Source organism: Cydia amplana, chromosome 17 (assembly GCF_948474715.1).
Source record: "Cydia amplana chromosome 17, ilCydAmpl1.1, whole genome shotgun sequence".
Classification (NCBI taxonomy): domain Eukaryota; kingdom Metazoa; phylum Arthropoda; class Insecta; order Lepidoptera; family Tortricidae; genus Cydia; species Cydia amplana.
The window spans coordinates 11,442,185-11,586,363 of NC_086085.1; the positions used below are offsets into that span (position 1 = coordinate 11,442,185).

General features: G+C 38.1%; 8 protein-coding genes across 11 annotated transcripts; 4 read left to right on the top strand and 4 right to left on the bottom strand.

The window, feature by feature from the left end:
• The first annotated feature begins 18,231 nt into the window (after positions 1–18,231).
• LOC134655950 (uncharacterized) lies at positions 18,232–18,939 on the top strand. The gene has a single exon (XM_063511463.1). The coding sequence runs from the start codon at positions 18,259–18,261 to the stop codon at positions 18,913–18,915; it is 657 nt and encodes a 218-aa protein (XP_063367533.1). The 5' UTR covers positions 18,232–18,258; the 3' UTR covers positions 18,916–18,939.
• A 10,830-nt stretch (positions 18,940–29,769) lies between these two features.
• LOC134655647 (INO80 complex subunit D-B-like) lies at positions 29,770–47,789 on the bottom strand. The gene is made up of 12 exons (XM_063511083.1): positions 47,597–47,789; positions 47,159–47,285; positions 46,297–47,084; positions 43,180–43,395; positions 41,206–41,372; positions 38,267–38,382; positions 37,563–37,812; positions 33,796–33,937; positions 32,125–32,235; positions 31,096–31,194; positions 30,371–30,492; positions 29,770–30,040 (listed from the first exon to the last, which is right to left on the bottom strand). Exons 2-12 carry the CDS (start codon positions 47,188–47,190, stop codon positions 29,987–29,989), a joined length of 2,097 nt encoding a protein of 698 aa, XP_063367153.1. The 5' UTR covers positions 47,191–47,285; positions 47,597–47,789; the 3' UTR covers positions 29,770–29,986.
• A 508-nt stretch (positions 47,790–48,297) lies between these two features.
• LOC134655940 (serine/threonine-protein phosphatase 4 regulatory subunit 3) lies at positions 48,298–63,471 on the top strand. 4 transcript variants are annotated; one of them, XM_063511450.1, is made up of 10 exons: positions 48,298–48,383; positions 48,767–49,180; positions 49,752–50,687; positions 51,209–51,401; positions 51,923–52,065; positions 52,728–52,903; positions 55,016–55,206; positions 57,474–57,668; positions 58,957–59,090; positions 63,366–63,471. In XM_063511450.1, the coding sequence occupies exons 2-10, from the start codon at positions 48,884–48,886 to the stop codon at positions 63,462–63,464; spliced, it is 2,364 nt and encodes a 787-aa protein (XP_063367520.1). In that variant the 5' UTR covers positions 48,298–48,383; positions 48,767–48,883; the 3' UTR covers positions 63,465–63,471. The 4 variants fall into 4 exon arrangements, with proteins under 4 accessions (XP_063367520.1, XP_063367522.1, XP_063367523.1 ...); XM_063511452.1 differs by having other exon boundaries at positions 58,957–59,063; positions 63,366–63,470; XM_063511451.1 differs by having other exon boundaries at positions 48,345–48,420.
• Positions 63,472–74,487: 11,016 nt separating this feature from the next.
• LOC134655972 (cilia- and flagella-associated protein 36) lies at positions 74,488–78,055 on the bottom strand. The gene is made up of 7 exons (XM_063511487.1): positions 77,818–78,055; positions 77,659–77,735; positions 77,091–77,294; positions 76,509–76,645; positions 75,997–76,192; positions 75,597–75,723; positions 74,488–74,658 (listed from the first exon to the last, which is right to left on the bottom strand). Exons 1-7 carry the CDS (start codon positions 77,930–77,932, stop codon positions 74,507–74,509), a joined length of 1,008 nt encoding a protein of 335 aa, XP_063367557.1. The 5' UTR covers positions 77,933–78,055; the 3' UTR covers positions 74,488–74,506.
• Positions 78,056–78,559: 504 nt separating this feature from the next.
• On the top strand, positions 78,560–80,406 carry LOC134655974 (phosphatidylinositol N-acetylglucosaminyltransferase subunit H-like). Its single transcript, XM_063511489.1, has 4 exons — positions 78,560–78,903; positions 79,109–79,233; positions 79,344–79,424; positions 80,274–80,406. The coding sequence occupies exons 1-4, from the start codon at positions 78,615–78,617 to the stop codon at positions 80,370–80,372; spliced, it is 594 nt and encodes a 197-aa protein (XP_063367559.1). The 5' UTR covers positions 78,560–78,614; the 3' UTR covers positions 80,373–80,406.
• A 1,612-nt stretch (positions 80,407–82,018) lies between these two features.
• Positions 82,019–88,356, bottom strand: LOC134655975 (general odorant-binding protein 83a-like). Its single transcript, XM_063511490.1, has 6 exons — positions 88,245–88,356; positions 87,737–87,812; positions 87,250–87,302; positions 85,198–85,233; positions 84,935–85,114; positions 82,019–82,090 (listed from the first exon to the last, which is right to left on the bottom strand). Exons 1-6 carry the CDS (start codon positions 88,293–88,295, stop codon positions 82,073–82,075), a joined length of 414 nt encoding a protein of 137 aa, XP_063367560.1. The 5' UTR covers positions 88,296–88,356; the 3' UTR covers positions 82,019–82,072.
• Positions 88,357–102,327: 13,971 nt separating this feature from the next.
• Positions 102,328–102,935, bottom strand: LOC134655795 (uncharacterized). Its single transcript, XM_063511258.1, has one exon. It carries the CDS (start codon positions 102,892–102,894, stop codon positions 102,382–102,384), a length of 513 nt encoding a protein of 170 aa, XP_063367328.1. The 5' UTR covers positions 102,895–102,935; the 3' UTR covers positions 102,328–102,381.
• Positions 102,936–105,647: 2,712 nt separating this feature from the next.
• On the top strand, positions 105,648–106,879 carry LOC134655777 (uncharacterized). Its single transcript, XM_063511239.1, has 3 exons — positions 105,648–105,983; positions 106,285–106,354; positions 106,569–106,879. Exons 1-3 carry the CDS (start codon positions 105,696–105,698, stop codon positions 106,874–106,876), a joined length of 666 nt encoding a protein of 221 aa, XP_063367309.1. The 5' UTR covers positions 105,648–105,695; the 3' UTR covers positions 106,877–106,879.
• Positions 106,880–144,179: the final 37,300 nt, after the last annotated feature.

Consider the following 144,179-nt stretch of genomic DNA (forward strand, 5'->3'; position numbering starts at 1 on the left):
CGTGACAGGCATGGTGACAAATGATAAAAATGCGACCGTGCTACTAGGGCTGGTCTGATTAGACTTAGAGTGATTCTGATTAGCTAATCATATATGATTGAGTTGTTGATAATATATTGACTGTAGCCGAGACTTTGTATAGAATACCCCTGGGTCAAAAATTAAGACTAAGTCTTTCGTCCCCTGCCTGTTTTACACACATCTCAAAATTGATGATCATAGGAAATTCAATCTTAATTAAAACTAATAAAGTTAAGTTTCCAATAATCACGTGACCCCCGTCTAAGGCCCGCTTGCACCATTTCACTAACCCGGGATTAACCGGTTAAACCTGGAGTTACCATGGTTACCAGTACAATTTGACACTTGGTTAACGGTTTAATTGCTTAACCCCGCGGGTTTGTGGGATAGTGCAAGTGGGCCTAAGTATATTATAGACTAGATTTAAGTCATACAAAGTTGACAAGCCACACTTCAAGTTCCTGAACAAATCATCATCAAAAGTTAAATCTTATGATTCGAGATGTAAGTAGGTAAGTAAGTACCTAAATATTCTTTCTTGTGCAGCTAAAATGACACAGAGAATGAAATACACTTATGAACTAGATAACAACAGGCTAAAAAGCGATAGATAGTGATTAGTGATAGAGGATTCTGAATAAATTAACTTAAGATTTTAAGTAGGAAAGAAAAGTAAAATAGGTACCTCACGCATCCAATGCTGATCCCTACAGTCTATTTTTTTATTCCGTAGACTAAAATGACATTTCATAGTATCAAATGACACATGATGTTCATACTATGAAATGTCATTTTAGTCTACCGAATAAAAAAATAGACTTTATAGCATCCCGATGACAGTTCATTTTTTATATAGAGCAACTGTCACGCAAAATGTTTGCAGACATTTTTTGAAGATAGCACATTAATTTATATAGGAATGTTACATTTCAGTAGGTAATAAAAATTCGGTAAAAACATATTTCTTCAAATATTTTTTTAAATTAAGCCTATCCAAAAGCGACTTGGAGGAACTGTCATAGGAATCATCATTCGACGCGTGAAATATAGATAGAAAGATAGGTAAAGATTTCCGATTGACCTAAGATTAGGTATGGCAACACGGTAGACGGTAGCCATAGACTAGGAATCCTCTAGACGGAGTTTAGAGCAATTATTTCATGAAACCGATGCTGCCAAAAATACTGGGGTGCGGGGGACGAGGTGAGCGAGTCCCGTGCCGTAATTGGTCCGTTCAAAGACACGGACGTCACACAAAGACACTTTGACTCGAAAATGCAGTAAAACTACCGTATATTTGTGGCAGAGGGGGTAACGCTACTATGCTCAGTCTGGAGGATGTCTTGTCTGTGGCGGTAGAAAAAAGCTAAGCACCCTCTGACCTTAGATAGCGGTATAAATAAGTGTGGAACTAGGGTGACCGAAGCGTCCGAAGCCTTACGTCGGCCTTGCATTATAATCCCATTTTGTTCTAGACTAGCCCACACCACAGAATACTTATACTTGGTCAACCAGATCTTGACAGTAGAAAAAGGTGGCAAATTTGTAGGCGCGAAGGGATATCCCTATAGTCCCATAGAAAATTTGAATTTCGCGGCCTTTTTTACTGACAAGATTTGGTTGACCAGCTATAGATAATAGTTGGACGGGCGAGCGTAAAGCGTTTCCGTTTCAGAGGGCAAAATCGAGATTTCGTTATCTGCCTCTACAGGGTGGCCCATTTAGATCGGTCAGTATGGGAAAGTCTGAAACTATAAGGCATACGAAGATCTGTTCTTAGGAATCATGTCATCGATTTTAATAACAAGAAAAACTGCATTCATACATTTAAAAAAAACCTGTACTCAGCTCGGGAATCGAACCCGGACGTTTTGAAAAATCAAACTAAAACTATTTCTATTTAGATATCGATTGTGTAGGTCTTGAGCAGTAAATTTTACTATGAAACATCATGTCTAAAATGCATTGTTTTCATATTCTTAAATTTATTTTAGTAAGTGTTCGAAATGACCACTGCCTTTTTATTATTTTGGGTACAGGTTTTTTTTTAATGTATGAATGCAATTTTTCTTGTTTTTAAAATCGATGACATGGTGTCTAAGAACAGATCTTCGTATGTCTTATAGTATCAGACTTTCCCATACTGACCGATCTAAATGGGCCATCCTGTATAACGTAATGGACCCTATAATGGACGTGGAACCGGTAATGGGACATAAAACCACAAATCCTCTAAAATAAGTATGTAAAAGTAGTTTATAAACACTGGCAATATTTAACCATAAATAAGAGTCATATTAGAGCTGTTTAAGTTTGACTTTTTATTAATTTCGATTACTTTTTAAGAAATTGGCGCCAACCCAAAAGTTGCCGTGTCACTGAAAAAATAACCAGTAAGAATTTTTAACAACTTCGCTAAGAGAGGTGAGTTCATATATTAAATTGTAATTAAATATTTCTTGGTGTAAACTAGAATGTGTTTTGTTAATTGCATTTACCATGAGATAAGGTATACAACACACTATGTTGTGACTCTAGATATGTATAAAAAATAGTGGTATTTTGCCCAATCCCATTATAGGAGCTGTAAAACTGCATACCTCCTATGATGGGACAATTTACATAATGATGCTTGCCATGGCGTAATTTCATGTTTAAACAATACAGAAGTATAATGTAGTTACGAACTATGTCAGGAGGTCTCCTCGGACCAGATCTTATGATGGAGACAGGAGGTGGCCATAGGAACTCTGTGATAAACGCAACCTAATTGTGTTTGTGTTTGTTAGAATTGTCTCGATGAGTATTAGTTGGCTGTCGAAAAAAAAATACATTCTTACATAAAAGCTTAAAATACCAAAAATGACTAATAACTAGTTTTTTGCCAAAAACTTATTCCCTTTTCCAATATCTTATACTGATCGGGTATGTCCATTATGGGGGGCCCATTACTGGAGCTTTGCTGTCCATGACTGGAGAAAAAAACATACTTTTAATTTATTAATTATGTGGAAACTAATTGCAGTATCTTTGATACAACACGCCTTAAACATGAAAGAAGGATAGGATATTCATCTTTTAACAAGCTAAGCGGTAATACTTTTACATGTATCAGGGAAATATCACAAATACTCCAGATTTCCTCTTAAATGTCCCATGACTGGTGCCGTTACTATATTAGTTCTATCACTTTTGCATATTCGACCGATAGAGAGGTAGGTAAATAACAAAATGTCTATTTCAGCTCGGGCTCGGGCAAAAATGATTTTATTTGACCGGTTGGTCTCCTCTACAGGTCCTTTTTCCTCAAACAATCTCTGAATAAGGTGCATTGTGCTTCAAAAACGAGATACTCGTATAATTATGTTATTATTAAAATTATCCCGTTTTCGAAGCTATCCCAATACACCTTAAGAGATTGTTTGTATAGCTGGTCAACCAAATCTTGTCAGTAAAAAAAGGCGCGAAATTCAAATATTCTATGGAACGATATCCCTTCGCGCCTATATTTTTCAAATTTGCCGCCTGTCAAGATCTGGTTGACCAAGTATATTATGTTATTCAATTCATTAAGTTTGTTATGTTTTTTTTCCAATAAATGGTTTTTGTTACCTATTGTTTGTTTTATTTTATTTTTAAGGTGCTGTAACAAATGGGTACTTACTAGTCTTAGGGTAGTACCTAAGTTAATTAAAATAACCGCACAAGAATATTCAAATCTTTATATTTAGAAGTCTGCTTGGTATTGTATTACTACCTATAATAAGTAGTTACTTCACAATTAAAGTTCTAATCAATAAATTCATTACATCATTACCTTATTTTAGTTATTTTAAATATATGCCCTTTACCAGGAATTGTCACATCATGCCTTATTTTAAAATAGTCCTTAGTTAGATATCTTAATTAATGTGTTAAGTGGCAAGTCAAAAACAGGAGCCCGATTCAGTTTTAATAACTTGTTATGGTTTTAACTGGTTTTGACACGACTTTGACAATCGTCTTGTTGACTGGTGTGAAATGTGCAATGCAGTCGTGCCACCCGTGCACCTAGTACGATTTTCACATAGTACGAAATGTCGCATGCACCAATCAGCATGAGTGATCTTCAAGGTCGTACCGCAATAAGATCAAAAACGTAACAAGTTTTTACATCTGAATCGGACTCAATGGGCTCATGAACATATTTAAGAGGTGGAATGTAGATACTCGTATTTAATTTAATTTAATTTCATTTCATTTATTGAATGCCAACCATGGTATTACAAGGTGTTTACATATTATAATAATCCATACTAATATTATAAATGCGAAAGTGTGTCTGTCTGTCTGTCTGTTACCTCTTCACGCTTAAACCGCTGAACCGATTTAGTTGAAATTTGGCATAGAAATAATTTGAGTCCCGGGGAAGGACAGAGTAGTTTTTATCCCAGAAATAGCCTTTTAAGGGGTCACCCCTTTAAGAGGGGTGGGAGTTTGTACGGGGGATCGTTAATAAGCAGATTGGGTAAATATAAGCTACCCAAATTACTCCACGCAGACGAAGTTGCGGGCAAAAGCTAGTAACATTATAAAGTACAGCATGGACCCTGCTAGGGCGTGACAAATCTTAAATAAAATATAACTGATATGCAATGGAACCATGTTGCTCGCAATAGTTCAGGATTTTTTTACGCTCTTTTATCGAGGATAACATGACGGGAATCATAATTTTTCACAGTTATTCAACTCTACGCAGGTAGAGAAATAATTAGAAAATTAGCAAAATGATTTATGTTACTAAAGCTTGTTTCGCTATAGGGTAACATTCCATTTCTGACCGCAGCTGCACTACTGGCACTGAACGCGTCGCTGTTACTGTCAATTTCCATAGTAAAATGAACAGTAGTGCAGCTGCGGTTGGAAATGGACTGTCACCTTTATGTGGAACCTACTTTACTTTTCATCATCATATCAGCCGAAAGAAGTTCACTGCTGCATGGACATAAGATATCCAAGGATCTCCACAACGACCAGTTGCGCTCTCGTTTACTAAATACTAGCTGTATAGTTAAAAAATACTATCTATAGAGTTAAATAAACATTGGAAAAATCCTAACAAATCGACCTAGTCCCATAGTAAGTTCAATAAGACTTGTGTTGTGGGTAGTCGACGACCATATGTATAATAGATAGATGTAGGTATGTATAGAAAACAGCCACAACTCAGGAACCAAATAAAACGTCATAAACACACAAAACAAATGCCCTCACTGGGATTTGAAGCCGGGACCTCAAACTTCTTAGGTAGGGTCATAGACTAGGCTGCAATTTAGGTATTTTATTAAATTGCTACCAAGTTAGCAAATAGCAATTGCTTAGGTATGCAGCGCGCTGATATTTACCTAAAAGTAGGTAGTAGGCAGGTAGCAATAATTACAGCCATTTAAAATGAATTATTTTAAACAATCACGCTATACTCCAGTTTCATAAACACATAAACTAGCATAGTTTTTTTTTTCTATTTATATTGTGTATTCCCATTTGTTCCCGCCCCACAATGATTTAAGTATATGCAGCGCCCGGCGGGTCACATAGGGATACACCATTTTTATAGACAAGCGTAATGTACGGTCCATCACCTTATGGTAATTGTAGGCCTTATTGGCTGGTTGCATTTTCAGAGGTAAGGAGGTAACATATGTGCGTGGCCGAGCATTTATAGTGTTAAGAAAGAGTGGAAATCTAGTTGATAGGTATAGGCAATTTTTTTAAACAAATAGTAAGTACATAACACACAGAGTAGGTAGGTGAATATAAGTATGTATAGTCATAGCATAGTTAAATAAAAAATGTCGTACCAAGTATAAATAACCACAAACCTGAGTCGATGGAAAATAAGGTCATGGACTCATGGAGTCTGAGGGTTTACCGCGGAAATCGAAATTTCGTTATCTGCTACTCTATCTACCCTCAACCCTCAAGTCGCCGGAACCCTCGAACCCTCGAACCCTCAAGGTTCGTGGTACCTATGTGCAGAGCCACCTTGTTCCGACTATCGGCCTGATTCGAACTGTAAGATAATTACGTGAAAAATTTGCTAAAGATACGACATTCCGATCGATACATATCGTATCTTTAAAAAAAAATGTGACGTATTTTAAAGTTCGAGTCAGGCCGTATACCTACGCCGTTATAACGATCTTAAGACATGAAGGAACGGCGAGATACCACACATAGGTACAGAAAAACAAGCAAAATTGTAGGATACGAAAAGCTGACGTAGACCAACGCAGGCTAAGCTAAGGTAATAGCGTTCCAACTACATACTTATCTTTAGGAAAATACCGAAGTATTCTTCTTCCTAACGTTTGTTACGGTTCATAGGAGCCTGGGGTCCGCTTGGCAACTAATCCCGAGAATCGGCGTAGGAAGGCGGCGGCGTAGCGTAGTTTTTACGAAAGCGACTGTCATCTGACCGCCCAAATCAGAGGGTAAACTAGGCCTTATTGGCATTAGTCCGGTTTCCTCACGATGTTTTCCTTCACCGAAAAGCAACGGTAAATAAATACCAAATGATTTGTCGTACAAAAGAGTAGGAGAATACCGAAGGAGTAGAGCATATTCGATTCTAATTCTTGTAGCTTTTTCCCCGGGCCAAACTTTTTAAATCCTTCTCGCTCACACAAAATATGTAGGTACACTTAACCACTTACACAAAAAAATTGTCTAATCGTCGCGACATAGGTAATCAATTAAAATACGACACTCTTTATAATAATTATACTCTCTTTAGCGAGATTCTTATGTTAAATGTTTATTCAGTAACAATTATATTTTTACTATGAAATGACATTTTACAAACTGACGTTCTAGTTTATTTTAATTTTATAAGAACATTTTTAAACATTAACAGGTATAGTAAGAACGCAACCTCAAGATAAAACATCCAGAGAAATAAATAATTGTAGGTACAGTCAACGAATTTAATTTCCGACCGATTTTGTACCTTTTCACAGTAACAATATAGTATGAGGTCTCTAGCGACATACATATTTTATTGATTATCACTGTGACAAGGTACGAAATGGGTCGGAAACTAGATTCGTTGACTGTATCTAAACATTGTGGGTGAAACTACGATTGTCCTTTGAACCAGCATCCGGAAAATTAGGTATCCTAGGAATTATTTAGCTTAATAGGTGGTATACACGACACTAGATAGTACCTACAGTCAAGTGCAAAAATATAGGTGCATACAACTTACTCTAAAATGAGTCTTATAAAAATTGTAATAAGTACCTAGAGTCTGTTCGGAAAGAGTCGTGGAATGTATTTGACCCCATACATTCCACGACTCTTCTCTTTCCGCAGACTCTATACAAATGAACTAGAGCGGGTAAAGTTTTTTTATGTAAAAAAAAGATTACTCTCTCTACTTTCTTTGTATTACAAATATTACAATCCCTAATCCGTAAATCCCGGCCAAAACCCTCCTATAATTATACGTACAATAATTCTGGTCAACTTTACTGCCCCACCTGCGATAGAGTTTTTAAAAGTAAGTTCGGCTTTGCCAGCCATATCAGAGCTCACGCTCGTAATTAGCTAGGGTCGCCGTTGCCGATTACGGCATGGATAACTATAATTACAATCCCTAGTATTTCAAACTAGTGCCACTCAATACGAGTAGATATATGTGCCTGTCAATACCTACTTGAATTTCCAGTCCAAGTTTCATTTCATGTCAACAAGTCGTTTTAAAATGAGAGCTTAACTTGGATTGCATGGCGGCGGCTAGAGCTAATATGAAATAGAGTCTGTGCGGAAAGAGAATAGTCGTGAAATGTATGGGATCCAATACATTCTACGACTCTTCTCTTTCCGCAGACTATTTCCGCCTGATATTAGCGCGACTATACCTGTAGGTACCTAAAATGCTCTTTATTATCAGACATACCTATATGTATATATGTATACTTATAAGCAACTCGTAAGTTTGCTGACGTCATAAAATATTGCTGTGCAGATGCATTTTAATTGCAGGCTTGGTAATGGCGAGGGGCACGCGTATCTCAGGGGAAATCATAGCTAATGAATGTGCTAGAAATATATATCTATCTCAGCTAGACTAGAACTCAATAAATCTGTAGGTAGGTACGCTCTGAACGTGACCATCGCGCCGCCCTGAGGGCCTATTAGTTGGCTAGGCTAGAAGATGACGCAAATGTCTCTCTATAGCTTTTCGATATTAGTTCGACAGAGAGACAGATACGCATTTCCCTTAACGTTAAAAAACGGCTTCCGGCCTGGTTCGAACTTTGAGATACGTCAAAAATTTGCTAAATATACGACATGGATCGTATCGGTCAGTGTTATGAAAAAAAAGCTGCACTTTTGGAGGAAAGCAAGCCGCTCTGCACAATGATAGTGGAGGCCCATTAAAACATTTTTTTTCGAAGAACCCGTAATTTCGTCCCTTAGGGGCCGAGGTGAAGCGAGGTCTGTTAAAAACAGAAAAAAAATCCTACAAGTTTTACGGGTTTTCCAATTTCGTTAAATTTGGTGTCAGTTGAAAGAAAATTACATTTTTAATTATAAAAAAAATAAAAACAAAATATTTTTAAAGAAAAATAGTGTGAAAGGATTGAAAACCTATTTTTTCCTTTTACGGTTTATTTGTGCAAATAGTGTCTTCCACATTGAATAATGTTTAGAAAAAAGTACTGCACCATAAAATTATACACATTTTTCATCATATACTGAAAACCGCATCAAAATCGGTTAAGCAGTTTATGAGATCCATGTTTCAGAAGTTGGCTTAGTTATATTTGTTTATTTTATAGCCCAAGAAGCATGTAAATCATAGTAAATTTTAAGTATTTTGTGGGTATTTACTTTATCTATTTTAAAAATATGTGTATATATTCCCAGAAAACTGGACAAGTGCGAGTCGGACTCGCGCACGATATGTTCCGTACCATTACGCAAAAAACGGCAAAAAAATTACGTTTGTTGTATGGGAGCCCCACTTAAATATTTATTTTATTCTATTTTTAGTATTTGTTGTTAAAGCGGCAATAGAAATACATCATCTGTGAAAATTTCAACTGCCTAGCTATCACGGTTCATGAGATACAGTCTGATGTTTACCAGTTCTGTTCCGTTTGGACAGACAGACGGACAGACGGATAGCGGAGTCTTAGTAATAGGGTACCGTTTTTACCCTTTGGGTACGGAACCCTGAAAAGGTCTATTCGCCTTCATTCGTACTTGGCACACATGGTACGCTGCACGCAACGTATGTTTGTGAAGTGCAGCTTGAGTTGAGGGAAGGTTTGTTACGAGTTTATTCTTTACTGTAAAAAACCGTTCTGTGCTCTGCATGTGCATCATACAATTTAATAAAATGGTTTCTAGGGAACGAAATAAGCTTATAAAGGCAGGAGGTACTTCAGGATGCTACTGGACGCTGGACGTGTTGGAGTCTCAGGGCCTAAATAGGGCTGACGGAAAAAGGCCAGATGGTTTGACACTGCTGAAAACGCAGCCCCAACTGGGATGCGACGTGTGTAAGCGCACTTGCCCCTTTACACCTCAGCTCCAGGGCGCGTCGGGGCAGCCGCCGAAAATGCAGCAAAACTTAAACGAGCGAAATATTCCAATTTGGAGCCTGCCTACGAATTTGTACATAGGTACCAGTAGCCGTAGAGACAAGCGGCTCTTAGTGTGCTGAGGCAAAAAAAAATTATCAATGAGTTAGGACAATGACGCCTACGTGAAAAAGGGGCCACCCCAGGTCCGGCGCATATTTAGTGTAAGACACGTCGTTAGCCACACAGCGAAGCAACGCGAGCAGCGTTATAGGCACAAGCTCATTCTGCATCCAAAAAGGAGTCAAACAGGATGATCGACCCACTATCTCCAAAGCTGTTTACCTCTTGCCTACAGGAAATCGTCCAGAAGCTGGTGATGGCTAAATGGGAAACAATGGACATTGACGTTGGCGAAATAAGGTTGAAAAACCTGCGTTTTTCAGACGACATAGTCTTGTTTTCCCACACTGCACCTCATTTAGAGAAAATGTTAGACCTTACACCAGCAAGTCTTGAAGTCGGATTCGAAATGAACAGGACAAAAACCCAGTTAATGGTCAATGGCGTGAAACGTAGGGTCACGGTAGATGGGCAGGATATACGATTTCGTTGATGAATATACCTGCATGGGCCAGATAGAATCCTTCGATAATATGCAGTCTAAGGAAATCGATCGACGCATCGAAAACGCCTGGAAGAGCTTCTGGTCCACGAAGGGCCATCTTCTACTGGCATCAAAACACAAACACTTCAACATGTGTATCCTTGCTTATCCTAACAACCTACAGCGCATAAACTTGGTCATTAACAGAAGCCCAATAGTCCCGACTCAAGAATATGACAGTAACTAAAAATCGCCATGTAAATAAAACTTAGCCAAATTCGAAAACTTGAATCTCATAAACGGCTTAACCGATTTTGATGCGGTTTTCAATATACGATAAGAAATATGTTTGATTTTATCATTTAGTGCTTTTTGTAGACTTTTTTCTATATGGAACACACTATTTGCAAAAATAAAGTATAAAAGGAAAAAATTGGTTTTAATTTTTTTTCACATTATTTTTGTATTGACATATTTTGTTTTAATTTTTTTACGATAAAGAAAGTCATTTTCTTACAATTGACACCAAATTTAACGAAATCGGAGGATCCCGAATATTTTGTAGATTTTTTTTTCTGTTTATAACAGACCTCGCTTCACCTCGGCTCCTAAGGGACGAAATTACCAGTTCTTCGAAAAAAATCGTTTTATTGAGCCTCCACTATCATTGTGCAAAGCGGCTTGCTTTCCTCTCAAAATGCAGCTTTCGGGCAAAAAAGCTTTATAACCAGTAAGACTAGTGTCAAAAATGACGCTTTTGTTTTTGTCTTTTAGGTAGTAAAATTTTCACGAAATTTAAAGTTCGAATCAGGCCGGAAGTCTACCAAAGATTCATACCTCGAATTTAAAAGCTTGATGTCGCTGTACGGCCCCGTAGATCCTATTATCGAATTCCTAGCACATAAGTAACTGAGCAATGTGTTTGTTTTCAGGTCCGGCCTTCGCCATTGCGGATGGAAGCATGCACGAGGCAGGAAATCCTAGTTTGTGCCGGCGTTCTGCTGCCCGCCTTAATTGAAGACACGAAACTGATAGATTTCTTCCATCAGCGTTTTATTGACGTAATAATCCCGACTAATAAAAGCTATAGGTACCTAAATAATATTATAAATGCGAAAGTAACTGTCTGTCTGTTCCCCCTTCACGCTTAACCGCTGAACCGATTTAGATGAAATTATATATTATGAAGATAGCTTGAGGCCCGAGAAAGGACATAGAATATGTAGTTTTTATCATCATCCTACGCATAAATACGAAGTAGCGGTCAGAAGCTAGTGACAGAGGGGCAGAGGGGTTACCGCGAAAACCGAAATTCGCAAATTGCGGGGAACTTTATCTTTTACTCCAAGAAAGGCATAATTAGAGAGACAGAGAAATATGCCCGCTATTTGCGAACTTCGATTTTCGCGGTTATAGCCCAGCTTTTATTTCCCATACAAATATTTCAAATCTAATAACCCGACAGCTCCAACAACGGCATAGGGGGAAAGTTTCAACAGCTCTCCTATTTTGAAGAAATGGACTGGACTGGAACAGCTGAGGACAGGCCGCGTTGGCAGTGTGGTTAGCTGGTTGTTGTGACCATTTTACAGCCAGTAGCTGCACTGCCCCCGCGTTTCTGTTCAAATCGACTTGAGCAAAGGATACGTTGGATTGGATACTTCGGTCGTAATGAGGGTGCGTTCGGATACTATCCAAGGTACATGTACCGTAGGATAGTGCAAGCGCACTCTTAGATTAAAACGACGAGTTTCATCGTTTTCAAGAAAATCTTTTGGTGTGTGTCTATGATAATATTGTGTGTCATTCCATTATGATTTTAATGCCCTGGTAAGAATTGCGTCTCCCAAGCGTCGGCGTCTACTCTATGGTTGCTGCTCGACGCAACGTTGGCGCCACTGCGCAGCGACGCCATTTTCATAGCGCTGATTAGACGCCGACGTTCAAAAGACGCTAGTGTGGGGTAGTTAGTTAAGCTCCTCACTTTTCCAAGTACCTACTTATTTTAGATCACTACATAGTATAAAACAAAGTCGCTTCCCGCTGTCTGTCTGTCTGTATGTATGCTTAGATCTTTAAAACTACGCAACGGATTTTGATGCGATTTGACTGATGTGAAGAGGAAGGTTTATGTATAATTTGTTGACCCGTGCGAAGCCTGGGCGGGTCGCTAGTTTAATATAAAGCGCATAAACACAACAAACTGCATCCGTCCTTGGCATTTCTTCACGCTGACTAAACGCTACTATGTATAAATGTCTATTTGCGGTGCATGTTAGCTAGTTGGACTATGAAATACATCTTTCTGCCACTCGTTCCGACTAAAATAAATATGCATTACCTTCACTGCATTTATAGGAATTGAGCCAAGTGTGGTGCCAACGCATGTCCACTATTACCACGTGTTGGTTCTATATATATTGTTCATTGTATTTTTATTGTAGTGCGAGGTAAATGGCAGTTAAAAATATGAAATCGGTAGAGACATCTATAGGTACCTAGTAGGTAATATTTGGCACTAAATCGGGTTGATTTTCGTTTCGTTTAAAAATACTTATTAACCCTATAGGGCCATATAGCTTGCCAAATATCTACTTACCTACTGTTTACAATAGGTAACGTAGTACGTAGGTACGTAACTTAAAATATTAATAATAGTTCAGTTGTTAACTGTTATATATGTTACACTAATGGCGTTATTCATTAAAAGCGCCACAAGCCTTAATTAGATATGAATCGTTTATCGTAAGAAAGGGATAAAACATATACTAATTGGGGCTTGTAAAGGTTTATGAATAAAGGGGGTTATAGATGGTCAAACCAATTTGTCAGTAAATAGGAACAAAAAAAACTATACTCATCCTTTTCTTTTGGGTGCTATTACTAGTGTAAGACAAAGATAGTATGACTCTCTCTGTCTATGTTTGAAATAAGACAGTCCTTTGACACACTATAGTATGTATTTGTTACTTAACAGATAATAAAATAATAAGTTACGCTTATCGCGCTTGATATATAGATGGTCAACCCAATCTTGTCAGTAGAAAAAGGCGCGAAATTCAAATTTTCTATGGGACGATATCCCTTCGCGCCTACATTTTTCAAATTTGCCGCCTTTTTCTACAGTCAAGATCTGGTTGACCAAGTATAACATGATACATTTTTCGGCTCTCACTATGCACGCACGGTATTATATCAGTATGCGACATGTATTTCAATATATATCATCTCATGCACGACCATAGACCGGCAAAAATTATAAAAATTTAAATAATAAACATTCTGAAACCTAACAGTATTTACTTTCGTCCTAACTATTTAGAGCACCTCCACCAAGAACTGTCACAAAAATATCGTATATTTTTATACTTACAGTGTTGCAAAGGTATTTTCAACACAACACAACAGAAATATATTTTCACACCTGGCTCATATTTAGAAACGTTTAACCCTTTGGATGCTAATGAGGAATGTATTTGTCCTCGAGATATATTTGTAGCAGTTAACATTGAGACTTGAGTGACTAATTGACACTCACATACATAAGCATATTTACGTAGTGTCAGAACTGAACAATACTAGGAGGCCAATTCTAACTTATATATTGTCATCAAAAATATATCATTATAAACTATAGTCATACCTAATCGACTAATTGTCACTCAATCGGTTTACGAGCCTAATAAATTTATATAAACTCATTGAGATGCATCTGTATTGCCGGCGTCTATATTTCCGAGCTCATATAACCCGGCAACCTTCAAATCAAGGGTGAACAGGCACCTTCTGGGCAGGCTCGCTCCATCGTAGGCCACGTCTTCGCCTCGGCTAGTCTGTGGCCATGAGTAAACCCATTTATAATATATATATAAAAGTGTATATTTTAATCTCAATGTAAAGTGAGAAAATTAAGGTTTTAAATATTTTTATTAATGAAACATATTCATACAGCATAAAGCAAACTGTTTAATGATAATAGGCAACATTGCCCATTAGACTAAACACTTTTGTATGATGCCCCGTATCATCATCCTAGGTATCACTTGTAATTACGAACAAGCATTTATTATAACAATCATAATACATAGGCAAAGGGGTAGATAATACATAGGTAGGGTAGAAAAGGGGTTTCAATCGATGTGTGGAAGGACGGCACCGTTGTCGAACCCAAGCCACCTGGCAGTGGACTTAAACCAGCGTGTGCCTCGGATGCACATGCTGGTGGCGCGTATAACGGCGATGATCCTGCATCTCAGCCAGCCCAGTATGGTGCTTAGAGAATGGTTCCAGCGTTGAGATATAGTTTCACCTTAGCCTCCTAGGTATCTGACAAATTGTACATCGTCAAACATAAAGATACAAAAAGTCAAGAAAGATGTGAAAATTCGATAATCGAAGTATGGTTGTATGATATTATCTGATTATCTGGAAGGATTGGGGACTGGGCAAAGTTTCATGATTTCAAGATAATGAATTATGTAGGTAGCATGTAGACACAAGTATGATTCAACTTATAAATAAAAGATCTCTACTCACGTTTCATGCTCTAGGTAAAAAAAAAAATTAAGAATTAAAGTTGTGTGTAAGAGTCAAAACTTCTTCATGTTTATTTCACTTTCAACATTAGTGGTATGTATCACGAAACACGTATTGGACAGCAAAGTGTGAACATTTTACAGGCATTTTTTAGAGGTAGCAATTTTCTAATTTTAATTCGCACTTCCTTTACGAGCGTGTCCCGCGAAACAAAACACGCTAAACAAGTAGACACCGACACTAATAATTATAACAATTTTCTATTTGCCTACAACACTTTCGATAGTCGACGCTAACATCTTGAACAACTTTACTTAACCTCCTCTAAGCATTGTACAGTCACCAGTCACGACAAAGCATGCAAGATATGTATATGACACGCTCCAGTGACAAATAAGATTGTATCAGATATACTCTGGCAAGCCAGCTGTCAGTAGAAAATTAGTAAATTAGCAGATTTTTCGACGAAGTTGACTTGCCACTCTTGTCAGAGTATATTTTGGTGCGCTTTGGTGACTGTATTGAGGTTTAAACCAACATGTATATTCGTAGGTTTTTCTAGTTGAACGCAGATCGAGATATTACTTATATTATTTTATAAATGCTTAAAACTCGCATTAACTGCACAAATTGATCAGGAATTCATGTGATAAACTTAAATATAACTATTAATTAATTAGTCTACAAAACTTTACCATTAGGTACTTGTTACTAAAAATACGAATGCGATTTCAAAAGAATAAATAGACGGAGAACTAGATGTATATATGTACGTATAGTAACATATGCAATATACTTCATAGTATGTCGTGTCGTCCGTGTACGTGAGTTTATTTGCCCGAGGAGCAGCTAATGCCCCAAGAATGTTCAAAGAAGTGGGAACTTAAGATCAACGTTAATTTTCGTCAAACGGCAATGTGTTATTTCATTCATTCCACACACAATCTGCCAGCAAATGTCAATTAGTATTAACGTGTACTCCTGTACAAATTATCCACGGCACCTTATTTTTGTTAATTATTTTAGTGCCAAGAGGAGGATATTGTTGAATTATGCCCGGGTCAATTATCTAAATATCTTATTTTTACCATCTCAGCAACAAAGCGCCATAATTCGAGAATGTTTGATGTTATCAGAAATTCAAAATGTCACATGACTTTGCCCATTCAGAAGGTAAAAACATTTCTAGTTTAAAGTAACCGCGCAAAGTTACAAATTTCAGGATATTCCATTTTAATACAGCTAACCGTTTCAGCGCGCATGACTCTACATCGCATCAAGGTATTTCGTAGATGTTTTCGCTACATATACCATCAGTTTACGAACTCAACATAGCGGATAGCCAGATATGCGCGCTAAAAGGGTTAATAGGACCTATGAATACCGCTACATACAGTTGTGTGCAATATAATAACAGTCAATAGGAAAATGAAAATTAGGGGAAAACTATAACTTTAGATCAATTATATTGGATATTTTCTTATAATTCTTCTGCATTACTTGACATTGTTTCAAAATTAGCTGTAGCCTTTAAATAATATTGGAAGTAAAAAAAAAACATGAAAATCGGCTTTTTTACTACCTCTCGGAAATTCTTATAAAAACGTAAGAACCTACGAAAAAAATACAATTGTGTAATATTATTGTAACTTAATATTTTGCCCATTATTTCCAATCAAAGCTTTACATCTATCCATCTGTCTATTCATGTCATCCACAAAAAAATAAACTTTTCTACAAGACGATCTTTTTTTACTTCCAATATTATTTAACTAAAGGTTACAGTTAATTTTGAAACAATGTCAAGTAATGCATAAGAATTATAAAAAAGATCCCATATAATTGATCTAAAGTTATAGTTTTCCCTAATTTTCATTTTACTATTGACTGCTTGTTTAAGTAGATTCAAAAAGTCTATGACAATCTTCATCACTGCTATTATATTCCACACAGCTGTACCTGCAAAGAATTCGATTGTAACAACTGCAAAACTCATCTAAACCACTACTGGATACAAAGGCAATATTAAAATGAGATTTTTTATTGAGATACTAATCACAATGTTAAGGGCATTAGGTTTTCATGGAGTTTTGATTATGTTCCTGCAGGCTACTTTCCCTTAAGCTACGGTGCAAAATATCTACTTACATTATGTTAATCTCCTAAACGCAGTCAAATCGAATTGATCTACAAAACGCACGCTCAATAATACAAACCAAATTAAACCTTGAATTGACGGTAACATGGTCGAAAATGAATTATTTCGAGAGATGTTATATTATTGAGGGTGCGAGAATACAAACAATAAATACCTAGTACGTTAAAATACATACATTTGTTTACACGAACCTATTACTATTGTTGTATATTGTTAGAAAAGAAATTGCAGGTACCGCGTATGGAGACTTAAGCGTACGTTGTATAATAAACTAACTCTAAGGCCGCTTGCGCACTGAACAAAACATGCTCGCTATTTCTCTGAACGGAGGGCCTAGCCAAGATGCCAATCGTTAGCGCCGTAGCGAACGAAACGGTAATGTCTCTCTATCACGCTTCCATATAAGTGTGCGTTCCATATAAGTAAGCGTTTCGTTCGCTACGGCGCAAACGATTGGCATCTTGGCTAGGCTAGTTGAAACTGTGTTTTTATTTGTATCCAAGCTATTCTACTACCCAATATGCATATTCCACCTATCATTTTAGTGCAGATTGTATAGTATAGAGGACACTAGAATCATAGTAAAAAAAAGTCAAGAAAGATGTGAAAGGTGTGATATGTGACCTAGGATATAAAAACCGAGTTTAACAACCGCAGAAGTATCTATAAAAGTTGAACCCTATAATATATTTTTTTTAGTTTAATACTAAAGTAACAACATTAGGTTAAAAACGCAAGTGTAGACATATCATAACTGCAGGGAAAAACGGCCTTAGCATCAGTGTTCAAATTCGACGATACAAGTATAGGTACAGTAACTATATACACTATCGTATTAAGCTTAAAGGTCATATTATGTTCGTCGTTATAATGCGTATACGTCCTTCTGGCTTCGCACGCAAACAGTACGGCAACTAATGACTGCTAGTGAAATGCAAAAAGTAGTTTTTGATGTATTAAAACTCAATTTAGATTATTTCTTACCCACGACATAAGGCAAAGCTTGTTTAGGTAGAACTCTATTATACATCATTGGCTTATTTATGTGATAGTTTTAGGTTAGCGGGCAAATCTGTATCCAACATTGACGTATAATATCTAAGGACGGGCTAATGGGGCACTAAAAATCGTACTAGTTCAGCGGTGTTACCCACAAATTCCAGCCAATCGTGCAGTCTAACGCGACTAGTTGCGACCAATAGCGCGCGTAATGCGAACTCGTCAACCAATCGCGCGCGTGATGCGAACTCATCAACCAATCGCGTTGTAGCGATTTCACACCGCTGTACTGGCCCCTGTCATGCCTCGTTTTTATTGCCCGTAAACAACATGTATGCCTAAACAACATCAGTTACGCGGACGACATGGTGCTGCTGGCTCCCTCCATTGGGGCGCTCCGTAAACTTATAGCTATATGTGAATCCTACGCCTCCTCACACGGTTTATTGTATAACGGGAAAAAGAGTGAGATAATGATTTTTAAGGCTGGAAACAAGTATCCCACTATTATACCTCCCGTCCAACTAAACGGCATCGCCCTCGCGAGAGTCACTCGCTTCAAATATCTCGGGCACGTTGTTACTGACGATCTGAAGGACGATGCCGATATGGAAAGAGAGCGAAGAGCATTGTGTGTGAGGGCGAACATGCTGGCCCGCAGGTTTGCTAAGTGCTCAAATGCAGTGAAAATTACTTTATTCAAGACATACTGCTCGTCTTTTTACACTGGCAGCCTGTGGGTCCGATATACCCAAAAGTCATACAATGCTATTAGGGTGCAGTACAACAATGCCTTTAGGATGCTGATTGGCCTGCCCAAGTTCTGCAGCGCATCCAACATGTTCGCGGAGTCACGGACGGATGGATTTGCAGCAATTTTGCGCAAGAAAGCAGCGTCTCTGTTGAGCAGAACGAGGGACAGCCCGAACAGCATCCTAAAGATGATAGCTGATCATGTGTGTTGTCCTGTAATTAATGAAATAATTTTAAATGTAAAATCTAATTTAGTTTTTAAGTACTAACATTATTTTTAAGAATGTACTAACAAATATAAGATCGTGTTATCTTTACTGAATAAATAAAATTGAAATTGAAATTGTAAAGCCAGTCCCTAGATATCTATGTCAATGGTATCCAATGGCAAAGTTGACTTGTATACTTGTGTACTTGTTGACTTGTTGTGTTGTTGTGTTGTTGTTGTTGTATGTTGACTTGTTTGTGTTGTTGTTGTACTGTATAGAAAAATCTCTCAATGTTGTTGCGTCAAGGGCGGTGAAAGGGTTGTTTTTTAATTCGTCATTTTATTTACTTATCATACGTGCGTCGTATTCGAGAGTAGTGTCAAAAACTTTCTTAGAAATTTGTAAGGCGCCAGATCATCTCGCTTCTTCCCTCGTTTTTTATCCCGTTCTGGTTTTACAATTTTAATATATATGATAGTAGTATATATATAAATCTAGACGACGAGTAGCTAAAATTACCATATTAGACGGACATAGATAAAATTACATTATATTTTTGATGCTAGGTTTAAATAGAAGGTTGATAATCCTTTTGTACAACTGATGAATACCATCGTAGTACATTTTAAGCATTTCTTTTTTACATCAAATATAGCTATGCCATAACAAATCATAATGCTAACAGTTGCTAGTTGCCGGCCTGATCGCATTAAAATATAAACAACAAAAATCTATATATTTCGTGATAAAAGCTTATTTCAATCTACACTAGCGAACGCGACATCAAAACCAACGAAAACCGGCACTATTGCTAACATGTAAAAAATATTTATATGCATTTGTTTATTCTAAAAGGCTGATTATTGCAAGATGTCTATTGATTTGGATAATCTTAGTATAGTTGTAGCCGTTATACAACCACGGTTTAACCTAATGTTATGGCGAAAATTCACTTCGTAGTTCTTTATCGAGTTGCTTTGTGAACCTTATCGGAAAGCACGAAGGTTGATATTGGGATGTAGCTGTCAATTGACGTCTTTGGCGATTAAAGGGTTAAAGTATTGACATAGACAAGTGCACTATAATAGATGCACGAAATATGTGTGATGATGATAATATCTAGTAGCAATTCAGGAATAAAAGTAAGTAGATGGCGCAACACGACTTCTTACATTTGTTGGCGACTGGATTTTTATGCCAAACCCTGACATATTGTCATCATGATTGTCAAATTGTTGTTTGGTTGACTGTTAGAGAATGCCTTAAGGCATTAAGTCCGCCATTTGTACCTTCGTGTATTGTGCAATAAACATTAAACAAATAAATTGTCTAGTCGGATGTATCCAGCACAGTTGCCCCAATGGGCGCACATGCCCCCACTGATTACGTGCCTATAGATGAAACAAGTTACTATTGATAAATAAGTAAAACCGTGGTAGTATAACAGTGTCAGTATGACTTAGCGGCTACATTATATTTCTATCAAAGTCAAATTTACTTGACGGTCTATAAGTTGATAAGTTATTACTTAAAATATTAACAGCGGTCCCTATGGTAAAATTTAGACTTTGTCAAAAATATTTCACATTATGTACTTCCAAGTATTTTCTTCTGCTAGCCAGATAAATAAATACTACTTAACACTACCAATCAAATACATACCTACTAGCGAATAACGCACACATACGATAATCACATAAGATTTACTCAGGAACATAAAACGTTTTACAAAAATATTTATTTGGTTCTATTTCGTGGCTATACAGTACATACATTGGACAAAAGTTACGTGAGAAAAAGTGTTTGCAAAAGGGACCAATGGCAAAGGAATAGCGAGTAACAGAGCGATTACATGCAGTATTGGTATTTAAAATATCAATTTTGATGTGTAAAAGATAATGAAATATTTCGGAAGTGCCCAGTTTCGGGCCTTCTGCATTTCCGCCTTCGGACTTGCATGGATGTATGTAGATGTACGTACTTGCTTATGTTAACTCGTACTTTTGATGTGTAAAATATCATGTAATATTTCGGAAGTGCCCAATTTCGGGCCTTTTGCATTTCGGCCTTCGGACTCGCATGGATGTATGTAGACGTACGTATTTGCAAATGTTAACTCGTATTATCGTCACATTTGGTGTTTTCCGTTAATGACCGATTTTATTTTATTTTACTGCCTGGATTCTAGCCCTTCTATAGTTCGTTTTTTTAGCATTAGAAATAAGGTGTTCAACAATCTTGATGTGTCTTTTAATTGAAAAACACATTTTAAAAATAAGTTACGGTAAATATGTTACAATTATGAATCTAATACGATCTTTTATAGACTTCTGCTTTCATAAGTAATAGTTATTGATTTTTAAAAAGTGTTTTTCAATTAAAAGACATGTCAAAATCGCTTACCTTCTTTCAAGTTCTTTCTAATGCTAAAAAAAACGAACTATAGCCAACTTCGATCAACACGGAAGGGATGCGGCATTCGCACTATTTCCCCTCTGCCTAGGTACAAGATCAACTGATCTAGCGCGGGTAATAAAACTAGTTGCGCTCGGATTTTTAACTAGACCGAGTCCAGACGCGCGAGTGAACACAACAGCAGAAAAAATGCCTAATTGCTCGGTTTTTTGTTGTAAAAAGAGGTCGGGGACATGAAATTTACAAAAAGAAGGTGTTACATTTCACATGTCATATTTTTTTACATATCATACGTTTAATTACATTTAAACACAATTATTATATTTTAGTCTCATGTAATTGCTGGATTTATCGATTTTGCTCGCCCAGTACAAATTGCGGATCGGTCGAGCGACAAATCCGACTTCTCATCTCTCAGAAAACAATAAAATTCTTTGACGAAAGTGTGTTAGTGTGCGTGTTGTGACACTTGTGATTCGTCCGTACACAAAAACAGATCGAGGTGTGCAAGATTTGTCTGTGTAAGGTGTCATTTTCTATGTATTTGCGTCGTCATTACAGATTGGATTTTGTATGGAAGTGTGTGAGAAGTGCGACTGTGTGCACGTTCCCCCCCGCGAAAAATGGCAGAATGATTTCAATGTCAAGATATCGCTTGGGCCTATCCCTTCCGACGTGTCGGATGCCCGTGTTGATCGAAGATAGCCAAGTCTCAAAAAACAAAACTACAGACAGGTAGGAAACTTTGACAGTTGCCAAAACCCCATTCGGACGACCAAGACTATAATGTCACTTCTTTCTTCTTCCTCGCGTTATCCCAGCATTTTGCCGCGGGGCATGGGAGACTGGGGTCCGCTTGACAACGAATCCCAAGAATTGACGTAGGCTCTAGTTTTAGATTTGTTTTAAGCCTAAATGTGTAAAATGCAATCTAGCTTATAAATAAATACTAAAAGCAAATTTCTGAATGCCTATTTTTTTTTGTAATAAAACCATAAACCCTAATAGCAAACACGTTTCCTCTTTCTTATAGCCTTATACAATTTTCGTGATACATAAATAATAAATGCTTGATCGGTTACCACTGGGACCCTTTTACCATTCCGACTATCCGTGATAACAACATTTAAATCTTACATTGAAGACATAAGACCTAAAAATTGCTAATACTTTTGAAAGCTTTTCCATTCACAACTATATAACATTTCATCTAAGCAGGGTTGGGCAGTATTTCAATTACATGTATTTGAAATACGTATTTGAAATACAAATTAGTATTTTGTATTTGTATTTCAAATACTACCTCAAAAGTATTTTGTATTTGGTATTTCAAATACTGCACTCACATGTATTTAGTATTTTGTATTTCAAATACTTCAAGCTTCAAAATACATTTCTATAAATACATTTTATTAAATTCTATAATCCTAAAATGTCTAATCTCTCGCACAAGCTGTGAGCCGACCGCGAACCTCCGATCCAGCCGAGATACAATTTTCATTGGCTGGATACTGGATCTATATTAGGTCAACTTCTGCGTGGAACTTTTCGTTTAAATCTAGGGGATAGGGTCATTGCAGTAGTTTCCGTCCATGCACTAGTTTTCGACGACTTGACGGATTATCGAATATATATTTCATTTTTAATTTACTACTTTTTGCGAAATCTTCATCTTCCTCGCGTTGTCCCGGCATTTTGCCACGGCTCATGGGAGCCTGGGGTCCGCTTGGAAACTAATCCCAGTAATTGGCGTTGGCACTAGTTTTTACGATAGCGACTGCCATCTGACCTTCCAACCCAGAGGGTAAACTAGGGCCGTAATTGGAATTAGTCCGGTTTCCTCACGATGTTTTCCTTCACCGAAAAGCGACTGGTAAATATCAAATGATATTTCGTACATAGTTCCGAAAAACTCACTGGTTCGAGCCGGGGTTCGAACTCGCGACCTCCGGATTGCAAGTCGCACGCTCTTACCGCTAGGCCACCAGCGCTTCCTTTTTGCGAAATATCATTGTTATATGTAGACAGATATATTGCTTAGACGCCTTAGACATAAGGATTGAAATCAGTCCAAATTTGTGCAGGAATGTAGGTATATATTCAAATTTCGTCAAGTGGACGTAAACTAGAGCTGGACGAAAACTAGCGCAATGACCCTATAAGTTTGTATGAAAGGATATTCGTTAACGTTAAAACTAAATGCTAAACAAAAAAATAAATAAAGGTATATTTTGTAATTGAAATACATTATTTTAAACACTGTAATTTGTATTTTGTATTTCAAATACCCGTCACCAAAGTAGTTTGTATTTTGTATTTCAAATACTTTTAAAAATGTATTTTGTAATTTGTATTTCAAATACGTGGAAGCCAGTATTTTGCCCAACCCTGCATCTAAGTACATGCAAGAGTTTTAGGCAAACGCATGTAGTATCCAGATCCAGTATGTCCAGAATCCAACTATAAGGTAGGTGAGGCTGTAGAGTAGTGCTAGACCGATTGAATGCAAAATAAGCACAATGGATGTCGACTAACGGAAAAAGCAGGGCTGCCAGTAGATAATTTTATTTGTAGCAATGTGTATTCAAAACTTGCATTTCATTAATTTTAGTGATTGTACACTATAGTTTTTCATTCATCGTTACTTCTGTTTTGTTTTATTCGTTTCCTCAAAGGTTAACTGGAAGAGATCCCATACAGGGATAAGTTCGCCTTTGTTGTATTTAATTTACTCTGTAACGATGTTTCTCGTGTTTTTATTTCCATGTGCAATAAAGTATATATAAAGTATATATATATACATACATACCTACATAATTTTTGATTATACGATCCAGGGCCTGCAATTATACGAAATTCGATTGCATTATACGAGAACACAATTTAAAAACTGGGGTCTTATCGCAAAGACCGAAATTCGCAAATTCGCAAAAACCTACTTATAAAGTTTGTATTTTAATTCAATTTAACGGTTGTTGTTATAATGTTATTATTCTCCTTTTATATTGAAATCTTTTTATTTTATGCATGTCATTATATTTTAAAATATTATATTATAAACTTGCTAAATTATGTTAATTTATTTTGAATTCTATTTTTAAATTGAACATAGATGGTTCTCTCTTGCCTTTTCCTTTCTTATCTGTTTACATGTAAACTTCGTTAATGTTTAAGCTAAATATGTAAATAGTAATTATAAGTTTAGAAATAATTTAGCTATTAAGGAAATAATTTGCATGACTTATTAAAGTCTGAATGTACGCTCACTCAACCATTGTAACACCACAATTGTACTACATTTAAAGCAAATAAATTACTATTACTATTACTATACTCCAACGAAGGCGTAATAAGAGTGACAGAGAGGGACGCCCGCAATATGCGATCTTCGAGTTTTGCAATTATGTATAGCCCTGAGGTTGACGTACGGTTCCATTAAATTGTATAACAGTACTGACACACTGTTTTTTGAAGTATTGTCAGTAGTTTGACATCGGTGTTTTTTTTAATCCAATTATACCGATTGACCGCCTATACGTAATAGATACGAAAAAATTCCATTATACGAAATTCGTATCCAATTCTACGATCTGGCAGCCCTGGGAAAAAGCCCAGAAACTAAGTAACTATCTTAACGTACGCGTAATGCGAACGTTTCTAGATGTGTCTAAATATACAACTGTATATCTGTATAAGTAATGTTACAAAACTATCATCCCTCAGCGCATGGTCATATGTAAATAACTGTCTACAATCATGAATCATCCTATAAGAGGAAATGTCTTAAATATAGGATTTATTTATTTATTTTTCATTTTACTTTAAACTTCAGAATAATTGATCTTTAATTAATTGCAAAAGAATAACTGCCCTTCATCCATTTATTTATTTGAGAACTATGTACCTAATACGTTAAAATTCAAATAGCGACCGGCAACTGTAACCTTTTTCTAAATAAAGGAAACAACCTTTTTTTTTTAAACCTAACGACACAAGCCATCTTACAATCAGCTCCTGTACTACTTGTTTAATCCGATGACGAAACGGCAAATGCCGAGCGGGCGTCCAACCATCATCCGGATACATTGTAGAAACAGTATGATAACTCAGAAAAAATGGAAAGCAATTCGTAATAGCAAAAAAAGTGCAATTGCGCACGCAACGCATAATCGGTGAAGAAAAATGGGGTTTTCCTCGTATGACGTAGCGTACTTTCACTTCACGCACTAAATTGATAGTACAGTCGCCTTCAGATATATCGGAGCGTCCAAGGCGCTCACACATATCTGAACACGCCTCTAATGTCAAGGCGTTAAAGTGCTTGTTCAGATGTTTTTGAGCACCTTGGCCGCTCCAATATGTCTGATGGCGACTGTTTATAGGTATATAACCAATAGTATAAACAAGTGATGTTTGTAATTTCCTTCTGGAAAAACCTAATGATTTGTAAGATTATTAGTTATAGGTAACGACAGACTGAGAGTTGTGGTCCTGTGTTGATTTTATTTATACCGCAATGGTTGAAAATAAGACATTCGGCCGATTATAAGCGGGCACCGTAACCTATGAGCGCTTACCGACCTTTTGTAGTAACTAACGCTCGGTTGTGATTATATCGCGAAGAATGCTTATAAGAGCATAGAGAAAAAAATAAAATGTATTTTTTTCTCTATGATAAGAGTTAAAAGTGTTATAGCGATATCGTACGCCGTAAAAGTAACCTTAATGCATTTAAGTAAGGTTTATATTTGCTAACCTTGTAACGTTGGCGAGTGTGTGACACTTTTGGATATGAAAAATGGCGGAATGGATTAATACAAAGCTCAAGACATCAACATACTATATCCTTGAATACTGTTGAAACTTTACTTATTATTCATACTTCTCGTTTTCGGCGATTTAAACATCAGCTATTTTATAATCGATTTATTACATACATTATTTAATAACTGATGAATGAACTAATGAGCGTTTCAATCGTGAGTAACTTTCTTTTAATAAATGGGTTGCATTCGGTTCCGTTTACACAATTACGTGGTTTTAATATACGAATTGATTTTGATCAGTCACGCTAACCCACAGACAATCCAACCTCTAGACATATCATAGTCGCGCTACCCCCTCTGCCACACATGCGGTAGCGTTACTCCATCTTCGAGTCAATCCCGTGCCGTGATTGGTCCGTTTCTTTGAACGGACCAATCACGGCACGGGATTCGCTCACCTCGTCCCCCCGCACCCCCGTATTTTTGGCAGCATCGATTTCATGAAAGAATTGGCCTAAGCTCAGTCTAGAGGTTGGATTGTCAGTGCGCTAACCATACGCCGAAGAATGTAAAATAAGATCATGTTTCTATCAAAAAACGTTTTCTTTAACTCACTTCAATTAATAAATTTCGAGTGGTAATAATTATAGTTGGTCTTACCAATTTGTCAGTCAGTAAGAACCAGGAAAAATGTACTCATCTTTTTCTTTTGGGTACTAGTACTAGTTTAAGACAAAGATAGTATGATTCTCTCTGTCTATGTTTGAAATGAGACAGTCCTTTGACAAACTATAGTTGTATAGTCGAATAGTAGAATAGGTATAGTAGATAGTAGAAATATTTTATATGGTCACTGATTTCAATATTGCTAGTTCCGAAGATATTATAAGACACTGAAACTGAAACTGACATAAGTATTTCCTAAAGTCGAAATAAACCTCAAAAAATCCCCTTGTAATTCTCAACTTCGACACTACTTGCGTTTACCTAATAGAACCTATAGGAAAACACCAGCGGGCTGCCCTATGCCCGTCACTTTCGCACTTACATACTTGTTAGAACGTGACAGGCATGGTGACAAACGATAAAAATGCGACCATGCTACTAGGGCAGAACGCGTAAAGCAGTAGAACTATTGTAGCCTCAAATTTGACAGCTAAAGTAGATGGCACTGTACGATCGAACATTATGCAGTAACTAGGCTTTCAAGCGCTAACTTTGACATTACAGTTAACACATTCATTGCCACCCAGCCAAACAAGACATCCGCGCCATCTACTCCAACTACCAGCTGCGTTCACATGTTTTTGAACCCACTTTACGTTATTAGTATTTCCCTCAGTTTATGCTAGTATTTAAAATCTTGCTACCATCCTGGCCCCTATTTCACCACGGCGACAGGTGCGACAATTCGACAAATGTCACTGTTGCTGACGCCACAGGCATCCATGGGCTACGGTTAACGCTTACCATCGGGCGGGCCGTACTCCTGTTTGCCACCATCATTGTATTATTTAAAAAAACTTTATTATATCGGCAAAAAACAGGTATTTCTCTTTCGAAGTTTATGATGATGATTGAACTTTCGGTAATTTTTGACACGAAATGAGTTCTGTGTCGCAATTTCGTGACAATTGTCGTGTTTCTTGTGACAATTGTCATTAGCTTCGGAAAATAAGTACTTATTTATTGGCGATATAATGGAGTTTTTTTTAAATTAATATGTTGGTGGCAAACAAGCACACCGCCCGTCCGATGGTAAGCGGTTACCGTAGTCTATGGAGGCCTGTGACGTCAGTAATAGTGATGTCGACAATTGTCGCACCTGTCACCGTGGTGAAATAGGGGCCTGGTCTAACCACGACTTAACCTGCAACAGCACACATTTTCTACGTAGTAACAATTCTCCTAAGCTAATTACGATACATTGGAAGGGTTACGCCCTAGCATAGAGAAAAAAAATACATAGATTGCTCACTCCATACATCAGCTTTGGTACCAAAAAGACTATTAATTTCAGTGTCGACATCTAGCATCGAGTAGCGGAACAATCAGTACTGCTTTCCGGTCGGTGCTACATATATTGTCAAGTAGCAGTACTGATAGTTCCGCTACTCGATGCTAGATGTCGACACTGAAATTAATAGTCTTTTTGGTACCAAAACTCATGTATGGAGTGAGCACTCTCGTCTTACTATATTTCTCTATGGCCCTAGCTATATAAATGTATTGTTGTTTCATTTGTACAGGCATGCTATCTCATTAATATTTTGAAGACTGAAGACACTGCGGTTGTATTTTGTCCTACACGGCTACCATGAGTTAGCATTTGACATTTACGCTAGCGAATGGGTGAACTCGATCGCAGTTTATCTCGCTCGTACTGGTGTATTGGTGCGATCGAGTTCACAGTCGCTAGCGTAAAAGTCAAATATCAACTCATGGCAGCCGCACTTATAACCCAATGTACAATATTTGTCACAGAATGTCATGTTAGTCGTTGAATCTCTTTTAAATAAAAATAATGTCGATGTATCAAGAGTTAAAACCATACACTTTAATACGTACATTATATTGTACACTGGGCGTTATAAGGACATTACAATGGGTAAATCAGGGTCTGTTTTTGAGACTTTTTAATCGTCCAGAGTTAGCGCATAATATTAGGAGCCGTAGACAGCTGTTTAGCTGTTGTTAGCTGTTTGTTGTTGTTGTTTTTGTGTTGTGTTGTTTGTTGTTGTTGTTTAGCTATAAAATTCGAAGGACCAATGCTATGTCAATCAATATTTTGCACTTACTGACTTCACTTTCATGTTGATTTTGATAAGCTATGGTGGCAAACATTAACAACTTAGGTTTACCCGAATCAAACGTAAAAACAAAGGTTTCAAACGTCTCCAAAACCGACCCTAAAAAACCTTAGTAACATTTGAATGAGCAACATTTTACAAAGATTCTTTCCATTCGAAGCGAAAACTTTACATATTTAGCAAGGAAGCTTCTGGCACTGTCTAAAATCATTTTCGGATAGCCAGGCAACGCACCACTGTGTAAATGTATAAAGACAAAATTTTATTGAACCACATTGGAAATATAACAAAAGTCGAAATCTCTAGAACACTCCTGAAACTTGGTACAGATACAGTGCATAATTATTTTCCATCGTGTTTTCACGGAGACGTACGAAGGTGTCTTGCTATTTCAGTCAGTCTCGGTACAAAAAGTACTGTGGTTGACTGAAGCAGCATGACAAATACGAACATTTCCGAGAAAAAACGATGGAAAACATTATGCACTATATCTGTATGTATGTTGATAAAAGGTCCTGTTTTCATGTCGAGACCATCTGACGTTTCGGGACCTTGAGGAACCTCCGCCATCTTGGAAAACGTATTTCATCCTTTAGATATTCGCATTTCCAATAGTAGACTACATTGATGTTAAAGTCAATGTTTAGTTTTAAACGGCGGGTTTCAATAGTACCCCTATGTGGCTACCACCAGTTTGGCACTGACATAAACGCTATCGAGAACGTAACTTAATTAAGAACGTAGCTCGTACTCGCATATTAGTGCGAGCGAGATGTATAGAAAGTAAATCACGTAGACGTTAGTGTATGTCAGTTTTGACACTGTCTGTGACTCATGGAACGGTAGTAGATCACTCCTTATTTCTAAATGAGAAAACGTCATTATTTTAGCATACGTTGCGCAGCCAGTCGAAAACAGTCTCAAGTTTCTGCACATTTATAGACCACCAAGCTATGCACCATCCAGCTACGGACCCTAAACCCAAACTAATATCACGTAAACGACACTCCACAATCCATTCATTACACAAACATACAAAACTTAAAGCATGAAGAAATTAATTTCAACTCTTTGAGACTATGAATTTGTTCCTATTGTAGTACATAGTATATTTTAGCTTAACATAGTTAGATTAGTGTGTTATGAGGGCGCGCTCGAAGACATCTCCATTGCCACTGATGCTGGGACTTGCATCTGGAAATTGTTAAAATACTGTGATAACAAGGAAACAAAATAAGTTTTTAACCAAAAAAATTATTTACTACAAGCTTTTTTAGCTGGGGCCTGTTTCTCAAAAGCTTGTAACTTGTAATACAAGCGGATGTCACTTTTTGACAGCTTTTACGGGCTCCTGACCGTACTTTTTACCACATACAACTAATACTCATCGTGACAACTCTAAAGACCTCAAACACAATTAGGTTGTGTTGTTTCATCACAGAGTTCCTATGTCTCAGAGTTCTAACGTCAAACATCACGCTTCACATGGCGACCCAGCCAGTACCGTAACAATTCTCAGCTTACCTTAGGCTTGGGCTGGTGCGGCGAGTGCTGGAACACGTCCCCGATACTGTCCAGCGCGCGCTCGTCCAGCACGGCCTCCAGCGCCGCGGCCAGCTCGGAACTCTCCGCGAATGATGAACCACCTAAGTAAAAAAAAAAATATTTTTCTGGAAAGGGATGGATTTGATTTAGACCTATTTTAAAAGCGATTTTCTTCTGAGACATACTCGAATACCGTCTTTTCTGCAGGGTAACCTTTAAAGTAACATTGTATTCCCAAGACAACATTTGTTGACCTACTTTGAAATAATTTCCCCGCATAAAGATATGCCAAAATGATTGTGACGTCGCAACCTCAAGTTTCAGACCCTTGATATATAGAACGCAACAAGACATCATATCATAATGTAATTTTTTGTTTTTAGTTTGAAAATATATTAACAGTACATATGTGCTACTTTCCCGCACTAGTGCGTAAATCAGCACTTTTCGTTGCTAAGTCAAATATTTAAAAGGGCATATGTACTGTAAAACGTTGTACGATACGCGTGCGAATAGGTAATTCGCAACTCGTGTCGATTTAATTTATCGCCACTCGTTTCAAATTTCCTCTTTTCCGCACTTGTATCGTAAATAACTATTTTATAATATGTATGCTAGTTTAAAGTTATTTATGTATGGGCCACTAGTTGCCTGAAATAAAGATTTAATTCATTCATTAATTCAATACAGGGCGCTGTACAAACCTTGATTGAAGAATTCCGTGAACGCCTCATCAGGAATCTGGCTGAGTACGGCTGGGTCCAGAATGTCGTCTGGGGGCACTTGACCCACTTCACCCACTTCTGAAAATTTTACACCCACTTTTAATCACACTTGGTCGGAAGATTTTTCGGATAAAAAAGACTTTAAGACGTATAATGAAAATTTTCCATTCTATTATTCAAGCAGCAGAAGATGCTAAGAGGTTGTGATTGAAAATGATTTGAATAAATAATTATATTGATATCAGCTAACGAAAAGAATACTTTTTCTGTTCTTCGGCCAGAAAGCGTCAACTTTCGGCGCGCTTTGCTAAACCAAGTTACCGCTTTTCGGCTCCGTCTAACAGAAAAACAGTATACACACCTCGGCCTTCTGTTGTTCATTAGAGCCGGTACAGACGGACGGCAACCCGACTGCAAGTTGTATGGGAACTGCATGCCGACGTTGCAGTTGGCGTGCAGTAGAGTATTTGACACATGTTAAATTTTATAACTAAATCCAGTTAAATATATAGATAGAAAATGAGCTATTTATCACACTACATTGGAAATTTAAAAAATATATGGGAATAATAAGAAAATACAAGGCCTTAAAATTTAAAAAAGAAAAAGTTAAAACTTCCAAATAGGAAAAAAATAATGAAACCATTCGATTCCTTACATTTTATTCAAAAAAATATTGTATAGCAACCATATACATAAACGCAATATTTCACCGACAAAATAGCAATTTCCTTGTTTTCCATACATTGAAACGGCTTCTAACGTTACACAATGACGTCACGATGTATGGCACATTTTCTATGAAGCGTTTCGTCAGTAAAGTGCGGGTGCCAGACTTTGACCATCATTTGTGACTGTATTGCTTTAAGACAATGGGTCCCATACAGATATTTTATCCTCAAAATAAACCTGATCGACTGATACCATTCATAAAAAATTGACAAATACCCTGTTCCCATACAAATTGCAGTCGGGGCACTAAATAATACGATGAGAGTGAGACCTTACCAAGTTCGTGTGAGTTGGTGGCCGAGACGATGAACTCGTTTTCGCTGAGCGCGCCCATACCGGTGTCTTCCGAACTGTCGTATGCCGACGAATTCGAGCACACGTTGATTTCTATAAACATATGGCAGTATTAATATAAAATATCTGAAAGATCGAGCTTTGTTCGGAAAACGTATAAAAACTCAAAAATCCACATTTTGACCCACTTCCCGACTTCCAATGAAGCTGAAAACTTGCATACATATGTAAGTCGGGTGACAATGCAATATTATGATACCATCGAGTTGATCTGATGATGGAGACAGGAGGTGGCCATAGGAATTCTATGATATAACAACGAAATCTAATGTTTGGAGTTTTTTAAATTGTCTCGATGAGTATTAGTTGCCTGTGGAAAAATAGGTACAACTTGATGATTTTAACACAATCCCCTCCAACCTGCCACAAGATCACGTGATAATAGAGATGATGACACATGTTGAATTTTATAACAAAATCTAGTAAAATAGATAGCAAACGAGCAATTTATCACAATAATGTGGATATTAAAATAAAATATTGAAAAATTACAAAAATACAGGACATGAAAGTTTCAAAATTTAAGTTTTTTTTAACTTCCAAAAACGATAAAAGTAAGGGTACCATTCGATTCCTTACATTTCATCCAAAAAAATATTGTACAGCAACTATATACATAAACGCAATATTTCACTGACAAAAACGCAATTTTCTTGTTTTGTCCATACTACAAGATGGGCTCCCAGAGACCTTGACGTCACGTTCCCTTGCCGTTTTGTATAGGGCGTTTCGCGAGTGAAGTGCGACTGTCGGCCTTTGACTACAATTTCTGACTTTTGTGTTACTTTAATGCAATGGGTCCCATAGACATTGACATAGACATTGGATCCTAAAAACAAACCCGATCGATTGGTAACATAAATGAAAATTAGTCATGTAGCCTATTATGATGCGGGTACTCTTAGACGCTAAGAAAGACTAATGTGTCGACGAGACGAGCGAGCGACAAAATAGAGCGGATTTATATTTGATCTGATTAATGTTCGAGTAATATTGTTTTTGGATTATCCGCTTTGAAAAAAAAATTACACGTGATATCTTCTCTGACCCCCCCTCCCCCATTGTGATAATTTCCTTACCCCCGCACCCCTCTTAACCTCTCAACTCCCACGTGTGACGTCACCCATAAGGGTTCTGGCTCATATATGAGCCGTGGGATATGACCATACCCCGGCCGGCGAGAGCAAAAATGCGTTGACAGCTTAATAGTGCGAGGACACACACTTTGGTCGATGTCGATAAAAACAACACGATGTACTGGACCACCGTTATGATATGCAGAAGTATTAATTATTGTTGTAAACAAAATTAAAACCAAGTGTTTGTATTTATTCAGTTTAAAATTGTTTTAGGGTTATTCTTAGAAACGCGTGGAGGTATCAAGTTGAAATAAATAACAAATACTAATGGCTCAGTTTAAAAAAAAAAAAAAATTGTGCTTAATTAAAAGTCGACTATTCTATCGACATCCATATGTCGATAGAATAGTCGATATTTAATTAAGCACTAGGAGCAGACGCATTTTTGCTCTCGCCGGCGGGGGTATGGATATGACAAGTTAAACGATCACATGATTTCTGGACGACCCCTTACCTGAAAGAGATTGGTTGGGAGTAGGCACGGGCCGCTTGGGCAGGCGCCGCCGGCGCTTGGCGCGGCGCGGCGTGGGCGGCAGCACGCGCTTCCGGACGAGTTTCTTCGGCTTACTGTCGCGGCTCAACTTATCGTAGTTATCCTATAAGGAATACACGAGATTTTATATTTTTTTATTAGGGTTCCGTACCCAAAGGGTAAAAACGGGACCCTATTACTAAGACTCCGCTGTCCGTCCGTCCGTCCGTCCGTCTGTCACCAGGCTGTATCTCACGAACCGTGATAGCTAGACAGTTGAAATTTTCACAGATGATGTATTTTTGTTGCCGGTATAACAACAAATACTAAAAACAGAATAAAATAAAGATTTAAGTGGGGCTCCCATACAACAAACGTGATTTTTGACCGAAGTTAAGCAACGTCGAGCGTAGTCAGTACTTGGATGGGTGACCGTTTTTTTGCTTGTTTTGCTCTATTTTTTGTTGATGGTGCGGAACCCTCCGTGCGCGAGTCCAACTCGCACTTGGCCGGTTTTTTTATTTTATTTATTTATACAAGGAATTCCAACAGCTATGAATGATACATTAGACTTTTTAGATAGCATTACAGAGCCAATTATAGGAATTCGCAAATAGAAACTGATTATATGATACGTTACACAGTACACGCTATAATAACAAAGCACAGTATGTGATACCAGATATTAAAGTAGGTTACAATATATATACAAAAATGTAATGAACAGCAAATACCGAAGTGAAACATCTTATATTTGTAATTTGGTGAACATTATTTAACTGACACAAATTAATTCAAGTGCCAGATCACGCTTCATAGCATATCGCTGCCTGCAACATGTTATTTAGAAGCACCGATTGACTAGATTACGCCTTATACAAGGAATTGAGCAGTTAAAAACGTCGATATCTAGATTCAAGTATATTAGATAGATAGTATATTAGATAAGTAATTCAAGTAATTCAAATATACAATACGGCAATATCGGCTGCTTACACCTCGTCCCACCGGCAAAAACCGCCGCAAATGACCCATATGAGTGAATCAACTTTTTCTTATCACTCGTCGCCATGGTGACGTTTTCCTGGGTCACTCTTTAAAACCAGATTTTTAGGCATTTAAATTCACCAAACACGCTTTTTTTGTGATACTTATAAACCCTTTCCATTGAGGGCCGTCTACCAAGCGTGTCAGAAGGTGGTGTACAATGTCTTCCAACAAACTATGCTACTATTGTCTCTTGGCTGACCGACAGAATAACAAGAAATAGTTGATCCACCCATATAACCGTTGTGCGGGCGCCCAACTAACGTGTGATAAGCAGTAACATCCCAAAGAGGCTCTTAAGAACAATTTCCGTTGGAAGTGGTGAAAGAAAGAGAAGTAATACTTACTCGCTTCCACGCGTGTTCAGCACAGAGCGGCGTCTGCTCTTGAAGCGGCAATATCGGCTGTTTGCATCTCGCTCCCCCCGCGAACACGGCCGCACACGACGCGTACAGCCGTTGCTCGGGCGCCAAAGTAACGTGCGATAGACAATAACACTCACAAGCGTCTCAGCCAGTGTTAGAACATTTCCCGAGAGACAGAAAGATAAGTAATACTTACTCGCTTCCACGCATGTTCAGCGCAGAGCGGCGTCTGCTCTTGAAGCGGCAATATCGGCTGCTTGCATCTCGCTCCCCCCGCGAACACGGCCGCACACGACGCGTACAGCCGTTGCTCGGGCGCCAAAGTAACGTGCGATAGACAATAACGCTCACAAGCGTCTCAGCCAGTGTTAGAACATTTCCCAAGAGACAGAAAGAGAAGTAATACTTACTCGCTTCCACGCATGTTCAGCGCAGAGCGGCGTCTGCTCTTGAAGCGGCAATATAGGCTGTTTGCATCTCGCTCCCCCCGCGAACACGGCCGCACACGACGCGCATAACCGTTGTTCGGGCGCCAAAGTAACGTGCGATAGACAATAACGCTCACAAGCGTCTCAGCCAGTGCTAGAACATTTCCCGAGAGAAAGAGATAGAAGTAATACTTACTCGCTTCCACGCATGTTCAGCACAGAGCGGCGTCTGCCTCTTGAAGCGGCAATATTGGCTGCTTGCATCTCGCTCCCCCCGCGAACACGGCCGCACACGACGCGTACAGCCGTTGCTGGGGCGCCAAAGTAACGTGCGATAGACAATAATGCTCACAAGCATCTCAGCCAGTGTTAGAACATTTCCCGAGAGACAGAAAGATAAGTAATACTTACTCGCTTCCACGCATGTTCAGCGCAGAGCGGCGTCTGCTCTTGAAGCGGCAATATCGGCTGTTTGCATCTCGCTCCCCCCCGCGAACACGCCCGCACACGACGCGTACAACCGTTGCTCGGGCGCCAAAGTAACGTGCGATAGACAGTATCGCTCACAAGCGTCTTAACCAGTGTTAGAACATTTCCCGAGAGACAGAAAGATAAGTAATACTTACTCGCTTCCACGCATGTTCAGCGCAGAGCGGCGTCTGCTCTTGAAGCGGCAATATCGGCTGCTTGCATCTCGCTCCCCCCGCGAACACGGCCGCACACGACGCGTATAACCGTTGTTCGGGCGCCAAAGTAACGTGCGATAGACAATAACGCTCACAAGCGTCTCAGCCAGTGCTAGAACATTTCCCGAGAGAAAGAGATAGAAGTAATACTTACTCGCTTCCACGCATGTTCAGCACAGAGCGGCGTCTGCCTCTTGAAGCGGCAATATTGGCTGCTTGCATCTCGCTCCCCCCACGAACATGGCCGCACACGACGCGTACAGCCGTTGCTCGGGCGCCAAAGTAACGTGCGATAGACAATAACGCTCACAAGCGTCTTAACCAGTGTTAGAACATTTCCCGAGAGACAGAAAGAAAAGTAATACTTACTCGTCGCTTCCACGCATGTTCAGCACAGAGCGGCGTCTGCTCTTGAAGCGGCAATATCGGCTGCTTGCATCTCGCTCCCCCCGCGAACACCGCCGCACACGACGCGTACAGTCGTTGCTCGGGCGCCAAAGTAACGTGCGATAGACAATAACGCTCACATGCGTCTTAGCCAGTGCTAGAACATTTCCCGAGAGAAAGAGATAGAAGTAATACTTACTCGCTTCCACGCATGTTCAGCACAGAGCGGCGTCTGCTCTTGAAGCGGCAATATCGGCTGCTTGCATCTCGCTCCCCCCGCGAACACGGCCGCACACGACGCGTATAACCGTTGTTCGGGCGCCAAAGTAACGTGCGATAGACAATAACGCTCACAAGCGTCTTAACCAGTGTTAGAACATTTCCCGAGAGGAAAGAGAAGTAATACTTACTCGCTTCCACGCATGTTCAGCGCAGAGCGGCGTCTGCTCTTGAAGCGGCAATATCGGCTGCTTGCATCTCGCTCCCCCCGCGAACACGGCCGCACACGACGCGTATAACCGTTGCTCGGGCGCCAAAGTAACGTGCGATAGACAATAACGCTCACAAGCGTCTCAGCCAGTGCTAGAACATTTCCCGAGAGAAAGAGATAGAAGTAATACTTACTCGCTTCCACGCATGTTCAGCACAGAGCGGCGTCTGCCTCTTGAAGCGGCAATATTGGCTGCTTGCATCTCGCTCCCCCCACGAACATGGCCGCACACGACGCGTACAGCCGTTGCTCGGGCGCCAAAGTAACGTGCGATAGACAATAACGCTCACAAGCGTCTTAACCAGTGTTAGAACATTTCCCGAGAGGAAAGAGAAGTAATACTTACTCGCTTCCACGCATGTTCAGCGCAGAGCGGCGTCTGCTCTTGAAGCGGCAATATCGGCTGCTTGCATCTCGCTCCCCCCGCGAACACGGCCGCACACGACGCGTATAACCGTTGTTCGGGCGCCAAAGTAACGTGCGACAGACAATATCGCCCGCAAGGTAAGCGCGGGGCTCCGCAACCGTCTTCGGAGCAGGCGGCACCGAGGCACGGCTTTAGAGAGCCACTCTCGCCGCCAGACCAGCCGATTTCTCTGTGAACGTTATATAGCTGGTCAACCAAATCTTGTCAGTAAAAAAAGGCGCGAAATTCAAATTTTCTATGGGACGATATCCTAACGATGAACTAATTTATTATAAATTAAGATTAGGCAAAAGTCATTTTACAAAAAAGTTTTTTGAAAAATAAATCATTTTTCATATAGAATCGGACTAAACTAACTCTGAATGTCATTTGCAATGAGAAAGTGGCGAAATGTCAAATTTCTATGAAATATGTGTAGGTATACATTACATTTATAAACTTTGTTTCAACACCTTGCATAGTTACATTACATATGATCATTGCGAGTTAAATAAAAGCTTGTAAAATGCAGCTTGGAACCTATGAAATAGCGACAAAAAGAAACAGGTACATACCTACTCCATAAATACTATAGAATTGCCTTAGGCAGTCGAATAACAAAATCCTTAGAGATGGACATTAACCTGAGTCTTCGGCGTTCCCGTGAAGACAGGACCTCAGGCATGCCCCGCATCGCCAGCAAATGGTTTACCATCTGAGTCGGAAGGCGGCACGATGAGCCTTGACCGTTCAGTTGCTTCTGTAAAAAAACAACGGGTTACACTCAGGGAGTGCCGGCAGTAGTGAAAACTCAATGACTAGTGCAAAATGCACTAATTGAGGTTAACGCCATCTAGTGTTAGCGTTAATTACTTGAAACCCCTAAGCACATCACTGTTAGTACTCGAGTTATATTAATACCAGTTAGAGCTAAACTCACTAGATGGCATTTAAATCAATAAAGAAAAACTCAATGACATTACATGTAACAGTTTTTCATGTAATGTCATTGAGTTTTTCTTTATTGATTTAAATGCCATCTAAATGTTACGGTCACGTGATCGTCTTACGCTGTCTCGAGTTTAACATTTTTTCCCCACCTCAAAAAGTGCACAGCGCCGCTAAAGAAGTTTTCACTTCAAAAAGTTTGTGATTCTTTATTCAAACACAAGTATACAGCAACCTATGTCAAGACACTTATACTGTGTACATAGTATCATAAACATGTATATAATTTTCGAACTATGTCTAGGATGTAGGGACCGTGCACGTTTGAGGGTCTGCCATCTTGTGACCTAAATCGGAAACTTGAACTTTACATTGACACTTCACGCCCAAGCAGGTGCCGGCCCCTACAGTGCACGCACGCTCCCTTGCGCGTTGTAGGTTCTGCCATCTTGTGGCCTGCTAATTTTATACACCTCAACCTTCCTCAAGCCCCGGCTTCGCACGGGTTAACAAATTATACATGAACCTACCTCGTGAATCACTCTATCTATTTAAAAAAACCGCATCAATATCCGTTGCGTAGTTTTAAAGATCTAAGCATACACAGGTACAGACAGCGGGTAGCGACTTTGTTTAATACTATGTAGTCATATGTATTCACTGTAATGAATTATATGTAAAATTGTACGAATTCTTTGTAGATGATGTAAAAGTCAAAAGGCTAATAATACGTGCATACGAAAAAGGTCATGTTTTCAATAACTTAAAATAATATCTCTAGATTGTATCATGATTTGCCAACTCTACTTTAAGCGTTATAACCAAGTAATAAGACATATTTTTCTTTGCTTATCTAGGTAAATATGTGCACAATAAACGTAGCAATGATTGTTCATGTCAGGTAAACAGAAAGTTAAGACGAAATTTTAATAAACCTAATATTTTTAAATTAATACGTGTGTGTTTCTGCATTATCACTTTACAAACAGCAAAACACTCTGGAGATTTTGTAGACCCTACATGTCAATGCAAAAGTTGCAGATTTATTTTGCAACTTGACTCAAAAAAGAACAAAGCCGTTTTCCAGTTTTTCTAGCACTTACTTAAGATTATGGATACTCTGACTTCACTACTTCAAATCAGGGATGTTGCGAACATCCGCATCCGCATCCGCAACCGCGGAACTTCCGCATTATTTTCAACATCCGCATCTGCATCCGCATTCGCATAAAATCGATGCGGAGCTTATGCGGATGCGGATGTCGGACAAGTCGGTACAGGAACGTCTTAGCGGCGGCGAAAGTGCTATGTAATTTCGTCATTACCTATAACGAAATCGTCTAGATTCAGAAAAGTCGGCCAAGTTACCTTTTATTAAATATAACGCTCCTATATTCTTGCTCAAATACTAAACGTTTCGTTTTTTTTAAATAAAAAAATACTAAAAATGTAATATTTGACGTTTTCTAAGTACCTAATCTTGACATCCGCATCCGCATCCGCATCCGCGGATGTGAGCCATTAAATATCCGCATCCGCATCCGCGGATGTCAAAAAATCTGCATCCGCAACATCCCTGCTTCAAATGAATCATTACACCATACCAGCAAGACCCAATATTTAACGTTTCCTTATAAACCTTTTTTTACTCGACCTAAACTCCATCACCATAAGACTCAAAATCGGAATACGATAATCATTTCAATTAATTGAATCATAATTCGATTCTTTAGGACCACAATTGTATAAATAAGTGATCTAAATGTTTACAAACATTAATGCGATAAATATATAGATAAAGAGAACAGTGGGCAGTACGTCAGTACAAAGGCTATATATGTTATCACCAATGATTGACCTTAGCAGAAATCAGCTGTTCTGTTGAGCCATATGTACAATTTTGTAACTTATATACTGATATTAAGGTGCAAAATTGAATAAGCTTGGTAGTGTTTGGGTGCAGATAATGAATCACGTGGTTGTCTAATCGTTTTCCGTCAATGATTTATCTTTAATCAGATTCACATTTTAATACATGTATTTAAAGACTGTTATTCCCCGTATCCATTGAATCGAATTTACTGTATGTTTTTTTTTTTTTAATTAAAGTGTCAATGTTTTTAGCGTCTTTAGAATTCATGTAATCGCGAATTGCTAGTAAATAAATCTGTATTTATTTATGTCTGACTACGGCAACAGTCACGTGAAGGTATATAGTTAATATGTGTGCCACATGGGGTCAAAACCATTGAAGGATGTTAGTCAAAAAGTGTCAAAATAATATTTAAAAAAATGAACAAAATACTTAAGTGAAAAAATCCGTTATGGATGCTCAGGTTAAAACTTTTCAATTACATTTTTAAAAATAATAGCGACCCGCCTCGACTTCGCACGGGTTACCCTTTACAAATTATACACCTAAACCTTCCTCAACAATCACTCTATTTATATGTGTAAACTGCATGAAAATCTGTTCAGTGGTTTTTGAGTTTATCGCTAACATACAAACAGACAGACGCGGCGGCTTTGTTTTATAAGATGTATAGATAATCATATTTACAGAAGTCTGCAAAGGATTTGGTGGACCTGTTGTTAAGTATTACCACATAAGTACCTCCTTTTCTTTCGTACGTACCTTGACGATAGCAGCAAGGGATTTGTACTCCCGATAATCCCTCGCTAAGCGTAGAGAGGTGTCCGCCCTGACGACATGCCGTCTTAACGCTGCCCTGCGGAGCGCTAGGCGAGTTCCTCGGGACTCCGCCGCGCTTTCTTCTACGCAGACGGGGCCTGTGCCTAATTCTAAAAAAATAATATAAGTATTATTAAAAGTGTTAGGCGTTTTGACGGTAATGATGATATCTAAGAGCAGATGTCTACGTTAGGGTTGCCAGATCGAAAGGCGCTATTATCGGGAAAAAATATACATTTTTCGGGATTTTGAGACTTAAAGCCGGGAAAAAGAAAACATTCAAATTAAAGTACTTAATTGTATTAAAAACAACGATATTTTACATTATTGGCACTACGTAAACTGCTCTGCCCATAGACGTTTTTATAACGCTGACGCGCTCGACACGGGACGCTCGCTCGCTCGACGACAGTTCGGAACTTGAAATTATTGTTTTATAACGTGCAGCTGTTTTTCGGGACATTAATTTCCATTTTGTCGGGAATCGGGAACACATGCTAAAAATCGGGAGAATCCCGCCAAATCCCGACCATCTGGCAACCCTAGTCTACGTACAGTCACAGAATAAGTAATAGTATTATCATACAGAACGGCCATGCATTACCTCGCCCCGCGACTGGCCGCGACATGAATCTGGCGAACTTCTGGCGTCCTCTCAGTAAAGCGACTTACCCACACATACACATTGACGCGTGTACAGACGTGCCGCGCACACATAAAAACGCAAATGATTTTTGATGTATGGCGTGTCCGCCCTGTGGTACAGTCAAGTGTAAAAATATGGGTGTAGACAACTTACTCAAAAATATGTCCCATGGTTCTTAATTCGCTGACATAAGAGCTATGGGAGGTATTTACAAGCTTTTTTGAGATGATTTGTGCACCCATATTTTTACACTTGACTGTACACCGACCGCTACCTTGGTGACCATTCGGTTCGTAGTTATTTCACTGAATAATCAATATAATTACCCATACAATCAAGTGTTTAAGTATAGTATGAATTATCTGAGATGATTTTTTCGGGCTCGGGCCCTAGTTTATTAAACAAAAGGTATCGTTTCCTTTATGCAGTGCTTACACCTGTTTACTGCTATAATAGACCCTACTTAAGTAACGGGAACAAACCCGTTTAAAAAGCAAATTTATCATTCTATTTATATGGTTCAAATTCATGAAACAACCCATTTGGAGATAACACGTTTTGTTATCTCCAAAGAAAAGGACCACCCTGATTGTTCTCAGAATGAGCTGTCACATAAATTTGAACCTTAATACTATCACGATAGTTGTTTTTTAAACGACATGGTTACTTTGGCACGTGCTGAAGACCGCTCTTAAAAGAAACAAAGGCTTTTGTTTAACAGATTAGTGCTCGAGCCCGAAAAAATCATCAGAGATAATTCATACTATACCGTAAACTTTGTCGAGATTGTCTACCATGCTAAACATGACTCGGCTTGAAATAACAGTGATTTGCTACCAAACCGCTTTCTATAAATATAAATAATGCCTCAACAAGCGAAACTCTGCCTGAATCCCGGTGTTCTATCGTCAAGGTGCCTACAGTCAAACAAGCTATATCCCCCGGGGCGTGGCATGCAGGGTTGGCAACTTACAAACTTACTAAAAAGCTTACCAAACTCAGATATATTGTTATTGTTACTTCTACTGCTCTCCAACTGCCGGGACCCCGGTTTTCTATCATCAATGGTCTCACAGGCTATTTACTAAAAAAACTTACCAAACTCAGGTATATTATCATCGTCACTGCTACTGCTCTCTAGCTGCCTGAATCTCGGTTTTCTATCGTCAAGGTGCCCGCAGTCAAACAAGCTGTCCCCTAGGGCGTGCCGGGCCCTTTATGGCACATATGCCTCGCAGGGCGGTCTTTTGTGGTAAAAATCAAAAACTTACCAAACTCAGGTATATTATCATCGTCACTGCTACTGCTCTCTAGCTGCCTGAATCTCGGTTTTCTATCGTCAAGGGGCCCGCAGTCGAATAAGCTGTCCCCCGGAGCGTGCCAGGCCCGGTTGGGGACGGGTACGGCGCGAGGTGTCGGTATCCGCTGCAAGGCCTCGTGGACCGCCGGCCCGCGGCCTCGCCGGACCTTGCTTTGGGACGACTTGGCTGAAAAATAATTGTTAAGTTGCAGAAACAGTACTAACAGCTATACTTAAATATCAGTGGACTTTATGTCCTTGAAATAGGGTTTACGAATTGTCAATTAACAGTCCAATATTGTATGTAGGAACAGTCACGTTCCGTGATTGTTGAGCCAATTACGGTTCTAGTTAAATTGGACATTCCATAGCGTAGCGTAAGTATTGATCAACTCATCAACCAATTTAGGTAGGATCCTAATTGGCTCAAAAATCGCGGACCGTGATGGTACATGAAGTCAAAAATGTTTCAAATATCTGAGCTCTGTTGTTAGACACATAAGGACGAGTTACGTTTCTACTCTGAGGGGCTACCGCGAAAACCGAATTTCGCAAATTCCGCGGGGATCTTTCTCTGTCACTCTAATTACGCCTTCATTGGAGTAAAAGAGAAAGATCCCCGGAATTTGTGAACTTCGATTTTCGCGGTTATAGCCCTGCGCCAATAGTAGCCTAACCTTAAGACGTGCAAAGTAGTCCAAAATATTGTAGCCCAAGTTTTGACAGCTGGCTTAGATGGCGCTGCACGATGTCATACATGTTTTGTATCTACATAGTCAAAACGTTAGCATTGATAACTTAAGTTGTTACCGCATACCTACTGTATGGAGCCAAATATAATCATATACTTCAGCTGTCAATAGGTGTTTGCGTTGTGTTAAATATTGTTATTTAACACAACGCGTCTTAGTATATTATGTTCACCTGTTACACTAAAGAAGGTCAAAGAACTACAGTTTGCAAATAATGTTCAGCATTCGTTTGTTCAAGGATAATACATGTGAGAAACGACCTCAGGTCATTCACCTGTCACTCAACAGTGTAATGTATGGTTAGAATGAAAAAGTCCAACATTTCGGGAGTTAAATTTATAGTCATTAAACGCGTGTCAGATTTGCGCGAGTATTTTGTTGCAGTTTTCGGCAAAAAAATATATTTAAACAATGGAGTAAAAAAATTGCCACTAGGTACACAACAGTGGGCTATAGAAATAGGTTTTAACTTTTTTACTTTGTTCCTGTTCCGCTATCTGTTAACGTACTGGTCGATTTATATTATTGCATATTTAAAATATAATTTTCTAAATACTATGTATTAATAAATTACATTGATAAAAAAATACAAGCCACTTTTGATAAAGACCCTTGAGGGACCCTTCGCTGCTGTGAACTTCGAGTTCTTAACTTCATATACATACAAGATTGTGGTCTATTATTGGTATTTTTTAATTTGATTTTTTTTTTGTTAGCCGATTTTTAAATTCAATTTATTTATTTTAAAAGACAACAATGGCCCATAATGGTTAGTAACAATTAAGATTAAAAACTAAGTGTTAGTGGAACAAAAACAGAAAGCGATTTAAAACATAAACATAAACAGACACCAATAACAACCTATCACCTAGTAGCGATTATGACACACTCAAAATGCCGCATATTTTAGCAAATTTTTTTCGACAGATTTCGATAAAATTTGGGGCATAGATAGAGTGCCCTATTCTGTACAATATAATACTGTATATCTTAAAAAATATTCCACCAAGTTACAAAAAAGTATGGTATTTTTGTAATTCAACGGAAAATTACATACATTTTTTTTCCTCGGGATAAGTTGTAATTACGTAATCATCCCGGCTCGAATAAGGAGCTCTTCAAATCAGTCAAATTTTATCCAAATTAGCTAAAAAAAATCTAAACTAACAAACCAAAAATCGACCTACAAATAAAGTGATTGTAAGCCTTGTAATATATGGCTAACTACCTCCTCACAATTATTGTATTTACATACTAAACTAAGATCTTAATTGGAAACACTTAACAGCATTAATTATATCAATTAATCAAAATGGTGGTCTATAAACAGGTTTGTTAACAGTACTGACATGACATATCTATTTAATGTCATTCTTAAGCCTGTTAGTCATTAATTACTTATGCTATCTAGCTGGAGAAAATACGTAAATTTCCTGTTTTGTAGCTGTAGCTAAAGCATATTTTGTGCAGATATATTAATCTCCAGATAAAAAGAGACAAAAATAACTCATTTATTATATAATAAGTGGTATAAAACTAAAACGCTTCCACGCGATCATCAGGAAGTGGTGTAGCTCGCTGTTGAGGCGGTGGCGCGCCAGCTCCAATACCATCCTGTGCACGTTGGCCGACCGGTGGGACTCACCGTGGCTGAAGCACTGGGTGCAGCTACATGCCCCAGTGTGTCAGAATTTGTTTTAAGATTATGTTTGTACTAACCCTAGCTTTAAGAATTAGTATTTATGTTACTAACACATTATAGACTTTTGTTCTAAATAAATGATTTCAATTTCAATTCAATCAATAAAACTAACTACAATTACAAGAAAAATTACTAAAAAAACTAAAAATTAAAAATGCCTATTAAAATTTTGAGCCCTTGGTAGGGTGCCCATCACGCAGGCAGTGTTCCCGCGCTGGATAGCAGGCCGGGGCAGCGACTGACGTCCGAGAACGATTCAAAATAAATAAATATAGTTGTCTCGGCGCACACTACGAGTTTGTAGCTTTTGGCGTCGAGACACTAGGCCCGTGGGGTAGGGGGGCAAGGGGCCCAAGGGAGGCTACAGGTGACCCTCGCGCAAAAGAGACTGTCAAGTGACTTGGGGCTTGTTTACACATTGATTAGTGTTAAGACTGTTACGTGTGAATTTTGTTTGCATTTGCTACTTGTGTTTAGTAGCAAATGTAAACAGCCCTTTCATACAGTTCGAAACCAATGCTAAGTTGGTATTCTGACAAAGTTCAAAGGTTTAATATATTTTTTTTAATCCTTGAATTTTGTGAATTAGAATCTATCTGATATTCCTAGATTTATATAATTTTAACCAACATACCTGATGGTGCTTTCTTCACTGAAGATGGTGGTGCTTTAGGTGGGGGCGCAGCAGGAGACTCAGTCTTTATAACTGCCGGGGCATTCTCTACCAGACCCTGTTCTCTTTTAAAAACATCCAGAAATGTTTCCGACCCCGACAGTTTGGGATTTGTCGAGGATTTACTATGATTAGTATTAACACTATTAATACTGACTTTCTTACATGAGGCTACATTATTAGATTGGCCCTTGGGGCTGTGAACACTTGGCCGTCTTACTTCAACAGAGTTACTCCGACTGATTTCTTTTCCGAGGCTCGGATTCTTTGCTTTCTGAACTTTGGTATTAGCAGTCTTCACATCTTTGTAATTGGGAGTCATGGGATGCTTAGGCTCGGGCATGAAATGCCCGTTAGGAACAATCTCAAGCTTGATCTCATCCCGGATGACTTCCCCGTTAGGAAGAGAGCCTTTAATCTGAAGATCCACCTCATTGTTCGGGCTGTCCAAGAACTTGGCCTTAACTTCTACATTATCAGGGAACATGAAATTATCATCCGTATGACTAACAGTTATTTCTCCGGCGATGATGTCAGAATCATGAAATGTGTAAAGCTCGTTGGGGTCTATTTTAAATTTGGTTTGGAAGAAATTTTCATTCAAGTGTGGTATATAAGTCTGTTCATCGCCCGAGCTGTCCTGTATGAACATGTTAACATCTCCACAGTTCCCCGAGACACCCTCCACTGCCAACTTGTATTGAGTTGCGCAGCTTGCATCCGATATATTTTGTGGAATACCACTGAAACTAAAACAAATATAATGATTGAATTTCTTTAAAATGATAACACAACAACACACTTATATAGCTATTTTACTTACCCCACATTTTCGGTAGTACTCAAAAAAGACATGCTGTGTTCATTTTACAACTTATAGATACAAACAATGCTTATTTTGTCTGCTAACAGGAAATGCCATTAAATAAACTTGGTCCCACTGCTTCATACTGCAATAATCATATATATTATGAGACAAAAATAGGAGGCGTTGTTGATAAGTATCACAAGTAGTATTAATAAATAACTTCGATGTATTTTAACTACTATTCATAAGCAAAAGAAATTCTTGTATAGTACTGACAATTACAATGACATCTGTCAAAATTAATACTTTTATTTGAGATTTTCTCCTTCTTTCCATGTATTAACAGCCAGTTTGGGGGAAAAATTAAGATTTTAGGAGCGATTGGAAGTTAACATTCCATTGTTTTTTGTATTTTTACTCAAACAAATGCCGATAATGTGACTGGTTACTTACATTTCAATTATGACTATTTTAAGCACATATTGCACACGGCGGGCTTTAGAACTATTTTGTCAACGAATTTCGTACACCAAGCACTTAAATTTATGACAAAATTAAGCTTCTTTATACCAAAACAAATTAAAAACACACCTATTCAATAACATTAAATGAATGACAGATTACAGCAAATGGCAGCCAAAAGGCGGCTGCGATCAAACTTAGTAATATTTTTTTAAATTACGCCCTAATTTAATTATTAAATTATTTTTGCATTTTACATTCCTTTCCGGTACTTTTATGACATATATGTATTTTATTTTTTAAATGAAAAGCTTTATCTGAAGGTCAATTATATAAAATTGTTTTTTATTCGCCTGCATTATTAAATGCATTTCGACGAAATTATACAGTACGGTATTTAATTATTTCTGCAATTTAATTACATTTTATTCTAAAAAATAAATTTTAAAGGGAAAGACGGGAAAAATTATTTATTAAAAAATTCAATTATTTTATGTCGAACGCACCCGTTAGATTTAGTACCATTTTCATACAATTTCCAATGCAATTAAAATCTACTATTAAATCTATAAAAGAAGTACTTCAAATTAAAGAAATAATCTAATTAAATGTATATAAATATATTTTTTGGGATTTATATTACAATTCAACCTCAAAATATAGCACACAACTCATTCATGTTTGAATATTCCGCCCTTTCGGCCATTTTGAGAACCCCGTCCTCGAAGCGTTGTTGTGAATCCAATATGGCGATATTTGATGTTGTGCTATTTTAAAGGTACGTCAATTTGACGATTCTATAAATGTTACGTCCGGTAAATATCTTGTTTTTCGCCAAAGTGTGTACTAATGGAGCTTAAAAAGCTTAGGTGTAGTGATTTATTGAGATCTTGTGGTTTTGTGAAAGGCGTACAGTTTGTATTGTTTTGTTTGTGATTCCTGATAATTTTAATGGTCAATCCATTGTCGTTCAAACATTTTAAATGTATTTGTAGTGTTTATTCTCTTGCCACTTTTTTATATATTCCTTATAAACCTATTTGAAATTCCTAAATAGTCTGCGTTGCTTGTAGAACCCAAAAGTAAAATTGAATGTAATTACGGTAATTAGAAGTGGAAATTTTATGTTTCATAGAAGAATCAGTTTTATTTGTGTTACAGAAGTGCACATGTTTTCATACAAATGGGAGTTAAATAGAAGAATACAACGGTGCAATAAAGAAGCGCCTAATAATTGAGTCACTATTTGAATACATAGTGGAAAGAGCGTTGACTATAATGACGGACACGAGAAGAAGAGTAAAGCTGTACGCTTTGAACGCTGACCGGCAATGGGACGACAGGGGCACAGGACACGTCTCCTCGTGTTACGTAGACAGACTCAAGGGCACGTCACTGCTTGTGAGGGCAGAGTCTGATGGATCTCTTCTTTTAGAAAGCAAAATTCAACCAGACACAGCTTACCAGAAGCAACAAGACACACTAATAGTATGGTCAGAAGGTGACAATTTCGATTTAGCATTAAGTTTTCAAGAAAAAGCTGGATGTGATGAAATATGGGAGAAGATCTGCCAGGTAAGCCTTTCTTACTGTGACCAATTACATTGTACATTCACCTTCAATACACTTTTATACCTATTATTACTTAGGTCTTGGTTGTTCTAGCTTAAAACTGCAAACTAGACTAAGGTAGACAGGTTGCAACATGATTAGCACTATGCAATACTTCTACATGTATAACAACATACCTGTTATACACATTTTAATACCAAATACCTTTACCAATCTAAATAATTACTGACATTTGTAATACTTATTTCATAAATACTTGTATATTATATGAAACAATGGTTTTATGAAACTTTAACTATCACATTGATCATTCATTATGATGAAATGTTCCATCATTTTTCTGACTTAAAAATCACAATAACATGGTATATTATTTGAATAAGAAATTACCTGATGACAGATCCATATTATATGAAACAATGGTTTTATAAAACTTTTACTATCACATTGATCATTAATTATGATGAAATGTTCCATCATTTTTCTGACTTTAATTTCACAATAACATGGTATATTATTTGAATAAGAAATTACCTGATGACAGATGTGTTAATTTTGCTATATGATTTTGTAGGTGCAAGGAAAAGATCCATCAGTTGAAATCACACAAGACATTGTAGAAGAATCAGAAGATGAGCGTTTTGATGAGATGTCAGACAGCGTCCAACCTGTGGAACTTCCACCGTGTGAAATGGGAAGATTGGAAGAAATAAGCGAGTTGGTCAACAGCTGCTTGGTCTCACCAGCTCGTAAAGACAAATTGGCTGCTGCGCTAGAAACCCAGCACTATATAAAGAAATTACTCAATCTTTTCCATATGTGTGAAGACATAGAAAACATTGAAGGCTTACATCATCTCTATGAGATATTCAAAAGCATATTCCTTCTCAATAAAAACACTTTGTTTGACACAATGTTTGCAGATGACACTATATTCGATGTTGTTGGCTGTCTGGAGTATGACCCAAGTCTACCACAGCCCAAGAAACATAGAGAATATCTACGGGAGCTAGCAAAATTTAGAGAGGCCATTCCTATTAAAAATCTGGATTTGCTGGCAAAGATACATCAAACGTACAGAGTTCAATACATCCAGGACATTGTATTACCCACTCCCACAGTCTTCGAGGATAATCTGCTTAGCACATTATCTAGTTTTATATTTTTTAATAAAGTAGAAATAGTAAAACTTATAGAAGAAGATGATAGATTTCTGACAGATTTGTTTAAGTTGCTAATGGATGATAAGACACCAAACCCGAAGAGGAGAGATTTAGTTTTATTTTTAAAAGAGTTTTGTAATTTTTCACAAAACCTTCAGCCGCAAGATAAAGACGCGTTTTACAAAACGTTAGTTTCATTGGGGATCCTGCCAGCGTTAGAAATTACATTAGGTATAGATGACCAGAAGACCAAGACTGCGTCTATAGATATATTAACTTATATTGTGGAATTCTCGCCCTCGGTAGTGAGGGACTACACGTTACAGCAAGCTAACAACACAGAAGAGGTAAAATCCAAATTAAATCATCTTTATCAACAATATATTTTGTCATAACAAAGAATTTGTCATTCTCCTTATTACTTACTTCCTAGTAAGGTTAACAATAAATAAGGTTATGCCAGCCAATCTGCTTGCATTCCTTTAAGAGTCACAAGAACCTAGCCATTAAAGTTACGTTCACATTTTAAAACAATTTTCTGAAATAACATGAAATTTGAAACAAACATTCAAGTAATGTATATCTATGGCTGGTACTACTTTTCCTTGTTAGAAATTGTAATACAAAGAAATTAGTGAGTAGAAATTTTACATACATCATACTCTATTTTCATTGTACCTATAACAATTTTTAACAATGAAAACTAGTACCTTTGTATGACTCTTAAAAGCAGGATACAGCTGTCTAATATTACTCTCACTAGCTTGATTATATAAAGACAACTGATACCATTATCTTATCAAAATCTGGCCTTGACAATGTCCTTGTGTTACTTAAGATTACATAACTGATTATTTACGCTTTTCAGGAGCACATGCTGCTTAACATAGTGATAGATCAGATGCTTCGGGACCGTGACCCTGAACTCGGAGGTGCTGTGCAGCTGATGGGGGTCTTACGTATCCTTCTTGACCCGGAGAGCATGCTAGCTTCGGTCAATAAGAGTGAAAAAGCAGACTTCCTAAACTTTTTCTACAAACACAGTATACAGACACTTATAGGTATGTAATATGGAAGATTGTTATGATAGAATTATAATAATGAGTGATAATTTTATTTGTTAAATAATTGGTATTCAAATTTCATTAATAGACTTTCATTATGACATCTAAGGACATCCAATACAAATGCAGATGTAGTATATAATAATTTTCCATCGTATTTTCACGGAAATTTACGAACAAAAAGTACTGACGTTGACTGAAGTGGCATGAAAAAATGCCTACATTCATCAGATGAGTTTTTTGCATCAAGAAATCTGGTCAACTATATTGGCTAAAAAAACTACACTAATGCTGGCCCCTTCACCCTTATTTTTATAGGCAACAGTGGTGACTTCCCAACAAGAATATAAGCTAATAATTTCGTAGTTTGCCCTAAAGGCTTCGTCACACAGGCGCGTTTTCCGGGCGGGGCTTTTACATATAAAATGCTCACGCCCCGCCCGGAAAACGCGCCTATGTGACGAAGCCTTTAAACCTGGAAATAGATATCATTCTTAACAATCTTTTGTTTTCCACAGCACCGTTACTACAGAACACAACGGGAGAGAAACCCCTCAGGGAAGACTACCATACTGTGCAGCTACTGGGACTCGTCCTAGAATTGCTCTCATTCTGTGTCGAGCATCACAGTTATCACATCAAAACTTGCATATTGAACAAGGTAAGATTTCTACACACAATTTAGCCAGTTTTCATAATTTTATACAACAGTTTTGTGAAGATATCTTAGGTTTGCCTAAAGACCAAACCATACTGAATTATAGATTTTTAGCAGGTTTTTAGCATTTCAATTTATTGATTTTGATTTATGAGACAATATGCAAGTAAAAGTGGTTAGGCTTTGGGTCAAGAATCAAGATCACTAAAATAGTTATTTACGATACAAGTGCGGAAAAGAGGAAATTCGAAACGACTGGCGATAGATTAAAACACGACCGAAGGGAGTGTTTTAAATCGACACGAGTTGCGAATTACCTATTCGCACGTGTATCGTACAACGTTTTACAGTACATATGGCCCTTTAAACTTGTGACATCGCACGAAAAGTGCTATTTTGGACCATGTGGACCATATGTACTGTAAAAGTTTTTTTTTTTGTCTTTTGTAGTTAGGATCCTGGTGGGCAAAACTGATCCTTTCGGGCATTCTCGGCTCCGTTCGGCTCAGCATTGCTCCGACTCCGAGCCATTATTAGGGTTGGCACAACTTAACGTTTGCGTGTACGACCACAGATGAGATAATGACTTAAATTTTGACAACCCTAAATAGTAAGTGAAAAACACGGGCTTAACTACAATTTTTCATGTATTCTCCTGTTTATAGGATCTCCTTCGCCGCATACTGGTTCTTATGCGATCAACACACACCTTCCTAGTGCTGGGTGCTCTTAGATTCATGCGCAAGATCACGGCGCTCAAGGACGAATACTACAACCGGTACATCATCAAGGGAAATCTCTTTGCGCCGGTCATAGATGCGTTCCTTAGAAATAATGGCAGGTATGTGTCAAAGAAGAATTTATTCCAGATTTCATTTAATAGAGAGACCCCACAACTAGCGTCTTTTGAGCGTCGGCGTCTAGTCAGCGCTATGGAAAATGGCGTCGCTGCGCATTTGCGCAAACGTTGCGTCGAGCACCAGCCATACGGCTCGGCCATGGCATTGAGCGACTTGCGACGGCGGCAGCGACAACTAAAGGTGGAAACGAAAGGTCCGATCGCTGTGTCTCGCTCCAACCTATGGTTATCGCTGCCGCCGTCGCGAGTCGCTCAATGTCGTGGCCGAGCCGATAGAGTTGCCTAGACGCCGACGCTCGGGAGACGCTGTGAGTGTCTCTCATATTAAATTTATCTGAAAATTGCTAAGAGGTGCGTAGTCGGATTACTGTTTAGGTTTACTCATTCCAACATTGCTCCACTAGATGTGCTACTTGCAGAAAATTTCTTAAATGTTGGAAATATTTTCAGAAATATCTGCAAGATGTTATGAAAATTTCTATTTTGGATCGGGAAAGTCTCAATCTCCATACAAAAATATGAGAACTTTTCGATTTTTTTTCTTCATAAATCATAAATTATTTATTTGTTTTCATTTCCCAATTTAAGAAGATACGCACATTAGTAGTAGACATCCACCATTTTTAATTTCAACTATACAAAGCGACTAACATGTACTATGTTAGCTATCAACGCAAGAACTAATGACAAGCCATTATGCTCGAACTTTTATTTTATTTACGATCAGTATTATTGATATTACAGAAAGTTTTATGTTTAGGAGAAATGTATACCAATTTCTAACTTAGAAAAACAGGTAGAGAGCGTAACTGTGAATTAGCTCGCACGTGTTTTGTCTCATGACGAAAACATGTAAATATTTAATACCAACCATTCAAGAATCTTCACGTTTCTGAATAAATTGAATACAATTCCATCCAGTGACGTTTGACGGAAAAATACTGTATTGTATTTTTTATTTAGTTTGTTTTGTTTGTCTAGAGGTGCATCAACTTAGTGTCGCTTGTTGCCATGGTTACGTTTAGTTGTCCAGGCGGAAAAGAACTCTAAAAATCATTATTTTATGATATGAAAATTTAACAAATAAGCTATTTCCTTAATGGACCATCTATTAAGCATGTTCGTAGAACGTGATACAACATGTCTTCTAGCAAACTGTGCCACTATTAGAATAGAAATATCTGGGAGACCGAGTTTTGCTCGGAAAACACATAAAAACTCAAAAATGCGCGTTTTCCCAGAGATAAGACCTAGCTAGATAGATTTTTCGCACCCGAAAACCCCCATACCTATAGCAAATTTCATCGAAATCGTTAGAGCCGTTTCCGAGATCCCCGAAATATATAAATAAATAAATAAACAAGATTTTTTCGTTTAAAGGTATAAGATAGAAATAATTTTATTCATGAGCACAAACACAAAATAGAAAATTATACAGAACAGAGAAACATAAAAGGATAAAGTGCCACAAAATGGTCTCACCTCAGCATGTTACTGGCGACTTCCAGCGCTGATCTTCCGATGAGACCATAAAGTTAGATGTAGAGCAGTAAGATGAGACTATTGTCCCTCGGCCAATGGAACAAAATAACAGACCATTAAAAATAGAAAATTACCTAAGGTCAATGTGGGGAAGACCGGCTTATAAAAAAAATTGTAGGAAAGATCGTCATAGGCTAGAACTCTCGTATTTATATATAGTTCGTTTTTTTAGCATTAGAAAAAGACTACGCGATCTTGGCGTTTCTTTTAATTGAAAAACGCTTTTTAAGAATTAGCAACTATTACTTATGAAAGCAAAATAATCGAATATGATTCATAATTGTTACATATTTGCCGTGACTTATTTTTCGAAAGTGTTTTTCAATAAAAAAACACGTCACGAATGTTTACCTTTTTTCTAACGTTAAAAAAACGAACTATAGTAAGAACTTCGCTCAGACACAGTCAGGAAGGAAGAGCGTTTCTCCTTCTGCTCTAATGACCTTCTGTAAGTGGAGTATGTGTAGGTACTAAGGCAAGAATTAAAAGCGACGAAAGTGCTTGTAGACACATCGATCTTACCCCTAAACATCTTGATTACTCTGTTTTCAGGTATAACCTACTCGACTCGGCTATACTAGAATTATTCGAGTTTATAAAACTGGAGGACATCAAGTCGCTCTGTTCGCACGTTGTCGAGAACTACGGCAAGATACTAGAAGACGTGGAATATGTACAGACGTTTAAAGCGTTGAAGACGCGATATGACCAGCATCAGGATAAACTAAAAGAGCGGGATCGAGGTAAGCTACTTGCTTTTATGTTTTTTTTAGTGTCTCACTCGTCACCATCCTTATATTTTGTAACAAGGTAATTAAAGGTAATTTAGGGTAAAATGATGTTTATGATAGGGCATATTATAATATAATATATTACAACGTGGCACCTCGTCACAACAGTACAGTTGGATGCAGACAAGGACTAGATATCTTTGTTTTTAATTACAGTGTGACTTATTTTTAGTTGATTAGGATCATTCTGTGTGTATCATTCTATAGGGGCGGCAAAGGTGCTCAAAAATATCTGAACACGCCTATTGTCATGGTACTAGAGTGCGTGCTTAGATATTTTTGATTTACTTCGTAGCATCAAAACGACTAAATCTGTATAGGATGGAAACTGTTTCGATTTTAAAATATAATTAGCTAGGCTAGCAGGTTAGTTAATCAAATGTTTGGCCCAGGACTGTCTCATTTCAAACATAGACACTAGACAGAGAATCATATTGTCTTTTTCTTACGCCAGTACTAGCAGCTAGCACCCTAAGTGTAAGGCCTGAGTGGACGCTCGAAGCGGAACATTCGGCGGGCTCACAAGTGATTTGAGCAGCGTGCACTAAGGGCGCTACTATACGCTTGCATTTGTTTAACATGCACGCCGCACGCCCCGCTGCACGCCCAACTCGAGCGTCCACTCAGGCCTTACACTAAACAAAGAGTCGAGTATTCGCTAGGTGCACGACTGGTGCTGCCCTCATTTTGGCAGACTTTCTACGTTAAATCTTATGGAGTAAAATTAGTTCAAGCGGCTGCCGCTAGTACTAATGGCGGACGTTCCATAAGATTACCTGTGTTTGTGACGATCAGCGCCACTTCCCCCTCCACCGACTTCGCACCTGGCGAATAGTTTTCCTGGTTCTTACTGACTTGTTTGACCGACTGTAAAGCGGGCATTACATTATACAATTTGCAGAGCGCTAGCTGAGTTAGCGCACTAATTTAGCATAGTGTAAAGGCAACTAGCCAGTTAGTGACCCAATCTAGTGCGATCGCATGTGCTCTGCCGCACTAGCGCTACCTAGCGCACTAGAACGCATAGTGTAAATGGTTTTAGCGCGCGTAGCGCTTACTGTGCAAGGTCAGATGTCGGCACGCCATCGACGCACTCGAACGTATGGATGTTTTATTTATTGTATTTCAGTTCAAAATGACGCAGCCACAGACTAGGGAACAGGAAGTACTACTAAACATGATTGAACTTTATATTATATAAAGACATGCCATTTTTATTGGATAAAAAACATAAAGATTACAATTAAAGATTTTTATTCGTGAAAATTGAACTAGACAACGGTGTTAAAACAATGCCAACTTTTTCATGTTTTGATGGTGCCATGATATACTAGCTCTGCTTTGCTAGAAGATGCGGTTCGATTCGAACGATGATCACTGCCGAAATGAAAGAAGACACTAACTAGCGTCGCTAGCTAGTGTAGCTATGAACAAGCTCTTTTTTATTTCGCATAGCGACACTTAATTAGCGCTCTGCAAATTGTATAATATAATGCCCGCTTAGTTAGTTAGTTAGTGTTTCTGGGCATTTTCCGCAAATCGACAACCATTGTGCCTATTTTGCGTGAAACGAGGTAGCGCTACTCTAACCACCCCAGCTCCTCCATGAAACCTAGCAGTGTTTTCAGGTTGCTGACTGCCTCTTTTAGTGTGCTCGGAGTTCCTAGGTATTTGTTCCTGTATGTTTCTACCTGTTTGCAGTCTAGGAGTATGTGTTTTGTTGTTTCCTCTTCTTCCATGCATGCTCTGCATAAACTAGTAGTTCGCCCCGAACTTAGAACTCGCGGTTCGCCGAAAACATTTAAAATCTTAAATTAAAAAACAATATTATAAATGTGTAAACCGAGCACTTTCATTTGATACCAAACTTTCTTGCAATGAAAATGACCAGAATAGCAAGACCCCTCACAAATAGCTTTTTAGCATTTTAAGCTCTTCTAGCTCAATGACCTCTTGATCGAGCCTGTTCAAAATTTAATGACTATAATATAATGCCCTCGACTTTACGTTCCCCCAATTTAATTTAAATTAGAACAAATTTACTTAAGTTATTGTGTATCAAACTATCCTCTGATAGTTCAGCTTAAAAACATCGAAATGCCGGGACGTGCCCCTAGCCAGCCGTGTGTTCCAAGTTGAATGTAAGAACTTCACGTCGCTTCGCTCGCTCGTTCGACAAGCTGCATAATGCACGCTTAAACAAGGATGTGTGTTGTCAGTGAGCGGCAGCGTCGGCGTCGCCGAGGCCGTGGTGCCGTCGCTGCTGCGCTCGCGCTACCGGCGCGAGGCGCGCGCGCCCGACGACGAGGAGGAGATGTGGTTCAACGACGAGGACGAGCTGGACGACGACCCGCCGCTGGAGCCCCAGCAGCCGCATCCGCATCCGCATCCGCACCACGCGCTCGACGCCATCGGTAATATAATCCATACATCGACTAGTGACGCACGACATAGACTAGGAATCCTCTATACGGAGTTTAGAGCAATAGGGATGACACATGTTGAATTTTATAACAAAATCTAGTAAAATAGATAGCAAACGAGCAATTTATCACAATAATGTGGATATTTAAATAAAATATTGAAACATTACAAAATTACAGGACCTGAAAGTTTCAAAATTTAAGTTTTTTTTTAACTTCCAAAAACGATAAAAGTAAGGGTACCATTCGACTCCTTACATTTCATCCAAAAAAATATTGTATAGCAACTATATACATAAACGCAATATTTCACCGATAAAAACGCAATTTTCTTGTTTTGTCCATACTACAAGATGGGCGATGACGTCACGGCCCTTGTCCGTTTTGTATAGGGCGTTTCGCGAGTGAAGTGCGACTGTCGGCCTTTGACTACAATTTCTGACTTTTGTGTTACTTTAATGCAATGGGTCCCATATAGACATTTGATCCTAAAAACAAACCCGATCGATTGATACCATAAAAAAAATTAGTCATGTAGCCTATTATTTCATGAAACCGATGCTGCCAAAAATACTGGGGTGCGGGGGACGAGGTGAGCGAGTCCCGTGCCGTGATTGGTTCGTTCAAAGACACGGACGTCACACAAAGACACTTTGACTCGAAGATGGAGTAAAACTACCGTATATTTGTGGCAGAGGGGGTAGCGCTACTATGCTGTCTGGAGGATGGCTTGTCTGTGCGCACGACCTAGGGTCGGTTGCACCAAACTGTTCGTATCGTTAAAGAGTTCGCAACCAGTTAGGGCCAGTTGAGTCGGCAAACCGCGGCATCCAGTGGCGGATTTGCCCTAAGGCCAAGTAGGCCCGGGCCTAGAGCGGCAAGATATTAGGGGCGGCATTCGGCAGTTACATACATGGAGCGGCTAGTACTTGCTACAGGGCCTGAGGCCTAGGACGGCCACCACTGCAAATCCGCCACTGGTGGCATCTATGTGGGCAAATTTAATTAACTTTACATTGACGCTTATAAGCAGGCGCTACTGCTCAGAAACGCACTCTTGTGAACACAATCAATTTCTCTGAGCGCAACTGACGATTGCAGATTGTCTGTTCTAACATCGGAAAAAAGTATTTAGATCGTACTTTGTCATTGAATACAATTGTCTGTAATCTTTAGCCAATATATCTTTTAAATTTGTATAATGATTCAGCGGCCTAACCTAAAAATCTCTGACCTATACAATATTGTATGTTATGAATAAACTCTCAACATTTTCCAGGTAAAATAGTAGAAAAGAAAGTGTGCACGAGTACAGAGAGCGCGAACGGGCCGAGCAGAGTTCTGCTCAACGCCTCGTCGCCCAAGCCGGCGCACACCGACGTTCAGGTATCCGAGCCCAGATTACTCGATAAGGTAAACTTTTGGTTCCCTCTCGCCTGACTCGCTTCGCTGGGAGCATCGTATTATATATATGCTGTACAGTCACCAGCAAAAATATATGACTGTGGGCAGCCGTGCAAAAATATCTGATGCTCCATTGGAGGCATAAGTATATGACGACACTACCTCGGTAAAAATATGTGATGCTTTGTGGCCGGCAAAAACATCGTTAGTCTGTATCCGCATATATATTGGATCGGGTCGCTTAAAAATATTTGACGACTCTTTCGTTGCTTACTTATCTTACTTATGCCTCCAATGGAGCATCAGATATTTTTGCACGGCTGCCCACAGTCATATATATATGCTGGTGACTGTACGTGTAGCATAGTCTGTAAATTCATCAATTACGGTGTCAGTAAAACGCGTTAGGACCTTTATTGTACCACATTGTTAACTGTACATCGGTGGACCTTATGCCTTTTGTAATAAGGTTCACCGATGTAGAGTTAGGAGTGTTGCTGTTTGTACATATTTACTAAACAAACGTCGGTAAGACCGAGCATACGTTCAGGTATCCGAGCCCATTACTCGATAAGGTACACTTTTGGTTCCCTTTCGCCTGACTCGCTTCGCTGGGATCATCGTATTATGTACATATTTGCTGTACATGTCCCGCAATCTGTACATTCTGCTATTTAATCTGTAAATTGCATTTCAGCGTTTTTTTTTACTTCACAATTATAAGATTGATTTATAATCGAAAATGTTACAAGAGTGTTGTTACGTAATCTCAATAAATTCATCCCTATTATAAAATAACACAGTTTAGTAAATAACACACTCCTAAGGGGAGGTTTTAGTGATATTAACACAGAAAAACGGAAAGGTATTAAAATGTTTTTTTTTTGTTGACTCACGTTGCATTCCTTTTTTATTTATTTTTGTTTTTGCATGTATTTGTATTTAATATTGTGGACAAAAGGCGTACAAAATACTTCAGAGGGAACAGTTTTATTAGATAGTGTTTTCGAATTTAAACTGTTGTGAGACATACTAACATTGAATAATTTTGAGATTTAGACTCACTTGTTTTAAGTCACTCGCGCGACATGTTTCGGAGAGCCTAGGTCTCCTTTCTCAAGCACTAACAGTGCGAGCAGCGTTCACGACGGCCGTGTATCGCGTATAGTTTGTAGCTTTCTAATAGACCCCGAAGGCTAATCCTATTGTCTATTGTTAAAAAAAACCGCTCGTGCCACGTGCCACAACCACCTGCATAAGAAATCGGTACTTCGGTTACTGAGTGCCGGCGAGTCGAACACTACAGAACCAGTCTAAAATGTGTCATCGAGATGCGTAACAAAGGCGCGTTATCGGAGAGCGCACCTACACTGGTTTTTTGAGCGTTGGACTAGCCCTCGCTCAGGTGCCAAATAGAATAATTAGGACCCTTTTTTGCAGGTAAGTAGCACGTGCGGTTTTACTGAACAATAGGATTAGCCTTTGGGGTCTATTAGAAAGCTACAAACTATACTGCGGCACGCCGCGTCGCACGCTGCGCGCGCGCCGAGAAAACCGGTTGGGGGCGAGGTCTTCCGCTGTCATTGTAGGCGGGCATAGTGGTGTGTTTGGGCTTTGGTCACCTAACACTTGTATCGCTACACAGCACGAACTCACTATGTCCAGATAGTGTTTTGCTTATCTTGTTACTGCATGATATAGGTACATTATTGTATGCTTTAGCGCTCATTTACTTTTGCATGGATTATTTGTAAAATATAACTACAATATGGCTGATTAAGTCGATCTACTGCATCCATAACATGTTAAGCCCCATTTACACGGTTCAATAACTGGCATGCAATTATCGTTACATTGCGGTGTTTGGTCGATCGACTGAATTCATTGTACTCTATAGTTCGGTTTTTTTGGCATTAGAAATAAGGTAAACAATCTTGATGTGTCTTTTAATTGAAAAACACATTTTAAAAATAAGTTACGGTAAATATGTAACAATTATGAATCTAATACGATTTTTTATAGTCTTCTGCTTTCATAAGTAATAGTTATTGATTTTTAAAAAGTGTTTTTGAATTAAAAGACATGTCAAAATCGCTTACCTTATTTCAAGTTCTTTCTAATGCTAAAAAAAACGAACTATAGTTAACAATGTATTAAATATTGCATGCAAGTTCTTGAACCGGGCTTTAAGTAAATCTATTGACGTAAGAATTACCTATTACGCCAGTATAAATCAGCCTTTATTATTCAAAAATATCCATTCAATTGTGTGACTCGAGTTGTACCTTTCCGAGAACATTCGCTGTTTTTTAGGAGACTATTATTATTACCCATTTAAAATGAAAATAATTTGCAGTAGATTCTATAAAACAATTATAGCTGTGAAAAAAAGTTATTGATTTTTGAATAATTTAATAACAATTACCTTTACACAAGGTACTGCTCTAAAATTAACTGAGTTTGAAGCCCTTGGCATTTAGTTGTAAATGTTGAAATGGCCTCGCTTGTCAACTGTGCCTTGAACTGTCGTCAGCTCATTTAATGATTCGTGCGGTTGAATGTGACCAATATTCAATTACTCATTTTCATTAGAACCGTGGATTAAAGTACTAGTCAATATATGTAACTTAGGGCTCATTTAGACGATGCGAGAACTCGCATACGAGTTCCATACATTGCGTCATTTGATCGGTCGGCTGAATTGATGTCACCTCAATGGTCCGCAATGTAACTAAAATCGTATACGAGTTCGCGCGCCGTCTAAATAAGCCCTTATTCTAAGCATTCAACTGTTATACTAACTTTTTTATAGAAAGCGACCTTCAGTCGGCAATTCGACATTAGTTTCATTATATTTTGACTGTTCGATTTTAAACTTCCAACATCACTTTTGACCTTTAGCGTCCCGCGGTCGTAACTCGTAATAATAACAGTACAAATTTCCTTCAATGAAATTTAAATCATTATGTAACGGAACAGAGTTCCTTTTGTTTTGTTTCGTTCGATTTTAAAACAATTCAATTTTGTTTTCCATTACCATTGATTCAAATTTGACGGCCAATTTTGTTGTATGTGTGGGCCGCTATAGTATTTTTCAAGGGTCTCTATTGTTTCCCAAGTAGTTTTAAGCCATAATGTCTTGTTTGCCCGCATTTTCGTTTATCATAATTCATTTGGTTCAGAAACGTGTCACTTTTCAGGATTGCCATAAAACAAACCTAACCTATCTATAGGATAACGTAACGAAAATCCTGAAATGTTAACGGTTTCAGTTTTATGACTAATGATGATAACATGATAAACAATACATTACGACTTAAAACTTTATGGGAAACAACGGGACCCCATTTTTCAAACTCGATGGGTACGCTGACTAGTGTCATTTCAATAAATTTCGAAAGATTTCGCGTTTTTAGGTTATAAATAATATGGATATGATCATATGACCTTACTCGTCGAGTTTGAAAAATACTTGAGCTTACGCTCAAACACTGACAATCCAACCTCTAGACTGAGCTTAGGCCAATTCTTTCATGAAACCGATGCTGCCAAAAATACGTGGGTGCGGGGGGACGAGGTGAGCGAATCCCGTGCCGTGATTGGTCCGTTCAAAGACACGGACCAATCACGGCACGGGATTTACTCGAAGATGGAGTAACGCTACCGTATGTGTGGCAGAGGGGGTAGCGCGACTATGCTATAGTGCGTCAAGCAAATCTTGTCAGTAGCAATGTACTGCAAATTAAAGTAGGGTAACACCATGTAATACTCAAAGAGCAGAATTGCGCTAAGAAAAGCAGCAATGTACATCGAACCAAAATGTGTTTATTTTTCCGCACTTCATACGTCAGTTCGAGTGAATTATCATAACCTCAAATTTTAGTAATGTTTACCGTCAACGAGCATGATTGTACATTGTAGGCACCTTAGCTTTGCTAGGTCATGCATAATCTTTGGTATTTAATGGTGACAGTAGAAATTTCTCTTGAAATAGAAACGATTCAGAATGTAAACAATAAGATGATGGCTGTCATTCACGATCCACATTCCACAGATAACACACAGATGACACGCGATTTTGGAATTATTCGAACACAGTGTTGCTAACCCGCGATTTTTCAAATTTGCCGCCTTTTACTACTGACAAGATTTGGTTGATCCAGTATATGTCTATAGGTTGGATTGTCTGTGCGCTCAAAGTATCACTAATGATCGGGAAATTTTTGATCTTTCTGTAGATACCGGCTTCTGTCGAACGATGACGTAACATTTATTATCTCACAGGGCCTAGTCGACTACGACGGCGATTCGGACGAGGAGGAAGAAGGCGCGGGCAGCGCCGGCGCCGAAGAGCGCGACGCCAAGCGGCCGCGCCTCGCGTAGTGCCGCAGGAAACACCCGCTGTGCACGACCAGTAGGGACGGGCGAAATGTGTCAGTAGAAAGAAAAGACTGATATACAGGGTGGCGCATTCAGATCGGTCAGTATGGGAAAATCTGAAACTAAGACATACGACGATCTCTTCTTAGGAACCATGTCATCGATTTTAGTAACAAGAAAAACTGCATTCATACATTTAAAAAAAATGTGTACTCAGCTCGGGAATCGAACCCGGACGTTTTGAAAAAAAAAATCTAAAATTATTTCTATTTAGATATCGATTGTGTAGGTCTTAAGCAGTAAATGTTACTATGAAACATGATGTCTGAAATGAATAAAATGCATTGTTTTCATATCCTTTAATTTATTTTAGTATGTTTTCGAAATGGCCACCATTTTTTTCAATACATTTTACATAAAAAAAATTTAAATGTATGAATGCAGTTTTTCTTGTTACTAAAATCGATGACATGGTTCCTAAGAAGAGATCGTCGTATGTCTTATAGTTTCAGATTTTCCCATACTGACCGATCTAAATGCGCCACCCTGTATATCTTTCTGTCACTGGGATATGTATCACTCTTTTATATCTTTATATCCGTATGTATCAGATGTCGTTGTCCCGCTCGCAACTGTATCGGCACGGCACTTGCTGACTTTGCGTCATCTTATGAGTGAGAGAGAGAGAGTAGTAGTAGTAGCGAGCGAGAAAGACTACTTAATGTATATACTTAAGGAATATTTAGCGCAAGACGCGTCCGAACTCGCCCGAACGACCACTGTCGCTTCGTGTTACTTCGGTTGACGCGCGACCGAAACATCGCTTATCGCTTTAGCAAATTGTTGCCGAGGGAGTTAGAGCTGTACGGATATACTGATACATTCGGATTCGTAAACACAAGAAGAGTGATTCATGAAAAGAGAAAGATATATATCTTTTTTATCTATCACTCCTTTACCCATCTCTAACGACCAGTGATGCCGTAAGGATGCACTAGTATACACGTGGACCCAGTAGCGGTTGTTTATGTGGGACCATAGAGAAATATAGTAAGACAAGAGTGCTCACTCCATACATCAGTTCAGACTATTAATTTCAGTGTCTACATCTAGCATCGAGTAGCGGAACTATCAGTACTGCTACTTGACAATAGATGTAGCACCGACCGGAAAGTCTTATCTCAACAGCATAAGACTTTCCGGTCGGTGCTACATCTATTGTCAAGTAGCAGTACTGATAGTTCCGCTACTCGATGCTAGATGCTAATAGTCTTTTTGGTACTAAAACTGATGTATGGAGTGAGCACTCTATGTATTTTTTTCTCTATGGTGCGACTGTCGGATCGAGCGAGGCTAAAGCTAAAGCTAATCTGACGAACGCAAACAGCTGTATAGTATGCGATGTACGGCGCTCGTGCGGTGCGCGATTCGTGAAACGCGCTGGCGGCGCGTTCGCCCGGTCTGGACGCACTTGAAACGATCGTGTTAATGTTAACTACCAAAAACTCGCTAGAGCGGTATTTGCGTAGGAATTTGGCACCGGAATAAAGATGGTAGAGAATTATAATACAGTATCTTATTGAAAAAATCGCGACATGCGGAGATTAGAAAAAATATGGTGTCACGCATATACATGTAAACCTGCTAAGTGCCTGATTTTAACTCACAACATTAAAGAGATACTCTATTAAAAGTCTTTATGAATGTCTGGCAGAAGCTTCTTTTAAGCGGTCTTCACAATGGATGCGAAATGGCACGTCGCTCCGGTGTGCGAGCGGGACATCGCTATGTACGTGTATAGCGCTGTCACGCTCAAACTCCACAGCTACGTGCGAATTCGCATCAGTGTATAACCGCGTTATGATCCATCGAGTAGATATAGATTATCAGCGAACACGGTCCAGTAGCCGTACCATGAGTTGACACTTGACGTTTACGTTAGCGATTGCGTAAACTCGATCGAAGTCCATCTCGCTCGCACTGACATATTGGTGCAATAGAGGGAATGCGATCGAGTTCACGCAACCTCTAAGATAAATGTCAAATGCAAACTCATGGTAGCCGTGCTGGTTTATTATTTGGAGTGTTCGGAAGTGCCGTAGCCGTATTGCGCCCATGTAACGTAGTAAATCGAATTAATTAGCGTATGAAATCTTCATACTAATTAAAATTAACTTCATATGGCATCTCAAGAGTGTTGATGTTTACCGTATGTGGAGCAGGAATTGTTTTTGATGACCGACGGGGCTGATTGTACCTTGCAGCGTGGCCTTATTTTATAGCAGAATAGTGTTAACTGTTTAAAGTATTTGCGTTAACATGAGGAGTAATGTTAGGCTGCCTTTCCACTGAGGTGGAGATGAGAGACGTGCGGGCATCGACCAATGAGAGGCTCTCGTATTGATTACCGTACGTCTTCTCATCTCGTCATCAGTGGAAAGGCAGCCTTACGTCTATGTTATGGCGATTAGCAAGTATACGAGCATGTCTATAATTAAAATACTTAGTTTTCAGTGTACGAATTTGCTCGATTCGAGCAAAAATCAGATATATTCAATAGTTAAACCTGCTTATGGGTCGGTAGTCGCCATCAGATATATCGGAGCGGCCAGTGTCCTCACAAATATCTGAAAACGCCTCTATTGTCAAGGCTTTAGAGTGCGTGTTCAGATGTTTTTGAGCACCTCGGCCGCTCCGATATAACTGATGGCGACTGTACGAAAACGGTATATTTTTCATACTAGATGCCAGCAGTAAAAATTTAATTAAATCAGATTACGACTTTACGAGTAGCCTGCTTGAAATGTTGAGACATAGGTGTTATTATTTTTTATAGATACACTCGATGTAGTTTATTTTGTTGAACAAGTCTCTTAAGAACGACGCAAAAAAATTGGCTTTCCATCAAAGATGGGTCCGTGTAATAAGGACCATTCTATCAGAATTTCTGTTGGAATTTCACCTATTAAAAAGGACCTTATTGCTGAAGCATAAGGACCCTGGAAAGCCACAAATGTTCCTCGTGTAAACGCAAGTACTATAGTCGTACAAATATCGCTGCGCAACTTCAGTCTCCGTTGTGCATCCAATTTATGTAACATAGTAACTCTTTAGCTACGGGGGTCCCAAACTTAAAATCGTAATTAGATTCCAAAAAAAGTAAGAGAATGTTGCTACTGCAATAATTTGTTAGTAAAATAGTAAATTCCTTTTTATAAATAAACACGCTAAGATAATTTATTTATTGGTAATTTTACTCCCACGATTTAAAAAAGTACTTTTATTTACTTATTTTTACATAAATACAAGACGCGCTAGTAAAAAGTGGCAACATTGTCTTACTTTTTTTGGAATCTAATTACGATTTTAAGTATAGGTACAGTCGCCATCACATATCTCGGAGCGGCCAAGGTGTTCACAATATCTGAACACGCACTCTAACGCCTTGACAATAGAGGCGTGCTCAGATATCTGTGAGCGCCTTGGCCGCTCCGATATATCTGATGGCGACTACTAAACTACCAAGAAACGCTTCCACACCCACACATTTACAGTTTAGAACAAATATATTTAAAACGTAGGATAACGTATTTAATGTGAATTGTTTTTTTTTTGTTTAGATCATTTTTCTGAAGGTATAAAATCACAAAAGTACAAAGGAAAAACTGAGTATTTGGATACACATTGAATGTGGGATGCAAGTGTAAAAATGTATGTAGAAGTTATAGTTTACAAGTTACATACATGTTTCCGTGATGAAGGCCAGTTTGCTTGTTTGTAACCATTTGATGTAATGTGCAGCTCTCAACCATTTATATGATTCAAATAAAGGTAATGAGGCTAATTTGGCTAAGGGACTATAGTACAGTCGCGATCAGATATATCGGAGCGGCCAAGGTGTTCACAAATATTTGAACACGCCTCTATTGTCAAGGCGCTAGAGTGCGTGTTTAGATATTTTGAGCACCTCGGCCGCTCCTTTGTATCTGAGTGCAACTGTACCTTGTTTTTTTTTATAAAGCTTTTGTGGAAACTTATGTACAGCACTAAACACACTATTGGTACTTTTCTGTATGATTTTCGCCTGTGGCTCTTAAAGCAACTCACGATACTTGCGTTCTAATAACCTCTCTTATGCAACAGTTGCATAAAAATATTAAATTAGCTAAAGAAAGAACGCTTAGCACGAAGAATTGCGTACATTTACCCGCTTGTTTCTATCTCTATCGCACGCGTATTATTATATTGCTGTCCCGCCCATGACGCCGGCGGTCAATGACACTGTGCGAGCGGGACAGAAGTATAATTATGTGCCATAGAGATAGGAACAGGCGGATCATAGAAGGTAGGATCCTATAGAAGTGGTATACGCGTGCCTCCGTGAAGGACAAAACATAGGCAATGCGACACTATGATTGGTCGAATTTATTTGTTGCCCACCATAATCATACTAATTTATGGTGGGGAATAAAAAAAAAGTGAGACTGTGACAAGGACAAACAATAATAGCGCTTTCGCTGCTACTACTGAAAGATACATAAGACTATCCCGTTCGGTCATTTCCCCACACCCCTCATGCCTGGTCCAGTTAAAATACTAGGTTCATGAGGCGGATCGATGTACGCAATTCTGTGCTATGCTTCCTCTTATCACGTTCCACAAAAAGCTATAAAATGGTTGAACCATAGACTAGGAATACTCTAGACTGAGTTTAGAGCAATTATTTCATGAAACCGATGCTGCCAAAAATACGGGGGTGCGGGGGACGAGGTGAGCGAATCCCGTGCCGTGATTGGTCCGTTCAAAGACACGGACCAATCACGGCACGGGATTTACTCGAAGATGGAGTAACGCTACCGTATGAGTGGCAGAGGGGGTAGCGTTACTATGCTCAGTCTAGAGGATGTCTTGTCTGTGGGTTGAACACATTTGCTACAGTCACCTTAGACTAAGTTTTCAATGTTGGGCAGAAAGCCAGACACATTTCGTTTTTACCCGAATAATCTACCTATTATTTATAGCGGCCACTATGAAATACGTCATTAGTTTAGTTGTCGGTTATGTAAGGAGGCATTGACCAAGAATGTTCAATACGTGATATGGCCTTCATATTTTAAAACACCCATTTTGTAAATATGCGAGGACTTATTTATTGAGAGAATACTTTTATTTTTCTAAATTTAATCTTAGGCGCATTGTCGAGAGTACAGAAACTATTATTAGTCTGTTAAAAATCTGCAGCGACTTGGCTAGTGACACAGTGTGGTTCGCCATAAACTTCACACTCCTTAACCGCCGCTGCGCATTAACGTGAACCTTGTCAGAATGCACGAAGGTTGATATTCGTCTGTAGCCGCGCATGTCAGTTGACGTCTTTGGCGGTTAAAGGGTTAAAAAAGTGGGCGTTTATACTGTCACACTTTATCCCTACCAAGTGGGTGCAGTTGTAAGGGGGTGCTCAAAGAGATCAGATGTACAGTCAGCAGCAATAGTTGCTAAGCGGGCCAGGTGTTCAAAATGATCTTGACGCGGCTTTATTGTTAAGAGAATAAGAGCGCGTCAAGGTAATTTTGAACACCTCGCCCGCTTAGCAACTTCTGCTGCTGACTGTATTAAAACACACACATTTGCTATGGTACACGTCTACACTAGTTTGACACATTCAGTGCCGAAAACCCGACTATCGGGTATTTTATGATTTCGTTCCCAGGCCGGACGACCCGATAGTCGGGATCGTGGTACTACAGCTTTATATGACGAAACTTTTGTGGCCTGGCGCGGATGTCTTGTTCGGCTGGGTGGCTATGAATGTGTTAAGTAGTAATAAGTTAGAACACTTTGAGACCCTCATTTATTTGAAACGAATTGATCTAAAGTTTTCCTTACTGTCTTATTGAGAATCTAATATAAGCTCTATTCAATAAATCATCCTTCGCCATCCTAATCCTTAGTTCATGAATATTTGAGAAGAGGGCAATATATTATATTTTCTTTTTGTGAACCCTTCGTATGTCTAAGGGTGGTTTTCCACCTGTTAAATCTCTTTGTCCCAAAGTGTATTTGCGTCTCACATTTTGCTTAGTGAGAGAGTGAGATGCAGTGCACATTGGACCAAGATATTGGACAGGTGGAATACCAAATTAAACACTGATGAGTGCGAATGAATTTAAACTTATTGTATTAAACAGTGGATTTAAATTTATGCTTACTGATCATTGCTTAGACATAGGAAGAGTAAAGTAAGGACTCTAAAGACGAAGAATATCGTACATTGACTCACCTGTTTCTATCTCTATCGCACGCGTAAAATTATTTTGCTGTTCCGCCGATGATACAATATAATTTTGATTTTCTTAAAGCCTACATGAAATCCTGTCTTACTTTGCAAGATGTTTTTATTATTCTATCTAACAAAGTATGACTTGCATGTCAGACATCTTGCTTTGTCTAAATTACTCTAAATTATATTCAAATTGTATACGATTCTTTCTGTACTCTCAACGAATCATTTTTCATGTCTGTTTATGGTGATTGTAGGTTTTATACAGCAGAAAGTAATGTGTATGTGATAATTGTATCAGATTAAGGTCCATTTCATTTTATTAACTGTTAACCTCTAGTTTTACGGTACGTGTTTTGTAAATAAAATTAATTTTTGTAATACGTTATCGTAACCAGGGATCGGATACCGGTATTTTTTGTATGGGAACGGAAACGGTATTTTTTCGTTCTTTGCTAATTACTTCATTTCTAATTGGGCAATCTAATAATACGAAGTTGTAACCTAAAAACACAACTGGGTCCTACATTTCGAGTATAAAATAATTCGAAAAATATGGTTATTTCTAAGTTTTTGCAAAAAACCGGTTCCGATCTCTGATCGTAACTGATGATCCGCGATTGAAAAGGGAAATATCGATTTCTTTGTTGAAAAAGGTTATGGCATAATTTTGTCCCCAGTTGACATGCTTATATTGGTTATTAGCTAGTCATTTTTAACCGGAACCATCTAATGGTTTATCAATAATTGTAAAAAAAATATTTGATTCCAATATTTCGATATTGCATGTTGTGTTGTATACAAAATCTTTCTTCATTTAGAAACAATAAACCATGATTAAAAATGCTAAATAAATAACCAATTGCAACGTATGATTGGGCACTACAGCGTGTGCCGCCAGTACGCATCTGCCATACAAATATGGGGCATTATCTATGAAAAGGGACCTTATTGTCAATGGCGCTTACGCCGCACAGCGTCGCTCGGCATTGTATTTATATCGGAGCATCGTTAATAATGGCGTAAACGCCATCGACAATAAGGTCCTTTTTTCATAGATAACGTCACATATATACCAGCAGTCGGGCCCGTTTCTCAAAAACTTGTAATACAAGTGGAAGTCCCTTTCTAACAAAAGCTGTCAAAAAGTGACCTCCGCTTGTATTACAATACAAGTTACAAGCTTTTGAGAGACGGGCCCCTGGTCGATTCACAAGAGCTGGCAAGAATGGAATGAATGAGTGAATGAAAATATCTGTGTGTATATCACATTAACTAATAAAATGGTGGCTCTGACTGTAGATACAGGTGTCACTCATACAATGAAAGTTTCGTTCATTCCATTCGTGTCAGCATTCGTGAATCAACCTATACATTTGAACATAATAACATTAATAACATTTTACCTTATGCTATTAGCACAAGGTACACAATTGAATGATTTCTCCAATGTAGTTACGACATATCGGATATTGCTACCGTAACTACTTTTATGTTGCATTATGTTAACTGGGGTCAAGTTATTGGTTGGTGCTGTGTTCTGAAGAAAAATAAGTCAATAAGATCTCATCTGTTTTTTTTTGCCGTAAGTATCTGTCAGTCCTATTGACATGTAGAATTTCATCGATAGTACCACGTCCTATACATTGTATAACATAGTCACGATCTGATTCGTAAAATAAATGTTTTTCTCCGGAACACAGCTGTTATCGTCCCTGCATTTATTCGACAATGATTGAACGAGACGAATAATTGTAGATGTCGCTGTCTACGCTAGCCAACGAACAGTTTCGTTTTTTACTGCAAATGTTTACTGTAAAAATTACGTATATTTTCGTTGACTTGCGTAGTCAGTCGACTTAACATCGACGGTACGCTACGCTACATTAGTATTTGCAGCGTAACAGAGCATTATTTTAATAATTTTATATAACACAACCGCACTAAACCAATTGCACTACACAGAACGCTTGAAGTGCTATGTAGCGTCACGAAACGTCCATAATGAACGAAAAAAACTTCGCTACGACTTAGCGAAAACTTAGCACAACGTTACAGGCGAGAAAAGTAGAAATATCGTCTTAAAATATTGTTTTGTCGCATATTTCGTTGCGCTAAAATTTCGCTAAGACCCAGTCATTTCGAAGGTTAGCTAGGAAGAGGAATTTGGGTTTAAAGTCGTAGCCATAAGGTTGTAAAAATATTAACAAACGTTATTATGTACAGTAAACTTACACAGCATCATATAATCCTTACAATTAGTATTTGTTAAGTACGATACACTTTCGGTACGAAAATTTAGATTTAAAACATTGTAACGAATCGGTATATTTCAGGACCAAAGCATTGTTTCGGCTTTTGCTATCTAGGGGCAACGTATGCGATCATAAATTGCCCCGTATAATTATTTATAAATTATATTGTTGCATATAATCGTTAATAGTATGCGAGTTAGTATAAAACTTGGTTAAAGCCATGTTTCAGCTTATTTAAAATGCGAGTTTGGTCGAACATGTGATACATTTAATGGAATGTATGCAGTCCGTTTGTATTAGAACTGAGTCCAGGGTTATAAGAGATTTTATAGTCCTTTGGTCGCCTTTCGTATCATCTAGTTCTGAACAGATTCTAAACCATTTGATTTTTGGATTACAATTATAATAATGACCAACGTATGACACAAAATCTCTCAGTTATCTCGAATGCAAATGATTGGGATTAAATAGGTGATAGACATTATTAAAAGCTAAAGAGGTGATCATGCTGTATATTACTTGCATGCTCATTAGCCAATTGATGGATTTAAATTGTACTTCTTTGAACTAAGTGTTCAAAGATGTACAATTTAACACGTTCACTGTCCTAACTGTTAACTGTCAACCTTACGGCCTTCTAATAGAGGCTTGCCGTGACCCATATGTGGGGACGGGACAGTGAACGTATTAAATTTTAAACGAAAGACTTGGCTACCAAAGGACTAATAAACCATTCTTGAGAAATTGCGTCTTGTAAGGTTACCGTGTCATATTATAATAACGCCACATAACTGGGAGTTGGAGGTTATTCTTCGCCTTATATTGCGAATAAAATTAAAGACACCATTTCAAAAACAAAACAACACTTTTACTGCAAACTACTCTCAATACATATCAACTTTTGGAACCGTAACGATTGATCTCTGCATTCAATATGTTACAGCTATACATCGGAAAAATGGTCACACATTGTAAATTATTGCTAGTCCTTCGGACTTTTTCGTATAAAGCTATTTATTTAAAAACCTAGGCGTTCATAAATTAAAAGTGCACAGTAAACGAGAGGGGAAAATCACCATTACATGCGTGGTGTGAATTTGACAGAGTATATTGTAAATATGAAACGTTTATGTAATAATTTTATTTCAAATCTGCCAACAGCCGCGTGTTTATAGCATTGAGCCGTCAATTAGATTATATTATACATGCGAATCTTATATTCCTTGAAATAACATTTCGTAAATGAATAAAATACGAAGTCGTAGGTGAATGTAGGCTGTAACGATGACTATTTTTTATCTCTCGATGGACAACCATCAAACTAATTTATACACAAATTAAAGTGGAAAATAGATTTACCTATTGGCAAGTTGTGTAAAATAAATAAGCTTACTATACATAATGCTATTATGATGATGTCACTAGTTAAGTAAGCAATATAAATATAAGGTAAATACGACGTCAAGTTTTATTTTATTTTCCATTACCTAATCACAATAAAGTTAGATTATTATCGTGTAATCACATATAAGTATACCGGCCGATTCCGATAGTTCTATAGAAAATGAAAATATCTTGTTTTAGCGCCCTAGATTTACGAGTAAATGTGAAGGGAAGAAACCTACGCTACTGTAAGGTGCTCTTTACTTATTCAGAGAATGAATCTTATTTCAATGCAATATGAGTGACAATGCTAGAATACCTCGTAAAATAAAATAGTTAACCTTTTGGACGCCAATGACCGATATATCCGCACCGTAGGTTCAACGCCAAAGACCGATTAATCGGTCACAGAGCAACATCGACCTACGTGCATATACATAAAGTTCAACTTCAGTTTTGACACTTCAATGATGTGGCGTCTGAGTGACAGCTTTTGTGTTTGACACGGCGTGGAAAAGGTTAAGGATTCCCTTACAGTTACATGATTTGCTTGTGCCAACTGCACTGTTCACCATTCTCTTCATTGACGTTTCTAGTTCCAGAGGGCCTACCGCGAACCACTTTCGAAGTGTTGCCTCTCTGTCGCACTTGTAAATTCGTACGTAAGCGTGACAGGGAGGCAATACGTCGAACATGGTTCGCGGTAGGCCCTCGGGGGCCAAAGCAAGTGCTATTAAATGGGAATGCGACTATTAACTGATACTATTGCACAGAGGGTACGAGGTTAGGATTTGATAAGTTTATGAGAGAGCTGCAACTCATATCTAAGGTATTAATAATCTCTTCATCTCTCTGCTATGCCTTAAGGTTGACTGAGAATGCCTTTTGGCATTAAGTCCGCCTTTCGTACGATAAGTTTTCTTTTGTGCAAGAATTTAAATAAATAAACGTGCAATGCTTATAGTAGATGGCGCTGCAATCATTTAAAAAAATGTGTCTTTAGACATGCGTAATCCAAAGAAACACCACGACTAAAGACTTCCTGGACAGTTGGAATCATTTATAATCTGTGGGTTTTAGCATTGTTTAAACTATTTGGAACGGCCGGTCAAAAAGTACAGTCAGATTTAATGGTTATCGACGACTTCAGTCTTCAGTTTGGAGGCGAGCGCCTTGCGCAGTTGCATCGCGTCCGGAGTCGGCGGCGGCGGCGCGCCGGCCAGCGCGGCGTGCGCCACGCGCGCAGAGCGGGGCCGTGCTTGGCCGCTTGGGCCATCTCCTGAAATCAGGCACAGGGCGGACACGCCATACATCAAAAATCATTGGCGTTTATATGAGTGCGCGGCACGTCTGTACACGCGTCATTGTGTATGTGTTGGTAAGTCGCTTTACTGAGAGGACGCCAGAGGGCCTACCGCGAACCACGTTCGACGTGTTGTCTCTCTGTCGCACTTGTAAATTTGTACGTAAGTGTGACAGGGAGGCAACACGTCGAACGTGGTTCGCGGTAGGTCCTCAGAAGTCCGTCAGATTCATGTCGCGGCCAGTCGCGGGGCGAGGTAATACGAGTCGGGGCGGGGCGGTGCGTGGCCGTTCTGTATGATAATACGATTACTTATTCTGTGAATCAGGCATGGAGTGTAAAAGACCCACAAACTAGCGTCTTTTGAGCGTCGGCGTCTAGTCAGCGCTATGGAAAATGGTGTTGCTGCGCTGTTGCGTCGAGCAGCAGCCAGAGTTTAGACGCCGACGCTCTGGAAACACTAGTGTGAAGTCTCCCTAAGGTTACACTACTTACACGTTCTTTCGGGTACTGCCTCCAGGGTAAGGGTCCCTGAACAGACAGAGACTTGGCACTAGATGAATAACTAAAGGGAACAAAACGCAGCGTAAGAGCGTTTTTACGTTGTCCGATCGGATATCGGATACGACCAGTCGACCACACAAGAAAGAAGGACTGATGCCATAATGCACTCTAACAGCTGATTTTGTTGGGACAATGTGAAATCGCTCTAATAATCCCTTTCTATTTTCCAAATTCCGACCTGAGGGCCTGCCGCGAAAACCGAAATTAGCAAATTGCGGGGACCTTTCTCTTTTACTCCAATCAAGGCGTAAATAGAGGAACGGAGAAAAATGCTCGCAAGTTGCGAATTTCGATTTTCGCGCTTATATTCCTGATACGCCACATGAACGTGAAGTTGCGACATTACCAACCTTTGCCTTCAGCTCCAACTTCAGCGGCGCCCAACCTTTTCTCGCGGACCTGCTTCTTCAGTGCTAGAAGTTTGTCTCGCTGCTGCTTCAAGTATTCTTGGCGCGCACGGATTTCTTCCTCGCTTACCTAAAAGACAACTAGCAATTGCGATCACGGAGCAATGCCTCGGACGGACTGACAGACATGGCGAAACTATAACCAGGGTTCCTAGCTAGTGCGGAACCCTAAAAACGTATTTTTATATCACAATGGTGAAAAAAAAGGTGATTAATGTAAGGAAAGTTTTTTCAAAAGGCCTTATTTCTCTATGAACTCCAATAAAAATATGCCCTTTTGACATTTGTACTAAGCATTATACCTAAGCTACTTAATATACTATCCCTAGGTAAGTATAGGTACCTCAACTTTCTTCGGTGCGGGTTTTGGGGGTTCCAGAATAGTGGGTTCTGGCGGATTAATCTTTTTCTCAGTGTATTCCTCCTTTTCAAAGCTTTGAAGCTTGGATGCTTTGGTTAAAAGGGTTTGCTTTTCAGCAACCACTTCTTCAGGAGGAACGTTCACGACGGCATTATCTTCGAAATCTTCCAGTTGTAATCTAAAAGTTAATACAGGCCACAGATACAATTTTTCTTTAGCAATAGTCGCGTAAACAGCAAAAGATTGAATAAGAATTAATGACCTGACCTCTCACTCTGAGAACTGTGTTTTTGATGATCTTAGTTTGACTAGGTTATTTTGTGACTCAGCGCAGTAGGTACCTACTTATGAAATTGTCAAAAAGACTGGAAAAGTCCTATTAACTAGAGTTCTGAATTTGGAAAACTACTTAGCATGCGGCATTGAGTACCTTAGTAGGTACGATACGACATACTGTACGTTTAGTTAAAGTAGGTTCAACACATTCTTCTTACTTTTTAATCTCAGTCATGACATCGTCAGGATCAGGCCAGTCTTCGCTCTCGTCGCTTCGGGACGTCTCCAGGTCTTCCGGTACGGTTGCAAATATGCTGGGCAATGCTCCAAAACGCCTCTCGATCAACTCTAGTGCCTTTGACAGAACACATTCTCAACAACACTGTTGCTATCAAGATAATGTATATTATAGTTTAGGTAGGTACGTCCAGAAGGAATGAAAATGTCGTTAGCCTAGCTGTAACGCGTGCAACTTCCAAATGTAGGTATTGGGTTCAAATACAGTACAATTGGTCTGTGACCAGTATAAGTTCACGCACCATGAGTTTATCAAAAAGAGAAGCTTAACCGGATTCCTTAAATCTTATTAGGCATGGTCTAGTTTCCTCCTATGGGTTTGAAAGTCAGATTGCATTGGTTTCGTAAAACCAGTGCCTGCTTTAATACTTGGGATTTAGATATTGACATGATCAGGGGCACCCATAGAGAGTGACCCTGCGAGCAGAGAATGAAGTGGGAGGTATCTAAATGTTTCCCGACTATAGTCGTCGGCTTCCTCCTTCGGAGGTATTTTGACTAACCTGCAGCTGCAGCTCAACATTTTTATGCGTCATCATCTTAACGAAGATATCGTAGTCGTTGGCAGCCCAGATCTGCTCAAACAGCCGCCGGTGGAACTGTGCGGGTAGTCCGGCCAGATCACGAGCGGACAGACGACATGCAGCCTCGAACTGGTCTGCGGAGATTCCGATGTCGTCCATGAAGGATCCGAGCATCACATCTACCTGTCGTATTGGTTTATTTATTATCCACTTTTGTATCTAAATTTAAACGCAATCATAAGAATAAAAAGTATGTAAGGTCGTAAGGGACCGTGCGCGTTGAAGGGTCTGCCATCTTGTGGCCTGAATCGGAAACATAAACATGTAGATTGTCAAAGCAAGTGCTGCCATCTACCGTTCTCGTACGGTTTCTTGTGCATAGTAGGTTCTGCCATCTTGTGGGTTACAACGGAAGCATAAACTTTTACGCCTCGCGCCAATAATTTTACGGCTGCTGTGCTGCCCCCTATAGTTCATGCACGTAGGTCGGTAGGTCAGATGGACGGTAGGCAAAGAACTATATAGGTAATCATTTTCTGTCACTTACCAGATTCCGATATTCATCATGAATCTTCTTGTATTCTGGCCTGTCCAAGATATCCCCATTGTCCGTAGGCTCAAAAGCTGTATACAAAATGAACCACACGTACGTACAAGAATAAGTCTGTACCTATCTAATAAGGTATCTGTTTATTAGATTACTCACGCAGAGACTTCTCTTCTATAAAAGTCTGCAATGGGACATTCCATACAGGACCGTGTAGAAACCCCACAAGAGAGTCAAACACCCACGCATTGCCATCTGAACTGTCCGTCGACATGACCAAATCTTTACCAATTGAAAAGGGTTCAATTAATTTCTTTAACACTTTCCTCCTAGAATACTTTTACGCTAATGTGTATGTATTTGTATTAGAAGTTGTTATGGTTACCTCCTGTCTTATATCCGCATCAATTTCATCCCCTTGAGGATTTTTAATAATTTTTAGCTCATTGTAAATTCATCAGTGAATCCATTACAGTAAAGTACACTTTTTTAGTATTTAAATTGAATTATTTTGGCTCAAATACACTGCATCTAAATAAACGTTTTAAAAAGAATTATAAAGTTCGAGTAGACAATTTTCGTTTACTTGAACTTATTAAAGAGTATTTTTCTACTGAGCGCAAATTTATGTCCGAATTGTAGTGGTCGTATAAATTACGATGATAGTATCTTTAATATTCTTAATCCACTGCCAGTTCATCAAACCCCTAAATACATAAACATCTATAATAATGAATTTGATTTCCTAATCAAAAATACAATGTTTTTACAGTCAAGAAATAATTTATTTTAATTTTTTAGCTTGAATTGGACTCAGTGAAACCCAGGAAAAGACGACTACGTTGTTTATATGTCAAAGTGACATTTATCTGATATTGATAAATTAATGTTTTCAAAACAAATTGGAAATAAATAAAATACTCGTTAATTAACAAGCTTAGCCAAAGCACTGCCATATGTCGAAAGGCGACAAAACGCTGAAGTACGAGAATGTTAACGGAGTCATGTTATCACTCAGAGTGGACGGTAGAAACAGTTCGCCGAAATCCAGACAGTTTACCATATCATACAGCAGCAGTAATGAGGAACGTAAATCAAATTGGTCCATAATTTCGCTATTAATAGCTATACTGGCCAATATTGTCTTTCTTATTTACGTTCGAATCAATTTGACTATACTGGTAGTGATAGTTACAGTTTTATCATTTATAGTATTCTTTTGGGTTACGCACAGTGTTCAGTCAGGTATGTTATTTAATTTATATTAAACGACACTCTTTTACATAAGGAGCCACTTAGTTACTAAGAAGCTATTGCCATAAATAAATATATTATCCAACTAGAAACTATTCTTTTGATCACAATGTTTAACAACACAGTTATGAAAATTTAAATATAAGTTGGTTGGTATCAACTACTGCCTGTGTTAAATTATAAAGCGTGATTTCAGAGACACTGTTAGTCATTCCAACTGTGGGAATACAAAGCTCAGTGCAATATGTCGTTGGCCGGGAAGACAACTTTGTGCCGTGGACCAAAATAGATGACATCATTATTAATGAAGCTATTAAGCTGGTAAGTAACATTAATAAACATAAGTAACCTATGAAATAAAAGTGAAACAATAAAAAAAAAACTTAATGTTGAAAGTTTAAAAGTTTTAAAATTATTATTTTTTGTTTCAGAATCGTGTTCTGTATTTCCTAACCTTATTAGTTAAAATCAATAGTGATTATGAGCCAGTAAAATTAATACCATTATTCAAGGTAAGCAGCTAACATTTTTTTTTTAATAAATATTATAGGACATTCTTACACAGATTGACTAAGTCCCACAGTAAGCTCAAGAAGGCTTGTGTTGTGGGTACTCAGACAACGATATATATAATATACAAATACATAAATACATAGAAAACACCCAAGACTCAGGAACAAATCGTCGGGTGACAAGTAAAAGTCACTAAGTACTATCAAAAAATTAAAGTAACAATGCACTTCATTACACTTTTAACACGGTTTATTGTCCAATAATTTCAATGGTGTTAGTTAGTGACTTTTACTTGTCACCCAACGAAATATCTGTGTTAATCACACAAATAAATGCCCTTACCAGGATTCGAACCCAGGACCGCGGCTTAGCAGGCAGGCTTAACATTATAATGACTGTTATTATTATAGTAATTTAGTGTCATTATATACTCTGGCACAGTGACCTTGTCAGTAGAAAAATACGGCAATTAAAAAATGTGCCTCACAAAGAGTTTACTTCCAATAGAAAATTTGAATTACGCGCCTTTTTCTACTGACAAGTTGGGTGTGTTTCAGTATATTTATTATATTTCTAATGTCCATGATTTTTTCTATTGAGCGACAGTTGTTTAATCAGGTTTTGAATCAATGAAGTAAATAGAGAAAAGCTTCAAGATTGCAATTCATATTTTTTGGCAGCCATATTAATTATTATGAGCTACGATTTCTCACCCCACTGCACCTTAGAACAAAAACATTTGGGAACCCTTGCATCAGATAATTCATTGTAAGATAAATAAATGTCCTGTATGTTAGTCCTATATGGTAAAATTGGTAATAAGCTAATCTATTTCAATGATGTTACAGTACACCAAGCCACGGCTTCTGATGCTGGAGAGCATTTACAAGGAGATCCAGGATCTGCTAACAGAACAGGCCATTGGTGCCGGAGATATAGGAAACTAATTTAACACAGTCAAATACTGTAACTACAAGATGGGGCATATACTGCATATACCTAGGTGAATCAACTTTTTCTTTTCACTAATTTCACACACACATTTCACATTTCTTTTTCACTAATTGAATCTACTTTCCATGGACACATTACATGGTTTGTCATTTAAATTAACTAAACATGCATTTTTGTGGGATTTATAAGTTATGAGCCCTATCCACCTTGCGTTTTTCATCTCTCTCGAGTAGGTACAGTCAGCAGCAATTATTGCTAAGCGGGCGAGGTGTTCAAAATGATCTTGACGCGAATTTATTGTTAAGAGAATAAGAGCGCGTCAAGGTAATTTTGAACACCTCGCCCGCTTATCAACTATTGCTGCTGACTGTACTTAGGTAGCCTTATGAGTCTAATCTAATAGAACTTTAGTTGTGAGTAGAATACTTTTTGAGCCTCTTTGGTATGTTATTCAACTTCAGTCCTATTTTTTTAACCAACTTCCAAATCTAAAAGGAGGAGGTTATCAATTTGGTTGTATGTTTTTTTTTATTTTTTTTTTATTTAAAGAACCAGTCATCAACTTTGAAAGTGCTAGGTAAAAAGGGAATTTTTAAAATTGTAACTGTTGAAATACTGTATCTAGAATATTGAATGAATTGTAAAGCCCCGTCTCCATATCGCGCGGCAAACCATCGAACATTCGCTCGCGCGGCAGCCGCGCGCAATGGATACCGGGCTGCCGCGCGAGCCAACTCGATGCGCCCGGTATCCATTGCGCGCGGCTGCCGAGCGAGCCAACGTTCGATGGTTTGCCGCGCGATATGGAGACGGGGCTTTAAACGAGTTGTTGAAGTTCCATTGTATTAAGAAACTGACTACATTAGTCTTATATTTAGGTGTCTATTCAATAAGAATATAACTTGTCTTTATACTCTTTATTATCTTAAACATTCCGTTACAATTATAAAATAATTAGAACAAGTAAGTACATAGTAGTTACCCTCTTTGTGTCTAGTCAATCTACATTTTGAACAATCATTATGTTATAAGAAATATGTATATGTAAATAATGTAAGGCTACAAGATTTAAAAGAATCACCATGTCAGTGCTCAACATTGTTAGAAATAAATCTAAGGATTAATATAGTTTTTTTCATTTAATAAACCAAGGACTCTTGAGTGTTTTTACAGTTACATGTTTCGTCAATACTTAGGCATACCAAAGAGTTATTAATAGTAGAAGAGGTGTAAAGTATACGAAAAGTTTTGCCTCGAATTTGATTTAGAATTAGATGCTGCTGTATAACTCCATACATTATGCGGTAACACACAAAACTGGTTGCCGTGTAGCGCCATCTATAGTTTGGCTGTCAAGCTCGAGGGCACGTTTTTTCCGGAGGCCTCTTCTACAATGAATAACTCTTTGGCCATAAGTAGGTACTCTATAAGAAGTGAAGCTCATATTATTATTGTGTCTAGTTAAGCGGCGGGATCGCGAGACTCTTAACATGAGTATACCTATAGTTATATAGGTACACCTAACGTTTTTGGCGATATGAATACGAAGGAATTAAGTAAAGAATAAACAACATTACGAATATGATACTATGTCTTTATTGTTCCATCCTAAGGGTTGATCCATAAATTCGTATTTTGTGAAAGAATTAGTGCGGATTATCCTTTACCTACAACCAAGCGAAGACGGCACCGCTCACATGAGGAAATAATGCTGAAAAAAATAAATAAAACATTAGTATACGACTGACAAAAATCTACCCTCTGTGAATATAAGGGAAATGAGTAATGTGTTCGTTCCGGGTTTTGGCCAGATCATGAAACGCCCAATGTTATGACTGCGTCTAATACGTATGAAAAGTTTCGAAATGTTTCCATGTGGAAATTTTGCAATTTTGGAAACTTTCTGACGGCACAACAGTAATTTTACGGGGCAAACTCTGCTACTACTACTACTAGTGAAAAAGGGTAAAAGTCTTGCGAAGCTTAGGTGTAAAAGGACACAAGTGTTACATGGAACTTACACCCTTTTACACCTGCGCTACCCGAGACTTATTACCCCTATTCCTATTTACTAGGGCACAGAATTGTACAGTGTGAATAGGAATACTTACTGTGGATTTTGATTGTGACGAATCGAGGAGGCGGACGCTAATCGGACAATTTTCGATGCTATTGGTCTGATTGGCAATTTCATTGTGGCGTGTGGAAGGGGTTCCAAATGTTTTAGTCTAAAATTGGTGCATCTTTTGTTTTGACCAGTTATCGCTACTGTCGCGCTGTTGTAGGTTGCAAAAAAATGTAGGTGCTAAGGCACGATCTCCCTTAAAATGACACCGAAATGGCACCGACTTCAAACATTTGATAGCGCATATAAAAGGAATAATATTACTCGTGTACAATTAACATGTGGATAGCCTGCTGTCAGTGTTAATTTATGAAATTATAAATAATTCGTAGAACTTGTTGCGCACTCGCGGCGAACACGTTGCGCGCTCGCCTCGCTTTTAACTCTTTTAGTGTAAGGCCCGAGTGGATGCTCGAAGCGGAGCGTTCGGCGGGGCGTACAGCATGGCGGGCGTCGGGCTCACAAGTGATTTGAGCAGCGTGCACTAAGGCCGCTCCTATACGCTTGCATTTGTTTAACATACACGCCGCACGCCCCGCCTCGCTGCACGCCCAACACGAGCGTTCACTCAGGCCTTACACTTATGCGTCGTTGAAGAGTTCCGTTCTACGTCGGTCTAAAGAAACTTCAAATTGAGCTTAGCAACTCTCGTCACCAACCTAGCCGGGCGAAAACCACATTTGCGCGGCCCTTTTCAATGTGTTTTCCTTAGGTAATGAAAAGATTGGCTTTGCGAGGCCCCCCTAAGTGCGAGGCCGTTGGCGAACGCCCCATTCGCCCACGCCTACCTACTCAGCTACGCCACTGCTCGTCAGTTTATATACTTACATGACATGTTGTGGGTGTAGCATCTTCCTACGTTCTCTATCAATAATTGCCTAGTTCAGTGACCACAAGGGATTGTTACGCCATTTAGGGTCCTAGCTAAATTGGTTTTTCCATACTTAACAGGTACGTTATGGAATGTCCAATTTAGCTAGAACCCTAAATGGCGTAACAATCCCGTGTGTTGTGGCTGTACCTACTTACCTATAATTAGACTTACAGCATTGCATGTCTATTGTCTAACATCCTGATTGTAAAACCGTTGCGTAGGTGTTACATATTAATCTCGTAATCTATCCTTAATCAAGCCGGCGCAGGTAGATAATTAATTGCCTTGTTATATTCACTAACATTATTGATTATTACTTACTCTAAATAATTGAGATACTGTGTTAGTTACACATGATATGAAGTGCGGATCAATAGTATATTGGATATGGATTATGAAGCAATTAATTTAGTTTTGTTTTAAAGTAGAAACATTTATTATAACCTCCTGAGGCCCAACCATACAAAGAAATGAATATAGTTTGTCAAAGGACTGTCTCATTTCAAACATAGACAGAAAAATCACACTATCTTTGTCATACACTAGTTCTAGCACCCAAAGAAAAGGATGAGTATAGTTTTTTTGGTTCTTATTTACTGACAAATTGGTTTGACCAACTATACTTGCGGTAGGCGACAATAAAAGCATACAAACATACACTGAAGTTATTTTCTACATTGTATCTTGCAAGCCCGTAATACCCCAACGAGCTACCGATTTGCGGCGTCTTGTTGCTGAGCATATCCACTCCACAACCCACTTTACAAATGAAAAGCAAATAATTCAGAGCAACTCCTGCCGTGACGTGATTCGTCGTGTGCAATTAGGGAACATCATTAAGCTAATTAATTACGTTCGTACTCGTGTGCTGAATGAACAATTATGTTACCTATTCGTTTTAAAACAAAAGGTTTTTTCAGACTTCTCTAGTGAGGCTAAGACCTGACTACCAATTAAAATATAATTCATAAAGGTGGTGATAGACTTGAGTAGGTAGAAAGTTGTCTCTCGTTTAGCATCCAGGCCATACAATTAGAAATAAAGCTAGAAATGGTAAAACCTAGGCCACTGTAAAATACTTCGACCGGGCAACCCCAAGCCAACCCCATTGCGGCCCATCGGGTACCCGTCCTACATTTAGCGCCCCCCGCTCTTTTAAGGGGCCCACTGATGTTCAGTCCGCCGGACGATATCGGCCTGTCAGTTGTTCGGAGCTGTCACCTTTTGTGTTTAACTGACAGGCCGATATAGTCCGGCGGACTGATTAACAGTGGCCCCCTTTTAAAGTGGATGCAATTGCGGCCCATTTTATACGCGTTGCTTTTCGTCTACTACCTACTTCATAACTTACCTCAAGGCTTTTCATTACTAAGGGCTCATTTAGACGGTGCGAGAACTCGCATGCGAGTTTCATTACATTGCGTCATTTGATCGGTCGGCTGAATTGATGTCACCTCAATGGTCCGCAATGTAGGTAACTAAAATCGTATACGAGTTCGCGCGCCGTCTAAATGAGCCCTAAGGGTACGAGTAGGGTACAGTATGTTATAGCCTACCTCAGGGTCCGCTTGTTGCCAGCATCTATGCAGGTCATAGGACACCTGGCAGAGATTGGCGGCCCCCTCCCCCTTGAAGTGGATGCAATTGCGGCCCATTTCATACGCAATGCTTTTCATCTCCTGGGGGATAGCGCTTAGCATCTTCTCGTATCGGAAATGGCCTGTTGTTTCGTCTAGCTGGAAATTATGAGTACACTTATTAAAAAAAAAACACTTCACTATGAATCTGGTAGATAAGTAGCTATTTAGCTTGTACTTACCACTTGAAATTCCAGAAAAATGCATTTCATGTAACACTGCGAACGAAAAAAAGTGTATATCATTTCAAAGGTTTTTACACATTTGATGATCTAATCTAATCTAATCTAAAGCAGACCAGACGCTGTTAGTATAGGTAAACTTACTATTAGAATGTCTTAATAAATATATAATACCTAGGTACTACTTTAAGTCACTCCTTCGTTCTTTCGTGGTTTTTTCCATTCCAATTTTCATATTACGAGTACTACATCTCATTCCAATTACTACATTTTCAACAGTACCTAATGGCATTACTTGAAAGTAACGTATTTCTTACTGATAGAAGTTGCCATAAAGCGCGCGTTTGATGAATGCGCTTACCGCTGCGTTTACCGCGTAAAACATTTTACTATGGTCCTTAGTTTAGGTATTTTGATGAAAAAGGTCCGCGGCAAAAGCATCGCGTTTTATCGGATAAAACAACTGCACACTTAAGGTGGTTCGCTTTCCATACAAAAAAGAATTGCGTTATTAAATAGTACATTATATGTAATGTACTATTAGGGAGGAGAATTCGTGAATGCTCCAGATCGCAGGTGTTTGTGGCCCGAACCGAAGGTGAGGGCCATAAATATGCGATCTGGGGCTTTACCTTTACCGTCCGTGGTTTGTCTAAAGTTTTAAGTCTTGCCTTGGCCAGGAAGTGACAGTAGATAGATGCGCACTTATGGAAAGTGAACCACCTTAAAGCTTTAATCTTTGACACTTAGAATTCTTGCTTTAAACGGAATTGTTAGGTAGATGTAATTTCTCACACCATGTCCCACGGGCGCTCTATCGCACAGTAGGTAAGTTACAAAATGTTTAACTACACGTATTAAAATCTCAAGAGCCTCATACAAAGTATAGGTAAAGTGATGTAACATCGCAAACTTTGAACAAGTTCTTCTTTTTAAACGTATTTTTTTGAGATAATCGGGTCTTGGGATTTTATAAAATTTTGTCGATGTTCTTTCCTATATTGTCTGCGGTTAATTACCGCGATAGTTAAATAGTTACCTACTCATGAAATAAAAGTTTGCTGTAATGTTATTATAAATTACTCAAACATTTTTGAAGTGAAAACTTCTTTAGCGGCGTTGGGCACTTTTTGAGGTGGGGAAAATTGATAAACTCGAGACAGCGTAAGGTGATCACGTGACCGTAAGGGGCGTAAGGCGATCACGTGACCGTAAGGGGCGTAAGGCGATCACGTGACCGTAAGGGGCGTAAGGTTTAGATGGCCACTCATAATTTAGATGGCATTTAAATCAGTAAAGAAAAACTCAATGTTATTTGACATTTATGTTGCGGACTCCTTTTCAAGACTCTTTACCTATGTTCAAATAATTTGACGTTGTCATGGCAGTATGTAAATAAACATGTCAATGAAAAAGTGTAATTTTATTTGAGAATGACGATAATAATATATAATAAATAAATAGAATACCTCCGCTAAACGTATGTACCTATCGTGTTACCGGGCGTCGGTAACATAGTGAGGTGAGTTTTTACTTCTATCTGCACTCCCGGAGTGCAACCGTTGTTGCTTGTTTAAGTAAGTAACACCATTATCCTCACCAGTTCACCAGTTGACCACGAACGTTGTACTCGTGTAAAGGGTACGAAACATCTGGTTGTATTTTTCATTCATTATACGTGATTTTCATTCAGTATATTTTCGTTCTAAATACCTTAGCTACTATAAATTTATCTAGGTATGTACTATGATCTTCTATAGAGTCTGTGCGGAAAGAGGAGAGTCGTGAAATGTAGGGGAGCCCATACACTCTACGACTCTTCTCTTTTCGCACAGACCCCATAGGGTATGTAAATAATGCAGAGTACAAGTCTAAAACTAAACGTACCTACGTTGTATTACTTGTATTGTATTTTTATTGTACATAATTAGCGTCCCAAACCTTTTACTAGAAAAATTGGTACCGCTTTAAACTCTACCTTCAACCATCGGAGTTGTGTGATAAGTAGGGCTGTCCGTTTCAATTATTTACTTAATGTATTTAATTCATTACCTTTAATTTCTCATCGTCGACCATGGTACCTTTGCTGAAGTCATCTACAAGAGCTGAAAATAGATAATACCTATTTTACTCACTTATTATTACCTATTAAACGTACAGCGAGCTGCAAAATTGTATGGACACAATTATCACATTGAGTGTCAGGAATCCGCTCAGCGGATTTTCTGTTCGTAGTCCCTTTCCTCTACAAAGCGGAAAAACACTGGGATCAGCTACGAGCGTAGCGCTACGAAAACGTTGGCAGTGAAGGTGTTATAATCAATGAATTCATTCATAAAGTTTTTGAGTTTATCGCGAACATAGGTACATACACACAAACAGACAGACGCGGCCGGGGACTTTGTTTTATGAGATGTAAGTAGTGAAGTGATTATTTCATTCGAAATATTAAACTTTGGATCTTTATCCCCAACAGTTCCTCGGAGCTGTTAATTACGCTGTGGATTATACTTATACACATACAGTGAATAAAAGTTACCTTTATCAACTCCGGTGCTCGCTTCGCATTTTGCTACGACAGGTTTTAGGACTTCGAGAAATTCTTTTGTCGGAAACTGTAATAAAAATAAATAAATAAAAGTACATAAGTAAATAACTTTGTAAATATGGAAAAAATCATCGCTTCACATAAATCACGAACAAAAAAAAATCGCACGCTTCTGGTAAGCTTCGGTAGCTTAGTTGGTTAACTATTAGACCGGCGTTCTACAAGGTGGCAAGTTCCAGTCATGCCCATAGTGGTGATTATTTCAAGTTTTCCTTTAAATTATAAATGAAACTATAATTTTTAATATCCAGTCCAATCCCCATCTAGGCAACTCCTATGCTCGTAAGGACCTAAGGCCCATTTGCACCATTCCACTAACCCGGGGTTAGACGTTAACCCAGTGTCAAATTGTACTGGCAACTCCAGGTTTAACCGATTAAGCCCGGGTTAGATAGTACAAGTGGGCCTAATAGTTATTAATAATAAAATATTTAATTACCTCAGCTTGAACGCCCACAGCTAATAGACATAGCACCATCAACCACTCCATGGTTTTAGCGTGACGATTTTGCTGCCAACTCGTTTTATTACCGTCGCCAGAATACCGCCCATTCACAGACCATAGATTGAACTAGACGTAGCAAGTGTTGACGAAATATTTTTTTTTTGCACCGATTGGTCATAAAACTTTATCTTTAGTTTTAGTTTATTTATTAACCATAATGTAACATGATCATAAGTCAGCATTTCACAATATTATACTCATATAGTATGAATTTTACGAATAAAAAAGGACGAAGTAACAGTGAACACGTAGATCGGGGGCGTTGCCTTACCCAGACATATCTTAGGTAGGTACCCGAAATTAAACTTTCGTGAGACATATTTTAAAATATTTAGACCACAAGGGTTACACTCGCTTGAGTTTTTAGTCGCTATTATCAACATGTTTCGGGCCCGTCGGGGCTCCTTCAGGCTCGAGTACTCGCGGCTGCACTCCGTCATGCACATGTCGCCAACAGCGACTAAAACTTCAAGTGAGTATAATTGTTGTGGTCTAAATATCTTAGGTATTAGGTACCGTTCGGATTCAGACTGCAGCAGTATTGCTGAGCGACATTATTGCCGACTGCATTGCTGTCGCAAATGTCAAAATCGATGTTACTCCCCGTTTTTGTCATTTGCGTATTGAGTATAGTAGTAGTAGTAGTAGTAGTAAACATATTATTGTACAAATATCAGAACAAAACAGGAATAATAACATTCGTCATTAGTACATAGTACAGTCAGTACAGTATTAGTATAGTCTAGTTGAATATTATGGTCGGTGTACCCATCACACGCCCATTCCTATAATGTGACACTCGTTTAACACTAGCGGTAATTAATTCGTGGAATTAACACTAGGCACTGGTTTCCTTCGATGAAACGCCATTTTCAGGTGGGGGCGTAGTAATTAGTAATGTCGGCTCCAGACATGCGTAAAAAAATATTTACGAACTAAAAATAAAATAAATATTTTAGGAGTTACTTAAATAGATTGAAAGTCCCACAGTGAGCTCAAGAAGGCTTGTGTTGAATTATCGTACTTATTTTAATTGGCATTCACATATCTCATTTAAGTAACTAATCTAAACGCGATTGGTGGCAAATTGTGAAACTGTGGAATGGTCCGTTGCTCGGGATATGTTATTAATAAATAAAAAAAGGTAGTATTTTTTCTATTATTGTTTAATTTTTAAGTAGGTTTATTTTAAGTTTAGTATTATTTATTTTTAGATTTAGCTTTTAAGTTGTATTTAATGATGATTATAACTACTTATGTAAGTAATTATAAAAAATAAATATATACTTCGAACATAAGTTCCCGGGAACTAATTGGTATAATTATACGAGCCACGGACCACGGTTCGATTATTCATTACCTTTATATGTATAATATGTACTTTTATTGTAGGTAAGTATATTAATATTCTACTTGTTGACGAAAAGTGTTTTGGCCGGGTGTCATCAGTCACTTGCCCTAACTGGTTTGTCCTAATGGGCACATGCCCTAACGATCAATTGTCATAACGATTATTTTCCATAATGTAAGGTTCTGAAAAATGGTTAGGTTTTAGAACTTGCTGCCATAAAAGTGGGTTAGGTTAGGGTTAGAAATGCAATCCTCGCAAAAAAGAAAATATGCTTAATAATATTAGGATAAGTAATCAATAATTAGGGAAACCAAAATTAGGGTTTTTAGTGTTAGGACAACTGATCATTATGACAAACAATATTAGGGAATGCAAAGATAGGAGAAAAGACTTTAGGGATTCAGATATAGATCCGTTTTGGCCTCGCCTGCGACGCACCGGGCATCCATGTAGACAAATACGCGTCGACGAACACTAATCGTAACACTCGTAAGTGCCAAACGCCTACCATAATATTGTACCTAGGGCAGTGAGGTTTCCGGATGTATTCTCGCCTAGAGAATCTAAAAATAACATTTCTATTGTTTTTCTGTAAGATACCCAGATAGTACCTGAAATATTTTAAAATACTTCTTCCACAATTGAGAGACGTCTCACAAACGAAACTTTAATCAAATCAAATGTATAATATTAATTATGTTACTTACCCTTTTCAAAAATATGTCCTAGGCGATCTCGGGAATACCCTAATAAACTCTTAATTCTTAATAACTCACACATATCTGGGGTCGATGTTACAGCTAATAACGCCTTGTTCGCACTTGCGAATTATCGACGTGATGATTACAAGACACTTGTCTTAATTACAAGACACTTGTCGTAATTACAAGACACTTGTTATATTCTTAAGTCCTTCAATGAGCGTTATGAGATGAAGCGCGTAGTGACTATATAATTTTCAAATTATCTACGCAGGATAAGTTATCCCATAGATATTTAAATAAGACGTCTTAATATTTGTACCCTTATTCCAATAATTGATACGTTAGGGGTTACCGCATTTCGCTTTCTGCGTCTCTGTCACTCGAATATTACAGTTTTTTTTATGATTTAGGAGGCAAATCATTACCGTTGCCCATGGACACCCCAATACCAGAGGGGTACAAACAGAGACACAAATTTTGAGGGGCACCTGTAGACAGAAATGGACAAAGAATTTCTCCGAATTTCGATTTTGTCTGTATCACGTTTCCAAAAACAGTTGTATTTGTCTTATTCCTAAGAAAAGTGGCGATTCTCCTGTTATTAGATATAGACAGCTTGTTTGTAACTTAATAATTACCATTCTATACTTCAAAAAAGGAGGAGGTGATAACCGTATTTCTTTCTTTTTAGGGTTCCGTACCCAAAGGGTAAAAACGGGACCCTATTACTAAGACTCCGCTGTCCGTCCGTCCGTCCGTCCGTCCGTCTGTCACCAGGCTGTATCTCACGAACCGTGATAGCTAGACAGTTGAAATTTTCACAGATGATGTATTTCTGTTGCCGCTATAACAACAAATACTAAAAACAGAATAAAATAAAGATTTAAGTGGGGCTCCCATACAACAAACGTGATTTTTGACCGAAGTTAAGCAACGTCGGGCGGGGTCAGTACTTGGATGGGTGACCGTTTTTTTGCTTGTTTTGCTCTATTTTTTGTTGATGGTGCGGAACCTTCCGTGCGCGAGTCCGACTCGCACTTGGCCGGTTTTTTTTGTATGTATGTTAGGTACCTCAGAACTCTGTAATTTCTGAACCGATTTTTTTTGTTTTAAAGCTGCACTGCCTGTGTTGGTCATGGTAGGTAAAGTTGAGGAAGTATTTAGCATCAACACCAAATGTCAACAAAAAACGGAATCAAACAATCGGAAGCGACAATATCGAAAATGATCGATGGCTCAAACTTTCAATAGACAATAAACTTGTTCGAGATTACCTTGTTAGGAACCTGCGAGTTAGGCACTTGATTGATTACGCCACGCACAATATAAATGCTAATACCGCGCCCGATCTTTTTTGAGAGGCTGCATCCTTATTATGTAAATCTGTAAGACCGATCTACCCGGAGACTACATCTGATAGATCCCGTATTTGAAGCGTTTATAGGAAGCGCAGTAGCCTTGGTTACCACACATCTTTGTGAATATTTATAGCTAACATAAGTAAATTTCATTTCTAGCAAGCACTGTATCTACTATTGTGAAAATAGTTGTCAATCGCTCTTGCAGACTTCCAAGATACAGGCTCAGCCTAGTTTGGAGTCTGATGGATGTATCTCTGCACATGTATAAGTAGAACCTTTATGATAATTATTTGTACCTATTTTGCATTGTATGTAGGTATAAAGTCAGTTCATTTAGGCATGTAATTTAAAAAATACTCGTAAAAAGAAACAAACACGCGTGACGCGTTAATGATGTAGTAAAATAATACCTAACACAAGAGCTGAATGTTAGCCTGAAACTATTGGTGTTTTGGCCAAACAGCTAGCCGATGTCACAGGTGCAATGCACAGTTGTGATACAGCGGAGCGGAATAGAGATGTGGATGCAATGCAATTAGTTGATTCCCGCACGTATAGGTACCTACTTATCGCTTATCTCCGTCTCAGTGGAAAGGCACTGCCTCTCACATCGAACATGGACGGCGTGGCGCTCGTGCTCGACTAGAATAATCTGATGATGATTGATTGTGTTGTAGTTACAGTCACAGACTAGGGAAGGTACAGGGAAGCATCAAGGGGCTGGTGCAGTTTTGGACGTAGAAAGTGCAAACAGATTTGACATTATATTTATTATTTTTAGAAGCACGTTTTTAAATAGGTACTTAACATGGCGCCGGATTGCTCCAACAGTAAAGAGCATAGATCAATGAATGACTGTGTTGGAGTTGCCACCAGTCGGATGGTCGTCGATCTAGTAGGAAGAGATCTATGGATTTACCTAATCCGTGGCGGGCGTTGGCGGGATTGTTGTGAGTTTTTCCCAGTTCCCAGGGGCAGGATATTGTCCGATGCTATTCCTATTCGCGTCACATCGCAATTGGACGCCTGACCTAAAAGGCCGCGATAAAATTACGAGTTCCGTTGTATAATTTTTTTTTCATGTTTTCTTTGCAACTACTTATGTTGGGTAAGGACATAATTTCGGTCGAATGTGGCTTCCTACATACCAATGTGTTACAAAGTGTTTTATAATTTACTAGCGACCCCCCCCCCCCCCCCGGCTTCGCACGGGTTAACAAATTATACACAAACCTTCCTCTTGAATCACTCTATCTATCTCTATCTAAAAAAACCACATTAAAATCCGTTGCGTAGTTTTAAAGATCTAAGCATACATACAGACCGACAGACAGACAGCGGGAAGCGACTTTGTTTTATACCTACTATGTAGTGAAGTTCGTTTTTTGAGTTCCGTACCGTTATGGTGTGATTCTGTCCGTCTGTATGTCACATCGCTAAATATCTCGGAAACTACTTACGATTTATATTTGAAATTACTACCCACAAGACAAGACAGGTCGTCAAAAAACGGAAGGTTTTCATATTATATTATATGTACGTACCTACTTGGGTAAGTAATTATTTGGTGTTTTTATTTCTCCATTCTAAGAACGGACCAACCTACTTATTACTAAAATGTATTCTAAACAATTTCAAAAGTACACGAAGCGAGTATATTAAGTATACAAAAAAGAAACTAGTGAGCTAATGAGGCCCACGTTGCTTATCCTCAACTAAGGAAGCTTTGCAAAGATATATGGGGAGATTGAGCTGATTTAAACCGGAACCGAGCGACCATCCCGCACAGAATGAGGGTAAAATGCAAAAAACTACAATCACGGGGCGTATTTGGAAACGTAGGTACCTAATATACATATGGGCCACCTTCTGAAAACCTGAGGCACTCTTGTTTTTTAGGGTTCCGTACCCAAACGGTAAAAACGGGACCCTATTACTAAGACTCCGCTGTCCGTCCGTCCGTCCGTCCGTCCGTCCGTCTGTCACCAGGCTGTATCTCACGAACTGTGATAGCTAGACAGTTGAAATTTTCACAGATGATGTATTTCTGTTGCCGCTATAACAAGAAATACTAAAAACAGAATAAAATAAAGATTTAAGTGGGGCTCCCATACAACAAACGTGATTTTTGACCGAAGTTAAGCAACGTCGGGCGGGGTCAGTACTTGGATGGGTGATCGTTTTTTTGCTTGTTTTGCTCTAGTTTTTGTTGATGGTGCGAAACCCTCCGTGCGCGAGTCCGACTCGCACTTGGCCGGTTTTTTTAATGATATTGGATGCAAACGAGCAGCCGGATCACCTGATGGTAAGCGATTACCGCCGCCCATGGACCCCAGGTCATTTTATTTGAAGTTGTGCACTACACTTTCGACTTATAAGAGAAAAAAGTGTCCCACCCAAAGTGCCCAATTTTTAAAAGCTCGTAAGTCATAATGATAAAAAAAATCGAATAAAAACGAAAAACGATGTGGTTATTTATTACCTATAGGTACCTACATTAAATTACGTAAAAATATTTTCTAGAATTTTATAGTTTTCGAGTCATGCCGAAACTATAAGGGTAATTCCGTTTTTGCTATTTTGGCTACGGAACCCTAAAAATTATAAACGAATTTAATTTTTGAGAAAATTCGTTACAGCGTTACGGAACACGACGCGTCCCATCACGATCACCTAATATAAACTGAGGGCCTACCGCGAATCACGTTCGACGTGTTGCCTCTCTGTCGCACTTGTAAGTTCGTACGTAAGTGTGACAGGGAGGCAACACGTCGAACGTGGTTCGCGGTAGGCCCTCTGGGCTGTAACCGCGATAATCGAAGTTCGCAAATTGCGGGCATTTTTCTCTTTCACTCTAATTACGCCTTCATTGGAGTAGAAGAGAAAGATCCCCGCAATTTGCGAATTTCGGTTTTCTTGGTAACCCCACTGGTAAAAAGGCACCTTACACATGTTCCTTCTTGATTATTCTAATGTATGTTTGAGTATTACCTCGTTATTAAATTCAAACCGCGACGCAATACCGCTTGTACCGAAACTCGACATTATTAAGGGTCTACCGCGAACGAAAATAGAAAATTCGTTATCTGCATCTCCTTCACGAACACAAGTACGAAAGCGACGGAGACAACGATTCGATTTTCAATGTCCGCAGTAACCCCCTCTGGTGTCATACCTCCGCATGTCAAATTTAATAAAGGAACACTCAAACTCGCGCATGCCAAGATCCAATATCAGAGCTAATGCGACTTCAATAAAAAAAAAATCAGGAAGAGAAGACTCGAAATACCAAGTATCAGAGATCAGAGGCCGACCCTCTTACTCTTAGCTTTTGATCACCTACCACTTCACCTTTTTAACTTTAAATAAGACTCGATGTTACGAACACTTAAGAAAGTGGACGACCGGTTCTCCATACAAATGTACTCCTGATTTATCATAGATTTTTTAAATTATTTATATATTTATTTAAAAATTTAGGCAAAAGGCCCATATTAAAAATAGGTAGGTACCTTACAGATTTACATTTACATATATATATGAATTTTATAAACTTAAAAATCAAACACTATAGTTTGTCAAAGGACTGTCTCATTTCAAACATAGACAGAGATAATCATACTATCTTTGTCTTACACTAGTACGAATCCAGCAACATGGAAACTAGTTTGATGTATTCAAAAGGTACTGTAATACAAGATACAGTCCGTAGTGGCACCTTTTTTAGGGTTCCGTAGCCAAATGGCAAAAAACGGAACCCTTATAGATTTTTTTAAATATATTTCGTTAAATTTATATAATCACGATTATTTAGCAGTGGCGCTAGTGTGTACATTGATGGGCTCTTAATATACGTCAAATTGTGTTATATAAATATCTCTTATAATGTTAATATCCTGAAAGGAAAATGGGGACTCCGTTTGTATGGAGAAGCGATCGTCAACTTTCCTCTTAAGGGAGATTGCGCGCGGTAAAATTAAATTAGTGTCGTGTCAACTTTTATTATATCAACGTAATAGCGTAATATGGGCTCACGTGTAGTGTTAACTATTTTGCATATTAGATATTATGTGGGTAAACATTCTTAGAGCTTTAGCGTTTACAGGGAAAGTATGAAGAATGTAATTATGGAGTAAGCTAGGTGTCCTTGTAGAAAAATTAAAAAAATTGTGAGTATACTTAGTTGGTCCAACCAATTTGTCAGTCAGTAAAAACCAGGAAAACTATATTCATCCTTTTCTTTTGGGTGCTAGTACTAGTGTAAGACAAAGATGGTATGATTCTCTAGACAGATCAGCTTCTTTTTTAGAACTGTTAAAACGATTTGATAGATTATTTATGATGATGTCACGGTCAACTCACCTACTTATTATATTTCAATAAGATTTATTAAATAGAAATGGTGTTTAAAAATAACTGCTACTATGTTTTTCTAATAATTATCTGGTGCTTTATTTCGTGCGTGAAAGGCGTGAAATTATTTATTTTATGTACCTAGAGGAAGCGTCCCTATTCATGGCGAATTAAACCATTCGGTCTAAGTATTTACGGAACACACTCCTCAGCTATACGGTTACCATCAGTTTGTCACTGACATAAACGCCGTCGAGAACGTTATTTACTTTCTATACATCTCGCTCGCACTCGCATATTCGTGCAAACGGGATGTATAGAAAGTAAATTACGTTCTCGACGGCGTTTATGTCAGTTACAAACTGATGGTAACCGTACTATTCTAGCTAAGGGTGTTCTCGTACCAATATAGGTTTCTGTGTAAGCAGGTAGCGTAGTTTCCTACAACTAATTGACAGCAGGAAATGCGTCAGACGGTAACTTGAGGCTTCCACTGCTATTTTATACAAGAAATTTCAAACAATTAATATTTTACTACTTACACAAAAAAACGCGACCCCCACGGTTACGTAACTTAGATAACATCCCTACATTCGAGATCGTAAAAACGAACAATGAATACGGTCGAAGAGTATGGAAATGCATTGTACCGCGTATATTGAATGGATTTCCAAATGAATTATTAAGCTCATTAGAAGATCGAACATGTGGGCAAGCTAGATACATTATAAAGAAACACATGCTTAAAATAAGAGAACAATCGAATCCCTATCTTGTAACAATATAATAAAACTGTAATAGTAGTGTATAATTAATTCTATATGACTACCTAGACTCCTTAACTCAAAAAATCTTTTTAATTTAGGATTAGTAGTTAAGTTTTGTAAGTATGCATGCTTATTTTATGAAATAAACAGATTAAATTTTTTTTTTTTTTACAACATTATAAAGGAACTTTAAAAGCATTATACCTAAGCGGTGGTGGCCGAGTGGATTTGACGTCGGACTTTCAATCCGGAGGTCGCACGTTCAAATCCTGGCTCGTACTAATGAGTTTAAACGGAACTTACATAAATCTTCTTCTTCTTTTGAACTTATATCATTTGAAATGCACCATAGGCATAGGCTGAATTATTATTATTATATTATACCTATATAAGCATTCGACCCTGTGGGATTAAGTCAAGAAACAATTTTCAGGAAAACGAATGAAAATAAATTTTCACACTAACAAATAATTCACGAACACACAAAAACTGAACGAGTCTGGAGTTTTTGCACCCAGATTCCTGTTTATAACTACCTATGGGAAATACAATGTTAGAGAGTGCACTGTGGCATGAAGTGGCCTTTTGCAGGAAACTTTTTTTTTGTCAAGCTTTTTTTAAATAAATAAATAAATATGGAAGAAACTTGTACATTCTACTTCTCTCCGATGTAGGATTGGACAATGTGAAAATGCTCTAATTCTAAACGTAACCAGAGCGACAATGATATCATCGCTCGGAGCGCACGTGAGACAATTGCATCGACGCGGCTGCCTCTAATGATCGCCGGAATTCATCCGGAGCCACGATTGGGACGCTTTATATGCTACGATATTTATTTTATTAAAGAATGCATTTAAATATTGAATTTAACAATCATTTATAACTTCCTTAACGCACTTACAATGTATTTTCGACAGAGATATCAAATCATTGATTTACAAATGTTTATAGTAATTGTAAAATACAAATTAAGTCTTTCTCTTATGTGATTAAGTAATAGCCACGGACCTATTTATATGTTTTTTCACCTCAGCAGCTCGAACAAGGGTACCTTGCTATTTAAAAACAGTGAGCAAAATCGCATTTTGCTCACTGAGTGAGACAAAATGAGCAAAATGCATTTTCACTCACTCAGTGAGCAAAATGCAATTTTGCTCACTGTTTTTAAGTAGCAAAGTACCCTTGTTCGAGCTGCTGAGGTGAAAACCTAATTGTTGGTATATCTTAAGAAAACATGAGTGAATAGGTAAGTGATGAAGAAGGAATACATTTTTCGGGTTCTCTAATATGTTCTCACTGCTGAGGTGAAAAGTTTTGTGAACTACACGAGATCAAAGTTATTTACATCTCGTGCGCTTTTGAGTCCCTTACTACGCTCAAGATTCTAAATTAGATTCACTCGCTACGCTCGTGAATCTAGTATAGAATCTTTCGCTTGCACGGGACTCAAAATAAGCACTCGAAGAAATATCAAACTTTGATCTCTTGTTGTACAAATAACTATTTTCTGTTATGAAACTATAGGTCTATTCTTATTGTCTTTAAAATATGTACCTACATAAACCATGTATGACTGTTTGTTTCTGAATAAAAAAAAATTATACAAACTTAAGCGGCAAATAAATAATGTAAGGAGAGCTATCCTGAAGCTAAGCTATTGCAAATAGACGCGGAAAAATAATCGGAGACTTAATACGACATGATCACTTCTTTAAAACTATCCTGGGGGGGCGGATAGGGCCCAAGCGGGGTAGAGGAAAACCCAGACGTGGCTTTTTTGAACAAGTTAAAGATAAAATAGGGGTCGTGTAGTATCAAAAAGTCAAAGAGTTGGCGCAAGATAGAGAATGCTGGAAGATACTCCACCGACAAGAGAATAGATCTTAGAATATCGCCGATTGTAAAATCGAATATCGTTAGTGTGTGTCGGTGGAGTAAAATGTCAATCCTTACTGGGCAAAACGTTTAACAAGACCACGTGCGGGTAGTTTGAAAAACTCGTGCAGCTAGAAGATGTTTATGTCAACTTTAGCCAGTCTATTTCCGAGACCACGGGGACAATGCTGTCCTCGAAACGTCGGAGGTAATATTAAAGTTTAAGTATACGCGATTAAGTCCCGTTAAAGTGAATAATCTAATGCTATAGACGACGATACGTATAATAGATAAATATTACTAAATACTTGGAATACATCCATAACTCAAAAACAAATATGTGTGACAAACACGCAAATAAATGTTTTTACGCCGCGTAGCCAACGTAACTGTCACTGTCGCTAATATGGAAGAGGTATGGAGAGACATAAAGCGTTTCGTTGTCGAAGCGATAGCGATTGTCAGCTTGGCTAGGCCGGCAGGATTTGAACCCGGAACCTTCAGCTTCCTAGGTGTCACTACCGACTAGGCTACGAGGCCGATTTATCAACCGCGTCGTTCCCGCGTCGCTTAGCTAAAGCGATCGGCGATTCCATTCGACACTGAAAATGGCGTCCCGTTCCGTGGAATGGCTACGCGGGACGTGGAAACTAATTGGTGCTATCTCCACAAAGCCCGACGCACTGCGCCGAGTGATTTTAATTTATGGTACTAGACTAGGCGGTTCAGGAATATGGAATATGATATCAATTTAATATTGTGCGTTGCGGTCTTACGCATGTAAATCCCCGCATTGAGTACACTGCTCCTCCTACTAGGTACCTCTGCACATCGGATGCGTGTGCGTAGACGTGAACGTGCGCGTTGTAATATACAGATCCTTATGAGAGAAGGCACACCGCCTGCGTGACGTGTGCGTGCACGGATCCAATGTTTTAGCATATGTATTGTCTATGCACACGCAGCCTGTTGCTTTGGTCTTTAAACGCCAAAAAATAAGTAATTCAATGTGGCTAATCCCGTCATAGGGGCTGTTCCGTCCATTAGCGTTTTTCTCGAACAACGAACAAAATTGATAAATTCATCGACAAAGCAGCGGTTGCTTTAAGTTTCAGCAATGAAAAGCAAATTAATGGGTTTTTTTCTACGATTAAAAATAAAAGAAATACTTATAATTTCGTCATAGGGACGGAATAGTCCCTATGACGGAATTATACACATTTGCCTTAGTTCAAAATTAAATGAAATACCTTCTTTCAAATGTGGTGTGACTTAATTGTACGGTATCGTCCAAACATCAGTACCAGTTTCTGAATTTAACCCTAGCTCGAGTTTCGAGTCTAATTATGGGAACTAGGTTTTCCCATTGATTGCGCAATTTGCTTTTCACGCACTTATGCTAATTTGATTAAGTGTGGAGAGGACAGATATTTAATGGTTTGACGCTCTAAAATGTATTATTCGTTTAAACGGACTCGATAATAGGCGTAAATGATATGTCGGTACAGTTAGCGTCAAAAGTAACAAATCAGACTACGTGTCAAAAGTACCTATCTACCATTCTATAATAGCGTAACAAAAAGATAGAAGTCCCTGTAAGTAGGTACTTATGTCGAACAATTACTTAGACTGTGAGTCTTTAGAACGCGAACGAAGACATAATTACATGTATCTCTATTTAGAAAATAAGCGTTGTTTCATTCGCTACTCAATCAATAACACCAATATGCTGACTGTTCAAGTGATTAGTGATTTAGCTACACCATATTTATACTTACTTACGATAAGGTACGGAACTGGTAGGTCAAAAATATATGACGACGAATTTATATAGTTTTGGATAACAGCGTTCTGCCATAGCCGCCAGGTATTCGCAACACTTTTTATTCCATTTTTATATACTGCAACGAAATGTCTATTTTAAACATATTTTCCAGCAACCCAAAAAGGATTAGTAAACAATCTAGTTTCCCATCACTGGAAAAAAAGACTTGCCACAATAAAACAAGGTCCACAATAGCGTGTAGGGCAGAAAAGAAATAAGGACGCGTTAAACTTTAGTGTTATTCAGAAGTTTTGTCCCCCGAGTTACTTGTTTGACAGTTCGTTTTTAACTTAAACCGTATAAATAGTGTTCCCGGTGGAGTGCATATCTGGCCTCGGCGAGTGTTTTTCAAACAGTAAAAGGGCCTTTGGGAGTTGAAATGACTTATGGCCGCGGATGGAGGTTTTTACTCGTAGTTTAACTTTATTTATTTTATATTGTGTTACTCGATTATGTAACGTTTAAAATGATCTATCGGGGCAGAATAGAGTGTAGGTATTCGTCAGGTGACAACCAAAACTCACTAATTGCATAATAAATAATTAAACAAAAGTCAACCTTATTTTGTACACTATGGCCACTATGGAATTTGTGGTAATAATTAAGTACTGTTTTTGCTTGTCATGGGATGATATTTATAAATTAATAGCCTCATTATAGACAGTGGAAAGGGTGAATATTTGAAATGTAATTATTAGGTGTGATGGTTTTACCACTAAACTGTCGGTTAAATGTTTTGTTTGTTTATTCTATGTTTTTGTTGTGTTTCAGCGATCGGGGTCATCGTACTCGTATTTAACAATTTTAAACGTTGTTTTTCCTTGGTTTATAGGTCTAGTCTGTTTACTTAAATGTAATAATTAACAAAAAAAAAACATTTATAGCAAAAACTTATTTATATTTAAGTTTTTGCTATAAATGTTTTTTATACTACATTTTACATACTAAAAAGCCCGGGCTGTCCCGTCCCGGGCTGTCCCTGACGCAAAGGTGCCCATCACGCTCGCTGCGTTGCCGCGCTGATTCATATAAAATAATTATAAATTTTACTAAGACTTGCGTACCTCGTGTCCGTTAATTATTGCTTCAATGCTCGCTTCGTTGTGTTGTTAACAATTAAGAATAACAAACATAAGCTTTAAATAAAACAAAAGTAAGGAAATATCAAAGTTTTGTTATGTAAAAAGACGCGAAAACATAAAAGTACCGCAGCGCCGGGGGAAATCAGTGGTACCTAGCTGTAATTACAACACGTTTTTTTCCGTCGCATCGTCTTGATGACGTAGCTGGATTAGTGCTACGCTACTGGTATTATGACTATAAAAAGATAAGAGCACTAGATATACTTCTATTTTATTTTTTGTTTTCATCCGATATTAGAACAATTTTAACTTTATATATCAAACAAATTTCATCCGTAGACATGCCATTGCCAGGGTAAATACCGCAGCAAAAAGAAATGTCGTAGTTAAGATTAAAATTAATGTAATTTGTTGTACTGATATGATACGAGTATATGTTATATGCTCAGTTATACTGTTATTAAATTAAATAATAAAGAAATACTGTAGCGGTAAATAAAAAGACACACGTGAAAATAAATTTAAAAGTCGTAATATATTATTTTATTTAAATTAACATTCCTACATAATTTTATTGTTCTTATAATTAAAATTTCAGAATTTACTATAAATTATTGAGATTGTCTGTGTACAATTAATTCTATTTTTCGTTGTTTACAATTTTCTTGTCACACACATAGTTCTACAAATCCGAACATACACCAACACCATTGTTCACTTAGAAGCAAGCCTACAATACTAATAATAGCTTTAATTTTCTCGTTTAAACTGACGAGGCAGCATAGTTGACCTATCCCGCGGCGAAAACTCCATCTCTGCCTTGCCCGGTTCAATTCTGTTATTGTAGGTAAAATTACCGCCCATTTGGCGAGACTTAGCTGCTATTATTGACGCCATAGTGTACGAAGGATGAGGCAAATCCGGTATCTGGGATATGTAATATTCACGTCGACGCTGCCGTTCTATTTCTATATCATGCACGGGTGGTACGGATCCAGATACACCCATTCTCGCGGTGCAGGCATGATTCTGTATTGATATATCATGCACATCGGGTGATTCATGTTCAGAACCATCTATTGCGGTATGATTCAGTGTTGAGTTATCTTGACTATCTTGAGACTCACGATTTGACTGATCGAATGATAATGAATTATTCCTCCCTCGTGGCTGATAATAGGATAAGCGGAGATGGGAATAATCGTCTATGAAGCCGCTGCTGGTAGCTTGATTATTCGATGTTTCACTGTTTTCCATGTTCATGTTTCCAGTTTTCTAGTACTTAATCCATAGATAGCTATGGCTGCTTTGGTAAAACACAATTCACAGGAAATTGTCTGATGCTGTAAAGTCTTATTTATTCTGACGTTTGATTATATGCAAAAATTGTGTGACTTAATGTAGGTATATTGCCATAATTAATATCACAATCTACCCATTTTTGTAGATATCCGAAAATGACATCAAAGTTTATGTTTTTTTTAAACAGATAAGGCCTACAAAGTTTATGTTCTAAAGACGTGTTGTGATGTGATTCGACTATTAGAATTAGAAATGGTGTTGCCATAAATTAAAGTTAAACTGTTTTCAAATCGTCCAAAACTAGATTATTTACTAAAAACATCGATTTACTATTTATTTAATTTATGGTCACAAAATAAAAATAGTAAGTATGTCTAGTTACCTACAATTTGATCATTTTGCGGATTATCTATCTCACTTGTTGGATAGGTGCTAAAATGTTGTATGTATTGTTTAGGATTTTCAAAATATCCACTTCTAATATGCTATTTTACCTATTTTAAAAATTACGAGTATTGAATGTGAACGAAAATTGCATAACAGCAAGTCATTATAGCCTATTTACTAAATAAAATATGTAATGACTACTAAGAATGTGACGTGTGACTAAAAGTTGCATATTTTCCACGCACGACAATATCTTATCACTAAAGATCGGCTTAACAAAACACTATCGGAATTTCTACAATGCGTGAAACAATATTTTGTCGCTCTCTGCTCATGCCCGGTTTTTCCAAACTTGTCAAATGCACATGACTCTTAAGTACAGTCTACACATGAGGATAGAGGAGTTGTAGGGTGCTCGGTGCACAGTTGCACACTCTTCCAATTCCTCATCTCGAAATCAATGGAGTTATAATAGGTACCTATATACTGTTCGCAAAAAAAAGACTGGTTTCATATTACTAGAGTCAGACCGAGAAAAGTCTGCAGCTATTTTGGTAGCCCACGCAGTGCTAGTGTCATTTTAAACGTCAAACTTATATGAATTTATGACGTGTAAATAACACTTGCACTGCGTGCACGGAGAGAAATTTTTTGTAGAATCAAGTAAAAAATATTAATCATTAGTAAAATTTTAGTGAATCCCATGACAAGTAGATTATACTAATGGTTATGAACCAGTTTTACTAATTGTATTTACTAACACCAAAAAAATTGTTCTTTTTGGAACAACAATACTGTTTACTAAAAACAAGTAAACTTTACTAGAAATTACAAAAAAAAGTCATGGAATTTATAAAGCTGAGAAGTTTTATCTAGTGTTTTGTTTCTTGGTTTTACTAATCCCGTGACTAAAATTCACAATAGTTTGCTTGGAAACAATAAAGCAGCACTCTTATTTTCAGTAATATTTTTACTAGAAATTACAAACCTATAGAATAATTCATGGGATTCAGTAAGCTGCGATTTGATTTCAAGTAACCATAATTGCAATGTACAGGTGCGTCCGCACCTGAGCCTGATCCAAGCGATCCAAACGCTATCGAAACGTACCAGACATATTTAGATCCCGTAAGGAACGATCACTTCTTACGTGATCTAAATTTGCGTGGCACGCTCCAATCGCGCTTGAATGGATTGGATCAGGATCAGGTACGGGTGCATCTGTAAATTGCCATTATGGTTACTTACAAGTCGCTGGCCCAATTTTACAGGTTTCTTTGTTATATGTTCAACGTAGTTAAAACTAGACTTAGTCATAGTTCCATTCAACGACACACCACATGCACCAAACATAATTTCTCCGATGAGCTCCTTTCGCCGATGAGGTTACAAGCAAAATGGACGAGTCAAAGATGGATACGGAGTACGCGTGCGGGGGGAGGGGCGGCTAGTGCGTTTAGGAATCTTGTTATTAGTACACTTTACTAATATCTATAAAGCTATTTACTATTTACGGAAATAAGAATAAAACTCATAAGAATAAGAAAGGGACTTGTTATTACAAGATTACCAAGTATAGAAATCAGAATTGACTTATAATTATTAATACTCATTTGTAGCCACCGATTTTAATAAATCCCATTTGTATTATCTAGTAATCTTTACGTACTGTAACTAGTACACCATTTATAAACTCAAGGAAAGTTTTATAGAATTTATACAAATCTGTTATTCCGAGTAAAGAATATTAATTTCACGATTAAGTAAAACCGTTTTGTATTTCCTATACTATGAAATTAATAAAACTTACTTGAAATTATATTATTTTCTATCGCCTAGAAAAAAAATGTAAAAATTAATAAAGTTTGATAATCCCGTCTTTTAGAAAGCAGGTTTTTAATTCGAACAATATTTTTTCTCTCCGTGTGGGCTATCCAAATCGCTGCAGACTTTTCCTGGTCTAACTCTAGATATCTATTTCACATTTATTACAACAATGCAAGTGTCAATGAAAAGTTTTACGACAGTTTACAAATTTTATAATGCTCACTGTACTAACATGTAGTTGATATGTCACCTGTTGAATTATATAACAAACTTCAGATGATTATTAAAAAAAAGTAAGATAGCACGCTCTCGCTCACGTGTCTGTCAATTGCTGAATTTTGTATAAGTTGCAAAGCAAAAATTTCTTATTTTTCCTAAAACATACCTTATGTACAAAGCCATAAGGAATAGGTATAGGTATCTAAAAAGATGAGTTCACAGATATGAATATACACATATTATATCTGTGGATGAGTTACATCTCAAGTGTTAGTCTGGGTTAGCAGATATGGCTAGATAAAATTTTCAACTGTTCAGTATAAAAACCGATGCAAAGGATGTTCAGTATCAGTCAAAAGTCTTCCAAAATGAAGGTGGTCGCTTGCTTGCTCGCTCTAGTTACCCTGGCCGCTTCGGCACCTCAGCCGAGGAAGGACTTCCACGAACACTTCGAGGACTTCCTTGACTTGATCTTCCAGGAGGCTGGGGAGCAGATGGAGGAACTGAGGGCGACCTACCAGCAGTTCGACGAGTTTAATGCTGCGATGAACTACGTACAGACCGCCGGCTTCAAGGAAATCGTTCTGGAAATGGAGTCGCTGCCCGAGTTCCAAGCTGTAAGTTGTTCGCTCATTAGATTAATAAATCTAATAGTCAATAGGTTCACATATTTAATGCACTTAGACGATGATGAAAGACATAATTTATTTTCTACCTGCATAATTTGAACAAAATAAGAACAGACACGGTGATGTATTTGGGTCTCGATTACCTAATGGTTTTTGACAAATCCCTTTCCTATACCACGGTATAAACAAACACCGTGGCTTACGTCACATGTAAAAAAAAAAAATCTAATCCTGTTTGCCCAATTTTATCGTAGCAAGATTGACCTTCATGTTTTGCTTAATTTTACAGGTTGTTGACTTCCTGGAGGCTGACCACATTGACATCACCTTCTTCCTGGACAAACTCGACGAAGTTGTCAGTAAGTAATATATCTTCAATCCTGTGTAACAAATTCATGTATTCATTCTTCATTTAAGATTAATATGTATATGGTATGCATGCGTAAATAAGAGATACTTTGATCTACTCATAAATATAAATAAATATTTATTATGGCTATGGGATACGCCATACGAGTAGCCAACCGGACTGTAAATAATATACACTTTCTCTAAATTTGCATATTTCTACAGACACTATCCCCAGCTCCCGCCGCACCGCCCGCCAGGCCTCCGGCACTTCTCTAACATCCTTCATTCAGGACAGCATTGCCATCTTCCCCAAAGACAAGCTGGACGCTCTCTTTCAACAGAAAATAGAGGAGGACGAGGAATTCAAGAACGCTATCGATAATCTGTTCTCCGACGAATGGAGAGCTACGTTCTCCGCTCTGATCGAGACTGCTCAGTTCCAACAGGAGGAGGCTACTCTTCTCGAAAATGGAATCGACCTTCGCGCTTTGGTCGACGAAATTGTTGCTATTTTTGGGCAGAACAAGTAAATTGTCAAATAAGATGAGAAGTTTGTCTTCCTCCAATAATAACTAAATTGTTTCCTTATCCAATAAAAAAAAACTATTTTTGCAATTTTAAATATTGTTTTAATAACCTACCTTCATAAGATCTGACGATGAAATCGAAGAATTCATATGAATATAGTATAATATTATACTCCGAAAAATATTTTTCCTATGATGACATTGATGACTCACATATTACTTAATTGCTTTTAGAAAGCAGTATGTCAAGAGTTAAACGTACTTATTTGATGATAATCGACTTTCCTGTAAGTTTCCTATTTTGTTTAAGTAATTAGGTAATTATTTATTAATAGTTCAAAGGTTGCAATAACATTTACAATTGTAAATTACCTACACAACGCGATGAAAGACAATTAATAACGACTTAATAATGGAACAGACCCCTAATAGGGATAAGTTCGCATTTGTACTTCCATTACTGTAACTTATTTTTTTAAACCTGTGTTGTGTACAATAAAGTAACTACTACTTAAATACCATGAAACATAATTATTGACCATTTCACAGCAAGTCTCAATTATTTATCATAGCACTTGTTTGTTAAAACAAAAATATTATCATCACAGCATTTAGTGCGGGCATATAATATGTACATTTAATTTGTAAACAACGCATTCTGAACAAAAACAACATTCTGTCTGCATTCAGATCGCGTCCATCAGTAACATTTAGTCCATTGGTGAACGATCAGGCGTTGATAATGAAAATTGCGTACGCAGTTTTTTTCGGATTCCACGTATTGTGTTCCGTAAGATTCAACGCTTCCGCGAGCACAACGGAAGTAAGTAACTGCTCTTTGATTTAATTTACGAGTATATATGAATATACTCGGTGGCAAATCAATTACTACATTCCCGTTGCCAGGGAGGTTTTGAGATTATACTAAGCAAATTTTACTATGGGGCCAACCCCGACATCAGGAAAAAAAATTACCCCCCCATAGAAAATGGACCAGCCAAAATGTATGAAACAGCCTAAATTTTTTTCGCGATTTCGGGGTTGACAACGGGAATGCAGTAATTTTTTACCCATCCTGTATATGATGTGCACTCATAGTTTTTTCAAATAACTTCGTTACCTACTAGGTTGTTATTGTTTTATTTTATTTGACCTTGAAAAGTTTAGGATCTTATAGGTACTTATTAAAACTATAAGGTCGTTAAATTTTACATTGTGTTTAATTTAGTCAATTGATTGACCTACATTTGTAATTACGTTAATTTTTAGCTTACAAATGGAGCATTTACTGTGACTGAAGATGATTTAACTGCAACTGAGTCTGCCGAAGAAATATCATGCTTAAATCAAACTGAAGCAAATGTTGATCTAACTAAGAGTAAAATCAACGATTCGGAAATATTTGAAAATGGCCAAACAGCTAAAGAAGACTACCAAAGGTCATTCATATATATACATAATACTAAATCTCGATTACCGTGGAAGCCTAAGACACGTGGATTATTCTTTATAGACGATTTCAGTAATGCCAAAGAGGTGCGTGGTAAAAATGACAATTTAAGGCCGTTCAAAGTTGCGCCGCAACCAGTAAGAGATAGTTATTACAAAGAAACCACCCCGGCTCACGACTTGCGAGAGAATAACGAAAATAAATACGTTCCTAGAAATTTTCCTTTCCCATCGAAATTTAATACAGAAAATAAAATAGGAGCGAAAATGGATGGAAAGCGACCATACACCCCATATAATGATAGAAGTATGCTGGCGACTAGAGCTTACTATCCCACTAAAGGATATCAAGCACTCTACAAAACAAAATCTCCACAACAACAAAACAATGAAAAACCAATTGGAAATAATAAAGTTAATAAAAGTGCTCTCTTTCCGTATCAACGCGTTAATGCTAAGTACAAAATGCCTTATTCATCGCCACTTTCTGCAATTTCTGTACCCACTGTATTATACGAAAGTAAAAATCCTGAGAAACATAACAAGTACTCACCAAATAGCGAAGGAGTAAATGAAAGTCAGTTCAATTGTTTCAACAAGCAGTGTGCGAGCAGGCCAAGACGTTATCGTGTGAATATGAATAACGGTATAATGCGTGGGATGACTTGTGTGTGTCAGGATGTACCTATGTTTCAGTTTCATAGTACTAAACAAGTTCAAGATTGGCGGGCAAGGAAAAAGCCTTTGACTGCGAGTGAACAAGCATACATTAGAGCTCTCAACACAAACAATACTGACGATTATTCTTACGATCAACTGCTTAAAGAGATGAAAAAATTGACTCGAATAGTGGACGGTCTGGATAGCAACAGCAAATGAGTGAAGGATTTTAGTACAGCAGCAGAAGTTGCTAAGCGGGCCAGGTATTCAAAATGATCTTGACGCGACTTTATTGTTAAGAGAATAAGAGCGTGTCAAGGTAACTTTGGACACCTCTCCCGCTTAGCAACTTCTGCTGCTGACAGTACCTACATAGTTTAAAAGATAGTCATAAAGTCGCTAATTAAAACTCGTATTTCTTACAGTGTGTACCTAACATGTCCAGATTTTATGTTTTTATTTGTGAGCATTTTATATGGTTATTGAAGTACGAAATTGCCTTTAAAGATCAATAAAAACATACAATACAATACAAATCCTCTTTATTGCACAACCTCAGTTAAACATTTACAGCGAGACACACATAATACACGAAGACAGAGGTAACATTTTTAAAATTGTAATAAGTACCTACTTATCTATTTTACCTACATCAGTGTAAGTAAATAGTTCGCTTTCATAAAGAGACAACAATATAAAAAAATCCAAATCGGTTCAGAAGTGGCGGAGCTCTGAGGTGAAACACATAGGTACAAAAAAACGGTCGAATTGATAACCTCCTCCTTTTTTTTGAAGTCGGTTAAAAACAATCAAATAAACCTAAAGATAAAATCCCTATAACGACAAATCGATTGACTTCAAAATCATCAAAATTGATCCACACGTTTGGTAGGACCATTCATACATTAGACTGGTGAACACATTACTCTCTTTTGCGTTGCTCGGGTAAAAAGGGCTTTAAGAGGGAAGGGGACGGCCGTTTCTCCATACAAACGTAGTCCCCATTTTCCTCTTTGGATATTGACATTATGGAAAATACTTTTACATATACTTTTTTAAATATGTTCAATATTGTTAATATCCAGAGAGGAAAATGAGGACTACGTTTGTATGAAAAGTCGCGCGGTTCCTCCATTTTCGTCTTAACACTGGCCACTTATGCGTAAGCATCCGGGGCGCGTCCACCGCTCGCGATCGCGATAAGAGCTCAAAGCTATCGCGGCTGCGATCGCTGCGCGCGCACGCTGCGTTGGTGCTGCGAGAAATGAAAAGCAAACACTGGAGCACAGATGTCCAGATAGCAGATAGCCAATAGGGTCTACAATGATGAAGAGTAGCAGGAAGAGACAAGGCACAGAATAAGTAATAGTATTATCATACAGAACGGACACGCACCGCCCCGCCCCGATTCGGATTACCTCGCCCGCGACAGGCCGCGACATGAATGTGTGCGTAAGTCGCTGAGATTCCGTCAGAAACTCAATGACGCGTGTACAGACGTGCCGCGCACACATATAAACGCAAATCATTTTTGATGTATGGCGTCTGTGGACAAGGTAAGTTAGGGCTCATTTACACGGCGCGCGAACTCGTATACGATTTTACTTACACTGCGGACCATTGAGGTGACATCAATTCAGCTGACCGATCAAATAACGCAATGTAATGAAACTCGGATGCGAGTTCTCGTATACCGTCTAAGTAAGACCTTAAGGAGCGCCCTTTGCAGCAGTTGTGTCAATAAGTAATAGTACTAGGTACCTACAGAAGATTCACTCTCTAACAGAATGCGTTTATTACGACAGATATGACCGGTAGGTGGCGCAAGCGCCAGCAGGCGTCCGTTCCGTAACCCGCGGCAACTACTGTAGCTAGACACCAAAATTGGTGTGGGCCGCCTGTACTTGTAGCGACGCGACGAATCCCGGAGTGAGCCACGCCGTTGTGTAATTATTAACTTGGAATTTTAATTCCTCATTTATACAAAGCTGGAGCACGACTGATGTCCAGAGAGCCTAGCCAAGTTGACAATAGGCCTCCAGATAGCAGATAGTCAAAAGAGTCTTTAACGATACAGGATAACAGGAAATGTAAGTACCCTTCGCTGTGAACATAATTAATGAGGTATTTACATCAAATTAAACAAAAGTCATTCTTAATTCTCAACCTGAACATAGACATACAAACATTGCAAGTTAAATTAAAAGCTTACCTATAACATATTACATTAATCAAATCCAGGACCGTAGGTGTAATCAAAAGAAGTCTAAAACATTCCTTTTGAACTGTTTAGACGACAACGGTTTCACTCAATTGAATTTTTAGTCGCAATTGGCGACATGTTTCGGACCCTTCGGGGGTTCGAGGGGGATCAGTGCACGATTTGCAGTCGCCGCGAACACTCGAGCCTGAAGAAGGCCCGAAACATGTCGCCAATAGCGACTAAAATTCAAGTGAGTGAAACCGTTGTCGTCTAAACAGTTTAAAATATGTCTCACGAAAGTTTAATATGGCCATTCCTTTTGTTTGATTAATTACTGAATGCAATCTTGATGAGTAACCGGCAAACATTTAGGCAGCGGTTTGTGTCGCCGCAAATGTTAGCAGAGGGCTTATTTGTATTCAGCCTGGTTTAAACTTGGACGTTCATTGTGTCAAGTTGGGCACACAGGGCAATGTTCCGTTGTGTACCCGCAGGCCGTGACGAGGTAATAGTAAAGATTGCCAATTTCATTCAAAGGCTCGGGTTTCTGCACCTTGCACATCAGGTGGCCTAGCCAAGGTGACGATCGCTATCGCTTCGCCATCGAATCGCTTTGTGTCTCTATCACTCTTTTACATTAGTGTGACAGTGACAGTTGCCTTTCGATCGCTACGGAGCGTTAGCGATTTTCATTTTGTCTACGGGGCCTGTTTACAAAGTCAAAAAAAGCTTATCCTGCTCACGCGGTTGCTAGTTCACGATACCCTGGTAGACACTAGACACTCACGGAATACTGCTTAGTACTACGTAATTGGTATACTTATAGTATCTACTACCATTCTTTGTTACTTACTCGTCTCTGGTTGTATTCAAGACGTTATTCATATCGCTTATTATGGATCGCATCAGACACGACCAGTACATGTAGGTATTGTATCGAGATCCGTATGCGTAAACGGATATCACACTTACTTTTTAGTGTCAAAGAAACTAAAAGGCAGGACTAATATGAAAAATGGAAGTATAAACGTTAGTGGCACCCTGTATTCTGGTTCTTTTTTAAACCTCAGTGGCAAACAGGCATATATCCCGATCATAAGCGGTTACCTGAATGCCTGCCGCGTTGCCAACGTTTATTACGCCTATTTTTAAGAATCCCGTACTTCCTTGATTCCCTTAAATCCTCTCTTAAATTGCTTCAGGATGACTCTGATCAAATTAGAAAAGTGGCTTACATTCAAGTTACTATATTTCTCTATGATTAAAGGCAATGTATGTACCTGACTTACCAACGAATTTGAAAAATCCCACAGAAAAAGAAAAAGAAAAAACATACTTATTTCGTATAAAGTATAAGTTTCTAGCTAATGCCTTGAGAAAATGCATTCGGTAAGCGTTAGGAATAAGTGCAATATGCGTCTGACAAAGCTCTGAGTTGCCAGTCTTAAGTGGCAGTGGGCGGGGCACATTGCCTGTGGAACTGATGGCCGCTGGGCAGAAAGTTTCTTGAGTGGCGACCGCGTACTGGACGCTCCCAAAAAAGATGACGATAAGGCTTATTCGAAGTTATTGATATATTATGAATATGATACGAACTTGAGATTCAACAACTATAGGTCAACTACGGCATATTTTTTCAAAGAGTGTTATGGTATGTCTCCAAAACCAATGAACCTTAAAAAACTTATGCCCATTGAATTTAAAAGTAAACTTTTTCATTGGTTTCTATTACATGTCTGATTTTTTTACAGAATAATAAAATGTAATGTTAACTAATTGTGTCTTAAATCCAGATTTGTACAATGAGCACTCAACTATGGAATTCTCTACTAGTTGACCATATGTGACGTCCCACGGATAAAGGTACCTTATGGCCGTTGGCGCTTACGCTATTATTAACGCCGCTCCGCCGCCGCGCGCTATTATTATTGCGGCGCTATGCGACGTAAGCGCCAAGTGCCATAAGGTACCTTTTGCCGTGGGACGTCACATATGACTCTGATGCAGTGAGAAAGTTAACAACACTAGCATTAACTAAATTTGGCATTTTTACTTATTAGATTTTTCCAACGGTTTTCTTACACCTTCAAACCTTAAAGAAAAGAGCGTAATTCCATCTTAAAGGGCGGAAACTCACTTGTAATTCCTCTGGTGTTGCAGTCGTCCATGGGCGACGTAATTACTTACCATCAGGCGATTCATCTGCTCATTTGCCTCCTATATCATAAAAAATCATTTTTTACGATCGCGTCCTGCCCCTGCCATGTTCTTTATATCCGTTGCTTCCTTGGTTTATTTGTCGAGGAAGATGACTTTCTCGGACCAGCGACATTGTTCAAAAATATTTGTGCATCCGACTCCAACGTAAGTTGTTTATGTTTATACAAGCCCGTTTGAGCGTTGTCGGTTATTGCACTTGGAATTGGGCAGCGGACTGTTGGCAGTAAAAAATACTTCGGTAAATGGTAAATAAATATTGAACGCTAAGGCTCGAAAGCAAGTAAACTCTTGAAAACAAAAGTGAATAGTTTTTACAGTAATACAGTATGTATCAGAACGAAAGGCCAAGAAAGAGACCCATTAATGTTTAAGTCATACTGAGCAACTCTTACTATGGGACCAACCCCGAATACGGGGAAAAAAATGGATGTTTCATACATTTTGCTGGTCAGATGTTGAAATTTCCTATGGGAGAGTCAATTCTTTTTTCGCGATTACGGGGCTGGTCCCATAGTAAATGTTGCTCAGTATGACTTAAACATTAATGGGTCTCTTTCTTGGCCTTTCGTTCTGATACATACTGTAAACCTATATCCTTTTACCACTTTTTGCCGTCCTACCGCTTTAAGTATAGTCTCTGGCTATTCCTGTAATAACTGTTTAGATTTGTTTCAAGAATTTAATACATACCTATATCGAGTTAATATTTATAGCCTGACAACAAAAACCATATTGAACTTACTAATTCATAATTCGTAAGCTTATACAAAATCTTGTTTAGGGAAGTATGTACCTACCTTATTGTATATTCGTGCAAATTTTACACCAATAAATAGGTAGGTAATTGATTCAGTAACTTCACACTAAACCGCATATTTGTACATAAGTTCAAGTCCCAACCCAGGATTACAAGTTCCAAACTGATAGACTACAAATTCTGCAATTCCGAATTTCCCTAAGAATAAAATTTCTACATGATAAGTTAGTAACAAACGGCAATTCTAGCTGTTAAAGTAGTTTGGAAGTCTTCAACAGGTTCTCAGTTTGAAACTTTCTCTTGGAATTGGGATTTCTCAATCTACGACAGATGTGCATATTTTATTTCGTCGCTCGAGTCCGGGTGCTTAATTATGTACAGCGAGATGATCGTGCTCATCTGCTCTCCAGTTTTAATGAGCAGACTGTTATCTAGTTAAGAAAAGCTCGAGCACAGGATAATTTATTCATTTGGAAAATTTTGGAGTCTGTAGCTGCTGTAATCGTTATATGTGTGAAGAAAGTTTGTCTGGAGTCAAGGGTAGGGTTGCCGTATGAAAAAATGGAATATCCTGACAGAAGTCCGGACATCACCTTGACATTTCCTGGACGGACAGATTTCTCCGAAAATTCCCCCTTCCTCATTTGGTCACGATAAAGGAATCGACGGAATCCCGAGTGTCGGCCTTTAGTCAACTCTAAGGCTGCTGCTCGACACAACGTTGACGCGACTGCGTAGCATCGCCATTTTTGATAGCGCTGACTAGACGTCGACGCTCAGAAGACGCTAGTGTGGGGTGTCCCTAAAAGCACCCATTAAATCCCTTATTCCAAAACATTTCATGAGCCACTTGTCCCTTAACTCGCCACCAAATGCTGTTGGTAATTGAAGTTTAGAATGAAAAATCCTGACAAAGGGCCAAAAATCCTGACATGCCAGGGGAAATCCTGACGTACGGCAATCCCTATGCCCCAATGCCTATGGCCCAATCCCTATGGATGTAAAATAGTCGGTAACGCGTGGGCGGATTCTATGTTGGGCACAATAGTTGCTTTCTCGAGTTACTAAACAGTGAAATGCGTAGGCGTAGCTGGAAGGCACATGAGATAATGACATAATGTCACGATCTTCAGTATTGAGGCACCGACTGAAGAAGAAGCTAGATGGCGGAATGCTGGTTAAGAAAAGAGGTTTTGAAACTTTTAGTGGGGGTGTGGGGGCGGGACAAGGAAATGAAAGACGTGAGTTTCGCGTAAGTGCATCTATATTTGACTAATTTGTATAAGGTGGCAACCGCGCTACATAAATATCTAATAATTTCTCTCCACCCTTAGCCTAAAAATATTGCTTCCACTTCCAGTTTGAGTTAAAGATGTTGCGATTTTTCTGTCAGGGAAAACGGAAGCAAGGCGGCAGGCAATGGAGGCAGGCGACTTAAACTGAGCTATAACCGCGAAAATCGGCATTTTTCTCTGTCACTCTAATTACGCCTTCATTGGAGTAAAAGAGAAAGATCCCTGCAATTTGCGAATTTCGGTTTTTGCGGTAGCCCCTCCGGTCGTAATAATATAAACAATTTTAGGCATGCGTAAAGAGGAACTCTTTCCCCACCCTAGTCTAGTTGCGAAACATGTGAAATCAATTACATAATTATAATACATTTATTACTATTGCCACTACTTTGACAAATTGACACCCTCCGTAGTCAAACAGTCACACGGGTTAAATTAACCCATTTTCACGATTGATAGTTACAAAAAGGTGTCATTTATGAAACGTGCAAACGCTGCCTTATCTGTGGCCGATCGCCCCGGGCGCGGGGTCGCGCACAAATCACAATTAGGTCGAATTTGTCTTGTCTAAAAAGTTGGGATGTAAAATAGGAACCTGGATACATAGCGGGAAATCTGATATGAAATGTACCTAATTGACGTGTAAAACTATGTTTTATAAAGGAATAAATGAAATGAAATGAAAAAATCGTATCGCAGTGACTACGCGTAATGTAACGTAGAAATGGATTTTAGCGTTTTAACTCGTTTATTAATAGTACATTGTAGCTAGCTTTTTAAAATTGATTTGCATGAAAAGGTAAAACGATACAGAATGGAAAATCTATAAAAATATTTCCACTTAATTCCAGTTTTATGAAACGAATTTTATATAGAACTTACGGAACAAATCAAATTATTTTATTAAATATTATAATTAGTGTTTTTTTAAGTCACTACAGTAGATAAACTACTTATAAATAAAATATAAACTGAAATAGATGTTATTTAGAGTTAGACCAAGATAAGACTGCAACGGGTTTGATACTAGTGTTATTTAAACGTCAAACTTCTATAAAATTAAGGCTTATAAATAACACTTGCACTGCTTGTGCTATGAAAATCATATGTGACGTTATCTATGAAAAGGGACCTTATTGTCGATGGCGCTTACGCCATAATTAACGATGCTCCGATATAAATACGCGGCCACGCGACGCCGTGCGGCGTAAGCGCCATCGACAATAAGGTCCCTTTTCATAGATAATGCCCCATATACCTACTAAAGAAAAAGTGCCAGTTGGAGGGCTTGTCACTCTTTCTTTAGTATATTAGTTATATTATATCTTTTTCAGTTTATAGATATTATATAGGTAACAGTTTCGTAAAATCTCGTACATTTCTACCAAAGATTACCTCATTTAGACTCTGAATTGTGAAGTATACAGACGCGGATTCGTAATAAATACCAAATGTGTAAAATCTAAGAAAAAAATGTTGATCCCAAGTTCAGACCTGTCAGGTCAAGAAAACGGTTGTACAGTGTCGTAACTGTCAAAAGTAAATTTTTGACATACTTACAGAGTTACCGCATAGTGCACAGAACCGTGCAAAACCATGCTACATTGTAGCTGTCAAAGTCGAACCATGAATTTATCTTAGATCTTACAAATTTAATAGAAATTTTAATGAAATCTTTGTCACTACTACACTACTTTATTAATCTTAGAGAATTTAATAACCAGAGTCGCTTTTAAGAGCTTAATATCCCTCTGTCGAAAACCTCAGTATGTACGTGCCCCTCCCTAGCAAAAACCGGCAGACTGTTTTGTACAGAAAATTACAGACATGGCGACTCCGGTAATTCTCTAAGTTATACATATTGTGAAGGGAGTTGGGGAGATTCAGGTAAATACAGGCGAGCTTGAAGATTAATTTATTTAATAGAAACGCCGCGAGCGAGGCCTGAAACAAAGCCTCGGTCAACTACACATGGTGTTATATTGATTAAATTGCCTTTCAGCCCTAAATTTATATCGAATATAATACAAAAAATCAAAAATCATATTGCATTAATATTCTGAGAATTTTATATAGCTGAGTCGGAATTTTGTTTTTACTGCAATTCACAGTACCTATAGTATAGCGTATAGAAAGGAATTCAATTTTTCGTGTTAATATTATTTTACTGATAATTCCAATGTGTATTTATTTTACCGATTGTTAATATTTGTATAGGTGTTGTATTGTATGTGGTTGCAGTAACGAAATATAATACAGGGTAATTTTTGGACCGTTAGCCAAATTGTGCGAGGTGATTAGGTAGGCTATACTGAACAACTTTTTCTATGGGACCAACTCCGAAATCACACGTTTTCTATGGGAAGGCCATTTTTTTTTGGGATTTCGGGGTTGGTTCCATAGAAAAAGTTGTTCAGTATGACTATGACCTACCTAATCACCTCGCTCAATATGGCTAACGGTCCAAAAATGACCCTGTATATAGTTTATCTATCTACTGTCTTAAGAGCCAACAGGAGTGGTCATTTCTCCATACAAACGTACTCGACTGTTTCCTCCGTGGGTTTTGAAGCTAGAGCAATGAATTTTTCAACACAGATTAATATTGTCAATATCTGTGTCGGACCGTTTTGCTTTTTTTGATATTTTTGTTTTTTAAGGCGCTAGAGCCCTTCAAAAATGGCCATAATGGCCTAATTGACTATGCCGCAATGAGAGGCGCGCTATTCAAAACTTATATCAATTAGCCAAAAAAGCAAAACGGTCCGACACAGATAATGTCATAATCATTTAGATTTCCAAATTTGGTTACGATTGGTTAAGTTTTGGAGGAGGAAACAGTCGAGTACGAAACCTCGATTTTTGAGATTTTTACGCAGGATTTTTCGCCTTGTCCTTATCGCACTAGTTTTAGGAGCCGCTTCCGTTAGCGGGACGGGTATATTTACCTAAAATATTTAAATCTCAGCTCCTGTTGGCTCTTAAGATGCAGTAGGACCAGCGTCACGTCTCCCTGCTACTGTTTTCATAATTTTTTTCACGGTTAATTCCCGCTCACGATTTTGACGTGGTCTTTTCAAAACCTTCTTAAGCGTGTCCGAGATAAAACAAAACGTTTTTGGGTGATGATCGCGAGTCGCCTTATATATTTTTATTATTTATTTATCATTAATATATGATAAATAATTAGCAGTTCCATATTGGGATACCGGTTCCTCCAATTGACGGGGGATTTAAATCTTCTCGAGGCAGAGGTGTAGGGTTAGAGCCGGTGTCTGAGAGCCTTATTTGACGTTCATAAGCGCATTGTAATATGCCTACTTGAATAATATCTTTATCTATTTAATATTCTACTTTATTAAATTAATAAATTAATAACTTATGATACCTTTAAACGAGCAATTCTTGTTTATTTATATATTTATTTATTTATATATATATATATTTCGGGGATCTCGGAAACGGCTCTAACGATTTCGATGAAATTTACTATATGGGGGTTTTCGGGGGCGAGAAATCGATCTAGCTAGGTCTTATCTCTGGGAAAACGCGCATTTTCGAGTTTTTATATGCTTTCCGAGCGAAGCTCGGTCACCCAGATATTGTATGTTTAAGCTATATGCGACCCTATTTGACTACTGATTTATTTTTGTTTCACTTAAATCTTTCAATTTTTATTAAATAAATAAGTTAACAGGTAATGGTACATTAAAAAAGAAATAAACTAACTTAACTAAATAAAACTAAAAACTAATACTAAATAAAATTAAAATAAATCTAAAATAACGTCTTTGGTATGGTGTCGCGGACGCTGGCAGCATTTCCCCGCTGTATAGCGAGGCTAATACGCTGCGCGAGGAAGCTGCCAGCTCTTCGGTCACCAGTGAGGTCGATCAGTCTTTTCGCCAGGTCTTTAAAAAGTTGTAGGGCACTAGGACCCCACGGGCCAAGGGTCTCAACCCCAAATGGCATAAAAATATACTCGGGGCCGAGACCCCTGTACTTATGCATTTTAAGCTTTTCGGCCGCTTTAGCCGCCGCACCAGCTTGGTTACTGGTTCCGGTGAGGTGGGATTTTCACTTAAATTATGTTTTTTATTTAATAATAAGTGACATAAATATTACTATGTAAATGCTGTGCCTACTATTTTTTTTTAAATATGTTAGTACATATTTAAAGGAAACGCTGGTGGCCTAGCGGTAAGAGCGTGTGACTTGCAATCCGGAGGTCACGGGTTCAAACCCCGGCTCGTACCAATGAGTTTTTCGGAACTTATGTACGAAATATCATTTGATATTTACCAGTCGCTTTTCGGTGAAGGAAAACATCGTGAGGAAACCGGACTAATCCCAATACGGGCCTAGTTTACCCTCTGGGTTGGAAGGTCAGATGGCAGTCGCTTTCGTAAAAACTAGTGACCACGCCAATTACTGGGATTAGTTGCCAAGCGGACCCCAGGCTCCAATGAGCCGTGGAAAAATGCCGGGACAACGCGAGGAAGATGATGATTGTTAGTACATATCTACTTTTTACCGACTTGTAAAATTGACTTTTACCAATAAAGTTCTTGCATCTTGTATCTTGTAAAAGAAGAGAACCGAAGAAAAATTAAGTAAGTGATCTATGATATATCTACTTGCGATTTTATTCTTGACTGACTACAAGCATTGTAGACAGAAGGCCTACCGCGAACCACGTTCGACGTGTTGTCTCTCTGTCGCACTTGTAAATTCGTACGTAAGTGTGACAGGGAGGCAACACGTCGAACGTGATCAGATCGAAAAGGGGAAGAAGAACCGTCGCTCAAAAAAATTCGCGCAGAAAATCTATCACGGGCAGTAAACAAGGAGAACATTGTAGTCGTGGGTCGATTATTTTTAGGGTTCCATACCCAAAGGGTAAAAACGGGACCCTATTACTAAGACTTCGCTGTCCATCTGTATGTCACCAAGTTGTATCTCATGAATCGATGATAGCTAGGCGTTGAACTTTTCACAGATGTATTTTGGTTGTGAACGTGAACATCATGAACGTGAACGAACGTGATTTTTTGCCGTTTCTTGCGTAATGGTACGGAACCCTTCGTGCGCGAGTTCGACTCGCACTTTCGACTTGAGAAAGTGATAAAAGGTGACACTTCTGGTTTTATAGATATTTTCCATTATCAAAACATGCACCATACAACAGTGTTTACATCCATATATACTTACATTATTAGGATTTATATTTCTGCAGATTTATCATCGTCTAGCCACAACACAACCCTTATTGAAGCTTCATGAACAGAATCCACATCATTGTACTCCTGACCTCCATACTAACCATTATTATCTTACAAATGAAGGGTCACCGCCATATCGTAATTTACGCTATTGCTTAACAATCACGCATGAATTCGAAGTGGTGTCTAGTGACGTGGGCTACATTCCCCTGAGACCCTTTCATCATCATCATCATCATCATAACTTAAGTTACTCTTGTCGGTGGAGTAATCGCCAATAAATTTTTTTCTTGTGCCAGTCTTCTAATTTCCTCATACGATGCATTATTTTTTATTTGGCTGAGATAAGTAATGCTAGGTTTCCCTTCTCCACTTGTCTTTACAATCCTGCCCTCCAAGATGTGTAGGCTGTTTAGTCCCCTTACGGGTAGTTTAGCTTTTTAATCAACAAATTCCTTGTTTTTTTTTTTGCAGCACCTGCATTACCTAATTACCATGGTGTAGGGTAAGTTTTATGTTTTACACCAAATAAAGTATTTTCTATTTTAAAATTTATTTAAAAAAAATGACAACGTGGCAATAGGCACACTGCCCATCGGATCGGCAGTGACTTGGGGTACGTTTTTTATTTATAAAGCCTTTAATTTAAGTTTGTTTGTAGTTTATACTATTATTTTTAAGTTTATTTATAATTTACTATACGTTACTGTTAAGTGCTGTACTGTTTTAATACCTAACTAATGAAAGTCCTTTGAACAACTGGGAATTAAACTTAGATCAAAAAACAAAATCTTTTCCTCTCTGTGTTTTCATCTCATAGTTCCCTTATTACGGGAACATTCCAGATGCCTGAAATCTGACATCACTAGGCCTGTCAGACCCTATTCATACACCACCGCGACACGACTACAAAGGGAACTAACAAACGTACATCCTCAATGTCATTCGCAATCTGACTGTACATTGTTATCTTAGGACCGACTAGCTCCCGTGTAAGTTAGTTTGGACCTCGTGACTTTATACACAGCTTAGAACAGATACGCGCTTTGTTGTGTTGACTGTACCAATTTTGCCAGCGCATACAATGGTAAAATCATACAGGTTCGTCCAAAAACAAATAATTTCTAACAATATTTTTCTTACTAACACCCCAGGCTAAAAGTATATCGCTAGCTATTTTATACTAAAATTATGGTTACTATGGTATGCAGAGTAACAGAATACAACTCAAAATAAATGAAAATTAGATATATTTGCGTGACTTGATAGAAATATCAAGCCAACTTTCCTATTAAGATTTTCTTTGGAGCGTAACCTTGGCTTTTGCTCTCGATTGAAACGTGAAAAAATTCAATAAAAAACTACAGTTTTACGCTAGACTTCTTTTAAGAGCTTTTTGTTGGGAGAACTAATGCTTCGTTCACGTAGTCGTTGTATCGTACAAGATGTACGAAGAGGATTTTCTGTAAAGCTTAAGCTGTGATCATGCATCTCATGTTCCTACACATTAGTTATAAACTTACATGTTATCTCAAGTCAGTTAAATCGCGTAGTTGAAAGCGAGTCGGATTTATGAGTTTAATTTCACTTCGGTAAGTTTTTAGACGCATAACTGGCCTGTTTTAGAGTTTGTGTAATTAAACTTTTGAACGCCAAAGACAGTTAGGTGTCGCGGGTAGTTAAACTCGTTTTGGACACTATATCTCGGGTCCTGTTTCTAGGGCGGTGTGGACAAATTTAGGATAGAGAGAATTGATGGAAATTTTGTTAGGAAGAGCGCACGGTGGCAACTAACCATATACATTCGTATCCAAGATATTTAACCAAATCGGGCAGTGAGAAAAGTTCAAAAACTATAAAAGAGATAGATATTATTCATTATTAATGTGTAGATATTTTTTGAAAATAGTTCATTCATTCAAAGATTAACAGGAAAGGAGATGACGCGCGGGGGGATAATATTGTACCAGCTTTCCCCCTAATTGGGTCAAAATTCTCAAGTACAGTTACGCATTATCAGTCAGTGTCAACTCATCGACTTTGTGTTCAGAATACGATTTACACTCTTTTAGATAACGAAGTAGTTTAAACCTTTTATACAATAATCACGTTTAATACTTAAATAAGATACAACTAGCAAACCATTCGTGTCCTCATGCGAACCGCGAAACCCTTAAGTATGCTATTTTTCCCGCCGCATCGCTAGTGAAGTCAAATAACGGTCAAAAAGATTAAAAAAACATGTATTTTTGGGTTAACTTGTTTCAAAAACAAACTAAAAGGACTCCTCATAACAATTAAGATAGTATAAGATAGTAACCACCAAACTTCATCCACAGAGCATAGTCAGGCGTATATAGTGTTATCTACGGCATTTATTCCTCAATGAACCCGCCCTTTGGCTGGTTCACTGGCTCTCCTAAAGGTGCTAGTTCCGACGTGAATGCTGTGAGTAATCGCATTGGCTAAAATACATTCCCGGATCCCGGAAATTCAGTGTTTGTACATAAAGCCTGCAGTTGAATGGTATCTGCATAGCCAACCTTGGGCCTTTGAGTAATCAATGAAACAAATAATTCGTCTGTAGCTATATAATTGGATGTTCAAAGGCTTTAAGGAAGCCAGGGAAATAACCTATTTTAGAAGACCGTTGGTGTATTAGGTAGTCGGTAGTTTAGATAGATAAAATCTTCGTCTTTATAATAAGACTGTTTTTGAGTTACACTTCCGATTTTTTGGCTACTATACTTTCCGTTGCGTCACGCAGTCGGGTAAAAAAGAACAGTCATGACTTTTAACACATTAGCCAGCGACTCGTTAGGGGAGCTCACTGTTCGTAGGCGCTTTTCGCTACATACGGTTTTTCTCGTGTTATCAGCTACGCTCGTAGCGCGTAGCTCGCGCTGGCACTGAATGTGTTAAGCGCATAATTTCATAGAATCGAGCAGAGTCATAGTCCATAGAGTTCAGATTTCGACCCATAAGTCTCGAATTCTAAGCAAAACTAATTTCTATCCCAGTCGATATCCTATTTGATTGAACTACATGATTCCCCGAGTCTAATAGCTGGTCTTGAGATTAGACTTCGGTTAGCCACACCGGCTTCTGACGGAAAATGGTCGTAAGTCTGTAACTAACATACAGCCCGAGATCAATGTAGTACGCATTTTTGCTTCTTAATCCAATGTAGCAAGGTTTAAAATGTCTAGATGTCCTTGGAATTTACTAGGAGACTAGGATATATGGAACTTATTGCATACTGAGATAAGAATCCGATAGGGCATATAGATTGTTAGATAAATTGAAGGACCCTAGTTTAATCAGGTACGAGATAGTTTCTAAGAAATACAATCGTAAATCGTATGTTCAAAATATTTCTTTTTCTACTCGTCGACTGCAATGCTTGAATTAAGACTTCGTATACCAAAGTGAAATCGCATACTTTATTCACTATGGGACCCCAACTCAACTATAATATTTATTTCGATACAGTTTAGTCAACTAATTATCATTTCGATACCGTTTAGTCAACTATAATATTCATTTCGATACAGTTTAGTCAACTACAGGGAAACCTGGATAATTGCAATCTCAAGGGACCGGCAATTTTTTGTCAATTAACCAGGTTTTTCAATTAAGCAGGTCGTGCCAATTAACGAGGTTCAAAAAATCGTTGTGTCAATTATAGACGTTCTCATTAATAGAGGTTGCGTTCTGACAAATTGCTTTTATGGAGGTGCAAATAACAATTGAAAGAAGATTTACAAGCTTACATTCCTGGTCTATATATTACCTATGTAACTTGCACTTTTACACTACATTAATTACTACTTTTTTTTTCTTATAGTAATTTGGGTTTAAAAAATATCCCTTGAATTGTAGAATAAAGTTTAATTGGAATGTAAAAAGCATACTATGTTTTTGATTTAATCAAAACTATTTCACCTACTTCACTCTGTGATAGATAGCCAATAAATAAATTGACTTCCGGACGAAGATTTAAAATAAAATTATGATTGCTATTAAAATATTGTTTCCGCTCTGCTCTCTACAAGTCTACATTCTTTCAATTAATTATTATTAATTATTAAGTAAGACTTGTTTCAATAATAGAGGTAATGAGAAGAGCTAAAATAACGGATTTTTTTAGCACGGTGTCAATTATAGAGGTCTTAGTTGCAATGTGGTCAATTACAGAGGCAAAATTACGAAAAGCAATTAAATCTAAAATTGCAATTATAGAGGTTCCAAAATTTCAATTATAGAGGCCTTTTGGTCTCAAGGGACCGGGACCGGACCTTTGGTTGCAATTATTGAGGTTTTGCATTTATCCAGGTGTCAATTAACCAGGTTTCACTGTATAATGAAATTGACCAATCGAAAACGCGGAGCAAGTACCAGGGCCTCATGAGTTACGAGAAGGTGTCGTTGATCAACCGGCCGGGGGCGCGGGGGCCGGGTCGCCTACGAGTATGAAGGTATCGCGGCTGCTCGCGCATCTTAGCTGTATACTTTTGGTTTTTTTACCTACATATATGATTCTTCTACTAGTTTTAAGTATTTTTTTTGTTGACTCGTAGAAAAATTATTGTATACAATAGTGATATAATCAAGCTTTTCAATCTCGTACCTTTACTTAGGCAACTCAGCAAGCTTCGTTGCCTAAACACGGTACTCGACTGAAAAGCTCTCCATTATATCACGATTGTATAATAGTAGTTTATGCAACAGTGATATAATAAGGGTTCTTAAAATTCAAGGGTCGAAGTTACAAAACGAGACGTAGTCGAGTTTTGTAAAAAAAGACCCGAGAATTTTAAGAACCAATTATGAGCTGTTGCATACATTACTTTTTCTATGACAGCTGCAGCAAAAAAAAAAAAAAAAAAGAAGAGTTATTATTAAAAAAAAAGAGTTATTGTTAAAAAAAAAGAGTTATTATTTAAAAAAAATTGAGTTATTATTTAAAAAAAATTAGTTATTATTTTAAAAAAAAAAGAGTTATTATTGTAAATGAAAACATACCTCTTTCAATCAAGATGATCGGAACTTGTATCTTTAAAAAAAATAAAGCAGTTGTATTATACTCATAAGATGACTGCTAGCAGTCATCTTATGAGCCTATAGACAAAGCATTCAAATGACATTGCTTTAGATATCACTGTCAGTCATTTAATTGACACATTTAAGTGCTGGAGTAGAAAACTTACTATTTCTTACTTGAAATTGGTATTTCAAATGAAATTGTAATTTGTAACCAAAGGTATTCGTAAGGTTTTGGATGATCTTGGATGGAGTTTAAATGGCCATACCCAGGTATAAAATGTACAGAACCCATAGTGTAAATTTCATTCGATAGCGTGACGTGCGTTCGCGTTTGCGTTGTTTATTTTTGTATGGGATTTAGAACAGCGCGCCAAGCGGGAAGTTTTGGAAACTCAAAATCCCAAACAAAATGACAATGATGATGATGATGATGATAAATGATGATGATGATGATTTTGGTGAATGATCAGTAGATCGATTCACCAAAATCACATGAAATACATATCTTGAATAGGTATATTTTTCCCAGAAAGTTTATAATCTTTGCATTCTAAAAAAACCAAACATTCAACTTTCGCAATGAACTTCCACACTCAACTTTCAAACAGCTTGAAATATTTCAGTACGAATGCAACAAAAGACGCCGCCGCAAAAACACACAAGAATCATAACCAGCGTTTCCCTCACGTCCGCACAAAATAAAACGTCATAAAAAAGTCGCTAACACTTGCGGATTACTAAAAATCTGAGTACAATGTTGTGTAAGGTCCCGTTGAAATTCCGGGGAGGTCTCGTAACGGGGCGCAATAAAATATTTCATTACCGTGAACATCGCTGGGAATGCCTTTTTGGGGTCTCGATCGTTGCAGCGGGTAATGTGCGAATTGCAAGTTTGTTGCGAATACTTTACTTCCTAGGTGGGTAATATGTGCCGTATTTTGTGCTAGCTGCCACTGTAAGTCTGGGGACTCAGCGGTTCAACTCTGGTTTTCATTGCTTATAAGTTGTCACAGCGATACTATACCGATACCGAAAATTGTCTTCGACCTACATCTCTTTTGACAGATCGGTATCATATCGCTGTTACATTTTATAAGCATTGTTCGAATTGAGCCGTTTGTCTACGTAACATGATAGCGATAGATTCCGTCTCTTTCAATCGCGTGTTGCTAAAAAGTGTCACTTACATCGTCACATCGCATCACATCGTTACATTGTCACGTCGATAAAACCATCTATAGTTAACACGCCCGCTGATATGTTGTGCATTCGTGCGTAGCATATGCAGTGTCCTTATGTAAACAACCCAAGTAAACAACTGTATATTACAGAGACTTTATCTCACTAGTTTCCGCCCGAGCTCACTTGCGATACAGTGAAAATAGTGGCACAATAAAACGGTCCAACTCTATCGGCCGAGGGCTCTTATCGGAAAACTGTTACGGTGATTCATTGCGGTATTTACTTACCGCCTTCGATTGCACCTGCGCGGGCTCTAAGATAATTAAGTTATGTGTAGACCTAAGGGTACCTATTTATGAAAAAAATGGCCTAAGGGTAACATTCTATTACCACAGCACACTACTGCATACATTGCAGCTACACTACTGGTACTGAACGCGTCGCTGTTACTGTCAATTTCCATAGTAAAATGAACAGTAGTGCAGCTGCGCTTGGAACTGTCACCTTTAATTGAAAATTGGGATCATATATTGTCATCGGTGGTCGAGACTGGATTTGAACCAGTTCTCGTTTTGCAGATAATGCCATAAACTCATCATCACTCCGCAATCTTCACGCACTGGCCACGACATTACGCGACTGGCTTCGGCTAAGGCGAAAACCATAGGTGGAAACGAAAGGTCCGATCGATGTGTCTCACTCCAACCGATGGTTGTAGCCTTAGCTGAAGCCAGTCGCGCAATGTCATGGCCAGGCCGTTGGTGTGCAGTAAAGCAAAATCCCTCGTATATGTTTTCATTTGCGCCGGACTCTTATTGCCGTGGCCGCAAATTTAAAATAAAATATTATGCAGTAAGTAAAAGTTCATGTATAATACGTACGTCCAAATACTTAGAATTCCTGGAGATAGATATTATCAAATTGATATCTCCGAATGTGTTATTTTTACCAATCTTGAATCAAATGTTAATGACGCTATTACAAAAACAGCAATGATAGTTTTCTGTCAACAACAACAACATATTTACCTCATGATACATACACCTACGCATTTACGCAACTATAGTTGCGTGACTAAGGAGAATAGATTATCGCGTAACTACAGAAATATACTGTTATTCTTTCCTAGGAACAAAACAAGTGCAGCGCCCGGATGATCATTCGTCAATCTAGCTCGACTTATGTCACGCGAGTAGCAAACCAAAAGGCAGTAAGTGTGTACCAATGTCACAGGTTATTGGTACATTTTTGACGTACGCTGTTGAACAATGCTGTGCGCCCGTGTGGATGGACAGATAACGTGTGAAAAGGATGCAGGGTTGTTAGCTTAATGGACGTGTGTGCCAAACTAGGCATTATCAAAAAATGCTTATAATAGTTATATCCGTAACAGTTTATACAATAAATGAGGACTATCTGAGGGCCTACCGCGAACCACGTTCGACGTGTTGCCTCCCTGTCACACTTACGTACGAATTCACAAGTGCGACAGAGAGGCAACACGTCGAACGTGGTTAGCTGTAGGCCCTCTGAATAGGCCTCCATGTAGGTAGCTATGTTATCGGCTACGATGTAGCGCTACGAGCATAGCATAAAGTGGATGAGTTAACACATTCAGTGCCAGCGCGAGCTACGCGCTACAAGCAAGAGGAAAACCCGTATAAAGCGAAAAGTGCTAAAGAACAGAGAACCCACTTAGTAGGTGGCTGGCAGTGAATGTATTAACAAACATACAGAAGACGGCCCCTTTTGCTGAATAATTTTCCACACTAAATACCCGTTCAACAGAGTGAAAACCGCAAAATTGAGGTATGTTTGAGGGTATTTACTCCGGGGTTCCGTCCTAGTTCCGTACCCAAAGGATAAAAACGGGACTATATTACTAAGACTCCACTGTCCGTCTGTACGTATGTCTGTCCAGGCTTTATTTCATGAACCGTGATAGACAGCCGACATTTTCACAGATGATGTATTTCTGTTGCCGCTATAACAACAACTACTAATAAAAAGTACGCAACCCTCGGTGGGCGAGTCCGACTCAAACTACTCCGGTTTTATTAAACTGTCACTGTATAGACCGACATATCGTCGGTGCGAATAAAAAAATCGCCATGTATTTTTAAGCTATTTTTCAGGAAACAAAAATAACTGTTTATTTTCCTGTTTGTAATATATTTGTGGCACCTGTATTTTTTTTCTAATAGATCAATAATTTTTACATGATACTCATGAAGAAAATAAACAGGTTTTTTCGTAATTTTTTACAATATTATTATTTTAACCAAAATTTTGCTACATAGCGACTTAAATTTGGTTCACTTAAAATCGTCATGTGTGAAGTTTGTAAGTACACATAGCGATTTGTTGCCAAAGTAACATAGTACGAGAGATGATACATAGCGGTTAGGGTCTATGTCGGGTAATCTATTCTACAATAAATCGCCATGTGCAACATTATCGCCATCGCCCTCGACGGAAATCAAGGCATTTAAATTCGTTATGTGCTAAAAAATCACATTTTTTTTTGTTTCTGTTCTATTTTTTTTTGTACAAATGTTGTTCTGTATTCACATAGCGGAATTGTTATTTTCAAAACTAATAAAGATATAACAAAAATATTTATGTGGCTCGACGGGAAATTGAAAAAGGAATTCAAATATGCCAAAATCAAAATATCTTAAAAAAACACATAGCGATTTTTTTATTCGCACCGACGATATTATACAGCGAACGTTATGTATAAGTATGTACCGAGTCCAATCCCACATGGAGCCATTAGGTACCAATAATGTTTGCTAATGGAAATGAAATTTAGTGGAATTTAGTATCCTGTCGCAATAATATGAGCATTAAGCATTAAACACCTGCGATCGGACACCGCAGACCACAGCCAATATGCAGATGAAATATATACCCAATACACTTTTCAAATATGTTTTACTTATTATAAAACAAAGTCGCTTTCCGCTGTCTGTCCCTATGTATGCTTTGATCTTTAAAACTGCGCAACGGATTTTGGTGCGGTTTTTAGGGTTCCGTAGCCAAATGGCAAAAAACGGAACCCTTATAGATTCGTCATGTCTGTCTGTCCGTCTGTCTGTCCGTCTGTCTGTCCGTCCGTATGTCACAGCCACTTTTCTCCGAAACTATAAGAACTATACTGTTGAAACTTGGTAAGTAGATGTATTCTGTGAACCGCATTAAGATTTTCACACAAAAATAGAAAAAAAACAATAAATTTTTGGGGTTCATACTTGGGGGTCATTTTGGGGGTCCATACTTCGAACTGAAACTCAAAATTTTTTTTTTCATCAAACCCATACGTGTGGGGTATCTATGGATAGGTCTTCAAAAATGATATTGAGGTTTCTAATATCATTTTTTTCTAAACTGAATAGTTTGCGCGAGAGACACTTCCAAAGTGGTAAAATGTGTGTCCCCCCCCCCCGTAACTTCTAAAATAACAGAATGATAAAACTAAAAAAAATATATGATGTACATTACCATGTAAACTTCCACCGAAAATTGGTTTGAACGAGATCTAGTAAGTAGTTTTTTTTTTATACGTCATAAATCGCCTAAATACGGAACCCTTCATGGGCGAGTCCGACTCGCACTTGGCCGCTTTTTTAATAGATAGAGTGATTCAAGAGGAAGGTTTATGTATAATTTGTTAACCCGTGCAAAGCCGGGGCGGGTCGGTAGTTTATTTATGAAGAATAAAATGAAAAGGTCAACATTAATAGAATAACAAGTCAAAAACTTTGTAGACACTGGACAAGGTATTTAATTTACTTTAAGTAATACATATGTAGGTAATATAATGTTTTTTTAAATTGAATAATTTAATTTGTTGTAATGTACCTACTTTTGTTGTTGTGTTTGTTTGTATGATCCCAGATGGTCGATTAAATAAATGCATGAATGAATGAATAGGTACTTTGCCACTGTTCGTATTATTATACACTCTGAATTGATGGACAATAGATACAAGTATAGGTGGGCCATTTTATTTAAAGATGTACATTACAAATTAAATTTTACTAGCCTCCTAATGCGCGAGAGGGCTCGGGCTATAGTCCCCACGCTAGCCCAATGCGGATTGGGGACTTCACATACACCTTTGAATTTCTTCGCTAATTAAAGCTTAGAATAAATTTAAAAGTGGAAAAATTACTGTCTTGGATGAGACTTGAAGTCACGGCCTCTGGATCCAGAGGCCGTGAGTTCAAGTCTCCCAAGACAGTAATTTTTCCACTTTTCAATTTATGTACATTAACACTTTTTTTCTTTCAAATTTGGGAATGTTTATGTTATTTCCACTCACAATCACGAGCTCTTTATACAGGGTGCTTCCTGTAACAGGAGCAATAAATTAAACTAAAGGCTGTCTCGTATTAAAAAATATGAATCCTTTAGACTTTCTCTTTTTCATACAAAATAAATATTGCCTTCAATGTACGCGGACATCAGTGTGTTTGACGTTGCCTGTCACGCTTTAAACATAACAAAATTTGCAATACATTGCGTCTTAGAATAAACTTTAAAGTGTAATAAAAATCAAAACATGAGTTATTTTCAAAAGTTGCTGAACAAATGTTGGTCAGTTTGAGGAGTACAGCCTACAGTTTAATTTATTGCTCCTGTTACAGGAAGCACCCTGTATTCTAATAGGAGATATGTTCTAATTTTCATACATTCTTCGATCCTTCCATTCCGTTACTGTCATACGAAGCCTTAAAATGGAATCGGAATGAAAATAATCTTGGGATACTTTTTCCTCCTATTAGGATTATGAGAAAATAACAAAAATATATTGTCAAAATAAAAGTCTAACTGTCCAACTATAAATGTAGTAGTGCGATATCTAATTAAACTGCACTTCGTTTAAACTCATGAATAACCTTAAATTATGTTTATTATTCTCTTCTTGCGAAAAAGCAAAGCCACACACTGTATGTAGCCTTATGAAGTTATGAACTCTTTTGCGTTGTTCCGGGTAAACGCAGAGTGTCTCACATTGAAATACACACCGTAAAAACGCGAACTCATAGGTATATTCCACTCCTTGTTCTTGTATTGAGTATGCTTGACTGCTCACACGTTACAAGCAAGACATCAAACAAAAGTTCTGTCAAGCGAGACATTCTCAAAACGCGTTTCAAACAAACCGAATCGTGAAAAGCCTGTGGATACGTTTTCTGACTGAATACGCTTGCTGGAGCTTACAAAAAAGTCGTAAAGGCATTTGTACATTTTATTTGCATTGGCTTTGTGAGATCACGCCGGTTGGAGTGAAAAGGGTGTTGTCAGGATAACATGGGTTAATGCATGGCGAGGCTTACTATCACAAAGACTGTTATGACTGTTTGGAGAGAAATCGAGACGAGCGTTCACGCTTCGGAGCATTTTCTCTTGACCTCTATTGGGTCGAAACTATTGTGTGATGTCCCAAAAGTTGTCTCAAAGAGATCGCTCTTTAGCGATAATACCTACATATATCGTTTCTACCTATTTTTAACGTATAATCTGTACAAGTTTCTTTTATTGAGACGTGCAGTATAAAGTTTTTGGGTCAATCGTTTTTTATTGTAATGCGTTACCTTGGTTACGTGTAATGGGTCACGAGCTAGGTCCATTATACAAAAGCAGACATTTTACCTTTAAATTTACAACTTAAATTTATTTTAAAGTCGTTAAAAATGAAATAAAACTAGCAGATGCGCTTTATTTTCCCACGTACCTCCACACCGACGCTAGATTCGATAAAATACGTGACACAACTTTTCTAGTCTTTTATCTCGAGTCTATAATAGTCTTAACTTTACTATTGAGAATACCTACGTAGTTTTTTTTACTAAAAGTTTGGATTGACCCACGCTTCGACGTGCAGGCTCCGTGCTGTCAGAGTTGCTAGTGTTAAGGTGGCATGGCACCCGCTCAGAGGGGCTACCGCGAAAACTGAAATTCGCATATTGCGGGGATCTTTCTCTTTTATTTTATCTGAGCCCAGACAATCATTAAGAGCCAACAACAGTGTTCATTTCTCCATACAAACGTACTCGACTGTTTCCTCCGTGGGTTTTGAAGCTAGAGCAATGATTTTTTCAACACAGATTAATATTGTCAAGATCTGTGTCGGACCGTTTTGCTTTTTTTGATATTTTTGTTTTTTTAGGCTCTGGAGCCCTTCAAAAATGGCCAAAATGGCCTAATTGACTATGCCGCAATGAGAGGCATGGTATTCAAAACTGATTTTTGAAATTTTTGCGCCTTGTCCTTATCGCACTAGTTTTAGGAGCCGCTTCCGTTAGCGAGACGGGTATATTTACCTAAAATATTTAAATCTCAGCTCCTGTTTCGTCTTAAATATAGGAGGCATAAGGGGATGGAAAATTTAATTTCAAACATTAGGCAATAGTGAAAATGATGTAGGTTTTTAAGTAAAAATTCAAACTCAGCTAATTTAATATTTTCTATAAAGCAACGGAAACAAATTGTTAAATCTTAATTGTATCTACAATTCATCATCCTGTGTCCAGGCCGGTTTCAGCCTCGGCGACAGAGTTTGTACTGAGGGCTTACCGCGAAACACGTTCGACGTGTTGCCTCTCTGTCGCACTTGTAAGTTCGTGCGTAAGTGTGACAGGGAGGCAACACGTCGAACGTGGTTCGCGGTAGGCCCTCTGGCTAGTGAGAGCGATGATCGTGAGCTCTCAGTTGGCTGATGTAGCCTATTTTTGCAGTAAATGTACGGCGACACTCACCGCAGGGCAGCACCCCTCCGACACAAGATCTACAATTATTTGTTATTTAACTAACTGGGATGACAACAGATCCCCGACAACCGGTGTTGGGCACGCAAACCATGATCCGCGACCTGTGCTAAATATAAACTGTTCAATATTTGATATAAGCAGATAATATTCCTATTTCCGTGAGCTCTTGATACCATAAGCTTTGAAAATTATTGTTGCCAATATATTCAAAGTCTGCCTTGAACCTTATTAAACCATTTAGCATTCCTTTCTAATAGTCATTCGAATTCGAACCGTAATTCTTATGGAAGAGATGCGTTTTTGTTTTAAGTTGATGGCAAGTATGTTGCCGCAATGGACTTATTAGTTACGTACTTATAGGGTGTCCGTTATTTTACGGCTTTATAAAATAACGCATAACCTCTAAATAGGTTCCTATGCCCTAAATCACTCTGAAAATAAATTTCAGGTCATTCCTCTAACTGAAACCCTTTCATGCGAATTTGCCATAGTATGAAAACGATCTTTACAGTACACATGGGGTTACTTTTCCGCACTAGTGCGTAAAATGGCACTTTTCGTGCGTATGTCGAAACTTTAAAGTGCCATATGTACTGTAAAACGTTGTTCGATACATGTGCGAATAGGTAATTCGCAACTCGTGTCGATTTAAAACACTCCCTTCGGTCGTGTTTTAATTTATCGCCACTCGTTTCGAATTTCCTCTTTTTCGCACTTGTATCGAAAATAACTATTTTTTTATCAAATCAATAGCATATAAACAATTTTTCACAAAAAAAACTTTGATGCGAACAGAACACCAATAAAATTATTAACTTATTGTCTGACCAAATATCTTGAATTTTATCTTCATAGTTATTTGTATGGGAATTTTAGGTGCGACTGGACACGAGTTAAGGCGTCCGACATGTCATTTTTTATGACGGCTGATCGGTGAACACGTGGTGCTTTCCATAGAAAACGGAGCGCCGGAAGCTCCGGCCCGGCCCGGTGTTTTGGGGTAGTATTTAGAGTGCACGCGTTCTTAGTTTTTTAACTCGCAAAATAAGGGACACCCTAACCTAAATGGGCGTTTTTTTTGTTGCCCCTACACTTTTTTTTCAAATTTGGGATTTATTATGTTATTATGTTATTTCTACTCAGAATCTCGATCATCTCTCTATGCTAATAGGAGAAAAAAAGTGTCCCAAAATTTCCATTCATTTTTCGATCTTTCCATTCCGCGACCGCCATACAAAGTCTATGAAAAATGGTGACGTAATGGAAATAAAAACCTTAGGACACTTTTTCTTTTCTCCTATTAGGATAGAAAGAGCTCGTGATCCTGAGTAGAAATAACATAAAAAATCCCAAATTAAAAAAAAAAATGTTGGGGACAGCAAAAAAAAAAACGCCCAAATACTTCCGTAGACTATTAATATCTGCTACAATGTGCTGTCTCAGCCACACCTATCAAAAAACATAAATTTAGCTTCGTTTCCTGCATGCGTTAAAAAAGACTTACAATGTAGGTACAGAAAATATGTACCACAACGATGCCTCAAACCAATATGCTTCAAAACATCCATTGATCGCAAACCTTTATCGAGGAGGATTTAAACGTATCCGAGAATATGGAACGCTATAGAACGTATTTGCCTAATGCAATTCCTGCGAGCTGCAGCGCACTGGAAATAAATTGCCGTAAAATAAAGCGCAGGTTGCGCGCCCCTGATACTTGTGATGCGAGACTAACCACGTTTCGTTCTGTATTATATTATTCAGATGTATTTATTTTGTATGAAATGGTTATTCTATTGGTCGTTTCATGCACCTGTTTGGTACGAGATATTTTTATAACGAGAGATTAGTATAGGTACATGGGGTCCCTTTGTTTCCCTTGAAAGTTTTTAGTTTTGTCATAATGTATTGTTTGTCATATTATCATTAGTCATAAAACTGAAACCGTTGATTTCTCAGGATTGTCGTAAGGTTATCCTATAGATAGGTTAGATTAGGTTTGTTTTCTGGTAATCCTGAAAAGTGACGCGTTTCTGAACCAAATGAATTATGGCTAACGAAAATGCGGGCAAACAATACATTATGACTTAAAACTTTTTGGAAAAAAATAGAGACCCATAGGTACATACTGAGGCTTTTGGGGTCGAGATGTCGGGGCCACGGGGGCCCAGCGCCCAGCACCTATAATAAGGATTTGGCGTCACGTATGGTGGATGCCACAGGTGACCAAAGGGTTGGCCAGTACTTCACCCAGAGGATAATAATCGCCATTCAACGGGGCAAGGCGGCTAGCTGTGCGAGCAGGAAGTTTCTGGAGAAATGCACAGTTTAGGATGCCAACCTAAACGCAATTTGCACCACCCTACTAACCCGGAGTTAACCGGTTAAACCACAAAACCAGTGTCAAATTGTACTCATAACCATGGTAACTCTAGGTTTAACCGGTTAACCAAGTGCAAGTGGTGCTAAGTGGTGAAGATGGAAGTAGCATTTATCTACTGTTCATAATACTTAGGTATAATATATATATATATATAACTCATAAGTAAGTATAATTATACTGGTCTCCTTAATTTTTGTCGTCACACTTTGCCAGGTTCATATTATCATATAATTTTTTTCTTCACCTTTGCACAAGTTAAATCGACAGTTTTAACTTATCACCTCGCAATTTATCCCAAAGCTTTTAAAACTAGATCACCAATGTAACGAAGTTTCCCCGGCTAGAACATAGACTAATAACACTTAACTAGACCGCAAATCCCCTTGATCAGCGTATAACAAAAACGCTGCTTATTTACGTAGCTGAAATCTAGCATCAAGTAGTGGATTTATCAGCACTGCCACAGAATAAATAATAGTACTAAGTACAGAAGACTCACTCCCTAACAAAACGCGTCTGTTACGATCAGCACAGATATGGCCGCTAGGTGGCGACAGCGCCACGCGCGGCTTATGGCTTTCCCCAGAATTGGGGCCGAACGGATGTACTTTTAGCTACCTGTAGCAAAGCGACGAAATCGCGGAATGAGACACGCCTGGCACTGCTAATTTATTTATTTTTATTCGTATGGTAGAATTGCACAACAAGATCTGCTAATTGATACTAGATGTCGTTATGAACGGAAAGTCAAATGCTCAACCATTTTCAGCTCGTGTTATAACTGGATTCACCGGAACTCCATTTTCAACTCCTTCCACTTGAAATATTAGTTGTAAATTGTTGACAATACACTTTTCGTCCGTCGCGACATTCGTGACATCTAGTGTCAAGTAGCGGTACTAATAAATTCACTACTTGATGCTAGATGTCGACTACGAAAATAAGCAACGTTTTGGAGACGCGCTGTTCAACGGGTTTGGGGGTCTAGTGTTATTAGTCTATGGCTAGAAGAAGTTAAACAAGGCGCTAGTCTCGGCAGCAAAAGGCGCTGACCCTTCGTAACGAGCTCGAAATAAAAAATGTCGACAGTGGAATCACATATTAATACGAGAGGTTCCGTCTAGAATTTATTGAGGGTCTGGCCAGGGTACATGAATACAGCGAACGGTATACCAGCGCGTTCAGGGTCCGTTGCACCAAACTGTTTGTCATCGTTAAAAAATTCGCTAAATTTTATTATATGGAAAGTTTCATAGTAAAGCGCCGCGACGCGCCGAGTGACGTTCATCACTCTGTCAAGTGCGGATGTACGGATGGTTAAAAGCATTATAGTTAGACAGCACTCTACAGTCAGCAGCAGAAGTTGCTAAGCGAGGTGTTCAAAATAATCTTGACGCGACTTTATTGTTAAGAGAATAAGAACGTGTCAAGGTAATTTTGAACACCACGTCCGCCTAGCAACTTCTGCTGCTGACTGTACATATACGTTTAGCTCTTTTATGATATCCTTAGGAGGCTAACGAACAGACGAATCACTTGATGGTAAAAAAATACTGTCGCCCATGGACACCTGCAACATCAGAGGGGTAGCAATCTGCGTGGCCCTTTTAAGATGGGAGTATCTCTTTAGGTGAAGGTTTGAAAGTCGTATCAGTCCGAAAATACCGCGGACGAAGTTCATTCCCCAGTTTAGCTGTGGAGAAACGCACAGTTGAGGACTGCCAATCATCTGAGTGGTGAAGTGGTGATAGAAAGCGCCCGATTTCTAAGATTTTTAACCGACTTCACAATCTCAAAAGGAGGTCATCAATTCGGTTGTATGTTCTTTTTTGTGTTTTTGTCAACAAATCAAGCATATACATTCTAAAAAGTGACATTTGAGGAAGTGGAACTGCTGATGATGATCAGAACGGAACTCTTCAACGACGCATAGTACACGTTTGCCGATTTGTCCTCTTCGTTATGTTTGTTAAGCATGTTAAGTTTTTAATCCACATTTTTGTCAAGCTTGAGTTCTGATGATAGTAGTTAGAGAAGTCGGTTTTTTATGTTAAAGATTATTAGTTTTATATCTTGCCTAGACTGAAAGGCAGATTAAAAAAAAAGGTTCCCCGGCAAGGAACCCTAAAAACCGCATCGGCAGTCATGCTAAGTGGAACATTATGTAAATACGGTTTACGTAAAACTACAGATGACATTTGCATTACTAATGGACTTTTAAACCATATCACGATAAGAATAATAATTGTGGTTTGGTTAAAGCTCACGATTTAAAATTCATTACAATTTTATCTCAAGTCAGAGTGACTTTGCTTATACATTAAGAACATTTACTAGCTTCTATAAGATTTTGATAGAGAAACTCAATTTTAATTTTATTTGTTTTCCATTACCTGTTTCCATTTTCCAGTGGATGTGTTTCAGCTGAAATGATGATGATGGGATATAAAATCTTATATGACTATCATTCATTACGAGTGTATGTTTGGTTGTTTAGATTGTTGTATGTTTTCTACTCAATTTTGAGAATAAAAAATGGTTTAACGTACTTGGATACACTTTTGCAGATTAACAAAATATAGAATAGAGAGTACTTGTTTTTCGCTAAATGACTGGAGCCCTTATGTAAGAATAACAAAAATAAAAAATAAACAGCCTTTTGTAAAAAAATATAATAACGAAGAGTTCATCGCGTCGGGCATTATTCGAACTTGCGACCTTTCGTAACACCATTTCAATCGCTATTAACCAACTGTGCTACCGAAACTTTCCAGAAGCGTGCGAATTTCTCCATCAAATCTTTTGTTACCTCAGTTTACGGACCGATTAACGTATTTATATTCCCCCTACATAAATAGAAGCAGCTGCATCCAACGTATTCATTTTTTCATTTCTCAATGCTGCTCGAGTCAGAGGGGCTACCGCGAAAACCGAATTTCGCAAATTGCGCGCATTTTTCTCTGTCACTCTAATTACGCCTTCATTGGAGTAATAGAGAAAGGTCCCCGCAATTTGTGAAGTTTGGTATTCGCGGTAGCCCCTCAGCTTCCTTTGTCGTGTCGAAACCTTGAAAGTTGGCCTCACGGCCCAAATAAAAACCTATCAAAATTGAGCTTTTATTTACCTTTAAATAAAAAAACCTCATCTTTGCTGAAAACAAACACGCTAATGCAACTAATATTTAAATATACGTTTTCAGAACATTATTAAGTATAAACAGATTTCCATTTTAATGTGTCACCAGGGACTTTATTGCCAAAGGTGCTCTTGAAGTAACATAATTATATTGAAAACGTATTGGTAACATGTGCTATACATCCATACATCCTCCTTACCCTGTCTTTGGCAGAAGTCTCTAAAAGCCGTGCTCGATGCCTGACAGCAAGCATCAGAAAAGGATTTGCGTAGCTCGTCTCTCTCTTTTAGGATTTCTTCCAAAGGTGTATTTCTACGTAACAGCTTTGCATAGCCTATGGTGATTTTGTACGACCGCTTTCTTTTTGTCCTCTAAGTCATCATTCCACCACGGTGGTCGCTTGGGAGGTCCTTTGGATCAATGTGTAAATATGCCCATTGTAACAGCCAGCCACACTTATATCCGTATTAGCTAGGTACCACACGCCGTATTAACCTTGACCTTGCATCTATTTGGGATATAATTTTATAGCTATACAATTATATAAAGTTCAGGAAACACGCAAAGCAAAGACCGAAGTGATATCATGAGCTCCGAGAACAGTTTTGTGCGGAACTCTAAAAAAAGAAAATGGACACAGGTACCTCGCTTTAAAGCGTATATTTTATTGCATAAAATTTCCGTTTCTGAATTTAGCTCTAAAACAATTTGTGTTGCAAGTAACCAAAATGCCAGTAAACTTCTAGACCACATTTAGATGGCGATGAAATTCAATGACAATAATCTAATTCCTGCAGTAATTTTCTCTTAAAGAATTTAAATTTATTTAAATTGTTGCAAAGAATTGTTTTTCCATGAAAATCTACTGTTGTAGCTAGATTAAACTTGTGAACTACCTATTTAAGTTTTTTTTTAAGGGATGCCTCCCTTTTTGTTCTTTTAACGACAACATCGGTATTCTCGTAGCACACAATAATGATTTATAGTAAATACGGGTAAGTGAGTTTGGCCTTTATTTTTTATGGAACCCTCGGTGCGCGAGTTAAACGAACTCGCACTTGACCGGTTTTGTTTATTCAATGTTTACATATTGATTAGTGTTCATTGCAAGTTCATACATTTGCCACTAAACGCAAGTATCAAACGTATAAACTCGCAATATCACATTGTCATGTCGTACGCATAATATATAGGTAAGTACCAAAATGATTTTCTTAATATGATGTGTCTCAAAATCCTTTTGGTAAATACTTGTTATTTAACGTAACAACGTAACACTTACACTACTAATAGTAAAAAGACGTACTACGAGTACTACGACACTAAAAGACCCCTGAGGTTACGATCTTTCAGCTCAGGACACAGTAAACTAGCACTTAAGCGCAGCGAGAGCTTTTAGTATGAAGCTATTTGAGACGAGACAAAAGAAATGACTAATGGTGTTAAGGCGAGTTCGATATACTTTGTAAGAAAAATTACTCATAAATTACTCCTTTTTATTGCTTTTTAGTATGTAAGTGAAAAGTGTGTAAATTAATAATGATTAATTTTACCTATTCAACAAATGAAATGAAATGAACTGCTAAAATCGGGTAAATAGTATAACAACTACTAAAAAATACTTGCTGCTTTACAAATTCAGACTTATTTATGCATATGATCACAATGTATTCGGGTATACGACGGGTATAAGTCGACAAATGTAGGTAGTGAGATTTAATCCTAAAACAACTATGTAGCCCTATCTGTTCTTTCGTTAGTATTTATATTGGCTAGAAACGTCAGTAAACAGTCTCTTAAAGCAACTTTACCTCATTAAAACACAATTGTAAGACCACATTAATCCATACACAGCGTATTTGGAGCGCACAAATGGCTCCACAAACATTCCTTTGCCTGTATTCTTCCCAAGATTCCCGTTTTATGCACAAGGCGGACCGTAAGTGGCTGTATATGTTCCCTGTTTACAATAAGGCTTAAGTGACAGAGGATTTCCTACAATTTTACTCCTTTTTAAGATAAGCAGCGTGGGACTCGGGAAATCCCTCATACGCCAGCGCGGATGCACCGCTTTAGGTGTCTTATTTAAATTTTCTACCAATCCGTTTGAACTGAGATGCCGGTAAACAGATTACTTTAAACGGAAATGAGACTTTTGGTTTGTAAGATAAGATTTTATTTGTAAGGTATATCGCAAATAATCACTTATTAATCTTTTAATACATCATATAAAACAAAGTCGCATTGTTCGTCTGTACGCTTAACTCTTTTGATTTTCGCAACGATTTGCGGTTTTCGTATCTAAATTGATATAATTATTCAAGGGAAGTTTAGATGTAGGTATAATTCGTTCGTAGGTAAGTATACGCGATTATGTTCCGTTAAGTAAATAATAATACGACGGGAGCACTCAAATCTCCTGTCTAAAGCAATTTTTTACTTAAATTATACAATTTCTCACATTAATTCCTTCTAACAAATACGTATGTTGGTACGCTGCAGCGGAATCCAGATCGGCTTACCACTTTTTACAACAAAAACTCGCGGGAATCCTCAAAACATAGGATTACTAGGATTACAAATTTATTTAAATATGCATGCATTTCATAGTCGTTGCATTTTGGATTTGACTAAGCAAATTAAACTTTATCCTTTTGAAAATAAGAGTGTTTATAACGATTTAAATTTTGTGCGTTAAGGCATTTTTATTCGTTTAAATTGTAATAACGTTTAGGTATAAAAAATCGTATGCATGACTAGGTAGATATGTTTGTAGATTTAACGATATCATTCTATCTAAATGAAAATTATAGTTGGTCAAACTAATTTGTCAGTAAATAAGAACCAAAAACACTATACTCATCCTTTTCTTTTGGGTGCCCGTACTAGTGTAAGACAAAGATAGTATGATTCATTTTGTCTGTGTTTTAAAAGATACGCAGCTTCCGTGAAAAAACAATTAAATAAATATACCTACCTACTTAAAATAAAATAAGGAAAGTGAATCCTTGAAAAGCTTTTTCGAGTTGCTAACCATAAGTTGTGATTAAATTTAGGCAAGTAAAACTTAGAAGTCACAGCTTAGCTTTAATTCCAAAAATATTTAACCTTATCTACTTAAAAAGAAAACTCTTGACTGAAATGGGATGTCGCAGTGTCAAGAGATGGACTGCGGCAGAAGGGCTGCAACAAAACATACAAAGTAGAATAAACGTAACGTAACCTAACCCCTAGTGTAAATTTCATTCGATAGCGTGTCGGACGTACGTGTTTGCGTTAAGTAGTTATTAGGGTTCCGTAGCCAAATGGCAAAAAACGGAACCCTTATAGATTCGTCATGTCTGTCTGTCTGTCCGTCTGTCTGTCCGTCCGTATGTCACAGCCACTTTTCTCCGAAACTATAAGAACTATACTGTTGAAACTTGGTAAGTAGATGTATTCTGTGAACCGCATTAAGATTTTCACACAAAAATAGAAAAAAAAAACAATAAATTTTTGGGGTTCCCCATACTGAAACTCAAAAAATTTTTTTTCATCAAACCTATACGTGTGGTGTATCTATGGATAGGTCTTCAAAAATGATATTGAGGTTTCTAATATCATTTTTTTCTAAACTGAATAGTTTGCGCGAGAGACACTTCCAAAGTGGTAAAATGTGTGTGTCCCCCCCCTGTAACTTCTAAAATAAGAGAATGATAAAACCATGGTATAATAATATACTCCGCCTGGTACTCTATTCCGAGATTCGCGAATGACCTAACTGGCACTTGCCTACGTCATCATGCTGTTTACAGGTTCTCAAACTTTAAAATGTGGGAGAATTTTAACCAACAGTGAAAATTATTTTAACGGCATTAATTTTAAGTTATTCATGTAGAAACATAGTAAAATAAAACAAATCTATACTGCACTTTTACTCCTACTCTTACAGTTCCGAATAGAGCAGCCAACCATTTTCGTAACAAAACATTAATTACGAAGCTTACGACGTGAAAAGTTTGGAAAACACTGCGACTGCTGACACTGAGCGAGAAGGGAATAACAATTAACACGCGTTCGACAAGGACGGTCGGTCAGGGACAAAATGGCGGATTGTCAAATGTGAAAGCGCTATCCTGTGTTGCCAGTAGTGTAAACAGAATTACCCGAATGTCTGAAATTTCTTTCGTGAATCGGAAGATATTGCTAATGAATAATTAAAAATGACGTGTTATTGTAAAATTTAAGATAAAATACATATAAATGAAAATTATTAAATTATAAAGAAATAAATTAACTTATTAACCATAGATATAATGTACCCATGTAACATGTTATGTTGAAATAAAGTGGCAATGTTATTGTGACGTAGGCAAGTGACACTCTGGGAAGAGAAGACCATGTTTTATTAGACCATGGATAAAACTAAAAAAAATATATGATGTACATTACCATGTAAACTTCCACCGAAAATTGGTTTGAACGAGATCTAGTAAGTAGTTTTTTTTTATACGTCATAAATCGCCTAAATACGGAACCCTTCATGGGCGAGTCCGACTCGCACTTGGCCGCTTTTTTTGTTTTTTACCAAAAGCAACGAATTATCACATTGCGCATCTGAATATATGTACTATGTGTTCTTAGTGTGATATATCAAAGGAAACATCTGTGTCTATGCATGATTGTTCAATGACTGTTTCGTGTATGATAGTTTCTGTGTTATCTCCGAAATATAAAATACTGAAATAAAAATAAGTCCTATTTTGTATGGGATTTTGAACAGCGCGCCAAGCGGGACGTTTTGGAAACTCAAAATCCCATACACAATGAGACTTTAACTTGATCTTAAAAATTGTGCGCATCCAAATCCCAACCTTCGGCATCAATTAGTGGTTATCCCAGAGTGCTCCTGAAATTTGAGCTGCGTGTAACAGAACAACCCAATAAGGACAACAGTAGACATTTATAGAACAGTCCTGAAATTTGGTATGTTTGGTC

Excerpts from the sequence above, each read along its gene's own strand:
- LOC134655950 (XM_063511463.1), top strand. The coding sequence starts at position 18,259 with ATGGTGCTGCTGGCTCCCTCCATTGGGGCGCTCCGTAAACTTATAGCT.
- LOC134655647 (XM_063511083.1), bottom strand. The coding sequence starts at position 47,190 with ATGTCTTTTTTGAGTACTACCGAAAATGTGGG. Across the intron at positions 41,373-43,179 it reads TGATAATATACCTGAGTTTG|AATTAGGCACAGGCCCCGTC; the intron begins GTAAGTTTTTGA and ends TTATTTTTTTAG. Across the intron at positions 33,938-37,562 it reads CTGAACATGCGTGGAAGCGA|GATAACTACGATAAGTTGAG; the intron begins GTAAGTATTACT and ends TATTCCTTATAG.
- LOC134655940 (XM_063511450.1), top strand. The coding sequence starts at position 48,884 with ATGACGGACACGAGAAGAAGAGTAAAGCTGTACGCTTTGAACGCTGAC. Across the intron at positions 49,181-49,751 it reads TATGGGAGAAGATCTGCCAG|GTGCAAGGAAAAGATCCATC; the intron begins GTAAGCCTTTCT and ends ATGATTTTGTAG. Across the intron at positions 57,669-58,956 it reads CCACGCGCTCGACGCCATCG|GTAAAATAGTAGAAAAGAAA; the intron begins GTAATATAATCC and ends AACATTTTCCAG.
- LOC134655972 (XM_063511487.1), bottom strand. The coding sequence starts at position 77,932 with ATGTCGACGGACAGTTCAGATGGCAATGCGTGGGTGTTTGACTCTCTT. Across the intron at positions 77,736-77,817 it reads TATAGAAGAGAAGTCTCTGC|CTTTTGAGCCTACGGACAAT; the intron begins GTGAGTAATCTA and ends TTTTGTATACAG. Across the intron at positions 77,295-77,658 it reads ATGATGAATATCGGAATCTG|GTAGATGTGATGCTCGGATC; the intron begins GTAAGTGACAGA and ends CCAATACGACAG.
- LOC134655974 (XM_063511489.1), top strand. The coding sequence starts at position 78,615 with ATGTCGAAAGGCGACAAAACGCTGAAGTACGAGAATGTTAACGGAGTC. Across the intron at positions 78,904-79,108 it reads TACGCACAGTGTTCAGTCAG|AGACACTGTTAGTCATTCCA; the intron begins GTATGTTATTTA and ends GCGTGATTTCAG. Across the intron at positions 79,234-79,343 it reads TTAATGAAGCTATTAAGCTG|AATCGTGTTCTGTATTTCCT; the intron begins GTAAGTAACATT and ends TTTTTGTTTCAG.
- LOC134655975 (XM_063511490.1), bottom strand. The coding sequence starts at position 88,295 with ATGGAGTGGTTGATGGTGCTATGTCTATTAGCTGTGGGCGTTCAAGCT. Across the intron at positions 87,813-88,244 it reads CTGTGGGCGTTCAAGCTGAG|TTTCCGACAAAAGAATTTCT; the intron begins GTAATTAAATAT and ends TTTTTATTACAG. Across the intron at positions 87,303-87,736 it reads GAGCACCGGAGTTGATAAAG|CTCTTGTAGATGACTTCAGC; the intron begins GTAACTTTTATT and ends ATCTATTTTCAG.
- LOC134655795 (XM_063511258.1), bottom strand. The coding sequence starts at position 102,894 with ATGAACATGGAAAACAGTGAAACATCGAATAATCAAGCTACCAGCAGC.
- LOC134655777 (XM_063511239.1), top strand. The coding sequence starts at position 105,696 with ATGCAAAGGATGTTCAGTATCAGTCAAAAGTCTTCCAAAATGAAGGTG. Across the intron at positions 105,984-106,284 it reads CGCTGCCCGAGTTCCAAGCT|GTTGTTGACTTCCTGGAGGC; the intron begins GTAAGTTGTTCG and ends TTAATTTTACAG. Across the intron at positions 106,355-106,568 it reads CAAACTCGACGAAGTTGTCA|ACACTATCCCCAGCTCCCGC; the intron begins GTAAGTAATATA and ends ATATTTCTACAG.